At 36.6% G+C, this 112,082-nt stretch overlaps 1 protein-coding gene across 5 annotated transcripts; it reads left to right on the top strand.

The window, feature by feature from the left end:
• The first annotated feature begins 17,063 nt into the window (after positions 1 to 17,063).
• SMARCA1 (SWI/SNF related, matrix associated, actin dependent regulator of chromatin, subfamily a, member 1) lies at positions 17,064 to 89,963 on the top strand. 5 transcript variants are annotated; one of them, XM_038588259.1, is made up of 25 exons: positions 17,064 to 17,237; positions 21,814 to 21,900; positions 25,340 to 25,506; positions 25,818 to 25,918; positions 26,021 to 26,121; positions 29,206 to 29,385; positions 33,363 to 33,518; positions 34,842 to 34,973; positions 35,928 to 35,996; positions 41,683 to 41,792; positions 43,655 to 43,881; positions 44,813 to 44,934; positions 47,533 to 47,568; positions 48,499 to 48,651; positions 50,758 to 50,890; positions 51,827 to 51,975; positions 52,767 to 52,886; positions 58,233 to 58,343; positions 58,603 to 58,716; positions 67,303 to 67,425; positions 69,941 to 70,073; positions 73,898 to 74,016; positions 74,125 to 74,337; positions 88,005 to 88,115; positions 89,230 to 89,963. In XM_038588259.1, exons 1-25 carry the CDS (start codon positions 17,064 to 17,066, stop codon positions 89,299 to 89,301), a joined length of 3,213 nt encoding a protein of 1,070 aa, XP_038444187.1. In that variant the 3' UTR covers positions 89,302 to 89,963. The 5 variants fall into 5 exon arrangements, with proteins under 5 accessions (XP_038444187.1, XP_038444190.1, XP_038444189.1 ...); XM_038588262.1 differs by having other exon boundaries at positions 88,005 to 88,146; positions 89,161 to 89,963; XM_038588261.1 differs by having other exon boundaries at positions 88,005 to 88,146; positions 89,230 to 89,874.
• Positions 89,964 to 112,082: the final 22,119 nt, after the last annotated feature.

The raw sequence follows: 112,082 nt of genomic DNA, 5'->3' as shown, positions 1-112,082 counted from the left end.
TGTTTTCCCCTTCTTCTTCCTTCCACCAAGTAAATAGAAAAATCCCCAAAGCTCAGATCTTTGCTCTTCCTTTGTGCCCCCCCCCCCCAGGTCCTCTCTAAGCAGACAACGACCAACTACACTTCCCAGGCCCAGCCCCCTTGCTTAACATATCCCACTGTGAACACAATCCTGAATGACAAAACTAACTCATCATTTACCACAGCCACTCAGGCTTGAAACTTCGAAGCCATGTGCTTTCTTCCTTTCTCCGAATTTATCTGTATCTAATTGGTCAACAAACGTTATTAATATTTTCTTCAGAATTACTTCCAGATTCCCTGTTTTCTCTCCATTTGCACCCCCATCACTTTACTGGTAGCCCTTGTGATCTCTCCTTTCACCATTTTGCTCTGTTGATAATCATAAGAACATTCTTCTCATAGTAATGTTTCAATTGTGTTTTTACTTGCACGAGAATCTACAGTGGACTAGAAAGCAAGACTTCTTTCAGAAGAAAATAGAAGAATATGTTTATGAGCTTGGAATAAGGAATAAGAATGACTACTTAAGACACCAGACAGTAGGAACAATAAAGGAATTGATAGATACATTTAACTACATTAAATTTCAAAATGCATGTACTTCAAGACAATGCAAAAAAGTTAAAAAACAAGCCATAGATTGAGAGAAGATATTTTTGATGCATTTAACTGATGAAGGATAACTTATGAGGTTCTACACTTCTAGCTGTCATCACCTTACAGAATTCTCTCCCACCACTCTTGGCAACTCACTCTGCGTAGTCACACTGCTCCTTGTTATTCCTAGAACTTTCTAGGCACACTCTTGCTTCAGGTCCTTTGCATTTGCTGTTTACCTGTATTCTCTCCACCTTTGGGTCTTTGCTCAAATGTCACTTTCTCAGTGAGGTCTCCCTAGACAACTTTATTTAAAATTGCAATTCAGGGCAGCCCAGATGGCTTAACCTTTTAGTGCCGCCTTCAGCCCAGGGCCTGATCCTGGAGACCTGGGATCAAGTCCCATGTCTGGCTCCCTGCATGGAGCCTGCTTCTCCCTCTGCCTCTGCCTCTGCCTCTGCCTCTTTCTCTCTTTCCGTGTCTCTCATGAATAAATAAATAAAATCTTTAAAAAATAAAATAAAATAAAAATAAAATTGCAATTCCAAAAAATGCAATTCAACAATTTCCTTATCCACTTCCATAAAAACATGCCTCTTCATTCATCTTCCATGTTCATTTTTTCCCATAGGATCTATTACTCTCTATTGTTTTATTTATTTTACTTATTAATTTTGTCTATTGTTTACCTTCCCCCACTAGAATGTAAATTCCATGAGGGCAGAAATTTTGTCTGTTTTGTTCATAGCTGCATTCCCAGCACGTACAACCATTCTTGCAACTAAGTATATTGATTTGTTAAATCCAATTTAATCAATATTAAAAATATTGATTGAATTAACAAATGAATTAGTGTCCAGAATATATAAGAACTCCTATAAACTAGTGAGAAAAAGGAAGAAATCTAGTTTAAAAATTGACAAAATACGTGAATATTTTGAATAAGCAGTTCATAGTCAAAGAAACCCAAATGACCAATAAAGACATGAAAAGATGGGGGCACCTGGCTGGCTCAATCTGAAGAGTATGTGACTCTTGATCTCAGGAGTCATGAGTTCAAGCCCTGTGAGCCCCATGGTGGGTGTAAAGATTACTTAAATAAATAAAAACTTTAAAAAAAGACAAGAAAGGATGTTTCACTTCATTACTATTTGAAGAAACTGAAAACTAAAAGGATGAGATAGTTGTGGTGATTTCACAACTATTGGTTTGGCAAAATTTTAAAATTCAGATAACACCAAGTGTTGTTGAGGATGTAGAACTGATGAAACTGATCTGCTGCTAAAAGGAGCATAAGCTGTTAGAACTGCTATGAAGAGAAATTTGACATTGCCTAATAAAGTTGAATATGTAATATGCTTCAACCCAGAAATTCCATTTCTAGGTATAGACCCGGGCAAAACTCTAAACTTGATGCACAAGAAGACATGTAAAAGAATGTTCATTGCAGGGGCACCTGGGTGAATCAGTAGGTTGGGCAAAGGCCCTTGGTTTCAGCTCAATTGTGATCTCAGGGTCAGGATCTCAGGGTTGTGGGATCGATCCCCACATCAGGCTCCACACTCAGTGCAGAGTCTGCTTGGGATTCTTTCTCCCTCTGCCCCTCCCTGATCGCTCCCCCCAATTGTGTACATGCACACACACACACACACACACACACACTATCTCTCAAATTTTAAAAAAAGAATGTTCATTATAGCACTACTTTCAAAAAAGGGAAGCAAATTAAATGTCCATCAGCAGGTGAATGAATAAATAAATCACAGTATTCATGAAGTTAAATACTATTTGGAAACTAAAATGAATAATTTGAACTATGTATTAACAGAGTTACATCTCAAAATATAATGTTGAGCAAAAAAAGGAGAACATGTGCAGTAGACTACTTATATAAAGTCTGAAAATATTATCTGTTGCTTATGGCTACATAGATATAATAGTAATAGTATATAAAACATGAAAGGGCATAATCATCACCAAATTCGAGGGAGGGAGTAGATTGAGACTAGGGAGGGGCAGACAGGGTATATCAACTATATCTATAATATTTATTTCTTTAAACAATCTGAAAGTTGATGTTGTAAGATTTGATAGAACTGGGTGGTGGGTATATATATTGGTTATATTATTTTATGCAGCTGTCTGAATTTGAAATTGTAATTGATGAAAATGAAAAAGAAAGAAGTAATATGTAGGGGAGGGTTAGCAGTGTCAACTGCTGCATGGAAAAATGAGGATGAAGAGTCTTTTTGGATGTGTCAAGGAAGTCACTGGAGACCACTAAGCAAGTAGTTTCAGTAAGTAGTGAGGATGGAAACAAGATGACAGGGAATTGAGAAGGGACTATATTGTGAGGAAATGGAAACAAGATCCCATGTACTGAAGTGGCTTGGAAATACAAAGGAGTGAAATACAATTTTAATTAAATTAATTAGAAGAGTCAAACAGAAATTCTTGACAAAACTTGAAGTCATTTATTTTATTTATTTATTTATTTATTCATTCATTCATTCATTCATTCATTCATTCATTTATGTATTCATAAAAGACGGAGAGAGAGAGAGAGGCAGAGGGAAAAGCAGGCTCCATGCCAGGAGCCTGATGTGGGACTCGATCCCGGGACTCCGGGACTCCAGGACTCCAGGATCATGCCCTGGGACAAAGGCAGGCGCCAAACCGCTGAGCCACCCAGGGACCCCCCTTGAAGCTATTTTAAAGCAAAGGGTAAGGAGCCAGAGAAGAGGGAGACATTTAAGATACTAGAAGAGAGAAGCCGAAAAGTTACAAGAAAAATCCCCCAGGGGTGCCTGGGTGGCTCAGTCGGTGATGCATCTGCCTCTGGCTCAGGTCATGATCTCAGAGTACTGGGATCAAGTCCCTGTTCTCCCTCCCTCTCTCTCTTTCTTTCTCTCTCTCTCTGCCCACCCCCCACTTGTGCTCCCTCTCCCTCAAATAAAGAAATAAAATCTTTAAAAAAGAAAAATCCCCTAATGATTGGGAAGGATAAGGATCCACAGATGGAGGAATCAACTTTAGGGAGGAGGAGAGAGATTTCTTCCTCATCATCTAAAACAGTGCTCGGCACATAGTGTGGTACTCAGATATTTGTTGTAAAGAATAAGAAGTTGTGAAGAAATGGAAATATATTGAAGTGAGGACACTAAAACTGGTTTCTCACAAGGGGGATGATGAATTTCTCCAGAAAAAGTAATAAGTGGATATTACAATAGTAATTTAACAGTAATAATCTTGTGGTTAGGGACACCTGGTGGCTCAGCTGTTGAGTGTCTGCCTTTGGCTCGGGGCGTGATCCCAGAGTCCCAGGATCGAGTTCTGCATTGGGCTCCCCATAGAGAGTCTGCTTCTCCCTCTGCCTGTATCTCTGCCTCTCTCTGTGTGTCTCTCATGAATAAATAAATAAAACCTTTTTAAAAAATCCTGGTGGTTAATGTTGAATATTCATATGACAGACACTCTCTGCATGGATTTACATACATACTTTCATTTAATCCTCACTAAATCCCTGTAAAGTAGTAATATTATTGTTTTCCATTTTAAAGGTTAGAAAATTGAGACTTGGAGACGGTAAGCAACTTGCCCATTAACTAGTAAATGTCAAAATCAAGATTCAAACTTAATGTTTGTCTGAGTTCAAAGTCGAACTATTTGACCAAACACATTATGCTGTTCATTCAGTATTAACAGTACCAACAGTGTTTATCAAGAACCCTCTTTGTGTCAGGCATTATGGTAATTGCCTTACCTGAATTATCACATTTAATTTGATGAAACTGAAGTTGAGAGAGAGGGCTTGGGAACTTGAATAAGGTGGAGAAGGAAGGAACAGGTACTACTGAATCCAGAAAAGTTAAGGGATTTTTTAAAAGATTTTATTTATTTATTCATGAGACAGAGAGAGGGAGGGAAAGAGGCAGAGACACAGGAGAGGGAGAAGCAGGCTCCATGCAGGGAGCCTGACGTGGGACTGGATCCCTAGTCTCCAGGATCTGGCCCCAGGCTGAAGGCGGCGCTAAACCGCTAAACTACTGGGGCTGCCCAAAAGTAAAGGGAATTTTAGAGGAGCGCCTGGGTGGCTGTCTGTTAAGTGTCTGACTTCAGCTAAGGTCCTGATCTTGGGGTCCTGGGATTGAGCCTCATGTTCAGCTACCCACTTATTGGGGAGTCTGTTTCTCCTTCTCCCTTTACCCCTCTCCCCACTAACGCTCACTCGCTCTTTCTCTCTCAAATGAATAAATACAATCTTTTTAAAAAATAAGGGGTTTGAGAGGAACAGAGAGAGTCCAGTTGGAGGCAGATAACATGAATTTCTATGGCTGTCCAAATCAGCAAAGGTCTGTTATTTTCTTTGTCAATGCTTGGGAGATGAAAAGCAAGACTAGAGAAAATATACCAAGAAGGTACAATAAGCTTGGGAATTAGTATAGCAGGCAAAACAGAAGTCGTGGGGTGAGGGAGTCTAAAGTAGCAGTTGTGATACATTGGAATAGCTGATCCTGGAATCAAAGTTAGGTAAACACATGTATCTCTTCAGCCTAGGGCCAGCAGAAAGAATGAAGTCAAGCTTAACCAATGTGATCATTCCCTATGTCTGATCCTGCAACAAATTATTGTATTTTTTTAAGAATCACTTCAGGGACAGTGCTGATGTGCTTCTGTAGGTGTTAAGTAATTTTTGTAACTTGGTTAAAATCATAATTTTTTTATAGATTTCTTTTTTATTGGTGTTCAATTTGCCAACATATAGAATAACACCCAGTGCTCATCCCATCGAGTGCCCCCCTCAGTGCCTGTCACTTTTAAAAAAGATTTTACTTATTTATTCACAAGAGACACACAGAGAGAAGCAAAGACATAGGCAGAGGGAGGAGAAGCGGGCTCCATGCAGAGAGCCCAGTGTGGGACTCAATCCTGGGACCCAGGGACCACACCCTGTGCCAAAGGCAGATGCTCAACCGCTGAGCCACCCAGGTGTCCCTAAAATCATTATTTCATCTACAACCACCTTCTGACTTAGCTATGGTTATGAATAATACCACTGTTTAGTCACCCCAATTTGAAACTTCAGGGTTATTGGTGAACTGCTCACCTTCATCGATAATATTCAAGAACTCCAGTTTTGTTAGTTCTATAGTAAATTCCTTAATGTATATCCTTGATCATTCTCACCTATCATCATCAGCCAGCATTTTGCCTAACTAAATAAAAGTCTTATGCCTTATGCTTTTATTTACATACTAGAAACATCCAATGCAAAGAGTTAAATCAGGTTGTTAAACAAAATTCAAATAAATGAAATTCTAGCTTCAAGAAAACATGAGTCTCACAATCTTCACCACCATCACAAACAAACATACACCACACACACACACACACACACAAATCAGTGCTCAGTGCCTATCTTTTATCTATTAGGCAACTGTAACTAAGAGCTTAGAATGTATAGGCTTTTTAGAGACAAAATAGTGAGACCTTAAGAAGAAAGTATAAAATACTAAATGAAAATGGGAAAGCTCAAAAATAATAATTTAATTAAATGGCTACAAAATATAACATATCATGTTCATTAATTATTAAAATTTCTATTTATTAAAAAAATCCACTGTCTTCAAAAACAATTTTTAGGTTAGATCTTCTCACTTCCCAAGAATTTCTGAGTATGCATAATGATTATGGAATAATCACAGTCATTATAAATTGAATTAGTTATGCACAGGCAAATAATTTCAAGAGCAAAATTACAAAAGCTCTTTCAAAAATTTATAGCAAAAATATAAATATTTAATGAAGGACATGGATGCATTTTAATATGTTTAATATGATACTGGCTGAAGCCTTGACAAGTAAAAGAGCTTAGGGCCTGCAAAGGCAGAAACAGGCCTGCTTAACATAAATTGAGGCTGGGAAAGATTTCGCATAGGTGAGTCAGCAGCCAGAGGCTGAAAGGCAGGCTGAGCAGAAATATAAATGATTCACAGATTTTTAAATCACCACTAGTTGAAAAGCCTCACTCTTCATATACACAAATCCAACATAGATACTGCTTTTCAGACAAAGCAGCACAAGAAGAACTCATTTTTATTTACATATTTCCATTTATACTTTTCATTCCTTACAGAATTTGGTACTTGCTGATTAATTCCCACCCTAGCTGGTTTCATTTCCTTTGCCCACCACCCCTATTTCATTCTCTAAGTCCAGACTGTCTTTTCTGCTTTGAGAATCCCATAGCCAGGTCTGGCATTGCCCACCCAGGCCTATTTTCCTTCTCCCCTCAGAAACTGGAGATGCTGAACTGAAAGAATATGAAATTAGCCTGGCATTTAAGGTTCCAAGGATTCTGTCCTGAACATATCTTTCCAGTTACTTCCCAAGACCACTCTTTACAAATCTTATGTTCTACAGGATTTTCCTTAAGAACGGAACATGTGCAGCAGTTAGTGGCAATCAGATGGGTGTACTCATGATTCAGGGATTCCATTGATCATTCAGCTGAATATTGCTAATTTGTCATCTTGGTCTTGACCTTTATAGAGTGTTAAATTTTTTTAATGGTAATAAGCTGTTTAATATATATCCATAAAAAAATCAAAGAGATGTTGATGTTGAAATACAGACCATAAAAATGATAAAAATTCTACAAATTTGCAAGGTGATACTCATCAGACCCATAAACTGCATTTATCTGATCAAAATTCTTACATGGCATGTAAAGCTTTCTCTTTAGTACATACTTCAAAAACTATAAAAGAGAAAACAGAGTTATGGCTAAACTCAACTGAGTTTTTGTCTATTTGTGACATTTAATCTACACTATGATAGATGTAGTGCGATGATCTATGGAGATTACCTAAACTCCCTTCTATCCTCAACCCTGTGACCCTCCTCGAGGCAGGGCAATGACACATGAGGCTGGTCTCACTTCCAACACAGGTGTCATGAAAGAAGGGCAGAGCATACTCTTGGTTTTTAGGTTATTGTTTTATGTCTCAGTCTAAGGTATAAGAGATTTAGGAAGAACACTTGCTGGGCAAGATGTGTTATGTTACTCCATCCCTCCACCCTAGTAGATTAGAGCCTCAGAACTGAGAAAAAGGCAAGTAGTAAAAAGGAACTTAGAAGATGGGATCTTCTGGCTACTATGAGAGTAAGCAGCATCGGGTAGCAGTAGGGACTATTCCACTAGAGGCCTGATGGGGAGTTGGCCACCTTAATAAACAGCAGTAGGGATGGATAAGAGGGTGACTGTATATCCCAAGGAAAGCTGGTGCAGAAAATATCAAGAGCCCAAGAAGTAGACATCTCCTCCCCACCATTACTATTTCAATCTTGCATAAATTTTGGAGTTCCAAATCAACATGAGGGCCATAAAAAGGGAAGAGGTAACTTTTAAAAAATTATTTATTTATTTATTCATGGGAGACACAGAGAGAGAGGCAGAGACATAGGCAGAGGGAGAAGCAGGCTCCATGCAAGGATCCCAATGTGGGACTCAATCCCGGAACTCCAGGATTACCCCCTGAACCGAAGACAGACACTCAACTACTGAGCCACCCAGGTGTCCAGAAAAGGTAACTTTTAAATCTGATTGAGTTTAACATGAAATCATATACACACACACATACACACACACACACACACACACACACACACACACACAAAACATTGAATTTCATTTACATGAATAAGGCTAGATTGTTTTCTGCTCTCAGGAAGAATGATGCCTTAGAAAGAAATTAAGTCCAGATACAGGCAGTGTTAGCTCTAGAATCTTGTCTATCTTGGTATAACTGTGTACCCAGCACCTAGCACCAAGCTCAGTAGCTATTTAATAGGTATCTGTGAAACGTATAATTATCCCTTGCAGAAAATAACGGGTGATTTAGAATTTTCCTGAGGGTGTTAAGCATCAAAACAAGTTGTGAAGTGCTGCCTTAATCAATTTGGCTATTTAATTTCTTATTAATGGTGTCTTTTCCCCAACTTTCTTTGCAACTATACCTGCTGGAATCCTATTTATTCTTCAATGCTTACCTCAAATGGTCCTTCCTTTTTGAAGCTTTTCCCCTGTCACCCTTCAGCTGGAAAAGAATACTCCTTCTTCTCAACAACAGTGTCTCTGTGTACCTCTTATAGAACTTCTTGGAACTTTTCAAGGCTTATCATGTATCATAATGTTACAGGACAAATAAGCACAGGATGAGTGCTAATAATTTTTATCTTCACTCCCCCACTATCTCTGCAGCACGTTGCAGTTATACTTTTTTAAGTAAATGTTTATAAAACATGTAGTTACATTTTCCATAGAATGCCTATTTCTCTTTCTTTAATGAGCATAAAACATATATGTACAGGTTAACAAATGATTATAAAGTGAACGCCCATGTAACTTCTAACCAGGTCAAAAAATCAAACACTGTCGGGGGGGCCTCACTGGCTCAGTTGGTAGATCATGTGACTCTTGATCTCAGGGTTATGAGTTTGAGCCCTATTTTGGGTATAGAGATTACTTAAAAATAAAACCTTTAATAAAAAAAGGAAAGCAAATATTGTTAGCACTTTGGAAGATGCCCCCAAAGCAGATGCCTCTCTCTCTGACCACCCTTTCTTCTTCCACCCAGAATTAAACAAGGGTTGGTACTGAGCCAACATACTCTGATGAGGTGTAAAAGCTTCTGTCTATTTGGATTAGTCAAGGCTTGTGCCATACCAGCTAAAATTTTTGAAGATCAGCCCTGTACATAGGTAGCCACTATCTTGACTTCTGTCATAATAATTTTGTTGCTTTTCTTTATAGTTTTCACACTTACAGATGCAGCCATAAATGCCTTTGCCTGTTTTTGAACTTTCTATGAATGACATAATACAGTATTCACTCTTTTGTGTCTTGCTCATTTCACTCAATATAATGTCCTGTATGTAGCTGTATATAACTGCCATTTCCATTGATGTATAATATTCCATTGTATGAATACATCATAATTCATTCATTCTCCTGTTGATGGACATTGGAATGGTTTCAAGTATTTGGCTATGTAAATAAAACCTGCTATGGACATTTTTGTATATGGATTTTGGTGTACATAAGAATGATTATTTTCTAGGATATATTATCCTGGTAGAATCACTAGGACAAAGGTGTTGCAAGTTGGGCTCTCCAGAAGCAAAAGCTGAGATAGAGTATTGAGTGCAAGATGTTTATTAGGCACTAACACTTGTGAAAGAAAGGTGAAGGAAGTAGGATTGAGCAGAAGAAGAAGATAAACTGTGATACAAGTAAGACAAAGCTTGAGCTGACTTGACTTGGAGCTTTGGAACAAGTAGTGTCCATCCATGTGTTCTGTGTCGAACCTCTCTCAGTTACTCTCCTGCCTTGATCACTCACCCTGGGATGAGCATGACCTTGGGCAAAGCAACTCTCTATAGCTAAGGTAGACTCTCAAGGAATTGGCAGCTGGAGGCTATTTGTTGTTCCATTCCCCATACCTATGCAGAATGTCCTTCCTTGAAGGGCAATCTGGGTGACATATCTCTGCTTCTCCACCACAACCTGTGATAGGGTACATAAGTGTTCAGTTCTAGGTAATTATATTAAACTGGTTTCCAAAGTGGTTGTACAATTTACACTTTCACCTGTTCTATATGAGAGTTTCTATTGCTTCTCATCCTCATCAACTCTTGGTATTGTTAATCTTTAAAACATTTTAGCCATTCTAATGGATGTGTAACAGTATCTCATTGTGGCTTCAATTTGCATTTTCCTGATGACTATTGAAGTTAAACACCTTCTCATACATTTACTGCTTTGTTATGTCTCTTTCTTCCATTTCTCTTCCTTAGATAATGAGCGTTTTTCAGGTAGGAATCAGTGAGCACAGCCTGATGCCAATATTTGTATGCGCCTCAACCTAATGATAGTTTCCATATTTTTAAATTGTTCAAAAAAATCAAAAGAGTAATACTATTTCATTATATGAAATTCAAATTTTAGTGTCCATAAATAAAGCTTTATTGGAACCCAATCATACTCATGTGTTTACCTATTGTCTATGGCTGCTTTCATGCTACCACAACAGAGGTTATTGTGACAAAGACCTCAAGGGCCATGAAGTCTGAAATATTTACTATCTGGCCTTTTACAGAAAAAGTTGGCTGATCTCTATTCTAGGTCACTGGTTCTAAGTTGTTGTCCCTGGGCCAGCAGCTTCATTATCACCTGGGAACTTGTTAGAAAGGCAAATTCCTAGCCATACCCCAAACCTATTGATTCAGAAACTCTGGGAGTGGGGCAACCCACCTGTGTTTTGACAAGCCCTCGAGGTGATGCTGATGTGTTAAAGTTTGAGACCACTGGTCTAGGCGCTGGACAAAGATCTAATCCATTTTCTTTGAGAGCCATCATAGTCTTTCACATTTTGTTCTACTCGTGGTGGGTAAGCTGTAAAAGAGCCTTCAAAAGTGTTCTATAAATATATTTTTATGCGTGTGAAATCTGGCCAAAAGAGACACCTAGGTCAAAATTAGAGGAGGAAAAGTGGGAGAAACCACAGAGGGCAACATAAAATCTGAAGGATATATATGGAGGGTGGAGGGCACAGTGAAGGCTGGGGAGCCAGCCACTTAGCCCTCTTCCTTCCACTTCATTTCATGTAGCCTTTTATTTCTTATTTTTTTAAAAGATTTTATTTATTTATTCATGAGAGATGCGGAGGGAGAAGCATACTTCATGCAGGGAGCCTGATGGTGAGACTCAATCCCAGATCCAGGGATCATACCCTGAACCAAAGGTAGATGCTCAACTGCTGAGCCACCCTCAGGCATCCCTCATGTAGCCTTTTAACAAAGGCGAATCAGACATGGTCCCTGTCCTCAAGGAGGTCATATTCTATGTAGAAAAGTGTCCTGATCCTCTTCTCCCTCATTTGCTGCTTCTCTTCAAATCTTATCTTTGAGGAAGTGTAATTGACCCTAATAAATGATAATGAACAAAAAAAATTAACTTGGTAAACAACAGTTTTGCTTTATTCTCACTTTAGTTCCGGACTGACTTTCTTATGTTCTGGCTTTTCCCTTGGCTCAGTCTGATGCTCAATGCATCATCTTGCTTTTTATCTTTTTGTTAACTACCATCCATTGAGTGCATATTACATGCTGAGACAATGCTAAATGTTTTACATTAAATCCTTATAAAGCCACTCTGAGTTAGTTTTTTTTTTTAAAGATTTTATTTATTTATTCATGAGAGACACAGAGAAAGAGAGGCAGAGACACAGGCAGAGGGAGAAGCAGGCTCCATGCACCGGGAGCCCAACGTGGGACTCGATCCTGGGTCTCCAGGATCGCACCCTGGGCCAAAGGCAGGCGCCAAACCGCTGCGCCACCCAGGGATCCCTCTTTTTTTCAGAGGTAGGATTTGTGTGATAATTTTTAAAAGTAGAAAAATCCTTTTATATACACCTTAAAATGATAATGTCTAAAATGGCTCCTTAACCAGGTAACATTATTGTAAACAGACCAGTAATTTATATTTCTTCTCTTATTTTACATATTAAATGACTGCATTGTCTCTTTAGTATGAAACTGTTCTTTTCCTTTTTTGGCTCATCCTGTCTACTAGCTCCTACTCCATCTGTTAGGGATTATCTCAACCTGTCTAGTTTTGAGCAATACTTTTCAATTAATCTTTTAAAATGCTATGTATTCATTATATAAGTATAAACACCTTCATCAAGGAAAATTAGAAATAATAGAGGGCTAAAAATAAAAAAGTCACTCATAATCCCATTACCTTCCTACAACTACTATTAACGTTTGGAGTAGAACCTTTGAGATCTTTTCCTTTGTGGAAATCTATTTATGTAAACAGTTTCTTTCTTTATTCCTCTCTCTTTCTTTTAAAAAATAGGATCATTCTATTTTTGTTTGCCTTTTTTCATCCAACAATATATTAGGAGCTTCTGTGATCATGACTGCAAAGGAACAGGGAACAAGAAGGTCACAAATCGGCTCTTACACAGTTGGCCTAGGAGTGAGACATCTATTCTACTTTTATCTTATTAAGCGGAATTTGTTATATTGACTTGCCTTGACGAAAACGACCTAGGAAATGAAGGAAGACACATGATTATATAATGAACTAAAAAATATCTGAGAAAGACTACTAATCTAATTCTCCACTACATGTGGAGAATATGGCATAGTCACGTTTTGGGTGTAAAAATGGGAAATACAACTGAAAAGAATATTGAAGTGCCTACTGGTTAGGGGCAGGAAAAAGATAAGGCAGTGTTTAGCAGAAGTTCTCTGAGTGTATATTTTAACATAATCTCAACTGTTGAGACTCAAATACTTTATATACATGTAATGAAACAAATAAAATAAAAAAACTTGAAAAGTGGAAAAGAACTATATCTATTAGCAGCATATTTCTAGGCCAACAGGTGCATCCTTCCATAATCATTGATAAAGATTGCATAGTATTCCATTTATGAATGTTTTGTACAACATTTTGCAAACCCTTCCTCTTGCACATTTACATTGTTTCATTTAGGTTTTCCCCCACCCTGCACTCTAACTGTCCTGAGTCCCATTACCCTTCTGAAAATTTACTTTGGGCACATGCCATGCAAGAATCCCAAATTATCCTCTAACCTCCAACTTATAACAACTTTATGTGGAGCTAAAGCAATTATCTAGCCGTGCATACTACCAGAGCCTTAAGAGTGACAGTGTCTTCTCATAAATCCAAAAGGAACACAATGGAGATAGATGGCAGAAATATTTTTCAATAATTTTCTCAATATGATTTCTACTGTCAAGGAGGAAGCCCTGTGAAGAACAAAGAACTTAATAAAGGTGAAGTGGAAAGATGAAGTTTGGAGCCAGACAGTCTGGGATTTGAATCTGGCTTTTGTCACTCATTAGCTGGGAGACCTTAGATGAATTATGTTGTCTCCATTTTCTGATCTGTAAAATAGGGATCACAACATTTATTCCATAAAATTACCAGGAGGATTAGCAATATCATATGTCAGGAACCTAGCACAGTGCTTGATTCAATAGTGTGCGTTCAAGAAATGGTTGATGCATACTAGCCATTATGATGACCTTTTCCTCAATATATGGAGCACTGAGGAAATACCACATTTTCAAAAATGCCACCAACTTAAATGTCTTCAAGAAGAGTGATGAGAGGGGCGGCAGGGTGGCTCAGTTAGTTAAGTGTCTTCCTTTGGTTGGGATCTTGATCTTGGGGTCCTGGGATCAAGTCCCCCATTGGGCTCCTTGTTCCACGGGGCGATGGGGAGCCTGCTTCTCCCTCTCCCTCTGCCTGCTGCTCCCCTTGCTTGTGCTCTCTCATGCTCTCTCTCTCTCTTTCTTTCAAATAAATACATTCTTTAAAAAAAAAAAAGAATGGTGAGAAAGCTTACTGCTATGAACAGAATGGTTACTATAGTTGTAAGTGAGATACTGTGACCAGAATCCTTTGTACCGGCTTCTGAAGAACGTTGATCATGGGATCACAATGTAGTTTTAAGTCATATTGTGGCTTCAATGATAAATTACAGATACAGGATAAGAGAATGAACATCAAGTCTTTGACCTTGCCTTCATGAACTTTATAAACGTACTTAATAACACCATTGGACATGCCTTCTGGCAGCTACTGAACAAGTTTGGCTACATAAAAATGACTATTGGATAACTTCTGCAATATTCACAATCTGCCAAAATGGATGTATTGTTCAGTAGACTAAGATTAGTCTTGAAGTTTCCAAATATGGCCCCAAGTTCCTCCATAAAAGTTTGCTTTGTTCTTCTACCTTACTGGAGTATATCAATTAAAGACCATTTCAAATGAAAAGACAAAACAGGAGGAAGTAGTAGCAGATAGAGCAAGGTGTTGAGAAGGCTCAGAAACGAAGTGACTCTTGTTGAACAAAGTCTACAGATCATGAATTTTAGGCAGATTTGCAAATAAGGATAGCACATGCTCTGTAAATAGCAGCTGTTGCCACAAGCCAAAGGGCAATATTTACATGAATCCTGAAGCAAGGTCTATGGACCAAGCATTGACCTTTCCAGCCAAACTCATTACTTGGTAGCACTTTCAGCCATGCCATTCTGAAAAAGGAAATATCACATTATATATACATGGAAAATTGCCAGTGTCCAAACATATTCTGTCCCCCAAATTAATTTCTAGATTATTTTTTGGAACTTGGAATACGTTTCCACAGAAAAAGTGTCATAAAGGGATGTGAGTTTCCCAGATGTCCTCACAAAATTGCATTTATCCCATGACATAACTGAAATACTGGACATTGGCAACGAGAAATACAATGTAACAAAGTATCTTCACAAGCAGGAACACACCAACAGCTAACAAATATTTACTGACCTCTTTTCCTTTGAAGCCCCAGACAAGGAAAGAGGAATTCTATCCTCCTATAGCTACAGTTTGGTGAAAAAGAAATCTTCCATTCAGCTTGTCTAGAAGGATCGTTTTTAAGTCAGGTGGATGCATGCATTGCAGCATCCTTCTCTTTCACTGCTTCCTGAACTTCCCCACCAAACAACTTTTAGTGACTGAGAAGATAGAACAGGTGGTAGGGAAGGGATAGGATGTGTAACCAGGAGTCTCAAGCTTTTCTTTGGAGACAGTTCAAAATCTGTAGCTCATTCCTTAGTATGTCTGCACGTTTAATAGAAATAAATGGTGTTTCAAATGATCACTTAAGTGCCTTAAGTCTGTCCCACTTTTTGACTAAGCTTGATGCTCCAGAAATATGAACCATTGTTATACTGAGACTCCCTATACCTACTGCATAGTACACAGGTTGTACTTCAGGATGAGAAACAAGGGCAAATGATAAGCACATAATGAAAGTAAAATCAGAGCAAAGCTAGCACCACCAGTCTCAGTGGCACAATCACCTGTGTCTTGCTCTTTTCCTCTAAAAACTTGTAAGTCTCTATGTAAAACCAGTCTCTGGACAGGATCTCACAATCCTTCGCAGAAAGGTGTAAATGACCAATACTAGCTAAAATGTCACAAGGATTTTGCATACTAATGAGTGGCAGCTTAAAACAAAAAGGAATCTAGGCTATTATCCCCAGGAAAAAGAGGTATCTTTGGGGGGCCATTGTGTGCCTTCCTTCCATTCACAAAAATCACTTGATTTTAGTTGGTAATTTAGGAAGGTGTGTTGAGGGAAATTAATCATGATTTCTTTACATTCTCAAAAGCATTTGCTTCATTTTGGAAATCGCAGATTTTGTGATTGTAGTTTGGAATACTATTTTTGGTATGTTTTGCTGACTTTCCTCCCTAATGACTGAAATTTAAAAACTAAGATGTAAATCTTCCCGTTATTGATCAAAATAAGTGGTAAGAAATAGAAACAATAATATTTAATGATTGACATTGTATGCAGTTCCAACCTTTACAGAATGCTTTTATATCCACGATCATGCACATTACTGGTGTTTAATTACTACTTAATAACAGAGGTACAAAAAGAACACGCTCCAAAAAACTCACAGTAATTCAATCCAATTACTAATATTGGGTACCGACCAAGATTAGCCTTAGGTTCTGTGAGGCCCTTGACCTCGTCCTCCTGAAGGAGTTTTAAAATCCAGTGATGAAGGCAAAAGAAGGGCCCCTGCACATTGGCCATCCGAGAAGTACCAGAGTTGCAAATAGAGCAAATATACATACAGCCCAAGAGTCACGCTTTGCCTTGTAAGAGAATGTTTGCAGCCGCAATCAAGAGATTCAAGGAGTGCTTCTCCTTCTGCAGAATTTGCAAAGGTGCAAAGAGCACTACCAATTCCCCTTCGGGACCTGGGAAAGGGCAGTCCCCAGAGGGGTTCTGAGCTTTGCAAATGGTGAGAAAGACCTTTCACAGTGCAGTTACAGGCAGAGGAAAAGTTCTTTGTGCAAGAAGGGGAGAGCGCCCCGAGGTACAAAGAGCAGATTTAAGGGAAAGAGGATTCCTTCTGCACACATCTGCGAGGGGAGCTCAGGCTGACTGTTGGGGGCGTGTGGGAAAGGAGATTTTTTAGGGAGCCGCGGGCTTGTGGGTTCCCGCCTCCACCCTGGTCCGCGCCCCACACTCAGGCAACAGTTGGTCGTGCGGGGCCGGCCCGGGCTCTGGGTGGGGAGGGGGAGTCTCGCGATCGTTGAGGGGGGGGTGGAGGAAGGGGGGAGGGTGACGGGGGGAGGCCATGACGTAGGGTGGGTGGACGGAAGTGGGGCAGGGTTGAGGGTTATTTAAAGAAGGGGGGGCTGAGCGAAGGGGTTGGAAGCGGAGTGATTCCCCACCCTGCTCCATCTAGCTCTTTCCAGTGCAGCCACTGCCGCCGCCCAGGAGCCCTCGTCCCCTTCCTCGTCCCCCTTCTCGTTCCCGCTCCAACGCCATGGAGCCGGACTCCGCTGCAGTGGCAGCCACCGTGGCAGCCGCTAATGCGACCGCCACAATCGTGGTCATAGAGGACGAGCAGCCGGGGCCATCCACCTCTAAGGAGGAGGGAGCGGCCGCCGCGGCCACCGAAGCCACCGTGGCCACGGAGAAGGGCGAGAAGAAGAAGGAGGTAAATAGGAAGGGGGTGTGTGTATGGTGAACAAATCCTGAGCCGGGCCCCTCTGAGGGGCCCAAGCCCTGACCTTTCGGCGCCGACAGGTACCGGTGGAGCTCCGCGGGGCTGGGGGCCGAGGGCGCGCTGGGGGGTGGGGGCGGCGAACAGTCTAGCACTGGTTCCCCTCCCCCTTTCCTCCGGGCCGCCTGGAGGGCGGGGGCGGGGCTGGGCGCGGGCGCGGCGCGGGGTGGAGGGTGCCCGTTATCCCGGGGATTGGGGGTTTTGGAGCCCCTAGACAGCCCCCGGCCCCATTCACATTCCCGGAACTGGGGTAACGGGGTGGGGGATGGGGCTGTGCAGGAAAAAGCCTCCGCCTCTCCCTCTCCTCTCGCTCGCTCCCTCTCCCCCCCTTCCCGTCGGCCTCTGCCTGGGAAATCTGGGCCCTTCAATCCCACACCCGCGCAAAAGGGGTTCTGATTGGGCTTTTTTTTTTTTTAATTTGAATTTCGAGGTGCTGATAGTTGGGAGGCGGAGGACGATAGGAGAGACTTTTGTTTTTTTGAATGACAATGTCGACCTTTTAGGTGGCAGCAAAAAAAAACAAAAACAAAAACAAAAAAACATCCCTTGTTCGTTTGGTCCCCTCCTGCTGAAGCGGGGGTGTCACCCCGAGAAAATGAGCTCTCCGCGTCCTACTCGCCCCCCCGCCCCGGCCGCAATCCAAACCCCAAACTGTGGAACCGTGGACGCTGGCTTAGGAAAATTTCCAACGTGTGCACCCTCACCCGCTCCTGCCCCGCCCCCGACGGTATAGTGTTTCACTCCAGGGCCACCCAAATGGTCCCCCAGTCCGGCCCCAAGCCTTCCAGGCTTCCGCCTCCCTCTCCTAGTGGGCGCTGCTGGCTCCTGGACACACGCAGGGTTTTTATTTTTTTATTTTTTATTTTTCTTTAACCCAGCGTCGCTAGGATGAGCTGCTGCTAACATACATAAGGAGACCTCTCAGGCACCTTATTGAAACCAAATCCAGAAAATATGTATTCTCTCCATAAGGCACATTTCATATGGACGAGGACATGCAAATAAAACGAAGAATTTGAAATAAAAAATAGGATGGGGTATAAGGATTCTTGATGTATAATAAAATTGTAGAATGGATCATTTATGGGTGGATTTGTTTCCGTGTACCAGTAGGCATATCACAATTAAAAAACGGTAGGTAATTAAAATTACGCTTTAGATATCTCAAGTGGCTTTGTCTGAATCATTATCGGATATGATACGACCAAATTAAAAGCTTTTGAAGGAAATTAACACCTTTTTGCCGTGAATTAGCGTAATTGTAAATGCAGCAGTTGTTTAAGTGACATCTTTTACTGTTTCAAGATTGACTAAACAGGAAGACAATTGTAGTGGAAGTGAAAACCATAGAAAACATGCAATTTTTAAGATCTATACAGTACTTGGATCAGTAAGACAATATTGTGAAGATGGGTCAAATACCAAGTATCAATATAAAATCAATTAGTGAGGAATTCAGAAATGAATCTAGGTGTCTTTTATTTCCTAGACTGGGCAAATGTAAGGGCTAAACTGTCTTTTGTATGGCAGTACAGGTTGCTGAATTTCCAGATTCTGTAAATTTTTTGAATTGTGAAAAGATTCAGAATCAATGAAAAACTTATGTAACAAACATTGACTTGATATCTATCTATTCCTGAATTCTGTATCCTCATCAGAAATTCCCCTAAAAGTACCTGATTTGTTTGCTCAGCATAGGGAAATGAGGTGTTGCATGGCAGGAACTTTTTGAATACCAGAAGTTTTTTACTCTAGTCACTACATCTTTTTAATTTTTCCTGAAAAAATCTAAAGAGGACCAAAACATCCACTTAAGTTCTTCTGTTTGTTTCATTCCTTCAAATAAAGTTATTTGGCACCCCTCCAAACCTAAATAGATAGCTCACTCCCTTGCCTCCTTTAAGTGATGTACTGAAAGTACAGATTAACCTGTTCCTCATGTTCCTCAGTTATGCTCTGCAAATGATACAAAGGCATTTGAGATGCAGGAGACTGTTTCTCCTCAGTTTAATAACCACTTCTCAGACATTTCCAGTATTGTGTTGATTTTTTAAATGATATTTATCCCTCCTGCCTCAATTGTCAGGCTATTAGCTATCATTTTTTAGACAATCTACTTCCATCAGAAATAATTTAGGATAGAGGATATAGATGTTACAAAACCGTAAGACCATTTACAATGACTATGAAAATACAACCCCCCCCCCCCCAAAGTACAAGTAATGCAGTGGGCAGAGGGAAATAATTACACCTGAATAGTAAGCAAAAGAGATGTTGCTGCAGAGAGACTCATGTCTTATCCTGGGCTTCTGCCATCCTTTCTTTGTGTTATTTTTGTGACTTCTAATGGTCTTTCTCATGTCATTTGCTGCTGCTTTTATTCTCCGTAGTATGGCAAGCCAGATTATCAAACTTGCTAGAATTGTGTATCAAATAAAAGAAAATAGGCCCTGAATAAGAGCATTTTGTGATGCATAAAATAGATGAGAGTAGATTGACTTGTGACATTTAGCTGTAGAAAGATACTTTGGCTTATCTTTTGGTTCTTGAACTTACTTGGTTTAAGTGATAATTGGATAACCTGATGCTGGAAGTTGGAGTTGGTGTATTTGGTAATGAAAACATCAGAAAAAGGGTCATGGTCTTTAAGACAAGGCATCTTGATGATCTTGTGCTGTATGCTCATGGCATCTAAACTACCAGATGATAAAATCCATAAGAAATTAGAATATCTTAGTCACCTTTTATCTTTTCTTGTATGAGAAGTGTATTTTTGAAAATCTACAAAGGAGGTTTAGAAGGTAGGTATTTTAAAATTTGTTGTGGAAGATAGTGCCAATTAAGTAATTACCCACAGCTTTTAATAGCACTGCTCAAGATTAGGAATTTTAATTAGCATATAATTAAATTTTATGGTATTCTACCACAAGGTAGGCAAGAGTATTGAGTGAAATTTTTTCTAATTCAAGCTTTAATTTTTCTGTAAGTGAAATCTATGTCCCACATTATTAGATATATACTTGTGCATATGAAGTGAAGTAATTTTCACTGTTTTGAAAGTTGAAAACTAGACTTCATGTAGCTTTTCAAGTAATGATAAAAGTGATTTTTTTAAACACAGTTTTAACTTGTTGCTTTGAAAATAAAAGTGGATTTATAGTATATGTGATAGTTTGAAAGTATGGGGTTGAGGGGATTTTAGCACTTTTCTTGTCCATCCAGGATTATATCAAAACATCTCACTTAGATGATATATACATATGACATGCTTAAAACAAGATGTCTATTATTTAAGAATAACTGAACAGTATCTGATCAGTGCTTCAAAGTATAACCCTGACCAGGGTCAAATTCCATAATCTTAGTTTGGATTTTCTCAAAATAGAAATTTCAGTAAATGTTGGAAGACCTATTAATTAACTATTGGAGTCATGTCTTTCTTAGGTTTAAGATCACATTCTGTTGTTGATTTAGGACCTATGTTTTCAGGAACTGGTTGACAAAAGCTATTATAAAATGGACATGATTTCTTTAGTTTTCACCAACAGATTTGAGTTTTGACTAACACGAAGTCTGTGTTAAAACAGAAATACTCAAAAAAAAAAAACAGAAATACTCTTGGCTCGAGTGCTAAGGGGTATATTTGTGTTTTTATTATTTCTCCATTTCTTAGAGAGAAGGAGGTGTATTTTATATACCTATTTAAATTTACATGTACAAGCTTATCTTTACAAAGGATGGCATGCATGAAATATAATCCTCCAGATAATTTCATTATTTTTAAGAAGCTGATTTATATTCATTTTAATTAAATTACAACTTTTTACATATCAAAAGTTAATAATAGTTGATAGCTTGAGAAACTGCTTCCACAAAATGTTTCTGTGATATGGTTTAAAATTCTTTTCATTCCAGTTGGAGAAAATTAGCATAAACCAAAAATTTAAAATTGTACTGTTTTATTATTTAAATAGAAATGAACACATTGCATTACACTAAAAAGTTTAAATGTTCAGATTAGAATATGGAAACAATGAAAAGTGTCTTTTCAGGAACAAAAACCACAGTCTTCTTCCGAAAATCTGGCTTGTTTCCATTACATAAAGAAGTGTTTCTGAGAATTATTATTTACTTTCCTTGGGTTTTTTGGTTTGTGGTTGATAATATTAACATATTCTAGATTTTAAATCTATTCAATGGTTATATCTTCTTTATACTTTAAATTAAAAAATAGGTGAAAAGGCTCAATGTCTCACCTTTTGGTGTTCATTTGAATTAATGTTATTTCTCTGGCTTTCACAATTCAGATTTTTTGTTGGACCTCAGGTGCACAGAACTGGACTAATTATAAGCCCTGCTTCATGACATGCTCTCATCATTGGTTTATGTGTGGCTCATGTTCATTTATTCATTTAGTATTTAATTACTTTTTACTTTTTTCAAATGAGAATGCTGACTACTTTTAAGATCTTGCTTTGTAATTTGATAGCTTATTTTTTTGAAATTCTAGAAAAATGTTTCTTCATTTCAACTCAAACTTGCTGCTAAAGCTTCCAAATCTGAGAAGGAAATGGACCCAGAATATGAAGAGAAAATGGTAAATATATTCTTGGGTAGGACAGTGAATACTATAGTTGATGTTTTTGATATTGAAATATAGTTGATACTCAGTCTTACATTAGTTTCACCATAATTGATTTTTATAGAGGAGATGTGAAAGAGTGAAAAAATACATGTGTATATATAATGAATATTGGATCATAGATTTTACAGTTGGGAAGTAATTTAAGATATAATTCATCATAATAGGTTTTAAAAAAATTATTTATTTGAGAGAGAGGCAAAGAGAGAGCACAAGCTCCAGGGAGGAGCAGAGACAGAGTCAGAGGGAGAGTAACTCAAGCAGACTTCCCACTGAGTGGGGAGCCTGACTCTGGGCTTGATCCAGGACCTTGAGATCATGACTTGAGCCAGTCAGACGTCCAACCGACTTAGCCACCCAGGTGCCCCCCTCCAATCATAAAAGATGTTTGTTGAATAAATGAATCTTCTTGTTTTCAGATGAGAGAATAAGGATCAGAGAAATTTTATGCAATAGTTGGGAATAGACATCCTATCTCTTCACTTTTGTTCTGTGCCCTTTAACCCATAATAAGATTTTTTTAAAGGTTTTATTAATTTATTTAAGAGAGAGACAGCTTGAGAGAGAGTGTTGGGGAGAGCCAGAAGCAGACTCCCCCGCTGAGCAGGGATTCCCTACCCTGGCTCAATCTCAGGACCCTGGGATCATGTCCTGAGCCAAAGGCAGACAATAACTGAGCCACCCAGGTGCCCCTAAGATTTTTTAAAAGATTTATTTATTTATTTGAGAGACAGAGACAGGAGAGACAGCGTGTGTGTGAGAGCTTGAGTGAGCAAGTGGTGGGGATGGAGGTGGTGGAGTGGGCAGAGTTAGAAGGAGAGAATCCTCAAGCAGGGGCTCCAAACCAGGACCCTGAGATCTTGACCTGAACTGAAATAAAAAATCAGACGCTTAACTGACTGAGCCACCCAGGCTCCTCAGATGATTTTTAAAAAAGACTTATCAATTTATTAGAGAGAGAGAGAGAGAGAGAGCAAGAGCATGCACTCATGCACAAGCAAGCTGGGGGGGGGGCAAAAGGAGAGGGAAAGAATCCTTAAGCAGACGCCCCACTGAGTGCAGAGCCCAAACTTCAGTGGAGGGGTGGCTGTATCCCAGGACCTCGAGATCACGACCCAAGTGAAAACCAAGAGTCAGATGCTCAACTGATTGAGCTGCCCAGCTGCCCCCACATAAGATGTTTTATGCTATAGATACTGTATCCACTAAGTGAAAGTATCAGTGGCAACATCAGTATGGCTGAAAGAAAGCAGGTTACAAAGTAAGACTGATATATTTTTTTCTCCTCTTCTTGCTTTGGATATATTAATTAATGTTACATATTGTGAAATGTAGCATAGTAATACATTTTCTGAAGGAAAGGACATTTGCCCAGTACATGGAAATATTACATATTTAAGCAGTATAATCTCAGTTATGCCCACCTACTGCTTTGTCATATATTTAATTTAATTTTTATACACCAAAGTTCATATCTTAGCTTTCATTTTAACTAGACTTCTATGCCTTGGGATCTTTCAAAACTAGTGAATTTGGTTAACTCAAAAGAGAAATTAACAGGTAGTTGGAACTGATCTTTTTTTTGAGGGGTTGTTTTTGCAGGAACATTATAAAAATAAGTAGAGATGAAGGATATTTTTTAGTTGTTCATAGTGATTTTACCAAACTCCCTGCCTAAATGTCTAAGGTCACATCTAACGTAGACAGTTAATGTTTTAACAACTCTAAAAACAACATTCCAGTGAGGATAACATAAAATGGAAAGGTTTTGGCCTCCTTCCAGCTTCTGGTCTGAATATATTTGTCTAATTCTTGTGTTTATGTTAATGAACCCTTGTACATTTCTGGTGTTATTAATTATGCATCCTTCATTAGCAATCAAATATTCTCTACCCTGTGGTCAGAAAGTGATTGGGAATTAAAAAATCATTCTCATTTTTTTAAATCTAAAATGATGTATATATCTTTTGACCTTCTAAGGTTTTATAGTGAAGTTTTATTTTATTATTATGGTACAAGTTATATGCCCTTTTACAATTTATTGAGAAATTATTATATGTGCTGCCGAAGTGAGCAGAATTGAGAAATTATAATACATACCAATTTTTAGTAGTTAATATATATTAACTATTATACTTATATGTGTATGTGTATGTTTTTCCCCCAAATCCTGCTTGCTTTGAAGACAAACTTTTTATGTTATTAGCATAAGGTGCAGTTTTCCAGGGGCACCTGGGTGGCTCAGTCAGTTAAGCATCTGACTTTGCCTGACATCATGATATTGGGGCCTAGGGATCAAGCCCCATATTGGGCTCTTTGCTTGGCAGGGATTATGCAAGTCCCTCTGCCCCTCTCCCCACTCTTGTGTGCTCTTTCTCTCTCAAATAAGTAAAATCTTTTTAAAACGTGTGATTTGGGATGCCTGGGTGACTCAGCGGTTGAGCATCTGCCTTTGGCTCAGGGGTCCCAGATTGAGTCCCGCATCAGGCTCCTTGCAGGGAGCCTGTTTCTCCCTCTGCCTGTGTCTCTATCTCTGTGTGTCTCTCATGAATAAAAATCTTTAAATAAATAAAAAAGTGCAATTTTCCAGATCATTGTAATTGAAGAGAGAAATATTTATTACATTATTGTACCATGCATTGACAATATTTATAGACAAGAAGACACTGTATTCTAAGGTGTTAATTGTATCTAGATGCAATTTGAAAAGTCTAAGAGTTCAGTTAATGGTATATGTATATCATAGCTAATAATTTATATTTCTGTATTTAGGATATATCGTATGTTATGATGCTTTATTTTGTTCACTTGGGAGAAGAAAATCATTACATTTTACTTATTTATTTAAAGATTTATTTATTTATTCATGAGAGACACACAGAGAGAGGCAGAAACACAGGCAAAGGGAGAAGCAGGCTCTTCGCAGGAGCCTGATGCGGCGGGACTTGATCCCGGATCCTGGGATCACGACCTGAGCCGAAGACAGCCGTCTAACCGCTGAGCCATCCAGGCATCTCTAAATCATTACGTTTTAGAAAAAGTTTTTGCTTTTTGACCCTGACTCTTTAAGCAGGGTACTTCTTGTTGGGGCATTTACTACTGTTAGATCATTTGGCTTCTATTCAAATTATCTGAAAATGCCATTTTTGAATTCTGCTGTTTACTAGCTATGGGAATTTGGACAAGTTAGTTACTCTCTCCATATTTTACTTTTATCATCTGTAAAATGTAGATAATATTAGTACCTACCTCATAAGTTTATTAAGACCATTAAATGAGTTAATATGTTGAAAGTGTTGAGAACATAGTACAAAGTAAGGGCAATATAAGTATTTGTTAAATAACTTTGAGTAAAAAAGAAAATCATTATTTTTTCTTTTGTTTTGTATGTTAGAAAGCAGACCGAGCAAAGAGATTTGAATTTTTATTAAAGCAGACAGAACTTTTTGCACATTTTATTCAACCTTCAGCACAGAAATCTCCAACCTCTCCTCTGAACATGAAGTTGGGACGTCCTCGAATAAAGAAAGATGACAAGCAAAGCTTAATTTCTGCTGGAGAGTATGTTGGCATCTCTCTCTACTTTATTCCCTCTTTTTTCCCTCCCTTCCTTCTGTCCCCACTTCTCCCTCTCCTCTCATTCCCTCTTTGCTTACTGAGTATAATTTTGTATTAAAAATGGGGTTATTGTCAATGTAAATAAGTTTTGGAGGCAACAATTTTTTCTCACTAGGAATCAGTAAAAATGCAGGCTGGTTCTACCAACTTCTAAGCAAGACCTTAGATAACTCATTTTTTTCATGACAGATATACTGACTTAATTGATAGCTTAGTATTTGAGTTGAGTATAAAGATATTTCTTTTCAATTCAGCTACCGTCACAGGCGCACAGAACAAGAAGAAGATGAAGAGCTCCTCTCAGAGAGTCGGAAAACATCTAATGTCTGTGTTAGATTCGAGGTATCACCTTCATGTAAGTATCTCATTGCGTTGGTGTTTTTTTTCAATTAGGTTTTAGAAAAATATTCTTGATTGTATTTAACAAAAGTATGAAACGTCTTGATCTCTTTTTCAGATGTGAAAGGAGGACCACTGAGAGATTATCAGATTCGAGGGCTGAACTGGTTGATCTCTCTGTATGAAAATGGAGTCAATGGTATCTTGGCAGATGAAATGGTAAGGAGTTGATAGCTAAAAACACAATCTTAGTAATGATTTTTATGTAAATTTGAAATACCTGAGCTGTATTGCCTTAGGCTTAGAGTCTAATTGCTTTATTTAGTTAGAATGTAAAGGGCATTTGTAAACTCTAGAACTGTTTCTTTAAATAACCTTGAGAACATATACTTTCACAGGCTACAAAATTCTTAGTGTGATTTGCTTATAGGTTTAAAAAACCTCCCTGTAATTTTGATTTTGTTTGCACTTTGGCTTCCAGGAAACTCAGAGCCAGAATTAATGCCAAAATCGAGCCCCTGTGGAATGTAATGGCAGGCCCATTGTGTCTTTTGTGCCTTTTTCTATTCTATATCTTCTAATCTTTTCTTGGCCCTTCTTTATTTCTATTTTACCATTAATTTATCTTCCATGTTTTCATTGTAGGCTACCTGAAACATATTTTCTTTGTAGGTGACCTGAAATCCTTTTGGTAGTAAAGTGGGGGTATATAAAGTAAATACTAAATGTGTGAATGAATAAATCGAACAATAAATGATGAAAGCATGAATCAATGAATGTAAGAACCTCAATGCGTGAGCAGTCAGAAAGTGAATAGATAGAATAATGAAAAAAAGTAAAGAGCAATGTTGAGTCCTGATGTAGCATAGTGCCAGATAGAGCCTGAGAAGTAAGCTAAGGAATGATGGTCATATAAATAAAATGACCAAAGAAAGAAAGAAAGGCTATTTAAGATGCTGATTCCACCAGATCAGGGAGTATATGAAGGCTTAGATTGGTATTTTAAGACCAAATGAATAAGATAGGATTTAAGAGAGGGCAGGGGGGCAGTTCTAGATCTTTATGACCCAGTGATATTCATATTTATGTGACTCTGGAGCCATATTTGCTATCACTCTTACCCAGAAGAGCCACATGACTATTTATGTTCTATAACATGTAGTGTAGTAGTTGGTCCCATAGATGCTGGGCAACCGTTAGCTGTGTGGCAAGAGGTCCTTTAAATCAAGGGTCTGTAGCTCCTTATATTTAGTATTCTGGGCTGGAGACTACAGTTAACTCAGAGGGGGAGGAGCTTGGTTAATTGGATAACAGAAAGATCAGGAGGATTATTGGCCCCAAGCTCCTCTTGGCTGCAGCCTAAATATGAAGGATTTAAAGATCCTTCATATTGAATTTGTGCTGACACCAGATACTTTTTAATTATTAAAAAAGGGAAAGATACTTTAAGGAGTGTAGAAAATCTGGAAAAAAGTCAAGGAAAAATTGAAAGTATTTTTTTTTATTTTTTTTATTTATTTATGATAGTTACAGAGAGAGAGAGAGAGAGGCAGAGACACAGGCAGAGGGAGAAGCAGGCTCCATGCACCGGGAGCCCGATGTGGGATTCGATCCTGGGTCTCCAGGATCGCGCCCTGGGCCAAAGGCAGGCGCCAAACCGCTGCGCCACCCAGGGATCCCGAAAAATTGAAAGTAAATTGTAATTCTGCTACCTAGAAATAACCATAGTTGACATTTTGGTATATTTCATTTTAGTATTTTAACTCCAGATGTATTTATTTTACATAGCTGAGATCATATTGTACATATAAGTTGGTATTCTGATTTCTTCACATTCATACTTATTTTCTACATAATTCAAATATTTATTTATTTTTATTTTTTTTAATTCAAATATTTATAAAATAATTACTGTGTAATAATTAATCTGGGGGAATTACCATAATTCATTTCCTCCCTTATTGCGGGTCATTTGGGTTGATGTGTAGTATATATATAGTACATATTGTGTGTATTTAGCATATATGGGTTGGTATATGTGTGTATTTGGTACATAATAATACTGTTTTGAGAACACTTGTAATTTACTTTTTTTGCACCTTTCCAGTTATTTCCATAGGATTCCTAAAAATGGAATTACTTAAAAGAAATTTTAAGTATTTTAAGTTTTTTTTTAAAGATTTTATTTAAAAAAATTTTATTTATTCATGAGAGACACAGAGAGAGAGAGAGACAGAGACACAGGCAGAGGGAGAAGCAGGCTCCATGCAGAGACCCCGATGTGGGACTCGATCCTGATCCTGGGGCTCCAGGATCACACCCTGGGCTGAAGGCAGCGCTAAACCACTGAGCCACCAGGGCTGCCCTATTTTAAGGTTTGGTGCATCTCCTTAAATGAAATATTAGGATAAACCCTATATAATAGTTTAAACCTAGGCTTATCAAAGCAAATATATAGCTTGCATAGAGATAAAGCCAGAAACTCTTTTAAAAGCCACACAGTATAGGATATCTCTTGTTGGTTAGGTGGCAAGTTCATGGTGTTCAATATGTTATTTTTTAAAAAGTTCACCAGACCGGTTGATCTCTAAGGCCCCTTCTGGCTGCAGAGTTCTTTTATGTTCTGGTTCTTTTATGGTTCTGTAGGTCTTCAAGGGTGTGAGATGCAAGTACAGAGAGCCACAAGTCCCTTGAGATGCATAGTCTGAATATTTCATGCCTGGGCTGTAATAATGTTGGGGACAGTGGGAAATAAAGATCAGTGTCTGAGCAGGCTGGTAAAGGGAATGAGTGTGAAACACATACATACAAAAATACTAATTTTGCCGCTAGAAGAAATGATAAAGTAGACTGCTTGTTCCTTTAAGAGGAGCAACATGGGCAGCCCAGGTGGCTCAGTGGTTTAGCACTGCCTTTAGCCCAGGGCCTGATCCTGGAGACCTGGGATTGAGTCCCAGGTCGGGCTCCCTGCATGGAGCCCGCTTCTTCCTCTGCCTGTGTCTCTGCCTCTTTGTCTTTCATGAATAAATAAAATCTTAAATTAAAAAGGAGGAGCAACAAAGCAGCTTTCTACTTGCAAGTTCCTGGTTTCTTTTTGTGCACACAGTAAGTACGAATTGCAATGGTTATTCACTTAAAAAACAAAACAAAACAAACAAAAAAAAACAAAAACAAAAAAAACAAAGATCTTTAAATTTTTCCCTATATGACATAGTTGGCAAATGTCTTTTGTAATGTTACCACTAACAAAATGTTTCATTAAATAAATGTTTATGGATTTTTTTCTTTGTAATGGTAATGCAGGGTCTTGGTAAGACTTTACAAACGATTGCTTTGCTTGGTTACCTGAAACATTACCGAAACATTCCTGGACCTCACATGGTTTTAGTTCCAAAGTCTACTTTATACAACTGGATGAATGAATTTAAGCGATGGGTCCCATCTCTCCGTGTTATTTGTTTCGTTGGAGACAAGGATGCGAGAGTAAGTAATAGGTTTAAAGAGGCCATCAAGAACAACATAATTTATAGGGTTAAGTTGCATACTATTACCTTAAAAGGCATTGAAGTTGACTGCTACTAGTAAATAACTCTATGTTAGGCTCTGTTTTAAGTGCCTTTTATATATTAATTAATTCTCACAACACTTCTGTGAAGTAGATATGTTACTTATTAATAACAGACGATCCGTTACTATGCTTATCTGCATTTAATTTCAACTAGGTCATTAACCTCAGTATTTTTGAGTTGCATTTTAAATCACTTTTTATAAAAAAGTCTTTATTAAAAAAAAAGTCTTTATTGACAGTATATCTTTTCCATGACACTATCAGTTATGCTGTTTGACACCAAAAATATGTAAATTTGCATGACAATATTTTTGTTTAAATTTTTTACTTTGGACTTTGACTTCGTATACGTGTACACACACATGAATGGAACCTTTTCTATTACTATGGAGAGCCTTCTGTTTTGTGTTTATGCATAGACACAGCTTTCAGTTTTGGTCTTTGAATAAAAAAATACATATCTGCATACATTCTTAGATATTAGAAGCTCTGGGCTCTTGCTTAAATTAGCCATTTGTCAATCTAGTAGGCTACAGTTACTTAGGACTGTAGAATTAATCTAAAAGAAATAAATTATGCAAAAATATAAAAATGAATAATCAGCTTAGAAAGCATATTATTAAACTTTGCCTTTATTTTGCCTCCAGAGGACATAGTTTAGAGTAAAGATTTATTCTATTTTACATATTTAGATAGGTTATCAAAAGATATCCTCAAAAGAATGGTAGCATAATGAATTATGTAATTTTATTCTTATCATTTTGCTTGAAGAAAAATTACATAAATTTATTTAAATTTAACTTATAAATAATTTAAATGTTGAAATACTGAACTCATAAATTTCGAATTACAGACTTGATTCTTCCATATGCCTGGTATTTCCCAGTGGCAAATTAGTCATTTAGAACTCTTTCTTACCACTGTTCTTTTCTTTATTTTAAGGTTTTATTTATTTATTTATTAGAAGGAGAGAGAGAGTGCATTTGCAGTGGGGATGGGCAGAGAGGGACAAGCAGACTTCCCGCTAAGCAGGGAGCCGGACAAGGGGCTCTATCCCAGGACCCAGGGATCATGACCTGAGCCGAAGGCAGTAGACGCTGAATGGACTGAGCCACCCAGGCACCCCTCACTGCTGTTCTTTAATATAATACCACTCTTTATAAAACTTTGCATTTCTAAAGTATTGATTTTTGGCTGAAATTATTTCTTGAAGATCATAAGCAAAGAAGAAATATGTATGCTTGCATTTTCTTATGTCTCAGTAAAACTGTCAGTGGTTTTCCACTATATTATATGGAATCCAAGGATTTCATGAAGTATATCTGGGAGTTTTAAAGAAAGAGTAGATGTATTTAATTTGTGACAACCTTATCTCTACCCCATGGAAGTTGGGATTCTACTGGTGGCTTCAAAACTGTTTTAATCTTGGGGCACCTGGGTGGCTCAGTCATTAAGCGTCTGCGTTCAGCTCAGGTCATGATCTCAGGATGCTGGGATCAAGCCCTGTGTCGGGCTCCCTGCTCAGCTGGGAGCCTGCTTCTCCCTCTGCCTGCTGCTCCCCTCTGCTTGTGTGTGTGCATGCACTCTCTCTCTGTCAAATAAATAAGATCTTTAAGAAAAAATTTTAAAATCTTGAAAACCAATCTTCAAAGTCCGTGTTCTTCATATTGGCAGTCATTAATACTGGGAATTCATGTTGGTGGTGATTTTAATTTTTTAAAACATTGAGATATAGTAGAATGGAAAATAGAGTTTTTCACACATGGTGGGGATATGTATTACTCCTTTTTTTTAAGGATTACAATCTAAACTATAATTTTACTGTGAGCCATGGGCAATAGAATTTGCAAACTGGTAATTATTAGTAATATGAGTAATGTACTATATTCAACACTTAATTGACTTGATTGATGTCAGTATGTATAGAGAAAATCCAGATCATTACTCCTAGACGGATTTGAACCTTGGTATCATATGGGATAGATATATTGGGTCTTTATGGTTTCCTGGCCTTTTGTAAACATTTTATGAGGTCAATGTGTTATCTAAGAATTTGATTTAGATTATATCAGATACTTGTTTGAGTTGGGAAATTCTCAGTGATAGTCTGGATCCAGTTTGATGCTAATGTAGTCCTGGAGTATATAGAAATGTGAATCCCAAGTAAGGTTTTTTAGTTGTCTTTTTTTTAAAGATTTTATTTATTTATTTATTTATTTATTTATTTATTTATTTATTTATTTATTTATGAGAGAGAGAGAGAGAGAGAGAGAGAGAGGCAGAGACACAGGCAGAGGGAGGAGCAGGCTCCCTGCATGGAGCCTGACATGGGACTTGATCCCGAGTCTGCAGGATCATACCCTGGGCTGAAGGCGGCGCTAAACCGCTGAGCCACCTGGGCTGCCCTAGTTGTCTTTTTTTAAGTAAGCTCTGCACCCAACATGGGATTTGATTTCACGACTCTGAGATCAAGAGTTGCATGCTCTACTGACTGAGCCAGCCAGGTGCCCCACCAAACTTGATTTTTTGACCCCTTCTTTTTCCACTCCAGAGGCATCAAAGATCTTGGACATGGGAACGGGAGATCTGGTTTTAGTTCTAGATTTGCTATTGACTCTGTGATGTTGAGTGACTTTTGAAGGGCCTTAATTTTGTCAACTATAAAGTGAGAGCTTTTGGATTATGTGATATTCAATATTCTGTTACACAAATTTCAAAGTAGGGCTAATTTTAATTGAAAAATATGCATATGTTTCATGAAACTGCAGGAGAAATCATTAAACTTAGTGTTTCATAAAATCAAAGATAGGGTGTTTGTGAGACCAAATGGGGTCTGGCACCCTGGTTCTCTTTATGTTGCCTCTAGTTCCCTAATGTTTTAATTAACTTTTTAAATATGACCACTTTCCAGAGTGCCACTGAAATCTCTACAAAGGACTTTTTTCTGTCTTCTATTTTAGTTCAGGCAATTCTTTTATACATATGGGCACTTGGTAAATATTTGTTGAATGAGTAACAGTGTGTTTGGTCCATAACTGAGAATTTATGAAATAATGAGTTTGCAGTTAACAATTACTTTGTTTATGCTTGTAATTTTAGATTTACAGTGCTAATTAGAACCTTCTCAATATAGATTTGGCTGCTCCCTGTAACTTCTATGGTTTTATTTTGACCTGTAACACCTAAAATTCAGTTCATTCAAATTAAAAATGCTCTCCGTAAGCTTGGCAAGTATGTTGGCCACTGCCTGTGAAGATTTAAAAATAGTTCTAAATAGTCTCACTGTTTTAAATAGCCTCCTGTACTAGATAGAGCAAGTCCCCTTTATCAAATCATATTTGTAGCCTCACATCAACATCAAGAAGTTCACAAAAACATGAATAGGCTTTTCATGACCCCTTAACAAAATATGTGACTCATTCCTACTAGAAAGGGAAGGAACATATTAAGAGATCCCAAAAGGTTGAAATCATTCATGTATAATGATTTCTTTTCATTTGGTAAAACTGTGTTTATAATAGTTGGTAATGCTTGGATCTTGGTAAGAATATAGTTTTCAGAAAGTAGTTATCTCACCTATGTCTTTTTGGATCATTTGTCTTATGAAGAGAGCTTAGTGATATAGTCATCTAGTGATAAGAACTTCGGTTTATTGGATATACTGTATGTGTTTAAGGGAAGCCTTTGCTTCTCTTTTGTTGATGAATATATTAACATGTCATCCAGATAACTGCTCACAAATGTGTCTTTGGGCCTTGGTTTTCCTATCTTTGAAATGGATGAGACTAAATGATTCCCAGGTCTCTTAGAATTATTGATATTCTCTTGATGTTTTAATTCTGTGACCATCTTGTTAGTGTATTCTAATATAAGGAACTTTGTTTTGCATTAGGCTGCTTTTATTCGTGATGAAATGATGCCAGGAGAATGGGATGTTTGTGTTACTTCTTATGAGATGGTAATTAAAGAAAAATCTGTATTTAAAAAGTTTCATTGGCGATACCTAGTCATTGATGAGGCTCACAGAATAAAGAATGAAAAATCCAAGGTAAGCCAATTTTCAATGTCATTGTTTTCTTTTAACTACCATGTCTGTTTACCTTTGTGTATTCAAGATAAAAATGGGTTAGAAGGTTGTGATTTTATTCACAGAATGTAAATGAAAATCAGTTCTAAAAATGGTTTTAGGGGGATGCCTGGGTGGCTCAGCAGTTAAAGCATCTGCCTTCTGTTCAGGGTGTGATCCTGGGGTCCTGGGATTGAGTCCCACATCAGACTCCCTGCATGGAGCCTGCTTCTTCCTCTGCCTGTGTCTCTGCCTCTCTCTCTCATGAATAAATAAAATCTTTAAAAAATAAAAATGGTTTTAAAGTTTAAATTGTTGAATATGAGACAAATGAAAATTGAACAGTTTTTAATATAAAGAAAATTAAGTGTTCATTTGCTATACCTGTTGCAGCCTAACTCTGTTATGCTACAGTATTTAAATATTTTGGTAATATTTAATATACAAAAGTCATTTGCATTGATTTGTCTTTTATTGAGGAGCCTGCCAGCTTATGTGTGTTCATAAGGATTAGAAAAAATCATTTCCTGGAATTATCTGACTTGTGTGAATTAGAGTGTGGTATTAACTTTGAAAAATATCAATATTTCTTGCCATTCAACTCCATCAACAGTAGGAAAAGCATCAATTATTATGATGAACCTCTCTTTGGATCACTGGGCTACTTTGGGAGAAACAGGGACAGAACTGGAGCAAAACCACCAGGTGGATCATACTAATTTCAGTTTGAAACTAATACCCAATAAAAAAAGACGCATGTTAGAGAATAATTATTTAAGAGTATTATAAAAACATGCATTTTTATTGACAAAGGTTACTGTTCTTTTATCCTTTTGTGCTTTAATTTTTATAGTCTTATATTTAGAAAGTTAATACAAGATAGGAAAAATGGGTGCAACTCTCATGCTTAGAAATTGTCACCAGGCCAAGTTAGAACTTGGCTAGGTATGTAGATGAACATGATTAGCAGGGAGAAAGAGATATTAGTATGTACAGTGATTAGCCTGGATTCCATGGAGTTCTGACTGTTTCTGTGGACCCAAAATGGAGAAAATAAGTTTTTTTGAAGTGAGGGAGGAGTCTCAGGTATGACTGTAATTTGCATTCTTGTAAGCATAGAAATGCCTAGAAGATTTTATTTAGTTGTGATTCACTGTGGCAATATCACCTGAGCTAGGATATTTTTCTATAGAAAAATAATTTTCAAGTTTTATTTTACTCAAAACATGTATTGGTTGGATAAAGAGCTGAATTTTGAGCATTCTGATGAATAAAGCAATGTTAACATAACTATTATTTTTCCAGCTTTCAGAGATTGTTCGTGAATTCAAGTCAACTAACCGCTTACTCCTAACTGGAACACCTTTGCAGAATAACCTGCATGAACTCTGGGCATTACTCAACTTCTTATTGCCTGATGTCTTTAATTCTGCAGATGTAAGTTTAAGTCATATGTTTTAAATGTAATTTTCTTATGTTCACAGACATCTGTTTTCAAAGCATAGAATGTAGTTTGAAATTTATAATTCTTTTTCATTTGTAATTCTTTGTGTATTTTGGTTTTCTCAGAAAAAAGTTCTTAAGTGCACAGTTTTCAAATGGGGATATTTAGAGAAATGATTCTTTTCTTTGAGATTATTCTGCCTGTTAAACTTTGCCAATATTGCATTGTTGTCAAGAACTTATGATATGAGATAGACTGAGTTCACGATTGTAAATTCAAAATTTTCTTCTAATTAAATTGGAAGGGCTTTCTACATACTAGTTTGGCAAGTGGAGTCTTTAAAATGGTGTTTGATTATTATAGTCATTAATATTTGGTAAGTACTAAAGACCTCATGATGTGTGATTCGAAAAACAACTTATTTTGTGAATGTATGATTTACATTGTTTTTATCATTAACACAAGGTTATGCTAGTGCAGCAAACTGAATTGAATGATTTAAGGACATTGGAGCTTGATTTTTCTCATTCCTGAAATTAATTGATAATAAAAAGTACCAAGTTCAGCTATCCATTGGTTTGTATACCTTATCTTGCTTTTGCTTATTTTTATTATTTAGAATTTTCATTATCATTATGTGCTTTCAATTTTATATTCTGACTCTTACTCTACCTCTTAACTGGATGTAATGCTACCATGGTATGAGGAAGCCTAATAAAAGTCTTTTAAGGAAACACTGCTGGTGGAGTTCAAATTTTAACTCCTCTGGTATTTTAGCTATTTTGAAAAGTAAATAATATTGACCATCACAGTGAACACATTTTTGAAAGTGCTTTAAAAATGAATTACTGCTGTATCATTGGATAAGAATTTATATGACATAGAGTTTATTAAAAAAAAAAGCCAACCACCTGTGTGCTTACTGCAGAATTTTCACCCCTCTACAGGACTTTGACTCTTGGTTTGACACTAAAAATTGTCTTGGTGATCAAAAACTTGTGGAAAGACTTCACGCAGTAAGTAATAGACAAGAAAATTTAATAATTAAATACACATACTATAAAAAAAAGAAAAACTGGAAAAAAAAATACACATACTGAACCAGAAAACAAAATGCCATAGAATCTGTTTGAACTTGTTGGTTTTACCTCTTGGCTCAGTGATACTGTTTCTCCCTCCCAGTCTTTCTAGCAGCACCTTTGGGAAATCAACTCAACTCTGTTCTCAGCCTGTCTAGGGAATAGCGTTTTTGCTTTGGCTCTCCTGCATGGATAGTGTGGTCCTCTCCAGTAGAAGCTGTTCATACTCCCATACCCCACAGGTCCTTAAGATGGCATCAGGATTTTCTAGTTCCCTAGTGCCATTTCTAAGCCACTATTTCTCCACCCTCGTGTATAGAGTATAGAACTCTTTCTTTAAGGTGAAGTTATCTTGCAAGTTCATCTTCCACCCATTCTCTTCTCTGTTATCCACTCATCACCAGATAACTCCCTCACATTCATTAAATACCAGTCTTCCATTCTTTGATAACAACTTCTTATACCTTTTTTTCTTAGCTCTTTCACTTATGTTACTCCTTCTCTACTTATTCTGTTACCTTACAGAGATCTCCAGTCCTTGGATCCCTGATTTTTCTCATCCATCACTTCATTTCTGTTGTTACTTTTTTCTTTAAAAAAATACTTTATTTTTAAGTAATCTCTACATTCCACATGGGTTCAACTCATAACCCTATTATCAAGAGTGTGTAGGCTCTACTGACAGAGCCAGCCAGGTGCCCCTGTTGTTACTTTTTTCTGTGTCAAACAATAAGCCCATTTTTTTGTCACTTAAACCACCGTTTTTATTTTTTATTTTTTTAAAAGGTTTTATTTATTTATTCATGAGAGACAGAGAGAGAGAGAGAGAGAGGGGCAGAGACACAGGCAGAGGGAGAAGTAGGCTCCATGCAGGGAGCCCAATGTGGGACTTGATCCCAGGACTCCAGGATCATGCCCTGGGCCAAAGGCAGGCACTAAACCCGCTGAGCCACCCAGGGATCCCCCTTCAACCACCTTTTACCAATACTTCAAACTCCTTCTTTCTTGTCCCATCTGCCATTTCTGCCCTGGAAGCCCTAAACTGGAATAGTATAACTGTCTCTGTCTTTGGGTTTGAACTCTGCTTCTACCACTTATTTTCAGAGTGACTTGCTCTGTACTGGGGCTGTTCAATAGTGATAAAGAAGGTTATACAACTGTTCAAATTGGAACAACTCCAATTTCATGTTCTGTAACATAAGCTGAGATTTGATGATGTCAGTAGTCCTTCAACATGGCCTTGTATAGCATTCCTTTCCATTTCCTATAACAGCTATTTCAGACTTTCACTAATCTCCCTAAGACTTCCATTCCAGATACTGCCTGATCTCCTCCTTTCTCAGCAAGTAACATCATTATTTTCTCAAAGAGAACAGAGAAGTTGTTAGATAGGAACTCCTTCAAGGACATCCAGCTTCCAAGGATATCTGCATCTGTGTTACAGATGTTTTTCCTCTGAAATGAATGGAAGAGACTTAGCCTCTGGTCAGTGGCTAAGTCTTCCAACATGAACCCTGGATCTCATCTCTCCCTGTTTCCTTATGGATCTTTCTCCATAATTTATCCTTTATATTGACTGAATTTTCTTTTTTTTTAATTTTTATTTATTTATGATAGTCACAGAGAGAGAGAGAGAGGCAGAGACACAGGCAGAGGGAGAAGCAGGCTCCATGCACCGGGAGCCCGACGTGGGATTTGATCCCGGGTCTCCAGGATCGCGCCCTGGGCCAAAGGCAGGCGCTAAACCACTGCGCCACCCAGGGATCCCTATTGACTGAATTTTCTATCTCTCACTCTGTATTGGCTCTTTTTTCCTAACATGGAAACATGCTCAAGTATCTTCCTTCTTAAAATCCAAACCCACACCCCTTATGCACCCACCCTCACACATAAACAAAATAATACTCTCTCAACACTGTATAACTGTAGCTGTGATTCTAATTTCTTCCCTTGATAGCTAAGCTTCTTGAGAAAGTGGTTTATTTTCTCCATCTCTACTACCTAATCTCCTGTTTACTCTTGAATCCATTGACCACTGGCTTCTATCCATTTTACACAACTGAAACTTACCTTGTAAGGTCTTCAGTCATTTTCCAGTTGCTGAATTCAGGGTACACCTTTTGCTCAGTATTTGGCTTCTCTGTACTGCTTAGCACTCCTAACCACTCCTGCATGAAAACCTTTCCTACCTGGTTTCTGGGGGTACAGAATGGATTTTCTTTCTTTCTTTTTTTTTTAAAGATTTATTTATTCATTCATTCAGAGAGAGCGAAGAGAGAGGCAGAGACACACAGGCAGAGGGAGAAGCAGGCTCCATGCAGGAAGCCTGATGTGGGACTCGATCCCGGGTCCCCAGGATCACACCCCAGGCTGCAGGCGGCGCTAAACCGCTGAGCCACTGGGGCTGCCCCAGAATGGGTTTTCTCTTACCATTTTGGCCACTCCTTATCAGTCCCTTTTATGGTCTTTTCTTTCTCAGTCTGTTCCTGAAAGTTTAGTATTTTGTAGGACTTTGTCTTTGACTTTATTTTTTATATGTGCTCTCTTTGGGGACCCGCTCCTGTGTTTTCAGCTACCTCTTATCTACTTATAACTCCCAAATTTATCTTTCTAGATTTCTTACCCAGTTCCTGCATATCCCACTGCCTTCTGAGTCTTTCTGTATAAATGTCTCACAGGCAGTTGAAACTCTTAAGAATCTGTCTCAGACAATTTTTTAAAGATTTTATTTATTCATGAGAGGCAGGGAGAGGCAGAGACACAGGCAAAGGGAAAAGCAAGCTCCATGCAGGTAGCCCGACGTGGGATTTGATCCCTGGTCTCCAGGATCATGCCCTGGGCTGAAGGCGGCGGTAAACCGCTGAGCCACTCAGGCTGCCCTGTCTTAGACAATTTTAAGAGGCTCAAACCAGAGGCCAGAAGTTGTCTTTTACTCTTTCCTTTTCCTTAACTCCCATAAATCTCTAATAGTAATAGCTGTTGTTTACTAGTGTCTGCTGTGGTTAAGCTCTACACAAGTACTACCATAAATTTTCACAGCAGCTTTGGAAATAGGTTTCATTATCCTTATTTTAAAATGCTTGTCTTGTACATATACCATAGTTTTCTTTGATGAATGGATGAGGAAACAGGCTCAGAAAAGTTAAGGAACTGGTCCAGGCTTACAATAGCTGATCAGAGGCCGAGGTGATTGTAGAATCAGCTTGATCTGGGTTTGAATTTGGCTTCTACCACTTACTAGCAAAATAACTTCAGTTAAGTTAATAAAACTGAAGGCCAACTGGGTGGCTTGGTTGGTAGGGCATCTGGCTGTTCGTTTCAGCTCAGATTTCATATTTGAGGGTTGTGAGATGGAGCCCCGAGTTGGGCTCTGTGCTCAGATAGAATCTACTTGGGATTCTCTCTTTCCCTTTCTCTGTTCCTCCCCCTGCTCTCTCTCTCTCTCTCTCTCTCTCTCTCTCATAAATAAATAAATAAATAAATAAATAAATAAATAAATAAATAAATAAATAAGTGTGGTAACCGAGGGCTACCTGGGTGGCTCAGTTGGTTGGGCATCTGGTTCTTGATTTCAGCTCAGGTCATGATCTCAGGGTTGTAAGATCAAGCCACTAAGTGCCAAGTGTGATGGATGGACTCCATGCTGACACAGAATCCACTTGAGATTCTATGCCTCTCCCTCTGCCTGTGCTATTTCTCTCTAAAATGAATAAAATCTTTTTTTAAAAGAAATTAAAATAATCACATTTCCCTTAAAGATTTATTGTAACGATTTTTAAGAGATTTTATTTATTTATTCATGAGAGACACACAGACACAGAGAGGCAGAGACATAGGCAGAGGGAGAAGTAGGCTTCCCTTGGGAAGACCGATGTGGGGCTCAAACCCAGGACCCCAGGATCACACCCCGAGCCAAAGGCAGATGCTTAACCACTGAGCTACTCAGGTGTCCCTATTGTAAGGATTTGGTACTCTTTATTTTAAAGTTCATGGTGCACTGTCTGGCACATTACGAGTACTCTATAGATGATGGTAGCACTATTATTTCTTTGTGATAGAATCTGTCTTGCAGGTATACACTGATTATTTCAATTATTTTCTCCCTTTGTCCATATATTCCTTAACATTGAACCATTTTCTCTTCATTCATATATTTAACTGTTTCGAAATGGCCTGCATTTTTATCTCACTTATAGAGAGTCTCTGATCCATACTTTGAATTAAGATTTTATCTAAGATTTAAAAATCTTGTTTCTGGGACGCCTGGGTGGCTCAGTGATTGAGCATCTGCCTTTGGCTCAGGGTGTGATCCCAGAGTCAGGGGATTGAGTCCCACATTGGGCTTCCTACATGGATCCTGCTTCTCCCTCTGCCTGGGTCTCTGCCTCCCTCTCTGTGTGTGTGTCTCATGAATAAATAAATAAAATCTTAAAAAAAATCTTGTTGTTTCACTTAGTGTAATACCTTCTAGGTCCATTCATGTTGTCACAGATGAGAAGATCTCATCCTTCTTTTATGACTGAGTAACATTCCATGGTGTGTCTGTGTGTGTGTATGAGAGAGAGAGAGAGAGGGAGAAAGAGAGTATAGACCACATCTTCATTATCCATTCATTTATCAATGGACACCTAAGTGTTGCTTCTGTAACTTGGTTATTGTAAATAATACTGCAATAAACATAGGGGTTCATATATCTTTTCAAATTAGTGTTTTCATTTTCTGTGGGTAAATACCCAGTAGCAGAATTAGTGGATCATGTGGCATTTCTATTCTTATTTTTTTGAGGAACTTCCATACTGTTTTCCACAGTGGCTACATCAACTTATATTCCTACCAATGTTGTATGAAGGTTCCTTTTTCTCCATATCTTTGCCAACACTTGATAATTCTTGTCTTTTTGGTACTGGCCATTCTGATAGGTGTGAGGTGATGTCTTATTGTAGTTTTGATTTGCATTTCCCTGATGAATGATATTGAGCATCTTTTCATGTGTTTGTTGGTCATCTGTATGTCTTTTCTGAAAAAATGCCTATTTATCACCATCAAAATTTATTCCTATACAGAATAAAAAAACAAATGTATTAAAGCAGCTTTTTTAAAAATAAAAGATTGGGGCAGCCCAGGTGGCTCAGCGGTTTAGTGCCGGCTTCAGCCCAGGGCCTGGTCCTGGAGACCCAGGATTGAGTCCCACATCAGACTCCCTGCATGGAGCCTGCTTCTCCCTCTGCCTGTGTCTCTGCACCACCCCCCCGTGTCTCTTATGAATAAATAAATAAAATCTTTAAAAAAATAAAAATAAAAGATTGTTTCATGCTTATTCAAAAGTCTGTGATCTTGTTATCTTATTTTTTAATGTATTTTGTGCCATCAAATAATGAATATCTAATTTAGGTCCCCTATTCTGATTTTTTTTTTTTAGTGTATGTGTTGCTGAAGTGAGCACTATTCTGACTTTTTAATGGGCCATTACTTTGTTTTTACTGAAAAGATGGCAACTGGCATTGGTAGTGTTTTTCAGGTTATGCATTGGGAAGTAAATTTCACATTAGGGTGTTGTCAGTGAAAGATTTGGTTTACAATATTAAATATTTTATAAACTTTTGTAAAAACTATCACTTTTTAGGTTTTAAAACCATTTTTGTTACGTCGTATAAAAACTGATGTAGAGAAGAGTCTGCCTCCTAAAAAGGAAATAAAGATTTACTTGGGACTGAGCAAAATGCAACGAGAATGGTGAGCTATTTATTTAGAATAAATAAATTTATTAGAATATTATTGGAATTTATTTACATATAAAGATTTATTAAAATTTAGCTTTGTAGTGGTTCAGTTATGCCTTTATTTTTTCAGTTATGCCTTTATATTATAATCTACATTTTATGTTTAAGTGGCAAGTTAAGTAGTTCAAATGTTTTAATAGAAAATTGATGAATATTTTTGTAGCCTTTGGGAAAGAACATGGGCCTTGAGTCTATAGATCCGTATTTGAATCCCATGCTTTGCCTCTTAGCAGCTATTTAGCTTGGGTAAATTATATAACCTCAGTTTCCCTTCTGTAAAATGGGGATAATAGTATTTAGCTTATGAGTTGATGAGAGGGTTAAAGAGGCTAATGTCACTTACATATTTGTTTGTTATTCTTGCTTTTTTCATCAGTGAAAACAGTAATAACAGTAATAAGTAATAATAAGATGGATGAGAATAGTGATTGTGAATATTAAATAAAAGCTGAATTGGTTTGATAAAGACAAGCAAAGCAGGAAATTGACAAGAAGTTACAAGGAATCATAAATTGGACATACTTAATGTAATCATGCTGCTTAGAGAAGCAAAATGTTGTGGGGCATCATTTTGCCTACAAGTGGTTCAGTAGGTTAGGCATCTGACTCCATCTCAGCTTAGGTTTTGATCTCAGGGTCATGAGTTCTAGCTCTGTGTTGAGCCCACTTAAAAGAAAAAGCAAAATGTTGCTTATACAAATAAAGTTAATAATATATAATATAATATATAATATATATATAATATATATAAAAAATATATATATAATATATAATGACTTCTCTACTACTGAAATCAGTATAGGGTAGTGGTGAAGAGTACATTTCTCTATTTTGAAATATAAGATCAAATTCTGACTGTCCCTTTTTGTGGCCCTGAGTAGGTTGTTTTCAATTCTCTTAGCCACGTGAATTTCCATTTGTAAAGTGGGGGTGATTCTAGTACATACCTCAGAATTTTTGTGAAGATTTAACAAGATGATTTATATAAAGCCTTTCACATGATACCTGGCACTTTCACTCAATACAAGCTGGCTGTTATAATTACATATTAATTACTGTTCAAGTGGATACATAGGTCTATATTCACCTGGTAAAGGTCAACAAAAGATAATTAAGAATGTTTACAGATCAGAAAAAAAATGCCTTAGGAAGATTAGGTATAAGAAATCATGATTGTTTTTAGCTCAAACAAGTAAAAGTTGGATGCCAGCTTTTAGCAAATATTGTAGTTATTGAATAATTATAATAGTTATCTGGATAGTTTTCAGCTGATGGCAATTTGTAGCAATGGCTAAAGCAGGAGGAAACATGTTTGTCGGCAGCATAAATTTAAAATCTTCAAAAGTTTCTTGTTTTTGCTAATCAGATTTAGTCTCAAAATTGAGTTTGTTGTTTATCTTTAAATAGGACTCTATGCTGGTCACCAAAGGGATGTTGCTTGATGGCATTAAACTCTTTTTTTTCGGTAGTTTTAAGTTTTTGTTATTACAAACAGTGCTGTGATGAACACTATTCCACATATATTGCTATCCACAATGGACAAAATTGCAGATGTAGAATATTCACATTTTAAAACTTCTCTATCTTGTCAGATTGTCCTTCAGAAAGAGTGTACTAACATATCCATATCAGTTTATAAGATCCTTCTATTTCATCACATATTCACCAAAATTGAGTATTTTTTATTTTTTTCTTTTCAAAATTTTATTTAAATTCTAATTAATTAGCATATAGTGTAATACTGGTTTCAGGAGTAGAGTTTACTGATTCATCAATTACATATAATAAATGACTAATTATAGTTAAAAATTTTAGGTATACAAAAATCCTGATGAAAGATATTGATGTGTTAAACTCTGCTGGCAAGATGGACAAGATGCGACTCTTAAACATTCTGATGCAGCTTCGAAAGTGTTGTAATCATCCTTACTTGTTTGATGGTGCTGAACCTGGTCCACCTTATACCACTGATGAGCACATTGTCAGCAACAGTGGTAAAATGGTAGTTCTTGATAAACTATTGGCCAAACTCAAAGAACAGGGTGAGTTACAAATCTATACATTAACATAAAATGACTTTATTTTAGTGACTTGTGTATGAATAACATTTTACATCTTTGCTCACCATTCATTCATTCACTCATTCAGCAAACACTGTTGAGTACTTCTTATTTGCCAGGAATTGTTCTATGGGCTGGGTATACAAAGATGCATAAGACAACAGTCTTTGCCTTGGACAAACAGTATAATGAAGAGGGATAGTTGCAGTTCATTTTGATAAGTGCTATGATATGTTGAGAAACTGGGAGTTGGGGAAATCTTCACAAAGGTGACATTTGAAGTGAGCACTGGAGAATGTCTAGAAGTAAATCACGGGAAAAAGGAGAGGGAAGCATTTTACAATGAAACAGAAGTGTGAAGAACGGGAATGGAGAGCTTATAGTATTTGGGTTAGAGTGGCAATTGATGAATCTGGAAAGTTGAATGGGGCCAGATTATGAAAGGCCTTTTACACATGCTTAAAGGAGTTTGGACTATTTGGAAGGCAGAGAGGGAGGTGTGTCATAGAAAATTTTGCTGTGTCAGCTGACACAATCAGACTTGTGCGTTTGGAGGAGAACCTTTGAAGCAGTATGGGGGCTCTACTGAGGGATGAGAAATGAGAAACAACACTAGTTGGGAGACTATTGCAGTGGTCTAGTGAAAGGTTGTAGGGACCCATCACTCATCCTTAGGACAGAGTAAAGGCAGACTTTAAATCTTCTCAATATGTGTGGAGGGCTTTGAAGTTCTTAAATATGTATAATTCAGCAGTGCATAATTCTGTATAGCATTCCTTGAAAGTGTATGTGTGTGTGTTTCATGAAGGGTTCATGTACTGTATATTACATGTGATGTTTACTTATATTTTTGTAACTTTCAAATTAGTTTTACACAAGTTGAATAACTTGCTTTTTGGGGGAAATGTTTTAGGTTCAAGGGTTCTCATTTTTAGCCAGATGACTCGCTTGCTGGACATTTTGGAGGATTATTGTATGTGGCGTGGTTATGAGTATTGTCGATTGGATGGACAAACCCCACATGAAGAAAGAGAGGTGAGGAAAATAAAACAAAACAAAACTTCAAAAATCAGAGTTCAGTTAAGCCATGTTTTTCATCATTAGGTAGTTTTGAACTTTGGCCTTTTTTAATAGCTTGTTGCATAAATTCCTCACTAACACCTCTCTGTCTCTCTGAGATCTTCAGTTTGGCTTGTATTACAGTGGCTCCTTACAAAGCATCCTTTTCAAGGTCTTTAAAGACATCCTCACTTATCTAAAGGATACTTTACCATTACACACTTACCTCCTCTAACCACTGCTCTCTCTGACCTTCTGATTACTGTTTCTCATCCTACTCTTTAATCTCTGATTCTGCCATTTTCTTCTCTTGATTTACTTCCTACAGTAGACCCTCGCCATTTGTGGAGTTTAACAGTTGAGATATTTCCAGTTTATGAGCAATCCTAAAGACTCATGAAACATAGTAATTGCTAAAGGGAATAATCTCCATGTTAGATTATTGTAAAACTGAAATTGAACAACATAGGTGTAGGTGCTTATGCATTTGGATCTTAGAACACTAAAAGGTTGGTGTATGGGAATGAGTTACTTAGCTAGTGAGGAAGCTTACCTAGCACCCAGTGTTTTTCTCAAATTTAGGAATTCTTACAGATCTTTAGATTAGCCCTCACGAATGTCATGGGTCTAATGTATTTTAAACCCTTTAAATACTTTTTTTGAGGGGAGGGCTTTGCCAATTTATCTTCTCTTTTCTGTGGTCATCAAGGCTCTGTCTTTGGTTGCTCTTAAGTCTTTTCTCATGCTCTGGGCGGAGATTGTGATTTCATGGTATAGTGGAAAATGCATTGAACTTGGTTTCAGAAGACCTAAATTTTAGCACCAACTCCACCATTTTTAGTGTATGCAAGCTGTTTAATTCTCTGAGCCTCAGTATCTTTAACTGTATTATTGGCATAATATTAATACCTAGGATTTTTTTTCTGACAATGTTGTGAGGATCCTTGGATATGATAGATATGAATGTGGTTTTTAAGCTGTGCAGTGCAGAATATATTATGTGTCATGAAATTACACACAGGCCACAAAGACTTTTAGTCCATGTTCCTGTCCATCCATAGATTCTGTGAGTGCTCTGTCCCTTGTGTGCTTCCTTATTGAAGTTTGGCTGTAGCATAGGATAGGGTCCATAGCAGGCACACAGGCCCTTTTCATATTAAGGGTTTACCTGCCACCCAAAAAGGCAGGGAAACCTTTTTGATAACGTTTATAAATATGAGGATGTTTCAAAGTTTACACTGGCCTCTACTCTATAATAGTTGACTTTTTCTGAAGTGGTAAATTGAAGCTTTATTGGGCTTTTGCTGCTTTATTCCTCAGAATGGGTTTCTTCAAATCCACATTAAGCATAAGCCATATAGTGCTATTCAAAATGACCCTTTTCCCTGGAATGAAGATGATACTAAGGCAGAAAAGTAGGTGCTTTCTGACCTCAGATAGCCAATTTGCATTTCTTAGTGCTCTCCCTGATTATGAACAGTGTGGACTTTACCTAATTATACCCAAAATATTCTGGTTTCTTAAAATTTCAAGTAATTTCTCCCTTCAGAGGCTTTGAATTACATGTTGACTTTAGATACAACAAAGAACTGTTCTGTTCTTTTGTTTTTGTTTTTGTTTTTTTTTGGCAATGTCCCACTTTCCCATTATACAGTTTGTCCACATAATCATTTCATCTATTTTCCTAGTAAGAAGGGAAAGCCACATTTGATTCTTTATTCTAATTATTTGCCGGCTGTTAATAAATAATTCTTTTTCTGTAGTTCTCAGATTTGCCATTTCTTCATTCCTGCAGCTAAATTCAGCTAGCTGGTCTCTGGTCATCCTCTGACTCAGTTTCTATATAACCTTTACTTAATTGGCCTTCTTACTTTTATAGGGAAAGGATCTAACATTTGTTAAGCAACTACTCTAGGCTAAGCGATGTATAGTTCCAACAGAGTTCTTTTAGCAGCCCAGTAAAGTATAATTTACTGGTATAATTTTCTCCACTTGAAACTGTCTCAGAGAGGTTATATGCTTGCTAAGAAACACATATGTAACAAATGGTAATGATTCACACCAGGTTTTTGCTATTTCCTCTACGCCAAATTGCCTCTCACTACACCATGCTGCTTTCTATACTGCCCCCTCTACATGCTATATGGACCGCAGTAGTGAGTGTCCCCTTCTCTACTGCAACTTTTGATCATGCCATTCCATTAATTAAAAATATAACTTCCTGTATTTTCTGATTATAAAAGTCATATATGATTGCTGAAGGAAATTTACAAAATAAAAGTATTTCTGGTCAGTATCTTTTTGTATATATAATTTATATAAGTAATTGATATTATATTATATATAAAGTTTGGTAACATTTTTACTCAGCATTATGTTGTAGTTTCCTATATCAGTAATTCATTGTAAAAATAATTTAAGTATAATATTACATCCAGTGGACGTACTATAAATAATTTATCTCCCAATTGTTGATCATTTAAGGTTGTTTCCAGTTTTTCACTATTATAAACAATGCTAAAGCAAAAGTCCTTATACATAAATCTTTGTGCACATTTCTGATTATTTCCTTAGGATAAATTCCTAGAAGTGGAATTACTGGGTCAAAGGGTATGAACATTTTTAAGACTCTTGATGCATATTGCCAAATTGCTTTCCAGAAAGGTTGTACCAATTTCCATTCCCTGCAGCAATGTATGAGAGTGCCCGTCTCACCGCCCCCTCGTCAACATTGAGTATTATCATTTTATTAATCTTCAAAAAATGGTATTATGTTTTAATTTGCATTTACTTGATTACTAGTGAGGTTGAACATTATTTTTGTATTTATTAGCCATTCATATTTGTTCTGTGAATTGTCTGTTCTTTTTCTCTTTTTTTTGGCTCATTTTCTATTGGGGTCTTAGTGTTTCTTTCTAATTAATTTGTATGAGATCTTTATATAGGAAGGATATTAACATCCCATTAATTTTTAAGACTCTTGACTAAATATCCCTGGATTACCTTACCGAATTTCCTCATTACTTCCCTGTTTGCTCCTTGTCACCATATGGAAATAAATCTACTCAACCTCTCCTTTATCCATTGCTCTCATTCACATTACTGAACTTTTTTCTCTCTTGGTCTTCCACACTATACCTTCTTTGTTACTCCTATCTAAACTAATGGGAATGAAGTTGAGATAGCTGACATTTTACCTCCTAGATATTTTTCAGCTCTCACTCAAAACATTTTCACCATTGTTGCTTTAAACGATTTAAACAATTTATTGCTTGCCTAGTTAAATTTGTGTATGTGATTGCTCTAAGTTTGTCTCTATTGATGTAAGCTTCTAAAGACTAGGAACTGTATGTAATATGTTTTCTACAGCAATTCACACAGTACAGTATATAGGTATATGCTTAAGTATTTTTGAGATGGAAGAATATCATAAAGTGGGCTTTTGAATATGCATGTTAAAAATACTTATTTCTTAAGGACTCTGGTAATATAGTTTTATTTTTCTCTCTTTTTTCCATATTCTGTGTCATTTAAAAAAAGGAAGCAATAGAGGCCTTTAATGCTCCTAATAGTAGCAAATTCATCTTTATGCTGAGTACCAGAGCTGGAGGTCTTGGAATTAACCTGGCAAGTGCTGATGTGGTTATACTATATGATTCAGACTGGAATCCACAGGTTGATCTACAAGCTATGGTTAGTAATCTTTAATGATGTCAGAAATTTATCTTAGCTAGGAATACTGTTGTTATTTATGCAGCACAGATGTAATTTGTGAAAAAAGGGCAACAACAACTTTTGGGAGGTTTTCTAAATGTTATAATAGATTACCTTGGAAAACAAAGATACTGTGCTAATTGCAAAAACAGAAAAAACAAAAACAAACACACACACCCCAATCCTTATTCCTGAATATTGAAGAAGACATATGTCTTAATGAGAAAGGTTAAAAAGTTAATCTGTTGATATTAATTTTTGTGAACAACTAAATATATTAAGATCCTTAGCACTGAAATTGGGGGAGGTATGTTTTCGACTTTTGTAATAAGATATTTGGGGTGAGGAGGTAAAAAGGTAACAAAGAAATATTCTAGGAAAACGTTTGATACCTAAGGACACATTGGAAACTATCCTACTGTTTTAAAAAAGAATTCAAGGAGCCATTTCTTTTATCTGTCATGATGTTGTCATTTACTGAGTTATTGCTACAACTTCTGGCAGTATGACTCACATTTTAAGATAATGTAGTCTCAGAAGTACAAATATGCAAAATAGCTATGCACTCAAAATCCTAGTAAATTACTGGATAATTTGCTATATTTGGAAGCAATTAAAGTCATATGTCAATGAGGCTTAGCTTAGAAGTCCTTCCTTTTTTAAAGATTTTATATATTTATATTTTTTGGTGCTGAAACCTGAGAGTGAACTCACCACCTTCTGTTTTAAATTTTTTTTATAACAGAGAACTGAAACATATTGACTATCAGGGCATTTTTATTTTTATTTTTTTTTAAGATTTATATTTTTAGGGGCAGAGGGAGAGACTTTCAAGCAGGCTCCCTGCTAAGCATGAAGCCTGATGCGGGGCTTGATCTCATGACCAATGAGCTCATGATTAATGAGATCATGACCTAAGTGGACACCAAAGAGTCAGGCACCCCAGGATGTTTTTAGATTGAAATGCTTTTTTATCATCACTTTAGCATGGTACTGAGCTACCTGTTTGATATGAGCTACCTGTTTGATATGACTCCATAGGAGTGAGCCCCAGTAACTTACAGGGTTATTAAACTGGGAAACCTGTTGATAACACTTCATTTCCTTAAAATTGTGATACTATAGCTGATCTTTCATGATTGACTGATTTGAGTTTGAAATTTTAAGTTTGTATAGGGGTGTTGTATTCTCATTCAATGTGCTTTGTTGAAATTGTTGCTGAACTCTAGTGTTTTTATATTTAATTCAAGGGCTGTTTTGAATCTTGTTTCTTTGATTTTTCTCGACTGCCCTCCTCCCTTCACCTGTTTGCTCTAGCAGCTTCAGTGTTCTAAAGATAATTACCCTGGCTGTTTTTATATTGTTGGAACTTGCCATCTGTCACCTTTACTAACTATAAACCATAGGACCAATCCTAGACCACTGTATAGTAAGGATATTAATATACCACTAATTTTTATTACCTTTTATTACACATCCTTGAATTGCCTCCATAAGCAGAAAGAACTGCTTGATCATGAAATAAAAGTGACTTGCCACCATAGCAACCATTGCTAACTACTTTGGCCCTCACAAAACTACTTTCTAGTGTGGAAGGTGTTTGCATCTAGTGACTTAATGTTACTTAATAAACTCTGTATAGTCCTCATCTTAAAAGGGCTTTGGCTTCTGTCCATTAATGGGACAGTATAATAATATGGGCAGATATTTTTGGTCCCAGAGACCTCTAGATATATATTTTTTAAGATTTTATTTATTAGAGAGAGAGAGAGCACGAGCAAGGGGAAGGGCAGAGGGAGAGAGAGATAGAGAGAAGCAGACTCTCCACTGAGCCGAGAGCCCAACATGGGGCTCAATCCCAGGGCCCTGAGATCATGATTTGAGCCAAAGGCAGACGCTTAACCAATTGAGCCACCAAGGCGCCCCATAGATATTCTTAATACTCATCATCTTCCTTTAAAAAGTGGCAGGTCTAGAGAACTCAAAAACTAATTTAATATTCAGAATTTTATAGCATATGGTGGCTGTACTATATATTTTATCCAGAGTACCCAATATATCTTATATTAGGATTCTTTCTTCTAGGATCGAGCACATCGTATTGGTCAAAAGAAGCCAGTACGTGTGTTCCGTCTCATCACTGATAACACCGTTGAAGAAAGAATTGTAGAAAGAGCAGAGATAAAACTGAGACTTGACTCAATTGTTATACAACAAGGTAAACTTGTAAACTTAATTAGGTGTTCTTTTTAATGCAATTATCTTTAAAGGAGATTACTTTTAATGTTGACTAAAATTCATAGACTTACAGGAAAGAAGCCATTTTAAAAAATGCTAATTTAAAAAAAATGCTAATTTAAATCTATTTAATTTAAATCCTTGCAATCAATATATAGAGTAAATCTAGTTGAACATCACTAGCTTATAGTTGAATGCAAGTGGCAGTCTTCTGAAGTACCTGATATTATTTAGCAGTTCAAATGTCTAGTTAAAATTTTCTTAAAAATATTTCTTGACTTTATTTATTTATGAGAGATAGAGCGAGCATGCGCACAGGTTCATGAGGTGGGGAGGGGAACTGCCGAAGGAGAGGGAGAAGCGGGCTCCCTGCTGAGCAGAGATAGATTCAGGGCTCCATCCCAGGACCCTGGGATCATGACCTGAGCTGAAGGCAGACACAACCGACTGAGCCCCCCAGGCGCCCCTAAACATTTTGTAAATGCATATTGGAGAGTGCCTGTTGATACAAAGAAATTTGAACTGAAAAATGAAGTTTGAAAAATGAATAAAATGTTTCTGTTTTTCTGAGTTTTAACTGAGTTTTACAGAAGAAAACTCATTGAAATAGAAGGTATGGTAGAAGAAAAACTTGTAGGTGTGTTCATTAATATAACTGTAAAGCTTTACTTACAGTTAAATGTACTAGTGTCTGATTAAAACTATTATGCTATGCTTTCTCTGGAATATAATTGAATACAAAACTTCTATTATTATTATCTATTATATTATATATCTATTATTATATATATATTATCTATTATATTATATATCTATTATTATTATCTATATTATTATATATCTATTATCTTCTAATATTATTATCTATTATAATTGAATACAAAACTTCTATTATTATTATCTTTATTATTATTAGGAAGACTCATTGACCAGCAATCTAACAAGCTGGCAAAAGAGGAAATGTTGCAGATGATACGTCATGGAGCCACCCATGTTTTCGCTTCTAAAGAAAGTGAGCTGACAGATGAAGATATTACAACTCTTCTGGAAAGAGGAGAAAAGAAGGTTAGTTAAAATGTCATTTGTTTTCATGATGAATTGCTTTAAAATCAACATACTTCAGCATGCTTAATTGGATTTGTGTTGTTTCACATGACTCATGTTCTCTCTAAGGATTTGTGGATTTATATCCAGAGGTAGTTTAGGGTTTTTTAGTTTAATTTTTGTTAAGAACGACTAAGAACTAGAGTTTAAAAATGAGTGATCTTACATCTCACGTTTATTGAAAATAATGTTGGTATTTACTTAAAAGCCAAATAAATTTCATGTTTAGTCACATATCAGGACTACATTTTTGCAACCTTTTTCTTGCACTGGATTGGAAATTATTTTCTCACACATTGTGTTAAGTGAAAACCTTTTGTGAACATTTCATGAAATATTAAAGCATTATTTGTTAAAGTCTAATAAACTATTTCAGAATATTGCAATTTTGTGTTGAATTTACCTTTTTTGGTGGGGTTCTGAAATAGTTCTATTCTAGTCCTACCTTCTTTTTTTACAAATTACTTTGGACAATTTCAAATACACATAAAAATAGGTATTATATGACTACATCTTCACTGATAAAAGACTTTAAAGAAAGCCTGAGAATACTTGAATACCTATTTAAATATTTAAAGTACTTGGAGCAAGTAGAATTTATATTCATTTAGTATTAGCATTGCATTCTTACCGTGTAAATTAACAGATTGGATATTTCATGTCAAACCTGACTTTTAAAAAGCTAGAGAGCCCACAGATTTTTTATAAGTAATTCAGCAATAATTTTCTAATTTCAATGCATTGAACTGTAGACTGCAGAGATGAATGAACGCTTGCAGAAAATGGGAGAGTCTTCTCTGAGAAATTTTAGAATGGATACTGAACAAAGTTTGTACAAGTTTGAAGGAGAAGATTATAGAGAAAAACAGAAGGTAACTTTTTATTCTCAGCCATTAGCCTCTCAAATTAGCATTTCTTCCCATAACCATTATTAAAAAACACTGACGGGGTGCCTGGCTGGCTCAGTCTGTAGAGTGGTGACTCTTGATCTTGGGGTTGTGAGTTCAAGTCCCATGTTGGGTGTAGGGATTACTTAAAAATATAAAGAAATAAAATTAAAACAATAATAAAATTTAAAAGACCCTACTGACACTCTCCTATTACAATGCTCTGCTATGGAGTGAAATTTGATGTAGGTCAAATCTCCTGCAAGTGCTATGTTTAATAAACTTAAACTTAAGCTGGATGATGATGATTGCCATCATGCTCATCATCATTTTTGCTGCTTTTGATACTGTTGTTTTCAAGAAGCAGTACAGTACTGTGGTGGAGTTCCTGAATTCTGAAGCTGAAATCCCAACTGTATCACTAATTCAGTAACTTTGGGCACTTATTTTTCTCCTGTCAGATGGAGGGTATAGTAATATATGGCATGGACAGCAAAAGTCCTTTGAGGAAATAGAGGAGTTTTATTTATTTTGTTTCAAGTTATGGCTATAACTAAAAATTTTTAGATTTAGAAATTATTTGTACAAAAAATATAGAGTTCTCATATATCTTTCAGCTAGCTTCCCTTAATATTAACAATTTACATAATCATAGTACAATGATCAAATCCAGGAAATTAACACATTTTCTCCTTAATGTTCTTTCTCTTTTCTGGGGGATACAAACCAGGATCTCACATTGCAATTTGAAAAATCTCTATTTTTAAGATCACTTTTAGATTCACCACAAAATCAAGTGAAAAATACAGAGTTCCCATATTCTACCTCTCCCAAACATCGCCTACTACACTATCAATCTCACATCACAGTGGTACATTTGTTACATTTGAACCTACACTGACACATCATTATCATCCAAAGTCCATCTTTTATGTTAAGGTTCACTTTTTGTATTGTACATTCTGTGGATTCAGATAAATGTGTAATGACACGTATCCACCATTATAGTATCATACAGAGGAAATTCACTGCCCCCTAAAAGCCCTCTGTGTTCTGCCTATTCATTTCTCCCTCCTTCTGTAGCCTCTGGCAACAACTAATCTTTGTACTACCTCCATAGTTTTGCTTTTTCCAGAATATCGTATAGTTGGAGTCCTATAGTACATAGCTTTTTCATATGGGCTTCTTTCATTTAGTCCTTTGCCTTTAAGATGCCTTTGTGTTTTTTCATGGCTTCATAGTTCATTTCTTTTTTAGTACTGAGTAATACTCCATTGTCTGGATGTATCACTATTTATTTATTCATTCATCTACCAGAAGACATCTTGGTTGTCTGTAAGTTTTGGCAGTTCTGAATAAAGCTGTCAAAATCTTTGTGCAGGTTTTTGAGTGTACATAAATTTTCAGCTCTTTTGGGTAGATGCCAAGGAGCATGACTGCTAGAGCATATGGTAAGCTTATGTTTAGTTTTGTAAGAAGCTGCTAACCCTTCTTCCAAAGTGGCCATACCATTTTGCATTCCCATGACCAATGAATGAGAATTCCTGTTGCTCCATATCCTCACTAGCATTTGGTGTTCAGTGTTCTGGATTTGGCCTAATAGGTGTGTAGTAGTATCTCATTCTAATTTGCATTTCACTGACATAAGATGTTGAGCACCTTTTCATTTATTTCTATCTGTATATCTTCTTTGGTGAGACATCTATTCAGGTTTTTTGCCCATTTGTAAAATCAGGTTGTTTTCTTAGTGTTGAATTATAAGTTTTTTGTATATTTTGGATAACAGTCCTTTATAAGATGTGTCTTGCAAGTATTCTTTATGTGCATTTTTCTTATTCTCTTGACCCACATTGCATTTTTTTGCTGTGTCTTTTTAGGTTCCTTAATTTGAATTAGTCCTCAACCTTCTTTTGTCTTTCATGATCTTTACACTTTTGAAGAGTATTTGTTAGTTGTTTTGTAGTTTTGGGGTTTGTTTGACATTATCTCATGATTGGATTGAGATTATGTATTCTTTGGCAAGAATGCCATGGCAGGGATATTAAGTCTTCAGTATATTTTACCAGGGAATATATGATGTTGTGTCCTATTACAGGAAATATTAACCTTGATCACTTAGTTGAGGTGGTGTCTGCTTTGTTTCTTCACTGTAGAGTTACCATTTTCCCCTTTTACTTGATAAATGTCTTGGGGAATATATTCCTCAAATATATACCCACTGATTTTAGCATGTATTGGTGGAGTTTGCCTGCAACAGTTATAATTGTGTTTGTCTAATAGTAATTTTGTATTTCTTTCATTCCAGCTACATTTATTAGCTGGGATTTTTCTGTAAGGAATATCTGTTCCTTCTCATTTGTTTTCTAATCATTTATTTATATCAGCATGGACTCATGGATAGTTAATTTCTTGAGTTATAATACAGTTTTATCATTATTTTGTTTGCTGAAATTGTTCTGTAAGCTGTTATATTTTTAACTCACAGAAATGAATTTTGTTAAAATAAGAAAGCTTATTTTTGGATATTGATTTTACTGAAGAATGAGATGTGAGCCATTTTAGTTTGCATTGCAACTAGTATGCTGATAATGTCATTATTGCTGTCATTATTTCTGGTAGTTTTTTTTTATTTCTGGTAGTTTTTAGTGTCATGACTTATATCTATCTGGTTGTTCTATCTATAACCTTAATTAGACTCCTTACATTTTATTCTGATGAGATGAACATGATGACTAGCATGAATAAGGTAGAAATTGTTTTTAGATCCCATTATGTGATATGAATTTTTAAAATTCTACAGTTACTTCTATGGGCTCATTGGTATTAGGGGTGTTTTATAAAGTGGAAAAATATTAAACAGCAAAGAGTCCAAATATCAGTGGAGTGTCTAATCTATATTCTTAGAGTAAAATTAGACTAGTAAAATACTTACCTATTTCTAATGCAGCAGGTTTTCTTGTGCTTCCAATTCTAGCAAAATAATGTACAAATACAGAGAAATATTAGTAGTAATTATGATTACTTATATTTTTATAGTTGAATGAGAAAGTCAGATTTTAGAAATATTCTGATTGGAGATTATCTTTTATTTCTGGATTTTCATATTTTCTAGATAGATTCTTAAAATATGTTCAAATTATCCTTTGAAGAGAATTGAAAACCTATAAGAATGTTGTTTTTACATAAATCATGGGAATTACACAATGAGATTTTCATATGTGATTCATTGAACCAGTTGTATTACTTTACAACCATACCTGGTAAATTAAATCATTATGACTGACATTGATCCTGAAGAAATTAACCTGAATTACTTTGTATTAGTGTACTCTTATCTAAAAGAAACGAATTCAGCATGATTTACTTTTTTTGAAAGTTTGGGAATTGGCTCTTAATACTTATTCCACATTTGAATACCTAGACCTGCATATAAGTATGGGTTAAATGGCCAGTACATTACTTTTGACCAAGTTAATTTAAATTATTATTTATTTTCATTCCAATTGGGACAAATAACATACTGGTTATTTATAAAATATCTTTTCTATCAAAGGGGGAAAACAAAACTACTTTTATTGCTTTGGCTATTTCTTATGTAAACTCACATTACAGTGTCTATATCTCATAGAATTTTAGAGTTAAAAGATAACCTCAAGATCATTTAGTCTAACCTTTTTTGTAATTAAGAGATCCCATTTATAGCATGTGGGGCAGTTATTCAGCCTCTATTTGAATGTGGTCGTATTGGGAATCTTCCTCTTAGGAAAGTTCATTTTACTGTTTTATATTTTTTGGTTCTCAGAAAACTTCTAATTTGACTTAAAAGCTCCTTGATGAAAGAGATTATTTTATTCATCTTTGTATCCCTGACACTGACTTGTAAATGATACATTAGGTACCTAACACATACTTGTTAATTTATATAGTTAGCAGTCTACTTTCCACATTGGTTTTAACATATGGATCAGCAGAGAACTGCATTCTTTTCTAGTTAATAAGTTTTTTTTTTTTTTTAGTTAATAAGTTTTTATGTATATGAATGCTACCATTATGTCTGTCTTTAGTCTTTACTTCTTTGGATACTGTGAGAGTTTGTAGATCTCTAGCCATCTGAGTCATCTTAGTTTAGTATCCACTTTTAACCTGTGATACCAAGGTTGGTTGGAACTCAACCCTTTGATAAGATCAAATAGAGTGGGATCATTAATTGGAGATTAATGGCTTCTTTTGTGTGCAGGCACTATGAAATCAAGAAAAACACCTGAACTGTAAAACCGTCCCTATAGATTCCAGAATTTCGTATTGTCAGTTTTGCCTATTGGCTTTTAAATTGTATTTTCTAGCTGATATTGGGGTAGAGTTTTGTAATGCTACCTAACCATCGTTCACCCAACTTTGGGTGTTTAATAATAATTTAGGTTTAACTCCTGGCAGTTTATCTAATGCCTTCACTTATATGGTCACATTAATACTCAAGGTAGGTGTTACTATTCCCACTTCACAGAAGGGGGAATTAGTTTTCCCGAAGTTATACAACTGGTAAAATGGTGGAACCTGGTTTCAAATTCAGTTCTTTGCTGATTCCACTGACTCCCCATGGCTACCTTACCAAGACCTTATTTTATTTTATGTTTTTAATATTTTATTCATTCATATGAGAGAGAGAGAGAGAGAGAGAGAGAGAGAGAGAGAGAGAGAGAGAGAGAGAAAGCATGAGCAGAGGGGAGAGGCAGAGGGAGGGGGGAGAAGCAGACTTCCTACTGACCAGGGGAGCCTGATGCAGGGTTGAATCCAAGGACCCTGAAATCATGACCCGAGCAAAAGGCAGACACTTAACTGTGTGAGCCACCCAGACGCTCCATCTTACTTCATTTTAAAATTTCTCTTTATTTAAAGGGATATATGCCTATTGTGTTGATATTCATCACTTACCTCTTTCAGCTACTTTTTAATTCATACAGTTAACACAGTTACCAGAATCAATTTTAGTTTTCTATATTAGATATAGATACTATGTATTTTGACATAAAATACTAGCTCGATTGTGCAAATTCTCCTCAATTACTAAGGAAGAACTAAATTTTTTAGTGAGAACTAAACTTACTTACAAAAAGAAAGAAACCAAAAGCATTCTTTTACCCAAACGTGGCATAGACAGTTCAAGGGTTTGGAATTTGAGATGTATAATTGTGAGACTTCTAAATTGCAAGTTTTGATTCTTCTGAATGGCTGTAGTTTTCTCATGCTTCTGCAATCTTGATGTATTTGAGTTTCATAAACATTTTTGATTTTTTGATTTTGATTAATTAAATTCCTTGTTCTTGTGTATAGCTTGGGATGGTGGAATGGATTGAACCTCCTAAACGAGAACGCAAAGCAAACTACGCAGTGGATGCCTACTTTAGGGAGGCTTTACGTGTCAGCGAGCCAAAGGTTCCAAAGGTAAAACAGTATAAGACCAGTTTTTATGTTCTACAGCAGAATTCTCTTGTAACATGGTATGTAATTTACATTGGCTTGTGTCAGTGCAACAGCATTATAATCCTTAAAATATAACAACAGTGTAGAAAAGTACTTGATATGGCCCAGCCATATAAAGGCATTCCATTATATTTTTCTATATATAAAAGAAAGAGTAAAAGAAGTATGTTCACTTCATGTACTGAAAACAAATATATATGTAATCCATTTTCCCCCATAGGCTCCACGACCTCCAAAGCAGCCAAATGTTCAGGATTTTCAGTTTTTCCCACCACGTTTATTTGAGCTCTTGGAAAAGGAAATTCTTTATTACAGGAAGACAATAGGCTATAAGGTAATTTTTCAAGTTCTTGTTTATTTAACTTATTTTTATTTTTTAAAGTTCTTAGATTAGTATAATGTAATCTTTTAAGTGAATATAGTCTATTAAATTAGACTGCAAGCATTCCATTTTAATGTGAGAGAACATAAGAGTACATCAAAACAGTGGTGTTTCTAAATCCAAAGAGGAGGTTTAATTGGAAGTAAAGCATCAAACTACCAAATCACCAGCAGGATCATCACAAGATGAGATTAATGGAGAATTATTCAGTATTTCAAAAATAATGATAATAATATATATATTATTTTAATAATGCTGATGTTTGAGTGGTGAAAGAATATGTAGAAAGAACAATAGGCATATGTTTAACTAGAAGTGAATATATGAAAAAAAAGAAGTGAATATATGCTAAATGACAGGAAGTTTTTAATCATTTTCCTTACTATGACCAAGAAATAGTTCTTTTGTATTTATTGTTCTTTGGTTGATGGAAGCCCTGTTAGTAGTTATTAGATTGTTGTCACTTAGGTGTTAAAGATAATGATAAATGTGATAACAAATTCTAACATTTTAAAATGGTCTCTTGGAAAACAAGATTCTTATTTATATAGGTAGATAGGAAGGAACCCATTTTTAGTGAGTGAAATGTTTATCACCCTAAAGCTAACACACTGAGAGATTAAGCATAACTCGTTATTCTATATGCTGAAACTGACTTTCCAGAGAATGGAAAGGGATACCAAAGGTATAAAATTCAGTAGTATAAGCAAAATTATAGAAATATTAACACTATTATAATTTTATGAAGTTTTCTCTTTTATGAATTGGAAGCTATGTTTTAAAATTTATTTTGTGAATCTTTATCACAAGTGGAACTGTGGCCGATTATTTTGATCAGTAGCTGTAATGTGACTAGAAAAGCTCCATGGATAATAAGATAGTTCATTTATATTTTGGAACTACAGTGGATCCCTAGAGTATTTCCACTATTTGTCCAAAGTGAGAACATTACCATTTGAAATGGACAAAACAGGGTTTGCTTGCTATTTGTGTGCCGAATTTCAATATATATAAACAGGAACAAGAAACTGAAGGTGAATATAAGTAGTTAGTTATAATCTGACTAGGGAAATATTACATTTGAATCTATTTAACTAACATGACTGGATAAAATCTGTCTTAGGAAGTTGTCAAAGAATAAAAGTACCATGGTTGAACATTCAGACCAGGAATAAAATCAGTTTCAAAGAAAGTGAAAATGGTGACATACCAAAAGAAACCGGAAATTGTAGATTCAAAATAAAAATGAAAATAGTTAAATTAATAAAGTAACAATATTTCATGAGGTAAACAAATATATCTATTATCCCAGTAAAAGTAAAAAAAGTTTAGGTTTAGATCATTATTTTGTTACTTTTGTGGACTATTATTAGTGAGACTTGAAAAATAATTGAAATGTTAAGCCCAGTTAGTAATCAGCCAAATATCTGTGTAGAGCATTTTATAATTTATGAAATGCTTTATCACATACTTTATTTGATTTCTAATAGCCCTCTGAGATAGATGTTATTATAACCTCCATGTAAGAGGTGAGGAGACTAAAGTTCTGAGAGGTCAAAAGACTCATTCAAGGTCATATAGCTAACAGAATTGCCAAGGGTGCTGGTCTCCAGTCCGGGTCCTCAGTGTTCAAATGCTATGCTCTTTCCACTCAGACATTCTGCGCTATTTCTGCATGTGACATAACCCTGCTGCTTTTTGCAGCCCTAAATAAGGACTGTGTTTATAGTGGTGTGACATGTTGTTTGGGAGGTGAGCCAAGTGGTAGTCAAATAGCAGTAATAAAAAAAAATTATCTCTGCCAATATAAGTGTTTATACTCCTTCTTTGGAGATCCTGAGATTCTGTTCCCTGCAATAATATAAGCACCCACCACATCCTCACCACAACTCTGGTTTTGATGCAAGCAGTGCCTTTCATTACAGGCAGTTTGTGGTTAGGGGTGAGGTCTCATAATCACAGTTGGGTGGTGGCCAACTGGAAGGATATAGAGGAGAGAGAAACATTAGAGGAGGGAGGAATGAAGGGACAGCTGCAAAGAGTGATAAGAAGGAGGCAGGTGGAAGAAGGGATGACAGGGATGAATGAGGAATGGGAAGATGGCATGGAATCCATGCTATGGCACCGTACTCTTTTCCTCACCTCCCAGGGATAAATGACAGAAAGAAGTATGAGTGAAAGGAGGGTTGGTTTTCATTTAATCCATACTTGTTGAGTACTCCTCTGTGTCAGGTCCTATGCCACACATTGACAATATAGTGAATAAGACAGACAAGATCCTTCAGTCCATGCAACTTGTGTTCTAATAGAGCAGGCAGATATTAAGCTGATACCACAGAGTAATGACATTATTTGTTTTCTGTGCTTACAGAGGGTGCTACAAGGGAACACGATAAGGGTATCTAATATGGTTTGGGAGATCAGGGAGATGGTTCCTAAGGAAGTGTTACTACATTGAGATCGGAGAGATGCACAGGAATTAGTCAAGTGAGGTGTGGGGGGAGAAGAGCTCAGGCAGGGAAGCCATAAGTACAGAGGTGTTGCAGTAGAGGAAGGATGACGGTTCCTTCAGAAACTGAAGGCAGGAGTGTTGGTAAGGAGGGAGAGGTGCGAGATGAAGTTGGTGAGTGAGTAGAGTCAGATCATGTGGAGCACTGAAAGTTAATTGTAGGTCACATTAATTAGGTTAAACTTTAGCTTTAGAGCAAGGAAAACCACTGAGGTGCTTTTAAGGTGGAGGGATGGGTGGGTGGTAAAATACTAATAGCAGATACTTATTTAGTCCTTACTTATGTTCCTTTCTGTTCTTAGTTCTTTTAAAAGATCAGCTCATTATCCTCATAACAGCCCTGGAACTATGCATCCCTGTTTTACAGATGGGGAAACCAAGGCACATAGAGGTCAGGTAATTTTCCCTAGGTCAAACAACTTTTAAGCGGTAGAGTATGATCAGATTTATATTTTAAAAGATCACTCTGGCTGCAATACAGAGAATGACAAGTTTTTCTAGGGAAACCAGCCAGGAGGCTGAAGTGCGAAAAGATGGTGGTGGCTTGGAGTGGTGGTGATGGTGGAAGGAAAATCCATCCCCTACCACTCTTCTAGCCTTGTCATCTCTTTAGCTTCATTTTGGATTGCCTTTGTGTATCATCTTAAGACTTGCCTTGATCCTCCATAAATGCATATTTAGCTGAGGATTTATAAGACAAATAAGAGTACATTCTGGATATTGGCTCTTTCTGAACCTTGTCTCTTCCATTCTTTACCAGGGGATGCAGACCTGAGCTAAGGTGGGTGCTTTAATTGGGTAGGTGTTGTGTTTGAGTTCAGAGTATGGACAGATGAGCATGGCATGCTAGTCATCTGCAAAAGCTGTTTTTTTTTTTTTTTTGCAAGGATGATGTGATATTGATAACTGTTATACATATCTTCTCAAAGATACCTAGCATTGTTTTTTCTTCCCTTATAGCTCCAGAAAACCTAGTAGAGCCACAAAATGAGTGGAGCAATAGCTTATTCTCAGTTGAAAAGAATTGCTACAGTGCAGTTACCTGGTATTCTCTGTGTATAGTTAGGTTCTCAGAAAGGGACTCCTTTCCTCCTTCTGCTTATAGGATTGCTAGCTCAGGGGAGAGAGGTGTAGTCTTATAGCTGAGGGTATTGTACACAGTACTGTTCTGTCCATTTTGAGTCCCCATAGTTTTACTCTGTAGTGATTTTGGGTGGGACCAGTAAGGGGCTCGGTACTTTTTTTTTCAAATATTTTATTTTTATTTATTTGAAAGAGAGAGAGAGAGACAGAGAGAGAGACAGAGAGCATGAGCAGGAGGGGCAGAGGCAGAGGGAGAAGCAGAGCTCAATCCCAGGATCCCAAGCTTATGACCTGAGCCAAAAGCAGACTCTTAATGACCCAGCCACCCAGGTGCCTTGGGCTCTGTACTTTTGAAGCAGTTGGTAAGGAGCATTTTGCTCCAGAGCCTACTTATTTGCATTTTTATTTTCTATTTTGTTCCCCCTGCCCCCGATATTTACGACAACAAGGTCACAACAATATTGCTCATGATAAGATCTGGAATTAAAGAGTTTTGTTTTAGTTGAGACTGAGAAATACTATTTGTTTTGCCCTAACCACTTGGTGGATAGCAGTGCATTGTGTGCTAATTCTCCCTGCTGTCTAAGCTTTGACCTTGTTGCAAGTTAGACACATTCAGAAGCTTTATTGCTTTTGCAACTTAAAGGAATTACTTAATGTATTTAATCACTGTGTTCCCTGAAATCTTTTTATTGGTAGTGGATGACTTAATTTCAATTGCAGAATTAAAAATATCCAGAGAATCTAGAAGTCTCGTTGAATCTAAGACCTGGAGTGAAAGACTTTTGCCATATTTGAAGCTGAAGAAAGCTGTAGAACATTCTAACATTTATTTTTCATAAAAAATTCTTTAGAGACAGTTACAAACATTTGACAAATGAAGGAAGTTCCATAATCTTTGTGAGTTTTGGTAATGTGCCATTGTGAGCCACCTGTTTGCAGTGGTAGAACAGTACAGTGTGCTGATTTCAGTTTGTGTGCCACCACATTTAATTCATTATTCCATATTTCTGTGAAATGCTTGCTAAAACTCAATCTAGCCAAGACCAGAATTTTTTTTTTCTCACTTTTCAATGGAACACAGCTCTTAATTAAAATGCCTTAGTGTGTCTGACTAGAAATCTAAGTAATAATTGAGATGTTTCCTTTTGAAAGATAACTTTAATTAAATTGTGGCTGTATTATGTGTTACTGGGGGCCAACAGTAAGACACACAGTATGAATGCTTGGGTTAGCTTCTAGGTATCCCTTTAGTATTTTTGGTCTATAATTTGTCTACTTAATTCTTACATAGCACTTTGAAATCACTCCAGGAAGTTTAGTGCTGATAAGAACCTCATAAAGTAAAAAATGAATAGCTTTTAAAAATGATGAATATTAAGGACTTTTTTCTTATGGGAGGAGATATAAGAATGTAGGAATTTTGAGTCATTTCTAATTCTAGAAATTTTAGCAGTATTTGAATTAAATTTTATGTATTTGAATTAAAATTAGTAAACATAACATGGATGAAGTCATTCTAAAGTTGTGCTGTATTAAAAATATGAACAGTGGATATGGAAGAAGTAGTCTGCCATGGAGCCTAAAATCTAAAATCTATTGGTATAATATAATATGATTTTACTTTTATTAAAGTTCAGGTGGAAATTTTTAGTACTGGGGATATCTGCATAGGAATAAACAGTTTATTTTGTGTGGGTATGTTTCCAGGTATGTTTCCATTTTCTGGCATAAAATTTGGTGTTTATGAAATACTTTGTTAAAGTATGGTTTGTTGGACATGGAAAATTCGAAGCTATTTGATAGAGAAATGTCTTAAGATTAAAGAGGTTTTTCTTCAGTTAAAATTAAAATTTGAAGCCAAAGTAATTTCACATACCAGCAAGGATCTGTTAAACTTTTAAAGCTATATCTGTAATTTTTCCCAAACATTTTGTTATGAAAAAATTGTAAACACACAAAATATTGAAATAACTATACAATGAAGTCTGTGTACACAACCACATATATTCTCCAGTTTACATCTTGCTGTGTTTATCATCTGTTTGTCCATTTGTCCAGCCTCTAGCAAATGGATATCCAACTTATTTTTTTTATGCACTTCAAAGTTGCAGATATAAGTATATTTTACCTGGAAACACTTCAATATGCGTATCATTAATCAGAGTTCAATATTTACTCAATTCTTTTTTTAAGGTAAAATTTGCATACAATGAAATGTATAAATCTTAAGTGTTTCATTCAATTTATTTTGACAAATGTATATGCTGACATAACTGAAACCCCTATAAAAACATAGAACATTTCTGTCACTCCAGAAAGTGCCTCTTCCCAATTTCTATACTCACTTCCCAGAGGCAACCACTGTTCTGATATTATTTTCCTCCGTAGATTAGGTTTTTTCCTTAGAATTTCACATAAATGGAATCAAACATTATGTGTAAGGTGTCTTTCCCTTAGCATAATGTTTTTGAGTTGCATTCGTGTCCCATTATCAGTTACTCATTCCTTTTCATTGCTGAGTACTATTCCATTGTAAGAATATATCACAGTTTGCTTATCCATTCTCATGTTGGTGGACATCGGACTGTTTTCTGGTTTTTGGCTGCTATGAGTAAAGCTGCTGTGAACATGTGTGCAAAGGTCTTTGTATAGATATATTAGGAATGGAATCGCTGGTGTGCCTATAATTTAAAACTTGAATTTAGCTATTGTAAAAGTTATTTTTTATATTTATTTTTGATAAAAGTTACTTTTGACCATGCTTGTCACTGAAATGCATCTCATTTTTAACTTATACCTTCTTTTCTATTTCCATTTGTTACCATCCTAGGCCAGATGATCATACCTCATTTCTAGATTATGACCATTCAGCTGGTTCTTTTACCTCTAGTTGCTTCCCTCCTTCAATCCATCCATCACAAAGCTTACAAGTGAGAACACTACATTTTGGCACTTTAGTCTCTTCCTGAAAAATCTCTAATGGTTGCTGTTGTCTACTGTATAGTTTTTGTTTAAGTAGGCTCACTGCCCAGCATGGGGCCTGTCATAGGGTTTGAACTCATGACCCTGAGATCAAGACCTGAGCTGCGATTAGGAGTCACATGCTTGGCTGAGCCACCCAGGTGCCCCACTACTGTGTAGTTTCAAAAGCCCTTATAAATATATCTCAACCTGGCCTTGTTTCTTATCCCTTTTTAATATAAACCCTATATGGTCTTTCCTGGCCTTACTTTCACCACTTTTGCCCATATTGTTCCAGCCTAGAATGTTTCCCTCTTCTTCCCCATCTCCCCAAATCCTTAGAATTCAGAATTCCATAACTAGGTTGTGATCTTCCTGTAGGCAAGGACCATATCCACTACTTTTATATTTCAATGAATACCTATCATAGTGCTATGGACATAATAGACATTTATTTATTTTTAAAAGATTTTATTTATTTATTCATGAGAGACACAGAGAGAGAGAGAGGCAGAGACCTAGGCAGAGGGAGAAGCAGGCTCCCTGCAGGGATCCCGATGTGGGACTTGATCCCAAGACTCCAGGATTACGCCCTGGGCAGGTGCTAAACCGCTGAGCCGCCCAGGGATCCCCCCATAATAGACATTTAATCAGTACTTATTAATTTGATTGTCTGGTACTGATGATTGCACACGAACATGTTTTTTTTTTTTTCAGTAATTCTTTTAGACCCAGTTAGTAGAGTTTACATTTAAAAAACCATTGGATGCAATTGTTTTAAGAAATACATAGTTCAAGTTACATTGCTATAGTTTTAAACTCTATGAGATATGTATAACAATTAGAAAAATACTTTGATATGTATTATAATTACATTGTAGTAAAACCATGATTATTTGATATCCCTAGTGAATGAGTTATTTATGGTAGGTGTGCATATCAAACAGTGGAAGGCTTAGTGTCAACCCTTTTCATGTTTAATGGAATGCTATAAATTGTACTTCATGTGTTATGTACCTGTCCTCTTAAATTATGGTGCTTACAGTTGTTACTGCAGGTGCACACAGACATGGTGTGAGGCTTTGGCCTGAGTGACTTAGTTTGTCACTCCATACTGTGACTGCTGCTCTATACTGCTGAACTGTCCTGTTTGTCTGTGTTCACTCTGATACCTTGAACATAGAGGCCACAGTTTTGAGGTACGAGTGAATGGCTGACTGCTTACTTCCTTGGAGAGCTGAGCTTCTTTCCTCAGTCTTTTGGACTTGAGCTCTCTGCTTAGTTGTCAGTGTATTTGTAGCTCTGTATCTAAAAGACTAGAATTTCTGTTGGTTACTGCTACTGTAACTTTTTCTCTTGACTGCAGGTTCCATCATAGCTATTTGTGTGCTCTGCTACCCATTCCCTCATATATATTCTCTACTTTTTTTGGTTCTTCATTATCCTCTCACTTCTTCCAGTCTTTGCATTTTATGTGAAGATGCTCTCCCTTTCCATACCCTGGCAGGCAGTAAAAATCACACCTTTCTTTTTGCATTTTGAACTGATCAGAGCATTGAATGCAATCTTCAGGTGCATTGTACTTCTCTACCCTGGTCTGTATTGCCAGGTGAATATGGACTATTTCTGTTTTTTTTCTGGGCTTGAGATTTTATTGTATAATGTTGATGTTGGCATAATATTATTGTTACTACCATGTATTACAGTTTTATAAGGATGTATTTTGTTCCACAGTTATGATTAAATCTAGAACATAATGTGGCATTTTAGCAAGGGGTTTAATTCTAAAATATGCAGCACATTTAAGAATGGTTTTTATTTTAGTAATATCATGGTAGTAAGAACATGGAGAGGATTATATGTCATTCTGGTATGACTTTAAATTGTTTACTGTTGAAATAACTCTAAGATTGATATGTGTATATACATCCTCAATTACCTTTTCCCAATAGTTTACTTATCATTCATCTCTTGGTTTATAGGTCCCAAGGAATCCTGATATTCCAAATCCAGCTGTGGCTCAAAGAGAGGAGCAAAAAAAGATTGATGGAGCTGAACCTCTTACACCAGAAGAGACTGAAGAAAAAGAAAAACTTCTCACACAAGTAAATTATTTTAAGTGCCAGAAGTGCTTCTAATTAGCTAGTAGAAAAAAGAAAAAACAGATCACATTTACCTTTTATTGTATGGGCTGATTAGACACATCAGCAACACTCAGGGCTATATTGTAAACATACATTAAGATCAGCTATTCCTATTTTTTATTGTTTTTGTAGAATACACCCATTCAGAATTGCTAGAAAATACATAAATGCAAAATATAAGTGTCAGTTATTACTAAGAAGACATGTATTTTTATCAGTCAGTTAATCCATGTATGAATCCTGATAGATAATAATTACTAGCATATCCTTGGAATTTTAAATTTATTTTATCGACTGTGAACTGTCCTCTGAAATTATACTCTACTAATATTTTATTTATGGAATAATTTCATAATTCTCAAGATGCCTTTCATTCTTTCTTGGAGAGAACTTTAATACAACAATGAGAGATTTCTGAAACTTTGTAAGATGATTATTGTATAATTAGAAGTTAATAGTTATTAAATAGGGAACATTTTCATTTGAACAAAATATTAATACTTTCTGGTCATCGTTGCTTTAATGAGTTTAATGAGTGTAGAAACAATATACAAATAATTTATAAAAGATGAATAACCTGTAGAAGCTAGAAAAAGTTACAGCATAAAAGATCCTTGCAAGATAATAAACAAAACGTGTACTCTATGTTACCACCTTAGTATAGAAAGTTGTCAGCAAGATTTATTTATTCAATGGATTCTTTTGAACAATATGCAAGGCACAGTGATAGGAAAGCTGCCACATTAATTACTGAAAGATAGTTTTTATATTTATATCTTATTTATTATGTAGGTCTTTTCTTTGTTATGTTGTGTAAATCTTTACAAATTATATTCATAAGCTTTTGAGCCAAATGCCTGAACGTCATAAAGTTAAGTTTGAAAATGTAATTGCAGTTGTCTGAATATTAGGACTTAACCAAAGAATAAAATAAAACATTTAAATCTTCATGTTTTATTTTCACAATTTATTTCCTGAATGTGAAAATAAAGTTATGGTCTTAGAATGCTAATTGGTTTATAGTATATGGTGAATGTACACTATATTGTGAATATACAGTATCAATTGAGAAATTGCTTTAGTTTGTAATTAGAAGTAAAATAATTTTTTTGCCCCTTCTAGTAGTTGAATTCATCTTTAAACGTCCTTCTCTGGTACCTTAGATAATTAATCTTTTTAAAAAATCATGGCAAAGAAAATGTGGAGTCACCTGAAATCTTCACCACCTAAAGACTAGGAATAGAGTTTTGAACAGCCAGGGATATCACATTGTTACGGGTTGGGATATAAAGAGTAGAAAACAAATTCTTTGTTTTATGACATCACAGAGCTACTAATAATACCAAAGAGATTTAAAACATTGATTAGTTCAACTGTTCTGTCTTTTAATAAAGAAATTGAATGGGACCAGTAATCTATTTATAGAAATTCTATTTATGAATACAATTTTGAATAGAAATTATGTATTCACAGTATAGTTGACCCTTCAACAATGTGGGAATTAGGGGTGCTGACTCTCCATATAAGCTGAAAAATTTCCTATAACTTTTGGCTCTCCCAAAACTTACCTCCTGATTGACTGGAAGCCTTACTGCTGACATAAACGTCAGTTAACAAATATTTTGTATGTTACATGTATTACATACTGTGTTCTTACAATAAAGGAAGGTAGAGAAGAGAAAATGTTATTAAGAAGATCATAAGGAAGAGAAGATCCATTTATAGTACTGTACAGTATTTATCAAAAAAAATCCATGTAGAAGGGGGCCCACACAGTTAAACACATATTATTCAAGGGTCACCTGTAGTTTGGAATGATGTAAAGACCTACAAAATTTTTTTCTACATTCTTATATTTTCCTCTCTGTTTTTTAACTAATACAATCACATTCCTTTCTTAATTTACATGGGAACAGATCTTTGGAAAAAAACTGTTGAAGTACTTGAGTATGAAGACTTCATTATTTATATTAGCATTTTTATATCATTGCATTTGTATTTTAATGTGGGCATCTGTAAAGTATAGAATTAAAAACTATACAATATCTAGGAACTAGAAATAGGTTTGTTTTACTTGGAGAGAAGTAAAGCATATCCAACCTCAGTCTCTTCATGATAGAAAAGCAGTTATTTTTAAAAAATATTTACTCATTCATTCATTCATTCATTCGAGACAGAGAGAGAGGGAGAGACACAGGCAGAGGGAGAAGCAGGCTCCATGCCCGGAGCCCAATGTGGGGCGTGATCCCCTGAGCCAAAGGCATATGCTCAACTGCTGAACCACCCAGGCGTCCGAAAAGCAGTTAGTTTTATAACATTCAACTTCTGATTCTAAAAAAACCCCTGGGATTTTGTAAGGAGGAACATTTTAAGTCTTTTAAACTGTTTTTAATGTATCATTGTATAGAAATAAGTAGAACAATAAATGGGTTTGCTAATTTAACTTGAATTGATGATGCTTAATTTCTGTTCACAGGGATTTACAAACTGGACTAAGCGAGATTTTAACCAGTTTATTAAAGCTAATGAGAAGTATGGAAGAGATGACATTGATAATATAGCTCGAGAGGTGGAGGGCAAATCCCCTGAGGAAGTTATGGAGTATTCAGGTTTGTGTATAATTTTAGAGATATTGTTTAATTGTATCCTTATTCATTTCTTTAGTGTCAATTTAATTGTATCATTGTTCAGAGATCTTTTAAACTTTTTCGAATAAAGTGTAGGTGAAAGTATAAAATATAATTGTATCTCCACAAAAAGATTATAAGATTTATCTAAAGGGACTGCTATTGTCTTTAGTAGTTAGCTAATAGAGCCAGATAAAGCCCTAATGAAACGAGTGTAGCCATTGAATGAGCATTGACAAAATTCGTTTCCCACTTTCTCATCTCTGAAATTTTGGTCCTTTTCTCGGCAATTCAAATCTGAGACCAGGTTCGGAGGATTGAATTAGTGTCTTTCTAGGTCATCCTTGAAGTAGAAAACTCCTCTCGGGCCCTTTTATATCCTCAAACACCCTCAGGGTTCCAGTCAACTCTAGACAGGTCATGTGCATTCCATTAACTCGGGGCAAGCTGGAATAGATCTAAAAAGACTGGTTGAATAAGTCTTTTGATTTGTTCTAGAATCATATCCCTTTCTTTCTCAGCTGTGTCTTTTGTCTTGAAGCATATAAAGTTAATACTAATTCCCATATCATAGCATATCCAACCTCAGGCTTCTGAAAGAAATCTTACTGGGATGCTTGGGTGGCTCAGTGGTTGAGCGTCTGCCTTTGGCTCAGGTTGTGATCTTGGGGTCCTGAGATTGATGCTTGCATTGGGCTCCCTGCAGTGAGCCTGCTTTTCCCACTGCCTGTGTCTCTGCTTCTCTCTCTCTGTGTCTCTCATGAATAAATAAATAAAATCTTAAAAAAAGAGAGAGAGAGAGAGAGAGAAAGAGGGACACCTGGGTGGCTCAGTGGCTGAGTGTCTGCCTTCAACTCAGGGTGTGATCCTGGAATCCAGGATCCTGTTCTACTTTGGGCTCCCTGTGAGGAGCCTGCTTCTCCCTCTGCCTGTGTCTCTGCCTCTCTCTCTCTTTGTGTCTCTCATGAATAAATAAATAAATCTTTTTTTTAAAAAAGAGAAAGAAATCTTATTAAAAATATGTAATTATCTCTATCAAGTTTTCCATATGTAGAATAGTAAGTTTCTAACTTCCAAATAGATTGAACTTTCTTTTTCTTTAAAGATTTTATTTATTTGTTCATGAGAGACACAAAGAGAGAGAGAGAGGCAGAGACACAGGCAGAAGGAGAAGCAGGCTCCCTGCAGAGATCCCAATGTGGGACTCTATTCCAGGACCCCAGGGCTGAAGGCAGACGCTCAACCACTGAGCCACCCGGGCGTCCCATAGATTGAACTTTCAAATTTAGTCTCAATATGAGCTGTATCTAGAGCATTTTTTTCTTATAGAAACAATATTACAAAGTAGGTTTAGGTTTCTATGCTAACCCCTCAAAGCCTATTCAGCTTAACAACTGAAATTCTGTGTTTTTGCAGTGAAAAATAGCAGAGAGGAAACATTATAGTACTAATAAATACACCAAAAATGGATATAAACTAGAAACAGCTTTTAATTTATCTAGAGTGTTAGTGCTTAGAGAAATCCAGGTTCATTAGAGAAAAGACACTTTTTTCTTTTGGAAATCTGAAAAGAGTTTCTCTGGTGATTACCAGGGAATTTAGAGGCTGATTATATTGAGTTTTTATTTTTATTTTTATTTTTTTTAAATTTTTTTTCCAAAGGTCCTGAGAAAGGAGCTTGCCTTTCTTTTTTTTTATTTTTTATGATAGTCACAGAGAGAGAGAGAGAGGCAGAGACACAGGCAGAGGGAGAAGCAGGCTCCATGCACCGGGAGCCCGACGTGAGATTCGATCCTGGGTCTCCAGGATCGCGCTCTGGGCCAAAGGCAGGTGCTAAACCGCTGCGCCACCCAGGGATCCCGAGTTTTTATTTTATATAATATCAGATTTATGAATTTCCTTTTCCTTGATTCCGGCATAATATCACTATTTCTCTTAAGCTTTATCACATAAGTTTTAGAGCATTTGGGGGCTTAGGGTAAAAATAGATGAGAGAGAAAAATTCTAGCAGCATGAATAGAATGTAGAGTATAAGAGATTTTGTGCAGAGGGATTTTCTGAAGTAGAATTTTCTTCAAAATAGCATCAATGTGTATGAAATTGTGGGAAAACAAGTGATTAAAAAATACAGTGTCAGGTGTTCTGGTGGCATGTCTAGCTCAGGACAGCTTAATTGGGGCCCACGTCAGAGGGTAGGGAGATGGAATGCTTTATGTAGTTTGTTACAATAAAAGAAGAAATGTATACAATTGGCTACTTGTGAGCATATTATACATAGCAGGCATTTATATGTTGAGCGAATAAGTGAGAGAATGAAAAAATGAACAAAGGTGCTTATAAAAGTCAGAGTGACAGTTTCTCATGTGATGCTGAGATGGGTGGTTAGTGTCCAGTGCAAAGAAGAAAATGGCCCACTAATGTACCAATTTGTGCTATGGGATGAATGCTTTCCCCTTAAATTCTATGTTGAGATCCTAACCCCCAACATGATGGTATTAGCAGGTGGGGTCTTTGGAAGGTGATGAGGTTGTAAGGGTGGAGCCCTCATGAATGGGATTAGTGCCCTTATAGAAGAGACCCCAGAGAGCTCCCTTACCCTTTCCACCATGTGAAGACACATTGGGAAAATGGTCATCTATGAACCAGGGTATGAGATCTCACTGGACTTGGAATCTGCCAGCACCTTGATGTTGGGACTTGCCAGCCTCCAGAACTGTGAGAAATAATGTTTGTTGTTGAAGCCCTACCCCCACAAAAATAGATAAAAATCAGCACTAACATTCCTTTTGTGATAGGCTCTAAAAATGAGAAATTTGAGAAGGTAGAATATGCCATTAAAAGGTCTTTCACTGAAGTCATAACATGTGACATAAAGCTGCCAAATTTGGGTGACTTTGTGGGTTTTTTATGTTTTTTGTTTTTAAGAGAAAAGACTGTTTCAAGTAAGTTTAGAAAACAAGATATGGGTCATTGGAAATATTGTGTGAGTGGTTCCAAAGGTAAAGTAAGAGTTTTGGTAGAAATTGCTGCTTCATAGGAAGTCTGAGTGACCTCTTGATAATGGGTTTCATTTTTGTTTTTGCGTGCTAGGGAAGCTATGTACTCAAGTTTATATGGCCACCCTCTCTTCTGTTTTACTTTATTTATGTGTATGGTCGCTTCTATATCCTGTTTCAATGAAAGCATAGCTTAAATTAACATCTGTAGTATCTTTTGAAATTCTAGTAATTTATGATTGATAATTAAATATTCCATAATATTTCACGAAAAGAGATTCACTAACCTAAAACCTTCTGAGGCCTTACGGTTAAAGAAGAAGGGTAAGGGTATTGGAGAGTGAAGAGAAGTAGATTGGAGAGATTAGATAAGGAGATTAGATATAGAGGAGATATATAATAGATATCGATTATAATAGTATGATATATAATAGAGATTATTATGATTATAATAGATAGTAATAGAGATTGGCTAATTATTATAATATTATATATAATTTATTATATATAAATATATATAATTATATATATATTATTATTATTATATATATATTATTATATTTGATATATATATATAAATATATATATATTTGATAATTGAATATATATATATATATATATACACACACACACACACACACACAGATGAATATGAATCTTAGTTTTAAATAGTATAAAGTTCGCTGTATCATGTCCTGTTAATTCTTTATTCTACGGTTCCTTGGATTCATTTACTTAAGATGCTAGTACACTTATTGAAAAGTGATAATTCAAAAAAAAAAAAAGAAAAGTGATAATTCTGTTTTTCAGCTGTATTTTGGGAACGTTGCAATGAATTGCAGGACATTGAGAAAATCATGGCTCAAATTGAACGTGGAGAAGCAAGAATTCAACGAAGGATCAGTATCAAGAAAGCCCTGGATGCCAAAGTACTATATTTCGTAATTTTAAAATTATTATCAGGTTGTTTTAATTGACATGGTAATTAGCTTTGACTTATTGCACATTTAAAGTGGCTATTTTGTTTAAATTTGCAGATTGCAAGATACAAGGCTCCATTTCATCAGTTGCGTATTCAGTATGGGACCAGCAAAGGAAAGAACTATACTGAGGAAGAAGATAGATTCTTGATTTGTATGTTACACAAAATGGGCTTTGATAGAGAAAACGTATATGAAGAATTAAGACAGTGTGTACGGAATGCTCCTCAGTTTAGATTTGACTGGTTTATCAAGTCTAGAACTGCCATGGTATGTATTCTTTTCTTATTTTCTTCAACTTTTTATCTTGAAAAATTTCAAATATCATATATTCATTTAGATTCTCTAATTGTTAACATTTTGTCCTCTATCCATATATGCACTTGTATATACATACATAGCATCTATATATACATATAGAATTTGTATTTTGTATTCAGAAATACAGGAACATATCTATATTTAGAAATATATCTGAATCTGATATTCATAAATATATATATATATCTAGATTTCTGAGCTAATTGAAAATAAGCTGTGGACATCATGAGTATTCACCTCTAAATACCTAAGCATTTATATCCTAAAAATAAGGACCTTTACTTACATAACCACAGTACCTATATCCTACCTGAAACTGTTAACATTGATTCAGTAATGTCATCTGGTACACAGTCCATGTACAAAATTCTCCAGTTGTTCCCAGAGTGCCTCTCATAGCTCTTTTTTTAAATTGATGTTCCAGGCAGGGTTCACATATTGCATTTGATTGGTGATTCTCTTCAGTCTCTTTCAATCTACAACTTTTTGTTTTTCATGACAATGGCTTTTTAAGGTGCCTAGGCTTATTGTTTTGGAGAATCCCACATTTATCTCATTTGCTCATTGTTAGATTTAGGTTAAGCATTTTGGACAAGAATGTCACATAAGTGATGTGTATTTGTTACTGTATCACATCAGGAGGCACATTGACCTAGGTTGTTCTAAGCTTGGTGATGATGCTAAGTTTGATCAGTTGGTTAATATGATGACCTCCAGAGCTGTCCTCTTTAAAGATACCTTTCCCTCTTTGTAATTAGTCAGGTGATATTTGAGACTGTGTGAATAACTTAAGGATTTTTAATGAGAAGGAATTGTTGCCTAAGTTGAGTCTTTAAAAGAATATGATGAGACAGAGAATAATTAAGTAGAAGAGATATTTTAGCTTCATGCAATTTACTTTGTTACTTTCTAACATGAATTGTGTGTGTGTTCCTCTTAATTTCTAGTGCTTCTTGACAGTGTTCAAATTGATATTGAACACTTTTTTATTTTTATTTTTTAAAATATTTATTTATTTATTTATTTATTTATTTATTTATTTATGATAGACATAGAGAGAGAGAGAGAGAGAGAGAGGCAGAGACACAGGAGGAGGGAGAAGCAGGCTCCATGCCGGGAGCCCGACGCGGGACTCAATCCCGGGACCCAAGGATCGCGCCCTGGGCCAAAGGCAGGCGCCAAACCGCCGAGCCACCCAGGGATCCCCTGAACACTTTTTTAAATATAACACATTTTTAATGTTAGCATTGTCAGTCTTTTGTCAGCTGAGGTAATTAAGACAAAAATAGATTTATATAGCCTAAAAATTAAAAGCACCAGAAACTAACAATGCAAACAATAGACCTTTTTTTTTAAGAGATGGAGAGAGGTGGTGAGAGAGCAGGGGAGAGGGAGGGAGAATCTTAAGCAGGCTCCACGTCCAGTGCAGAGCTTGATGCAGGGCATGCACTCACCACCCTGAGATAATGACTTGAGTTGAAATCAAGAGTTACTTAACTGACTGAGCCACCCCGGTACCCCCAAATAATGGACATTTTAAAGTAGTTGCTGTTTATCATAAATGTTTTCTTGACCTAAAGTGCTAATAGGGGTGTGAAGCAATGCTTAATATTTTGTTTGATTCATTTTGTATTATCAGTTCAAGCCGAATAAAAAGAAAAATCTAAAAAAAAATCTGAGTTGCTATATCGAAGACACTAATTTTGGCAGATGTTTTATAAGATCAGATATTTCTTAAAACTTTAATTTAGGGATCCCTGGGTGGCGCAGCGGTTTAGCGCCTGCCTTTGGCCCAGGGCGCGATCCTGGAGACCCGGGATCGAATCCCACCTCGGGCTCCCGGTGCATGGAGCCTGCTCCTCCCTCTGCCTGTGTCTCTGCCTCTCTCTCTCTCTCTCTGTGACTATCATAAATAACAAATAAAAAAAATAAAAAAAAGCAAAGCATCCAATTAAAAAAAAACTTTAATTTAAATTTTGAGTGTTCTTGGACTGTTAGAATGTGCCTGTCAAGTTTATGGAATACGTAATATTGGAGAGCTAGCAAATACTTTGGATCAACCCAGATTCAAAAGGAAGGAACTAGAGAAATTGGAATGATGGATTGGTTGAATTTCACAACCTGAAGCTTAGTAGAAATAAATTTAAAGTGCTGTGCTTGCACAAAAAGATATGAAGAGGTATATATGTTAATAAGATAAAAAAGTTAAAAATAAAAATGGTAAGAATTAATCTGGAGCATGAAAGGCTTAGGTTTGAGGTAGGAAAGTTTGACAGGGTTCTTTGGATCATTGAAATATATTATTGAAGGACAATGTAAATAGCTTTTCTGTTAGCTTTGAAAATGAGATTCTGTTTTGACTCTGAAGACTTTGGCAGTGAGTTAGTTAGCCTTTTAAGGTGTCTTCTAGCTCATTGCATCTATGACCATGTTTAGCAGAGAACTCCTTTCAAAAGCCATGATTTATAAATTTTTAGCTATTTGGAGTTTTATGTGTGTAATGATCTCATGTAGGGCAGCATCAACACCTTGTAAGAGACATCTGTCTACCTGCATTTGTCAGTGAATCATGTTTAAGATCATAAATGCCCGTTTATGCGATAAAGCATTTGCTGATTTTTGAGTATTATTTCAGTGGTACCTTACTAATTTTTTAAAAGGTTGAGAGTTTAATGCTCTTTTCAGTTTCTATAATCGTTAAACTAAAGCAGAGTATGAAACAGATTCAAAAGTGAAAGAAAAACCTTATATTATTTGTAATAAGAACATGGCTATAGAAGTCCATAACCTTATTTTAATTTCTGAGAAAAACCCGGCATATTATTAACAACCACTAGATGTCTCTGAACACCCTTGTAAAGGTTCTTATTTTCCTCCATCTTCTTTCTACAAGGCATTTACTTCTTTCTTTACCAAGAGATTTAAATCTCCGATGTATACTTTCCGAAGAGCAGATATTAACTAATTACATGATTGTGAAGTGGAACCTTTATTTTGTCTGTTAATAACGAAGATACCTCTGTTCTCCTGGGAGGTGGAATTTATGATTTCTAAAGAATCTTTAAGAACATATAGTAGTTTATTTCATATTTAAATATTTTAATCCAAAGTTTTTTGTTTGTTAACTTTTCTATCATACTGTTTTTATTTCCCTCCTAGCTAGTGGATAATTTTGTTTATATTTCTAGATTTAGAGTATAGGTAATATATTTTAGAACATGCATATAGTTAGGCTGTCTTTTTGGAATATTTCATGGCATTATCAATCATTAGGGAATTAAAGGAATGGATTATTAATAATTTTAGGTGATCTCTTTGCCTCCTTATTTTAAATAATTGTTCTTGTATAGTGAATCACATGCACAATCTAGGAAGAAAACTTCTTGAAAAAGGCAGTTGGAGGGGGGCGCCTGGGTGGCTCAGTCTGTTGAGTGGTTGAGCATCTGCCTTCAGCTCTGGTCGTGATCCCAGGGTGCTGGGATCCAGCCCCGTGTCAGACTCCAGGGAGTCTGCTTCTCCCTCTCCCCGCTCCCATCACCCTACTTGTGCTCTCTTTCTCTAACTCTCTCTCTCTGAAATAAAAAAATAAAATCGTAAAGAAAAAACTGTTGTTACTTCCAAAATTAGTTTCATTGAAAAATCCTATCTTAGAAATACAAAGGATGTAATTTGATTCATTATGTGAGTGTGTCACTGTGTTCAAATTAAAATCTTAATGAGTAAACTTTAAACTTAGCTTACTAAAGAAGCTATCTTTAAAAACATAGTTTTGTTTAAAGTTGACTTTTCTTTCCCAGAGACACCAATAAATAGTGTGAAATACTTAGGAAAAAAGTGAAAACCTTGGTAGTTATATTTTATTCAGACATTTCAAAGTGTTGGATTCATGGCTTTTGACTTAACTAACAGTCTTAAAGTGCTTAAAGGCATGAACCTCCACTTTTAAATATGCCTCAATTTGAAAGCCTTCAGCTAAAGTATGAAGATTTCTTTGAGGCTTTTCTTCATTTAAAACTGCTGGCTATACAAAAGAGGAAATGAGTTTCAGTTCTATTTCTATGTGCTAAAAAGATTGTGATTTTTTTCTCTGAGAACTTGTGTGGTCTTTAAGTAAGTAATCAGTTGCTATTGAACTACATAAACAAGTAGGAAGGATATGATCAATTTAGATTTTTAAGCTCAGAGCATGTGAATTGCCCTCTCATTTTCCTGCTAAGAAATATACCATGTAATAGGGTCTTAGTCTTAGGACATTCAAAGATGATCAGATTTAAAAGGACCTTTACCAAGTGACTATAAGAGGAGATGATAATACTGTGTTTGTATAGTACCTTTTATGTAATACCTGCCAATTTGTTTACTAACATCAGCTCATTAATTTTTTGGCATTACTTTTAGGGAATGAGTTTCAGGGTATTACCTCCATTCATTTAGTGACAGACTAACGTGAGCGGGACATTTGAGAAGAATCTGAGAGATTCAAAAGATCTAGCACATTATTCAAGTTTACTGGAAAGGACATGTGGAAAATACCCAAGTTTAATCAGTAGTTCCTTAGACTTGCTTAGTTCCTTTTAAGGACTTGTAGGAGAAAAGACAGAATTTAACTTTCTAAGATAAAGGACATTTCTTGATGTAACCATTTATTGCATCCTTGGTGGGTTGCTTTGTCTCAATTTTAGTCAGAAAGCATTTTTATCTTTTAGCCTTTGAGGAACTTTTTTCTTTCCTCTCAGGCACCTCAGGAAGCTGTGTGGGCACTGCTTGTAGCCATGTACCTTGGAGTTGAATCAAAGTATTAGTAATGAATTGCTTACAATTGCCCTGCCTTAGGTAGTTAAATGAATTTTTCTGACAGCATCTCAGAGGAAGAATCGTGCACTATTGTATACAATGTAATAAAAATTCTGTGTTATCACTGTTTGTTTTTAAATCACAGCTTTATTATTAATGAAAGTCTTCCCTATTTAAAATTAAGGCAATGACATTCTTCATTAGAATTGTAGGAGAAGAAAATACTTTTTAGAAAATATTGCTATTGCTTTTTTATGATTTTATTTATTTATTCATGAGAGATGCACAGAGAGAGGCAGAGACATAGGTAGAAGGAGAAGCAGGCTCCCTGTGGGGAACCCGATGCAGGACTCGATCCCAGAACCCTGGGATCATGACTTGAGTAGAAGGCAGACACTCAACCACTGAGCCACCCAGGTGCCCTTTGCTATAGCTTTTTCTTAGCTTGCTTCACTTTTTATTGTTTTATCAGTGATAGTAAATGTTCATTAAGCTATTTGGTACAGGATATTTTATAAATCATTTGTCCAATAGAGAGGATTTTCTTTATACATACTTTAGAAAAATGAGTGTCAAATTCAAAAATTTTCAACTTACTCTATAGTCGCAATAATACTTCTGTTTGTTGTTTATGCAGCATAGTCTAGGATATTTTGTACAGAATGCTGCTTGTGATTTTTTATTTTATATATTAGTACTTAATTGTGTGATAATAGCCAATATTGTTATTTTAGAGCATTACAATGAAATGTGAAAATATGAATTAATGCAATATTGGTAAAATTGGTAAACTAAAATGTATTGATGGGTTCTTCTTGAGTATCATATTATTAAAATATTAAAAGCAAAATATTTATGCTCACAGGGATATATTTCCGGTTGCATTTAAAAGACTAAAATGTCCCTTTTCACCCTTAATTAAATTAATTAAATTAATTAATTTCAATTTAAATTCTATTTGCCAACATATAACACCCAGTGCTCATCTCATCATGTGCCCTCCTTAATGCCCATTACCCAGTTATCATATCTCCCCACCTACCTCCCCTCTGCAACCCTTTGTTTCCCAGAGGTTGGAGTCTCTTATGGTTTGTCTCCCTCTCTAGTTTTTCCCCACTTAGTTTCCCCCTCCCTATGGTCCCTTTCATTATTTATATTTCACATATGAGTAAAACCATATGATAATTGTCTGTCTCTGATTGATTTATTTCACTCAGCATAATACCCTCCAGTTCCATCCACATCAGTGTAAATGGTAGGTATTCATCCTTTCGGATTCAGCCTTCAGAGGTACGTACAGGAGACGTAGTGCTTAACTTTGCCATGAAGGTTAGATTAGAAGAATGGCTTCCCAGAAGAGGTCCTTCTTGGATCCATGTCTTGAAAAACTAGGAGTTGGCCATGGGACTACATTCTGGATTGTGGAAACAGCCTATGCAAGGGTATAAACAAGCACAGCATATTCAGAAATTGCAAGTAGGTTAGTATGATAGGGTGAGTAGGGAAGTACTGAGAGATAAATAAATAGCTGGCATCCAAATTATGAAGAGTCTTGTATACTGTATAGAAGTCTTCTGTCATTAGTCTATAGCAAATGAGGGGAGTCATTGAAAGACTTTAATAGGGCAGTGACAATGATCAGATTTACATTTTAGAAATACTGTTCTAAAGGGTTGTGGAAGGGGAGGTGGGTGGGGGATTGAGGTAACTGGGTGACGGGCACTGAGGAGGGCACTTGATGGGATGAGCACTGGGTGTTATACTATATGTTGGCAAATCGAACTTCAATAAAAAAAACAAATGAAAAAAATAAATATAATACAGAACAAATTTTCAATAAAGAAAGTAAAAAAAAAGAAATACTGTTCTGTGGAAGTGGGCAAGTGTCTACCTCAGTCACCACATAAACTGATAATTCCCAAATTTATATCTATTTTTCCTCTGTTCCTCCTTTTTTCCCCTTCCCTTGGCTAAAGTATCACCATCTACCTCAGAGTCCTTTTTTTTAAAAAAAATGTTTTTTTTTTACTACTCTCTTAAACTTAAAGTGCAATTGGTTATATCTGAAGGGACCAGCATAGCACCTTGCACAAAGTAGGCATTCAGTGAATAAATGAGCATGGAACTGTAGTACTTCAGTTGGCTTCTATATCATAAACTCCTGCATTTGGATCAGATTTAGATAGAAAGCAAAGAAATGTAGCAATGAGTTTGAGTTATTTTCTTTTCATCTACCTTTTTCTAATGATAGACTTTATTTGGCTGTTATCCGTGAGGCTTTTATTTTTTCATAAGTTTGAATAGCCTGTTATAAATATCATGTGTTTTATTAGCAAATATAGTGTTGGATTTAAGACTGATCTGTTTTAATAATCTGAAATACAATACATGCACTAACAGGAGTCCATTTTATGTATTTATACTTATGTTCTATCTTGTGAGGAAGTGACAGTAACATTTTATAAATAATGCTGTTTAAGCAGTAACAGGTAAGTAAAAGTATAACATTTGATACTTGTTTGAGAAATATAGGATATAGTTATTGGAATATTAATTCCCATTTAACTGCCAATACTTGGGCTCTGAGATTCTAATATAGAATGCTGTTGCTTTTTAAAAGTATGATAGAGATTCAGAAGTGGCAAAGAACCTGGAGAATATACCACAGAATGTACAGCTGAAGGTCCTGATTCTGAAAGTAAAATATAGGGAGTTAATAAAAGAGCAAAGGAGGAAAATACCCATTTTGTTTTACTAAGAACTGTAGAAGAAATTTCTGACTTTATAGAACTACCTACAAATTTAGAGGTGCAAATGTCGAGTGCAATTTTTTTTTTTGCCCTTGTTCATTCACCTGCTTTTGACTTTGAACTATAACAGGCACAGACCTTCTGTCATTCAGACTTAGATAGGCTTAATGTCTAGGATTTTAGTACATAGGAAATGTAATGTGGAGCCTCTTTAATCTCTTTCAGTAAGTCACTTCAACTCTACTGATGCTTTCTGTGCCTTTTGAGTTGATGCTTTGAAGTTGAGTATTGGGGCAAAGGATGTTTGAACTTGGTGCCTGGCATGATTGATATTCACCACACAGTAAGGGGCAGCGCTGCTCATTGCAAACATTCCATTATTTATTAAATAAAGGTAGAGATACATATCCTAGTATTCAAAACTTGAAACTTGGATGACTTTGCATTGAATAGAATCACAAACCATTTAGAAAGGTATGGAAAACCAAGGCAGCATAATTTGTTTAAAGTAAATCTAAAGACTAGTTTAAAACAGGGTTTGTCAAACTACAGCTCCCCCCCACCTGTTTTTGTATGGCCTGCAAGCCAAGAATTATTTTTATATTTTCAAATGGTTGGAAGAAAATTAAAAAGCTATTTTGTGACATGTGAAAATGATACAAAATTCAAATTTTAGTATCTGTAAGTAAGGTTTTATGGGAACACAGCCATACTCACTCATTTATATATTGTCTACAGCTGCTCTCATGCTACAGTGGCAGAGCTGAGTAGTTGTGACAGAGACTGTTCTGCAAAACTGAAAATATTTACTATCTGGCTCTTCACAGAAAAAATGTGTGCTCTGGTTAAAAGAATGTGTAGGAAAGATGGAAAGAAAGAAATTATATAACCAATGGTAGATATAAGTGCTATAATAGTCCTTTAAGAAAAGTGTTAAATGAAAGATGGGTAAAAGGAGAGATACTTTAGCCTAAAAGAGGGGTGTTTGGGAGGTCTGGTGGTGATTGTTATGGAGGCATGAGAGCTGCCTTGTAGTATTTGAAAGATTGCCGTATAGAAGAGGAAATCAGCTTGTTCTCTGTGACTACAAAAATTAGACCTAGAACCAGTTGTTGGAAATATAAGGTAGCATTGTATTAGTTAAGATTTTTAACTATTCCAAAAGTGGAATAGACAACTCTGGGAGGTCTATTGGTAGTCTCATCGGAAGAATTCAGACAGGCCAGACAACTAACTAGCAAGGACCTAATAGAAGGGCTTCAGCATCAACTCGAATGATTTTTAAAGATCCTTTCTAATCTTGAGAGTCTGTAATTTTATGAACTTGCACTATTGTGGATCTGTATCAAGGGAAGATTTCCAAGTACAAAATACACCTTTGATTACATCATCACTTCTGCTCAAAAATCCATTAATGATATCCTTTTGTCAGCTAAATTAAGTAAAATTCCTAAGTTCTTCACTGTTAGTGTCTAGGTTCTTTGTATTTTGATCTAAACTTAGCTTTATCTGTCACTCTTACCCTGCACAGCATTTCCCAAGTTGGTTTCTACCAAACATTGTTCTAGGATATGCAAATCTATGATATGCAGAACAAAGCTTCTGTGTTCAATTAGATTTGGGAAGTGCTGATACTGAATCTTGCCCTTGATGCTTCCAATTTACATTAAAGTACTAAAAGCTCTCGAGAAGTCCTGCCCTGAATAAATTTGTTTAACTTTTTAAAAATCCAGTATCTCCCACATGTATGAACACAGAATACTTTTTTCTTTTTGCCACAGATACTAACACTGTAGACCAATTTTCCATTTGTCATTTTCTTTTTATTTGATAAAGATTTATTTATTTTAGAGACAGAATGAGAGAGAGAGCATGAGGGAAAGAGGAGCAGAGGGGAGAGGGAGAGGTAGAGAATCTCAAGCAGGCTCAATGTTGAGCACGGAGCCTGATGCAGGGCTTGAAGTTATGGCTCTAAGATCAGGAGCCAAAACAAAAGTTGGAGATTCAACTGATTGAGCTACCCAGGGACCCCTCTTTTTGTCATTTTCTTATTCTGTCTCTCTTTTGTTATTTACACATCCTCTCTTTTCCTCTTGTGTGCTGTTTCTCTCCTTCCAACTTCATTCCTAAATCTAGTGTTGGGAAATGGTGAAGCAGATAATTAGACCACAGAATTGTGTAAACAGTTTGAGACCACATAAAATATTCCCTGTAGCCCCAGGGAAATAGGAATATAAAGAGGTACAATAATTTAGGAGAATATGAATGTGAAAGGAGAAATTATATAAGATGAAGGTGCTTTTGATATCATGAAATTTTTCATAGTCACTTAGTTATTCAAAAAGCAAATCACTTTTATTGGTAATTTGGCCTTTTGCCTTGTAATTTCTGGTTTTAGCTAGTGTTCTGTTTACGATACCATCTGTTTAGGCAGTGTTTAAGCATGTGAATAAAAAATGAGATTGCTATCTGTAGAGAAAGTGACATCACCTATTCTAGGAAGGTAATGTCCATACTCTCCCATTCCTTGGTGCCTTTCTCTAAAGACAGTATTTTTCTGTGTCTGGAGTAGTTAGTGCCATGTTAAAAGGAATGAAGGTAAGAACTTAATTATACAGTCTATTTATAATCATTTGGAGATATTCTACTTACCTGCATATGAGACAGTCTCAAAAGTATTAGTTTTTTTCCCCTGAATCACCCATATGAACCATGAACATGTATCTAAAGATATCTGCAGTCACTGGTAACTATTACTTATTGAGAATAATAACAGCCAGAGGGTACGCTTAATGATTCAAGAATCAGCTTCACATAAAGACTCTATCTAGTCTCCCTAGAAACCAACAGTCAAATCTCATCAGGGTCAACTTAGCCCTTTTTTTATAATAGATAAATTGAATAACATGCTGTTTAATTTGTATGTGTGTTATTGAATGAAGCTATGAAGAGTATATGGTCTGCATATTAAAGATACAGCTATTGTTTTGGTAAGTAAGGTTGTTATTTTTCCTAAATTATTTAACCGTGGGTAATTGAGGGTGCAAAAGAAATTAGAATGCACCAGTGTTTTGTAAAGTTATTTTTAATAAATAGTAATATTTTCAAAACATTATGGAGGATTTGTTTTTGGTTAGATTATCTTTGGTTTTCTGCCTCTTTTTGGGCTTGAATTTTTAGGAAGTAGAAAATGCCTGGATAGTTGATCATCTTTCTGTACATATCATTTCCTATGTTATATGTCACTTTCCTGGCTTTTATTTAGACAGTTAAAATATACTAAAAAACCATTTGACGTTTCTTAAAAGCATTATAGATGGCCCAGGACCTAAATGTTCATTGCAGAAAATTTGGAAGATACAGTCTAGTGTGAAAATGAAAATAAAAGTTAGCATTGGTTCTACTTTCAGAGATAACTTCTGCTGGCCACTTGTAATGCTGTAGTTACTATTCTCTTATGTATACAGTAAGATGTGTCTGTATTCCATTTTCAAATGATCAAAAGTTTAGTTTTCAGTATTTCCCTACTAAAAATAATACTTCTCCAAAGATTCTTTTGTAAATTTTTGTATACATCTCTTATTTCCTTACATTAACTTCCTAGGAGTGGAATTGTTTGTTCAAAAGATAGGAAATTTTTAAGATGCTTCATTGATATTCTCAAATTGCTCTCTAGAAAGGTATAGTGTATTTTTTAAAAGATTTTATTTTCAAGTAACCTCTACACCCAACGTGGGGCTCAAACCCACAACCTGACAACAAGAGTCACATTCTCCACCAACTGAGCCAGCCAGGTGCTCTGAAAGGCATAGTGTATTAGTCTCCTTGGCATGCCATAACAGAATACCACAAATGAAGTGGCTTAAACAGGAGTTTTTCACAGTTTTGGAGACTGGAAATTCAAGATCACAGTGCCTGCAGGGTTGGTTTCTGGTGAGGTCTTTCTCCCTGGCTGGTAGACGGTGCCAGCTCACTGTATTCTCACGTGGCTCTTTCTCTGTACAAGTGTAGAGAGAGGCATCTCTGGTGTCTCCTCCTCTTCTTATAAGAAGACCAGTCCTGTTGGATTAGATCCCTACCCTTACAACCTCATTTAACCTTAATTACCCCCTTAAAGGCATTATCTTCAAAGATAGTAATATTGTGGAAGTGTTACGCTTCAACATGTGAATTTTGGGGTTTAGGGAACAATGCAGTTTACAGCAGGAAGTAACATTAGCATCCCATCATCAATGAATGAGAGTTCCCATATCCCTATCTTATTGCCAGCACTGGGTATGTACACCACATACACATACATGCACATATCACTGGCAATTTGATAAAGATGGCATTGTTGTACTTTGCATTTCTTTGATCATTAGTTTCAGTGGAAATTCTAAAAATATTTGGATATTTTAAGTTTTTGTGAGTTTTCTATTCTTATACTTTGACCATATTTTTTGTTGGGGTTCTTAATTGCCAATAAACCTACATCTTCATTTTTGTGTTTAGCTATTTGCATGTATCATTTTTGCTTTTTACAGAAAAGAAATTATACTTTAGAATGGTATTTATCTATGATTTATCTTTATTTTATTTATTTATTTATTTAATATAATAATTTTTATTGGTGTTCAATTTACCAACATACAGAATAACACCCAGTGCTCATCCCATGATTTATCTTTAAATACAGCTGAGCATACAGAGTTAATATATGTATCTATATTAATGAATCATATGTTTAATGCTCACTATACATTCATAAAAACCATTTATAGTTTGGATGCATTGATTTGCTGGCAATGAAATATAGGTAGTGGCAAGGTTAATAAAAAATCTTTTCAGGTATTGTTTACTTTGCATTAACAAATACAGCAGTGTTTCCTGAGATACGCTCCTCAGAACTCTAATCCCTCAAGACATCCTGTGAGAAGACATTTCTCCTGGTTGAATAGCTTTGGGAACTGCTTGCATCCTCTGTCTCCCACCTAGTGCTTGACAGAGCTTATCAGGAATTTAAGTCTTTGAGAAGCCCTGGCATAGAGAAATCTGTTTGTTTGTTTGTTTGTTTATTTATTTATTTATTTAGAAATCTGTTTGACATTTGTAACCCGCATACCTCCAAAACTTATTTTGGCATAGGACAATACCCCGTTTTTTGTTTATGTGATTTTTAAAAAGATTCTATTTATTTATTCATGAGAGACACGGAGAGAGAGAGGCAGAGACATAGGCAGAGGAGAAGCAATTTCCCTACATGGAGCCCGATGTGGGACTCGATCCCGGGCCTCGGGATCATGCCCTGAGCCAAAGGCAGATGCTCAACCGCTGAGCCACCTAGGTATCCCATGTTTATGTGATTTTTGTTAACTTTTTATTTTGAAATGATTCACAGGAGTTTATAAAGAAATGTATAGGAAGGTCCCATTCACCCTTCATCAAGTTTTCCCCGATGGTAACATCTTGCATGACTATATGGCAGTGTCAGAATCAGGAAATCCATATTAGTATAGTCCATAGAGCTTATTCGAATTTCACTGGTTATATACATGTACTCGTGTGTGTGTGTCAGTGCAGTTTTACCAGATGTAGGTTTGTGTAATCAGCACCACAAGACTCCCTTATGCTAGCTCTTTATAGTCACACACACTCTCCCCCCCCACCCTTTGCTAGCTCCCAGCCACCATTGATAAGTGCTTTATTCCTAAACTTTCATCATTTCAAGAATGTTCTATAAATGGAGTAATATGGTATGTAACCTTTTGAAATTGACTGTTTTCACTCAATGTAATTCACTTCAGGTTCATCTAGACTGTTGTGTGTACCAATAGTTCTTTCCTTTCTGTTGCTAAATAGCATTTCATGATATGGATGGACCACAGTTTGTTTATGCATTCATCCATTGAGTGATTTTTACTGCTCCCCATCTTCTTAGTGGAATCTCTTAATACCCTGTATGAATTTTGTTCTGAAGTGCACCAACTTGAGAAATTTTGTACCACAGAAATGATACCATTAAATAATTACTACTTTTTAAAGATTATACCTGAGTTGCAGAAATTAAAAATATTTTATTATTTGGTTTAGGAATTCCAGAGACGCTGTAATACTCTGATTTCATTGATTGAGAAAGAAAATATGGAAATTGAGGAAAGAGAGAGAGCAGAAAAGAAGAAACGGGCAACTAAAACTCCAATGGTAAAATTTTCAGCATTTTCCTAACTTTTAGGTAGATCTCATTTTTTTTACATAATTAAAATGCCTATATTATGTTTAATGCCACATGATACCTATTATAAAAACTGTTTTTATGAAGTGCTAATTTGTTTTTGACAGAAAAAGAATACACTACAACCGCATTCCCTATTTGTTTATAGAACATATGGTTAGGAACTCCCTCGTAACAGGGCTCAGTATTTTAAAAAAGTTCCTTCATGCAGAAGTATAATGCAAGTAAAATCCTTTAAATTGAGACTCTGGTTGTCATCGGGGAATAGGAGAAAGGGTGGGGTGGGATGGGATGGGATGGGGCTGAGATTGAAACTGGGAGTTCTGATTTGATCAAATAAGTTTTCTGATCTTTGTGGAACCATGAGTGCAAATGAGAACTTTGAGCAGACAGCAAAGCTTTACTTGGTTTATTTGGTAATAAATTAACTGTTGAATAATAAGGTGACTTGATATTAATCTAGTCAGGATGCCTTGTATAGCTACAATTTAAAATATTCTTTAATAGATCATATTATTTGAGTGTGGTTAAGTAAACTACCATATTTCATCAAGTCTAAGATGCTTCCTATTGTAAAACATAGCATTATTTTTTATGTTTCGCCAAGTAAAACTGCTGCCAAGTAATTAATTTTTCATCAATTGTGAAATGCATCTAGATTTCAGAGATGCTAAAGTGAAAAAAAATGCGCATCATAGAATATGTGAAATATGGTATTTTAATATCTATCATATGGTTTTAAAAAATAATACATTCATAAATAGCATTTTGCCCAGAAAACTTTAAGTAGTACATAGTTCTTTAAAATGAGAGTACATTTATAGTACCATGTGTAAGTAGACATTTGCTGACTATTTTTGATGGGTATTTTATGTCTTTTCTTAAAAAAAATCTTTGAAGGTTATTTTACATTGGGTTATATATTTTGTTGGGCTATATAGAACATTAACTGTGAGTATAACATTTAAGTGAATATTCATGTTAAAATTTTTTTTTAATGCATTTACATCCTAGATTTAACATTGTTGGGCCATTTAAAAATGTGCATATTGGAGCAGAACATTAAATCTGTTTCCATTTTAGTCACAGAAAAGAAAAGCAGAGTCAGCTACTGAGAGCTCTGGAAAGAAGGATGTCAAGAAGGTGAAATCCTAAAGCCTAGAAATAAAGTTTTAAATGGGAAACTGCTATTTTCTTGTTCCCATCTTCAAATGCTAATTGCCAGTTCCAGTGTATTCATGGTACTCTAAGAAAAATCTCTTTGGTTTTGATTTCTTGCATATTTTATATATTTTACAATGCTTTCTACCTGAAATGTGTAGCTTTATATTTTATGCATTCTAGCAGTTTTGTGTACTGTATTTTGTGCATTTCATGTCTTCATCAGAATCCTCTCAGTCCTTGTTCCTTTGAAGCTTGTGCTGAGGTTTTAGCTTTTCTATGTTTTATATGCCGCTGCTTGGAAAGAGAACCGAGATTCTATAGCTGTATTATTGTTGTTTCATACTTTAAATTTATATGGCTGTGGAAAAATGAATTAAAATGATTTGAGGAGAAAGACTTTTTCACTTCTTTGTTGCTTTCTTTTCTATTGAGTATGGGCTTGTATGTGTTACTGCATACTGTGATTAGCATAATAATTGTTGCTTTTGAGGTCATCTAAATATTTTTTTCCGAAAGGAATAAAGGGTGAGAACAGAAAAATATTAAAAAACCCCTAATATTTGATACTGTGCTTGCTGTCAGTATGCATTACATTTAAATTATTCTCTAAATATTCAAGTGGGAAAATATAATAAAGAAATGTCTATAAGAAATTTAATTATTTCCTGTGTTTTGTGCAGTAGAAAAAGAGTTGTGTTATTGAATTGTATGGCTCACTACTATGTATTTGGTTGAAAGTTAAAGCTTTGCTTGCTGACTTGTGCGTGATCTTCTGTCCCATAGAGCTGGTTCAGAGGAGTCTGGGTATGACATGTAGATTTATTAACAACTAAGTTAAGAGTATGAAATAAGTGCTATGCATGTAGAAGAAGGGAGGGCTGGCTTCTATAGGAATACAATTATGCTCAGATAACAAACAATCTCAAAGTGTCAGAGATTTTATACACCAAGAGTTTATTTCTTGCTCACACTACAGATTCCATGCAGATCATAAGGATATGAGAATGGGAGGGGATCTGTTCCATAGTCACTCAAGATTCTGGGCTAATGGAGGCTCCAATGTAGCTATACCATTTGGGATATGTGGCCTTTGCACCTGCTGCTGTAGGAGAAAGAAAGGCTGAAGAATCTCATGTAGGTTCTTCATTACCTAAACCCAGAAATGATACATGTCCCATCCACTTATATTTCATCATCCCAAAGTAGTCACATGGTCCTGTGTATGTGAAAGGGCTGGCAAATGTAGGTGAACAAATATAATGTTTTACATTACTGCCTCTGCCCCAAGGGCCTGTTGACTCAGGAAAGAACCTGTGTCTCTCACATGGAACTTAGCATGTGATTAATCAGAATTGAGGTCAGGTTATAAGGAAATAGGGAAAATGGATTGGAATCTAGTGTGAAACACATAGCAAATAAGCAAAGTTGGGAATGCAGGACGGTGATTTTAGTTACTAAAACAAGGTTTGCATCACTAAAGAGTTGTTCCCTGCCCCTACCAAAATCTTTTGCATTTCCCATCAGATTCTATCACCTGTAAAACTTAGGTAGCTGTGAAATTCACACCCTCAGTCTTCTCATAGGGGTTCTGAAACCTAGGAATTGATCTAGAATGACAATCCACTGTCTGTTGGACTCTTCCAAGTCTTCATTCATTGTCTAGATTTCATATTTCTTACTACCATGCTCCTGATTGGATTCTTTTACTGTTTCTACTCTTAGGACTTAGAGTTGTGTACTATGTTGGAAGTTGGGGTGAAATTGAAGTGCTAGTAAGTGATGAAATTAGGACGATATTAAGTCAAGGGACCAAGAGATAACCCAAATCTATTCCTTGAGTTAACTACCCTTTCTGTAAGGTCCACAAAGAGGTGAAGGTAAGCAAAATAATACTTCAGTAGCTGGCGCTTTGGCTCCAGACTTCAGTCCAGTGCTCATAAGCCCAAAATAAAATCTTGGAATTTTTTACTCCAGTGGGATTTAAATGCTATAGTTACTTGGGGTAAAGAAAATGATATCTGAGAGGGTTTTACTTTTTTTTTAAAGATTTTTATTTATTTATTCATAGAGACACAGAGAGAGAGGCAGAGACACAGGCAGAGGGAGAAGCAGGCTCCATGCAGGGAGCCTGATGTGGGACTCGATCCCAGGTCTCTGGGATCAGGCCCTGGGCTGATCCACCTGGGCTGCCCTGAGAAGGTTTTACTGAAACTCCCACGTTTTGTGTACTGAAAAACAGCGTCCTAGACTATGATCTATCAGTTCAGCATGTCTTAGGAAATTAAGATGCAGGGTGGGAGCAAAGTTAGGATCTTTAAAGTCAGGATCTTTAAAGTTCTTTCATGGAAATTTAACAATCTCTGCTTGTTCTTTCTCTGTTAACCCAGAGGGAGTTAATAGCTAAGCTGTATGTGACTATCTGCTTTAGGGGAAAAAATCTGCAGGTAAGTTCTGCCAGCCTTTTCATGGGGCCATTTTCCTGATCCATATTATGGCTCTTGTAAGACTTTCTAGGACCAAAGAGAAGTGAAATTCAGCTCTCCAAGATGTTCAATGAATACCTCTGGTGTCATCCTCAGAAACTTGTGAAATGTTTTTATCCAGGACATTAACTTAAAGACCACACTATATTTAGTGAAAAAATCACCACCTGCTCTATTCCTCATCTTAGATTATATACAGGATTGTTGTCGAACATAGCCTACCAAGGAGGCCCATACAGTGACCATCAGATGATAGCACAGTCCAAATAATACAATGTTGGGGATACAAAATGCCCTCTGTCTGTATTTGAAACCTCTCTTACTGTCAGTTTTCCACAGATAAATTAAGGTATGCTAGAAAATTCAAGAGTCCTGAGAAAGAAATCCCATTTCAAACAAGGGGCTGAGTAGACTGATGGGGTAGTAGCCCTAGACCGGGCTGCCCTGTTGGGGAGAAAAAAACAGGACAATAAGTTTACCAGCTGCTTGGAGGCCAGAGGAAGCAGAGGAGTGTGCTGTTTTCATGAATACAATCTTGTAAATGCACAGTTATCTGGCCCACCAGCAAAAATGGTACAGTCAATTGACCTTACCTGATTTCTGATTTACCGAGTGTGCAAAGAGGGAAGTGAGCAGAACAGGGAGCCTGAGTGGTTTTCTTCACTCAAGACCTCTGTAGAAGATAAGAGCTGAATAGGTTTTCCAATAATCTTTGGGCTCCCACAGAGGCACTTGGAAAGCATCTGTCTGATCCATTGCATACTCAGGCTCTAATTTCCTTAGAATCAAAAGAAAGTGGTGAGCTCAGTAATCTCTCATTTACATAATGGCCATTTGTATCTCAGTCTTTATTGCACAACTCCTTTTTCTCCTGGCTCCCTGGCCTATGAGTGGTTATGCAATATGGAAAACTTGGATATGTGTTGGTATTATTACACAATTCCCCCATGAAATATGCCCTCGAATTTGGTCCATTATCTGAGACCTCCCAGTTAAGAGAAGTTATTGCAGCTATCTTAGTGGCTGGGTGTTTGGTTTGAAAAGCCTCTACTCAACTGGTGGAACTATCTACTGTCACCAAAATAAAATGCTATTGTTTCCCACATACTGACAAAGGTCCCCACTGTGGTTTATTGTTCCTCCTCTATGGTGCAGTAGCCAATGCAGCTATTTCAGATTCCTGTGTCAGTTTCGAGGCCCATGATCATGCTGATGTCCACGTTGCTTTCTCTCTAGCTGTTATCAACTCCTGAAATCCTCAAGTTTTCATAAAATTTCAAACTTCTATCAGTATTCTATTCGATGTCTCCTTCATTTAGTCTGCCTAAGCTACCCTCCCCCATTGACAAGGGGTAAGATTTTCCTGTGGTTGAAATACATGTAGCTAATGCTATTTGTCATGTCCCCTCTCCCTCAACCTTATCATTTCTGTGTGCTCCAGCTAATTTCTAACTGCCAGTATCTCTTTGTCTAAGGGCTTTGTCTGAGGACTTTATCAGAGGCCTTGGAAGGCTTTTCTACCCTTTGCATGATAGGCTGGGAGGGCTAGAGGGTTAACACCTCTGAGTGGCTCTCAACCAAAACCTAATTGAGGTTGGCATATAAGTACCAAAACTCACTCCTCAAGGAAGGTCTGTCTTGGGTGTGTGATCTCTATGGTTCTCCAGAATTTACTCATGGATTTAAGCTCCAGTAACTCAAAGTAGTGGCTGTGTTGATGACAATTTTTATTGACTTTATTTCTTTTCTTTTATCACTTATTCCCAGTGGGTATTTTCGGGGGTCAACTCCTAAATAATACTACTTGCATGAGAATCTTATCCCAGGGTCTGCTTCTGAGGAAACCCAATTTAAGACACTCACCTTGTATACACAGTTCTTCTTAGACCTTAGTTATGTCATTAAAATGTATAGAGTGTTTAAAGAGAGTAATGCCTGGATAGTATATCCTTAATTTGTTCTTAGAAGGTCTACCTCGCTGTGGACACTTAGTAGGTGATATGATTGCATCAGGATATTCTGCCCTGGCACAAAGTGCTGAGTTCTGATGTCTCTCCATAAACAAAGGAAACCTTCTCATATAACCAATACTTACGGCACTGGGAATTATTAGGCAGGGTTAAAGGGTTCCCGAGGTTTTGGTAAGGCTGAAGCTAGTGCCCAAGCTGTGGTCTCTGGAAGTGTTCTCCATGCTTGTTGGTGCCCCTTTCCTGTAGCAGTGGTACATTCAGATAACTGAACCAAGTGTTGGCCTTTCTCACTGTACTGTGATATATAGCCATTACAACAGCCTGGTGATACCAGGCTTTTTCAGCTGTTGGCCTGGTCCCCTGATGATTTGTCCATTTCCTGATACACTGCTTTCCCACTGGGGAGACTTTCATCTAGGCCATTGTAGTCAGATTCAAGGTATCTATTTCCATTGGCTTTTAGCCTTGTCTTCTGTAGTGCCAAGACATGCTTGGTTAATTTCTCATCTTCTTCCCATGAGATAGATATTAGAATTTGTCCATATAGATAGGACTACGAAATTTTGTGGTCTATTTCTGAGGATCTCCATTTATCTAGGGAAGGATGATGGTGAGTACCATGTATGTGCAGTTTTTCATTTCCCATCATGACTACAGTTTTGAGCTAACGTATCTCCTTCAGTGGTAGAGACCAAAACCTGTTTGCTGTATCTAAGATAGTAATATCTTTGCATAAGGTCTTATTTTTTCTAGAATATTTGGTATCTGACCATCATCATCATCAATTGGGATTGATAACTTACTCAGTTCTCCTAGAATCAACTATAAGCCATTTAATTTTTGTATTGGCCATACGAGAGCATTGCCAAAATACGATAATTTACCCATTTTCTTTTTTTAAAAGATTTTATTTATTTATTCATGAGAGAGACCCACAGAGAGAGGCAGAGACATAGGCAGAGGGAGAAGCAGGCTCCATGCAGGGAGCCTGATGTGGGACTTGATCCCAGGACTCCGGGATCATGCCCTGAGCCAAAGGCTCAACCACTGAGCCACCCAGGCGTCCCTACCCATTTTCTTTTGATCACCAAGAGTATTCCATCTAGTGTTTCTCAGTATGTGTTAGTTATATCATTCACTGTTAGGTAGATAGCCTCCCTTACCTTCATGAGAGATCATTGCAATTAGGTCTGGGTATATCTTTGTAGGCATGTTCTTTTTTTCTTTCATAAGTCTATTCTGATTTCTAAGATCTCAAGCTTTATTCTTTCTCTTCATTTCCTAATTCTTTTCTAGCTTGCCTCCTATCACAACTAAAGCTCACAGTATCTCCTGGATAAGAGTTTTAAAATATCCTGTAATTATTGTACCTGCTAAGGGCCTTCTACTATTTCCAGGCATTTCTCAAAGCCAAGACATTCTGGGTACAGGCATTACTTAGTCTCTTCGTGACTTTTGGACTTCTCTTTTCTTTCATTAAATTTTCTCTCCACCTCAAAAATCTACTTTCCCTGTGCAGTAAAGGCCTCAGTTCTTTTCTTATTAGTGAACTCTACCTGCAGTGATTGTATCCACACTCTGAAGCCTCTGAAATCCACAACCATGATTAGACATCTGACCTTTACCCTCTTTCCACAAATTTGAAGATTAGGAATTTAGATAATGCCCAAATCAGAGTCAACATGAGAACATGGGTGGAGAAGGGACTCAGAAAACATTAGAGAAGACATATGACACCCCAGAATTTCATCTTGCCATCATTCTCTCTTTATCCTTGGATGCAAGTTAAAACAAGATGAAGAGAATTAGAGTTTGGGCCTGCCATCTAGTTTGCCACGTGACTGTTTAGATCTAACAATCGAATAGGCCAAAAATGTCACACTGCTTATTTTAGGAAGACTTAGGTCATGTTGTGGACCTTGCTGCTCTTGTAATTTGAAGCTTACCTTAGCTCCTAAAATGAATATTTGTGCCAATACCAGCACCTGCCTGTTCCACATGGGAGATTATATTCTGGGCCTACAGAAGCAATGCTTCAAGTTGGAGGACTGAATCTCAGTCTCTTTTGTGGGACTTCACTCTCCAAATGTCAGTTCCTGGGGCATATATTTGCTTTGCTGAGATGACGCCTGTGTTGGGGGTGGAGGTGAGATTCAAGTATTATTAAGGCATGAAATTAATGACTGTAATAGGCCATGGGGGGCACTCAGGAATACTTAAATTTTGCCTTGGCCTCACCACCTCTGTGTGTTCCATAAATTCCATAAGGGATGTATGTAAATAAAAGAGTGGTAAAAGAAAGCAAAGTAGCATTTTATTAACTGAGGCTTTGGTTCCAAAGCCCAGTTTAGTATGCTACTGAGTTGGGCTTGAACACAAGGAGGTTTAGGGTAGAGGCTGCCTAGAACTCAGAACCAAAGCAAGGTGAATAGTAGCATTTCCCTTAAGCCAAAATCACATCTCAAGATTTCCCATTTTCCAATGAGAAAAAAAAAAAACCTTACAACACTAACTCCAGAGGGAATGAATCCAGAAAGAGGCTTTCTATCCATATGGCATTGTTTAGATTTCCATGGCTTAGAGATTCTGGTTCAAAAAGTATTTGAGAATCTTACCCATCAGTTCAGCAGTCCTCCACTACTTGTGTAGGAGGCTAGGGAGAGGACCACAGAGGAGCTTAAAAGCCCTTCCCCTGGAAGCTAATATGGACACTATGCTTACACTGCTTCAATGCTCAGCTTCTGTAGCCAGGTCAAGTCCTACAGCTTGTGGTTGATACATGTTGGTACATGGCTGGAACATTGACTAATACAAAAGGTATCACAAGAGGTACCATTACAAAATGCAAACTTGGTAACTTCTAACAATTGTATCATCTATTTGGGATTTCCTACCATAATTTGTGATTATTGATGAGATGAAGTTTATCAGTGAACAATAATTTACTGTACAACAAGACTCAACAGTATTTTGAGTCTTCTCTTCTGGGAGATGGCAACAATTGTCAGTTATAGTAGGGGAAAAAGTGGTGCTTTTCATATGCTATTATAAATGGACATTTACTGCTAAAATTTGAGTATGCATGGACTATGTTTTTAAAACATGTTTTTATTTTGTAGTTTTTTTTAAAAAAGCAATGTAAACTATATGTGAATAATTTGCATGCCATAATTTTCCTCATGTGGAGATCTTCCACAATGCTAAGTAGATGCTGGAGCATACCAAGCTACACTGCCCAAGCCTCGTAGAACCATCACTAGTGATTGTATCTCCCAGGATGCAGAGTTTGGATTTCATATGCTGAAGGAAACATTTGGAATTAAATTCAGAATTGTCAGCTTCAGCCTTTGAAGAAAACTAATCTTGTGATTTGGTTTGGTTTTTTTTAGGTTCTGTATCATTTAACTTTTACTGCATAACAAACCACTCCAAAACTTGGTAACCTAAAACAACCATTTATTTTTGTTTTTATTATTTATTTATTTATTATTATTTTTAAAAGATTTTATTTATTCATGAGAGACACACATGGAGAGAGAGAGATAGAGATAGATAGATAGATAGATAGATAGATAGAGAGGCAGAGACACAGGCAGAGGGAGAAGCAGGCTCCACGCAGGGAGCCTGACATGGGACTTGATCTTGGGTCTCCAGGATCAAGCTCTGGGCTGAAGGCAGGGCTAAACCGCTGAGCCACTCAGGCTGCCCTTATTTTTATTTTTTTAAAGTAATCTCCATGCCCAACATGGGGCTCAAACTCACAACTCCGAGATCAAGAGTTGCATGTTGTACCGACTGAGCCAGCCAAGTGCCCCAAGACAACACTTTATTTAACTTGCAATTCTGTGGGTTGGCAATTTGGGTTAGGCTCAGGTAGGTAGTTCTTTTGTCTTGACTGGGCTCACTCATGTGTCTTTGGTCAACTTCTGGTCAGTTAGCTGACACGGGTTGTGGTGGTTGACTGATTGTTGGCTTGGTCAATGGGGGTAACTCAGCCACATCTCTCTTATCATCTAGCAAGTTAGCTTGGGCTTGTTTACATGGTAGCTTGGCATCCAAAAGAAAGAGTAAAACTTGAAAGGTCTCTTGAGACCCAGGGTTAGATTTCACACAACTTCTACCAGATTCTATTGGTCAAAACAAATCATCAAAGCTAAACCAGATTCAAGGAGTAGAGAAATTGACTCCACTTCTAGATGGGAGATGCTGCAAAGTTACATTGCAAAAGGCCTGGATATAGGATGAACGTGGAGGTCACAAGGTCTTCCTGTTGAGGTGTCCTAATTTATAGTTAGTGTGTGCCTTACAGTCCTCTAGTTGTATCCCAAATTATAACATGAGTCGTCATGTACATAGCACAGTGGAAAGTCCAGAGTCTATCATCACTTAGAGCCTTCCTTCCTGATATGTTTGTGAAGGGTACAAAGATATTTTATTTTCAACTGCCATTTTGAATTAGTAGTCTTTTTGATCCAGCGGTTTGGACCCTCCATCTGTTTTGTCTCCAAGAATATTTTGACTTCCCGTTTCCAAGTATAAGCATTTATATCACAATTATGTTAATAGAGACAGAGACTGCTAATTATTTTCCAATATACATCTTCTGCTTCTTGCTTAGTAATAAGAACATCTATTTTTAGCTTTTCCACACTGCCACTTGGCTAAAAGACTACATTATCCAGCTTCCTTTATAGTGAGGTATGGCCATGTGCTAAGTTTTGGCCAATGATATGTAAACAGAAGTGGCATTGCAACTCCTAGAAAGTGTCCTGGAAAGGAGCAGTTTCCTTCATCCTTTCTTCTTTCCTTCTGGTTGGGAGGTGGACTTGATGGCTAGAGTTCAAACAATCATCTTGAATTATACGGATGCACATCAGTGATGATGTAGCAACTGGTTAAGAGGAACCTGGGTCCCTGATGACCATAGAACTGCCTTCCAGCCCTGGGGTGTCCCCACTTCCAGAATTCTTTATCTTGAGAGAGAAATAGTTTTCCATCTATTTAAGCTACCGTCTTACATTTTGTTGTTATTAGTATATGGAACTGTATCCTAACACCCCAGTATTGATTATTTTATATTGAGCAAATTTTTGCTGAAACAAATTCCCTTTAAGTCAGCCAAAGTCCTTGATGAATTTTCTAAACTGTAAGATAAACCATTTCTATTTTTTCCATTTGTACTTTTATTCTACTGAACATTTTCTTTGGGATTGGTTAGTTTCATTTTAACTTTACAGTAAGGATTTATCTTTTTATAGTAAAATTTACTTGGCATTTAAAGTTTTTGATTTGTGGACATGATTTTCATCAAGGTCTAGTTTCCCTGAGTCAAATTTTACAGACCTAAATTTTTCAAGAACATGTGATTTTTCTGTAAAATTATAGCTATAACAAATTTTATCATGTGCAGTTTCACCACTTTTTATGTTTTTCTATGGTGGTTATTCCCACCAAGTTTACATTTTCTCAGGTCAGTTTTCAGAGTTGCCAATGTTACAAATGACATAGAGTTTTCAGTTTTTTTAAAAAAATATTTATTTATTTAAACTTATTAATGAGAGACATAGAGAGAAAGTCAGAGACATAGAGGAAGAAGCAAGCTCTTTGCAGGGAGCCCAATGTGGGACCTGATCCCCTGGACCTGGGATCACGCCCTGAGCTGAAGGCAGATGCTCAACTGCTGAGCCACCCAGGCATCCCTAATTTTTTGTTTTTCATAAATTTTACTATGTGTATTTTTTAGACCTTTACCATTTTATTTGTGTTGATTAGTTCTACCTGCTATATATTTTTTAAAGATTTAATTTATTTATTATTTAAGAGGTAGAGAGAAAGAGTGTGTGAGTGCCAGGGGGACGAATAGGGGGAGAAGGACAAGCAGACTCCACGCTGAGCTCAGAGCCTGATGCACAGCTTAATCCCAGGACCCTGAGATCATGACCTGAGCCAAAATCAAGAGTCCGATGCTTAACTGACTGCACCACCCAGGCGCCCCTCTACCTTCTATTTTTTTATGACTTTGAAATTGATACAAATTTCTAGGTGATTCCATGAGGAAATTGTGAGCAACTCCCCTCAGATGTTCCAGAATTTTCCCATTCAGACTGGATCTATGCTATTGCACATCCATCTTATGAGATATACAAATATCTCAATTTGTTTATGGCAATCTTCTTTAGTGCAGATCCTCCTAAGTTAAAATTTCAATTACCATTACTTTATTTTTAAAAATATTTTATTTATTTATTCATGAGAGACACAGAGAGAGAGGCAGAGACATAGGCAGAGGGAGGGAGAAGCCAGCTCCATGCAGGGAGCTTGATGCAGGACTTGATTCCAGGGCTCCAGGATCATGCCCTGGGCCAAAGGTAGGTGCTCAACCACTGAGCCACCCAGGCATCCCAATTACCATTACTTTAAATGGGAGAAAATGTTGTATATCCCCGAGCCCCCAAAATGACACCAGTTTTGTTAAAACACCACCAAATTTCCCCTAAAACAGACTCAAGTGGTTTAATAATTAATGTTACTTATCATAATACAACCTAATTAGGCAATTTCTCCTAATATAAGTATAGCTATTTACCTGTTCTCCTTAAACTCTTTGCAGCTCTTGTATGCTCTACGTGTAAAACCTTGTTACCAGACCCCCAATCATCAGTATGATTCTGAAAGTTTATGTCCTTCAACATTTTTTAAAATTTATTTTATTTATTTTTAATGTATTTATTTATTCATGAGAGACACAGACTGAGATAGAGGCAGAGACATAGGCAGAGAGAAGCAGGCTCCTCGCAGGGAGCCCAATGCGGGACTCGATCCCAGACCCCGGGATCACGACCTGAGCCGAAGGCAGGCGCCCAACCGCTGAGCCATCCAGGCATCCCTCCTTCAGCCTTTAATGCAACACACACACCCACATAACAATAAAGACAAAATAAATTAATTAAAAGAATACATTTTAGGGGCGTGCCAATGACCTTCAGCTCACGTCTACCAGAAACACCTGTATATGAACAAGTTGGGTTTATTACTTGTTGCAGGGAGAGAGAATACAAACCATGGGGAACCATGGGGTCTCTCAGTGAGAGGATAGTAGAAAGAATCTATTATGGGATTTGAGCTTTGGTTAGGTAATTGAGGGAAGGTCTAAGGAAATGAGGGTTCCTTCTAGATTGGATGCTGTCAGAAATTAGGGATGATTCTATAACTGGGTTTCTCAAATAAAATCTTATCTATAGAGATGACAGGGTAGAGACAGAATAAAGCTATTAAATGGTAAAGAAGTAGTGGTTACTCATTTTAGCCAAGAGGTAGTAGTGTTTGATAGTTTGTTGGGGGCACAGTGACCTTGACTTGGTGCTTAAGACAAAATTATGAAGTGGATTTGTTTCATTTCACATTCTCCTGTTCTCAGTAAAATTTTTTGGAATTCATATGTGGAATTGTTAATGTCCAGTAAGAGAATAATGTGACTTAGCTGTGACCATCAGGCCAGCTTTTGGATGCTTTTTTTCTTAAGCACCATACTTCAGGTTGTCATTGCTATAAACTAGCAAAACAGGAGTACTCTAAGAAGAGAACTGAATGCAATGTGTGCCAACTCTGTAACTGGGAAGATCAGCATCTTTCCTCTCATGGGCTCGGCTACTTTCAAGGTCTCAAATCCCTATTTGTACATTCAACGAAATTTCTTACAAGTTGAAGAGGTTTTAAACTAGCAAAGTTGAGTTCTTCTAATGTGAATGGCTTCACTCTGGGTGGAGAAAAGAGCAAACATGAACAGAACAAAAATGTTCTTGGGGTCAAAATAGTCAGTGAGAGCAAAGTGTTCTCTGTGTCTGCGAATGGCCCCAAGGTACTGTATGTTTATCTAGGTTCAGGGCTTGGTCCTGCTATTCCTCTCTTGGCATTGGGTCTGAACTCAGACAAGTCCTTTTGAGTCTGGAGATTTCTACCTTGGCCACCCTAAACTGTTTGCTTCAGGAAAGACTTTCATGCCACTTTACTGCCATTGAAGTTGGCAAAGTTTTTGATCCCTTGATGGCTGCTATTGTCATTGCTGTGCTGGACTGTGCATTATCAGTTGATATGACTCAATTTATGGGTCTAGGGCAGAAAGCTCCCACTCACATCACTTCTCTGGCCCCTTCCTGAAATCCCACCCAGGTATTGAGCAGAGGTGCTCTAGCAAAAACTGATCTGGAATTCAAACACTTGGGCTCTTGAGAAACATTAGCTTTTCTTCAGGACACCAGAAGAACCGAGGTATGATTGGTTACTGGGTTTGCCGCCTCACAGATCCAATCCTGTTCTTCTCTGACTACCTGGCATGGGGCAAGAGCTGGGTCACTAGTGCCATCTCTTTCTACTCTCCTAGTGATTTGATCTCAGAAACGTTGTTGCTTTCTGCCACTGGGCCTTGACCAGAGTCACCTCTGTCTGTCCTGACAAATGTCATTAACTTAATGTATTTATTTAAAATATATTTGTTATTTATTCATTTGTGCATTCATTCGTTCATTTATTCTTCATTTAATTGGACTTTAGGATAAATTCCTGGGAGAAGGGGTTGTAGCCATGACCAGTTTTCTGATAGAATGCCCTTCAAGCTTTGCATCACTAGGACTCTCATTCTCTGTCTCCTTTGATCTATATTTCTCTATCATTATCTTTGTCTCTCTCATTGACTGTGTTTCTCTCATCCTGTTAATCACCTTCACCTGCTCTTATACTCAAACTAACTTAAATAGACCCCTCAGGCATTGTAAGGACACCAGCCAGCAGGAATCCAGGCAGTTATGCTTTCCATCTCTCTTCAGGACTATATGGATGTCTCTCAATGTCCTTGTTATTGTCATTCCCTCTCAGTATCTCTACTTTTCTATGTGTAGTCTCAATGGATGGCCTACTGATTTTGTTTCTTGAAACACCATGCTGTTCAATGCATTTTGCTTTTGTTGTTACTTTGCCTTGCCATGATCCTCCAAAGATCCTTCTCTTCATGGCATTTTTGGTAAGCGAAGGTTGTCATTTCTAACTGCTACAATCTTCAGATTTTTAAGTGAGAGAATCATAGAGGTATAGATTATCTTCTGCATCAGGTCACATTGTAGGTAAGTGGTTTGACTGACTTGGTTGCACCTGGTTCAGGGTACACTCTGTGGCTACAGGAACTTGGCAGCATGAGCAGCAGAGGTCACAGCAATTGATATCTCCCTATGGTCTGGTTCTTTTCCATTAGTATACTAACCTTTCTCCTGTATGCTGTACCAAATTTGTCTCTGCCTAAAACAATCTACCAATCGTGCCTCAACCACAAACACCTGCTCCCCTACTTGCAGGAGGAAGATAACCCGGTTTTATCTAGAAATAATGTGAAAAGATCACATTAAAAGCTATTTATCAGACCCAGTGTTGATTAATTTTTAGGTGGCATCTTCAAATTTTCAAATCCTAGGCCTGCCTATGGTTGTTTATTCAGAGTATATGTTGCATCCTGTAGCTGCTTGGGTATGGTGAATTATATACTGGAATCAGTAGGCATACATTATTGCACAAAAGTGCATTCCTTGGTCAGCAAATCTGACCAACTGGAGAATCTGCCTCTGGGAGAATTACCCTTGACATGCTCTAATGGCAGCAGCAGTCCACTTCCAGGTAATATTGACACTCTGGGCAAAGCCAGCTTGGAGTGGTTAGTTCTCAAATTTGAGCTTGGATTGGAATCACCTGGAGGACTTATTAAAACACAGAGTGCTGAGCTCCAACCCTAGACTTTCTGCTTCAGTGGGAATTTGCATTCTAACAGGTTACCTGGTCTAGGAACCATACTTTAAAAACCATTGTTCTAGGGTGAGTGAATCAGGCTTTGGTGGTCAAGTAGAAGTGGGGTTTTGTTGGTAGTTTCAATCCAGGAGAGTCTCTCTAGGTTATCTGTCATTTGCATTACTGGGAAACCCTCAATTTTGTTTTGGCTTTTTAAGTTTTTTTCTTTAGGTTTTAATTTTAATTCCAGTCAGTTAACACAGTGTTATATTAGTTTCAGGTGTCCAATATAGTGATTCAACAATTCCATACATCATCCACAGCTCATTGCAACAAGTACACTTCTTAATTCTCATCACCTATTTTCCCCATCCCCCTACAGCCCTCCCCTCAGGTAACCATCAGTGTGTTCTCTAGAGTTAAGATTCTGTTTCTTGATTTGCCTCTCTATCTCCCTCTTCCCCCCATGTTCATTTGTTTTGTTTCTTAAGTTCCACATATGAGTGTAATCCTATGGTATTTGTCTTTCTCTGACTTATTTGACTTAGCATTATATTCTCTAGTTCCATCTATGTTGTTGTGAATGGCAAGATTTCATTATTTTTTATGATTAATATTCCATTGTTTATATGTATGACATACTCTTTTTTTTAAAGACTTCATTTATTCATGAGAGACACACACAGAGACAGGCATAGACACGGGCAGAGGAAGAAGAAGGCTCCTCACAGGGAGCTGGATGCAGGACTCGATCCCAGGACCTCAGGATCACAATCTGATCCAAAGGAAGATGCCCAATCACTGAGCACCCAGATGCCCCTATATACCACATATTCTTTATCCAGTCATCAATCAATGGACACTTAGTCTTCTCCCATATCTTGGCTATTGTAAATAAAGCTGTAAACATAAGGGTGCACATATTGTTTGAATTAGTATTTTTGAATTCTTTGGGTAAACAGCCAGTACTACTATTGCCAGACTGTAGGGTAGTTTTATTTTTAACTTTTTGAGGAACTTCCATACTGTTTTTCCAGAGTGGCTGCACCAGTTTGCATTCCCACCAACAGTGGAAGTGTCTGCCTTTCTTCACATCCTTGCCAACAGCTGTTATTTGCTGTGTTTTTGATTTTAGCCAGTCTGACAGATGTGCGGTGATATCTCATTGTAGTTTTGATTTGCGTTTCCCTGATGGTAAGTGATGATGAACATCTCTTCATGGGTCTGTTGGCAATATGGATATCTTATTTGGAGCGATGTCTGTTCATGTCTTCTGCCCATTTTTTAATTGGCTTATTTATTTTGTTATTGAGTTTTATAAGTTCTTTATATATTTTGGGTACTAACCTTTTATCAGAGATGTCATTTGCAAATGTCTTCTCCCATTCAGTAGATTGCCTTTTAGTTTTGTTAATTGTTTTCTTTGCTGTGCAGAAGCTTTTTACTTTGATGTAGTCCTAATAGTTTATTTTTGCTTTTGTTTCCCTTGCCTCAGGATACATATCTAGAAAAAAGTTGCTTTGATTGATGTCAAAGAAGTTCCTACCTGTGTTCTCTTCTAGGATTTTTATGGTTTCAGGTCTCACATTTAGGTCTTTAGTCCATTTTAAATTAATGTTTGTGTATAGTGTAAGAAAGTGGTCCAGTTTATTTCTTTTGTATGTGGCTATCCAGTTTTCCCAACACCATTTGTTGAAGAGAATGTCTTTTCCCATTGCATATTCTTTCTTGCTTTGTTGATGATTAATTGACCTTATAATTGTGGATTTACTTCTGGGTTTTCTATTCTGTGGGAATCCCTCAATTTGTAAACCCAAAACAGAGGTCTCTCTATGTTCTGTCTCTCCTGGCACCTGGATTGCCATCCTTCTTCATGTGCTGATTGTGGTATCCATACTCCCTTTTGTGATTAACCACTGCCACTTGTGTCCAACCCTAGTTTCCCCCTTCTTTTGTATTTTTAGTGATACCTTTGTTATCATATTTCCCATTCTTATTTCCTGTCAGGAAAGGACTTGCTGCTACTAGCATCAGTCTTTTTGTGTTTCTGAACTCAAAATCCTAAGACTGGGAATCTAATTGGTGGGGCTAGGTTATCTTTTTATGTTAAGCAAAAAAGCGTTGCTGGCTGGCCTATGGATTTTCAGCCTTTGGATTGTGAGTTCATACTGAGTCCTATTGGCTATGGCCTGTCTTGGTAGCTGAAGCCAGTGAATGTCTGAGTCATATGGTATATAACATGGCAGCCTAGGCAGCAGGTTTTAAGGGTAGGATAGTTAGAAAAAGGGCTTGAGTTGTGGCAGGCACTGATGGACATTTTAAGTAAAGCATATTGACTGGCAGGATTAGTTTTCAGATGGTACCTACCATACTGGTTAATTTTAATAATATAGTAATATTTAATATAATACTAAATTATAATATACATTAAAACATACTAATAATAATTATCTAATAGCTAGTACAGCTGTACTGGTTATTAAAATATTGAATACCTCTTAGTAAGTAATTCCTTTCCTGAGCCTCTTGAGTGCCTTTGCCACCCCAATTGACTTGATCTCTCCCTCAGAACCTCAAGATCTTCTTACTATCCAACAATCAAATAGTTAATTTGTGGTATAGGGGAAGACTCCAGGCTTCTGACTTAGGGTTAGGGTTAGCTTCCATTTTTATTGGCTGATGTGTGTGCCATAGTGATTGCTAAATATTTTGAATGCCACTCCTGTGACTTGCACAGAAAGAGGATTCAAAACCCAGATTACAGAAGACATATGTACAGTGTACTTGTGTCAGTATAGTTGTAAGTAACACATTTTGTAGTTTGATTTCTTCTAAAGCAATTTCAATGTGCCTTTCTATAAATTTTGCATTTTTTAAACATTTACCATTTATTCTGTAAAGAAGAAAAAATCAGGTTTTAAAAAGGCATTTTTATTTTATTTTATTTTTTTAAAAGATTTTATTTATTTATTCATGAGAGACACAGAGAGAAAGAGGCAGAGACACAGGCAGAGGGAGAAGCAGACCCCATATAGGGAGCCCAATGCAGGACCCAATCCCAAGACCCTGGGATCATGCCTCGAGCCCAAGGCAGACGCTCAACCACTGAGCCACCTAAGTGTCCCTAAAAAGGCATTTTTAAAGTGATAATCTTTCCCTAGGTTCACTCTTCTATTGCCAGAAAAATTAATTTTGGTCACAAATCAGAATGAGTTGGTTACCTGTAAGTTGGTATTATATTCTAATAAAACTGACCTAAGGGCGGGGGAAATCCCCTTTCCTTTACAGAGAAGAACTGATTTCATAGTAGAAACAAATTTATTAGAATCTCTTATAGAGCTGTAATGGAAAACAAGCTAAAAGTAAACCAAACATTGTTGAATGTTTTCTTTCCCAGTAGGGATTTGGCATAATATATAGTGTCTGGCCATAGTGCTATGCAATGGCTGATCCAAGGATTGAGTAAATAACAGGATCCAGAAATTAACATATGTTCATAGAGCATATGAGGCCTTAAAACAAGGTAGAACTCATCAACTGATACAAAAATGTGTAGGATGCAAAGCATTGTCCTGAACTTTCACAGAACAAAATTACATTTGGTGTATCTTCAGTAGTGGAAGTGTATTTGCTGAAAGGATCTCCATTGTGTAGTTCAAATTCAAAGAATACAGACTTTTAAAAATGCAAAGGGAGCCAGGAGCATTATTCAAGAATTGTCTCCTTTTGCTAGGAGACCCCTTCAATATATAAAGTAATAAAAATGTCTCACTCAGATTTATTAAGATATGAAACGTGACTCTAAAGCAACATGACTGTTGTGTGTGACTTGCGGAATGAGAGTCATTACTTTAGAGTCATAAACAATGGTTATTCCTTTTTGAGGGAGTAAGTAGTCTAGTGAATAGACATTTGAATAGACATCAGGAAACTCAGACTCAGCATCCCACATTCCTGCTGGGCTAGAGGCCAGGGAGAAGCATCATGTATAGTGGGAAGGGCATTGGTTTTGGGACTCAGACTCATTCAAGTTCTAATCCTAGCTTCTCCACTTACTAGCTATGTGAGCTTGACACATTATCTAACCTCTCTGAGTGTTAATTTGCCCATCCGTACTATGGGGCTGACATTCAGCGATACTTACCAACATGAGTGGAGCAGCTGTTTACAGCTGGGCTCTGTTCTGATTGGGCCAGTGTCCACTCTGATTGATGGATGCCTATGCTGTACTTGTTGTTAAATATTTTGGTTATTGCTCTGAAAAAGATTTAATGGGTAGAGTTATTGGGAACATCAAATGAGATATATGTGAACTTCTTAACACACAGTTGCTGCTTATGAAATTTCAGTTTTATATTCTTTTTTTCTGTAGAACGTTTAAAAACGTGTTTTTCAACCTAAATAAAGGAAGAGAAAATGCCTGACACTTGTTTTTACTGTGATGTTAAGAGATTAAGAGGAACTGTGGTTCCATTAAGGAAACATTAAATTCATACTCTATGCAGGATCCTTGAGGAGTTCACAGTCTAGGAAGAATAATAGATGAGTAAATTCTGATTTTAACCCAACAAATTTAAAAGTTAATGTGAACCTATAAGGTGTCTTTGTTCAAATTTAATTTAAAAAGACTTCCTCCAGGTGAGTACAGCTTAGCTTGGTAGCTGAACTCAGGATGGATTTCTAGTAGTAACTAGGAGTTACTCCCTCATCTCTGTGCCTTTGTGCAGTGCACAAGCTGCACAATTATACACTGTGGCCCTGAGAACTGTTATAACAGAGTATATACCAAGTGCTATATAGGCTTATACTGGTAGGAAGGACTGAGTTTTGCCAGGTGAATGTCTTTTGTCCAAATTTACAGATGAAGGAGGAAGCATTAGGGTATATATAGAGACACAGATGTATGAAAGAGCTGGGAGGTTAGGGGAATAGTGAATGTTCCCAACAGATATTGTATTTGGACTCCTTGTTTTGAAGGAAGGATGCCAATGTACGTTATATTTACAACCTCTCTAAATAGAGAGTCCATCATCATTACAATTAAATATTAGAATGACTTTATGTGTAAGTTAATGTTCCTTCATTATTCTTGGATTAGACAGCATGCTTTGTTTTATTTTTTTATTTTCTTAAAGATTTATTTAAGTAATCTCTACACCCCATGTGAGGCTCAGACTCATGACTCTGAGATAAAGAGTCACATACTTTTCTGACTGAGCCAGCCAGGTGCTCTGCCTGCTTCCTGTTTTAAATTTTTCATTTGTATTCAAAATTTTTTTTGTTTATGAGAACACACTGTCTTCTAGGATTAATTATTTGAGGTCCTCTAGTGCTTTTCTATTTGACTTGAGCCTAGACAGAGATCAGTGATCAAAGGAGGCTAGAAGATTCAGTGAAACATTATTTTTAAAAAAAAATCTGGAGACTTTTATCATTGAATTATGGATCTGTTTTGCTTCATACAATATTAAATTATAGACTTACAGAGCTTGGAGATTTTTGGAGTCCTTTGAGTCTGCTCTCATTTCAAAATGACTTTATTGTTCTTCTATAAATGATACATGTTCGTTAGTTACAAATTCAAGCAGTTCAAAGTAAAAAGTTGAGAGCTACAACCACCTGAATTCCCACCACCCTGATACCAACACCATTAATGTGAGGTTAACAGCATTCTAGATATCTCATTGCAGAGAGGTGACAGGTGTACAGAATTGTTTTTGTAAATAAAATTTGCATCATATTATACATATTTTAATCAAAATTACTCAATATACTATTACCAGAAATTAATGCAATAAAGAGAAAATAAGGTCAAACTGAAGAAACTACATAATTTGGAAAAATATTTATTCCCCACAAGGCATATAAGTTTCTAATAGATCCCTGTGAAGTTGAGGGGAAAAATTGATGTAAAAAACATTAAGAGGTTGTTCTTTTTTCCTTATTGTTTCAATTTTAATACTATTGATTGCTATGAAAGATGAGAAAATCCACTTCGGTTTTTTCTTCTGTCCTTCCAATTTAATGTTTTATATAATAGTGTATGACAATGTCAAAGTTTATAACATTTATTTCATGTTCTAAAAATTGGTTAGAAATTGTGTTTGACTCCCAGTTAATAGAGACCTGACTATAGTGACTTAAACATATAAGGATTTAGTCTCACACCTAAAGGAAACTGAAGGTAAGAGTCAGGACATGATCAGGGCTCCGTGAACTCCTTAGGAACTCAGCTTTCTCTGTCTTCCTGCTTTACCATGTTTAGTGTGTGATTTTCATTTTCAAGGTCATAAGGTGGCTGCTGGACTTCTAGTCCTTACGTCTATACTCCAAGCAAGAAGCAGGAAGAAGAGAGAATAAGGTAAAAAAGACTTACATATGCTTTTTTCATAGTCTTAATTTTTTAAAAGTAATCTGTATGTCCAACATGGGGCTTGAACTCATCAAGAGTTTAAGAGATCAAGAGTCCCATGCTCTAATGACTGAGCCAGCCAGTTGCCCCCAAAAAGACTCTTTTAGAAGCCCCAAATGCCATTTATATTTCATTGCCTGCCCCAGGCCCTGCCATCTGTAGGGGAGGCCAGGGAATATAGTTTTCACCACATCACCTAATATGGGAAGTTCCTGTAACCTCAGTTTCCATAGTTGCTTGATTTTAGTTTTATATTTATATTTATTTAATGCCTGGACTACCAGTCCATTTTATCAAACAATATCTATAAGATTTTATTTTATTTCTTGCCTGAATTTATTATATTCTTAAGTAGTTCTTTCCAGAAGAGTCTGTGGGCGTTGTATTACTTAACTTATTGCTAGCTTGGTTGCTTTCCTAATTCCCAGGCATTTGTTGCCTTTGTCATCTCCTTTGGTTGTTCAGATTTTTAAAGGATAGTATAATATCTCTTAATTCCATGAATACCTCACTCCTGGAGCACTCCACCTTACTCAATCTGACCTGATTGCTCCCAAGTTCTAAAGAACAGAAGTCATTCTAGGACTTCTCTTCACTGCAGTTCTTGGGTGGAGCCACTGGTTCTTGGATCTCAGTGTCTTTTGTTGTTGTCGTTGTTTTGGCTTAGTACTTTTTCTTGCTGGAATAGATCCTCAAGTAACTTCCTAAGAAAGAATGCATGAGATATAAACTTTCTGAATTTTAAGTATGTGAAAATGTTTTCATTCTATTCTTACACTTGTTTGATAACTTTGTAGATGTGGAAAGTCATTTGAAAGTACTTTTATTTCAGAATGTGGAGGCATGACTCAGTTGTCTTCTTCTAGCATCTGATGTTGCTGATGAAAATTATAATGTCACTCTGGTTCTTGTACCTTGGTAGATAACCAGTTTTGTAATCCTTGGAAGCATTTAGCAACTTCTCTTGATTTTTTTGCATTCTAGAATTTCATAATGATGTGGCCTGTTGTGGAATGTTTTTGATTCATTGCACCCAACACTGGGGATGGGGGTGGAACTCATTAACATAGAAACTGTGTTCTTCATGGAACTCCATAAAATTATCTTGTATCATTTGTTCTGATAATTTCTTTCCCTCTCCTTTCTCAATTCTCTTTTCTGAAGCTCCTGTTAATCAAATTTAGAATTTCTGTGTTGATTCTCTGTCTCTTGTCTTTTTGCTCAGATTTCCCATCTCTTTGTCTCTTATATTTTCTGGGAAATTTCCTCAGCTTTATGCTCAACCTTGTCAGTAAATTTTGTTTTAAAAGAAGCATTTTATTTTTATTTATTTATTTTTAAATATTTGTTTATATATTTTTAGAGAGAGAAGAGAGAGTGCGCAAGAGGGAGAGGTTGTAGGAGAGGGAGAGAGAAACTCCAAGCAGACTGCACATAGTGCAGAGATTGACATGGGGCTTGATCCCACGACCCCAAGATCATGACCCGAGCCAAAACCAAGAGTCAATTAACCAACTGTGCCACCCAGGTACTCCTGGAAATAACATTTTAAGTTTATACAAGCTTTTTCTCTGATTGGTCCTTTGTCATAGCATTTTGTCCTTGTTTTAGGGAGGCAATATCTTGAATCTCTCTGAGGATGCTATTTAAAATTTTTCTTATTTCTGAAACTTCTTTTGGCTACTTGGGGTCTTTTGTGGTTCCTTGTGAATTTTGCGATTATTTTTTTCTATTTCTGTAAAAAAAATGCCATAGAGATTTTGATAGAAGTTGCATTGAATCTGTCAATTACTTTGAGTTGTTTGAACATTTAAACAATCTGAAAAACTCAGGCAAAGACATCTGAATTCTCTGGAATCCTTGGTGTCAAAATTACTTGAAATCATTGAATGAACTGAAAACAAGATTTTGCTCTGACACCATGATAAGAATTGAGGACAACACTCCCTTCCCACCAGATTCTTGTGGCTAATTTCATAACATGACTCTGGGTAGATTGGATTCTTGATAGGAACAGCTTGAATAGAGACGCTCAGGATTTACCATCAGATCCTCACTAGCTATAAATAATTCAAGTTCTCAGAGCCTTGTTTTTCATCATCTAAAAAATGGTGCTAAATAACACTTTACTTCACAGGG

Source organism: Canis lupus, chromosome X (genome assembly GCF_011100685.1).
Source record: "Canis lupus familiaris isolate Mischka breed German Shepherd chromosome X, alternate assembly UU_Cfam_GSD_1.0, whole genome shotgun sequence".
Taxonomy (NCBI): domain Eukaryota; kingdom Metazoa; phylum Chordata; class Mammalia; order Carnivora; family Canidae; genus Canis; species Canis lupus.
Note: the sequence above shows the minus strand (reverse complement) of the source record. Positions and strands in the feature narration are given on the sequence as shown.

Bases quoted from the DNA above. Each gene is read 5' to 3' on its own strand.
- SMARCA1 (XM_038588259.1), top strand. From the start codon at position 17,064: ATGGAGCCGGACTCCGCTGCAGTGGCAGCCACCGTGGCAGCCGCTAAT. The intron at 35,997-41,682 runs GTAAGTAATAGA...ATCACTTTTTAG, and splicing joins TTGTGGAAAGACTTCACGCA to GTTTTAAAACCATTTTTGTT. The intron at 47,569-48,498 runs GTATGAACATTT...ATTTAAAAAAAG, and splicing joins TGGAATTACTGGGTCAAAGG to GAAGCAATAGAGGCCTTTAA.